The sequence below is a fragment of the Cydia strobilella genome, chromosome 15, assembly GCF_947568885.1.
Source record: "Cydia strobilella chromosome 15, ilCydStro3.1, whole genome shotgun sequence".
Lineage (NCBI taxonomy): Eukaryota > Metazoa > Arthropoda > Insecta > Lepidoptera > Tortricidae > Cydia > Cydia strobilella.
Window position 1 is genome coordinate 10,029,092 of NC_086055.1, and position 144,179 is coordinate 10,173,270.

Below are 144,179 nucleotides of genomic sequence, written 5' to 3' on the forward strand. Positions count from 1 at the left end.
TTGGTTATACTTCCTTAACGTACCTTGACTAGCACGTTTTTATTTTGCGGATTAGCAAAGTAATATTTATAGTTTAATTGTCCATACCTTGTCATTATATTCTTAAAGGAAGTTTCTAAGCGAAAATAACCCATTTAGCGCTAATAACGACACGTTGTCGTTCTGCCTCTACGAAGCATTATCGTTACATACCCGACCGGGAAGCTCATGTTATCGGCTACGACGTAGCGCTACGACCGTAGTTCAGTGGTCAATGTGTTAGTAAATTTAATCTACACTTACAAGTTATACTTCTTTATTTTTACACTGAAAACTTAATACATATATAATAATATATGTACAATGAACAAAAGATAATAAGTAATAACTTCACAGACGTAAACCAATTAATGTTCCTAGGAACAAAGCACAACGCGTCACGTCCGACAAATTATAATACTAAATATAGGACCTAGGTGTTCAGATATTGTCTTTAAAACAAGTTATTACTTACACTTTAGCTATACTAGCAAAACGGAACGCTGTGCTAACATTACCAAGGTCAAATTGGTAAAATTGGCGAATACAGGATCGGCCCGAATAACTATTTAGAATAGCCTATAGATTCCTAAAAATAATAATATATAATGTATCGGCGAAAACCACTTACTTTAAACCTATTTTTTTAAATAAAGAAGGTATACCTACAGTCTCATGGGAAACTCATAAGAAAAGACATAGCGTGACTTAAGACTGTATGCATTAAAGCTAGAACGAAATCGAATTGTTTTTTTTTTTCCACAAGTAATTTTTGAATTAAAAATAATTTTATATTATTTTGTACTCGTAATCCTTCAGCAATACGCGGCGAAAGTCTTTCGGTTTATAGTGTATTTAATTGCCTCTGCATATTTACGAGTAAGTTTATAGTAATAAAGCAAAAAAAATGTACTTACCTACATAAAGTCCTAAGTTTAAACAATACACGTTTATACCCCTTCACGAGATAAAACCGGTCTTAGACCAGCCTCCCGGTCCCCGTGATCTCTGGACCATAGTGTGTTAACCTGTCAAAGGGCGACCTTTTAAGAATACTTAATATAATGTAAGGTCGATCTGGTCAGTAGGGTCAGTTAGGGATGCTGTGACATCATTGATTGGGTAGGTTAAGGTCAAAGGAATTTTTAGATTGAATAGAGCTGGGTGAAGGGGAAACTTATACAGTGCTGTTTAGTTAGTCGAAAATAAATATTTAAATTATCTGATGGAATTTCAGTCATATCTTCTTCTTCGTTTGCCATGCCCTAACGGACGTCGGCGACCACCTTTGCTATCTCTCTCCTGTTCTTAGCCATTTCTGCCAGCATGGCTGCGTTATCGACGTTCGTCCATTTTTTATGTTGTCAAGCCAGGTGACCCTCCTTCTTCCCCTTCCCGTCTTGCCATCAATTTTTCCTTATAATATTAGTTGTAGTATATTATATTTGTCATTTCTGTATATGTGTCCAAAATATGATATTTTCCTTCTTTTTACCCCGATCAAAACTTCTAACTTTTTATCCATTCTTTTAAGTACTTCCACATTCGTAACTCTATCGGTCCAAGAGATTTTTAGCATACGCCTATATAGCCACATTTCAAATGCTTCTATTTTCTTTACCATAGCTTTATTCAGGTCAAGTCATATCTTAGGGGTCCTAAACGAATGGTGGTTAAAATGCATTTAAGCATCGTTTACTAAGCAAAACGAACTGGCCAAAACACAACGCATTATAACATCAACCTAACCTAACCTTTCCTATCTTTTTAAATATTCAATGCACCTACCAAATAAGGCCTATTTTTTCCTCTGGGTTGGAAAGTCGGATGGCATTAGCTTTCGTAAAAACTAATGCTTACGCCAACTCCTGGTATTAGTCCAAGCGGACCCCAGGCTCCCATGAGCCATAGCAAAAAGCCGTTACAAACGCGAAGAAGATGATGATTATTATGTATTGTTGGTCAAGTAAATCAGTATAAAAAGGCGGCAAATTTAAGAATAGTAGACGCGAAGGGTTATCGTCTCATAGAAAATTTGAATTTCGCGCCTTTTTCTACTGACAAGATTTGCTTAACTAACTATAGCTACCATTTTTTAACAATCAATAAAAGTTAATTTTACTACCTCACTTTTAATATAGCTCTTTGCAATATCAAACACACCAGAAACTTGCCTCAGCAACATTTAGCCACTATTAGATCTGATATACTGCAGCCAATGTACGCCTTGATGCGCATTGAACATTCGACCTAAAACATATCTAAACGCTTTTATACCTTACTCCATTGTAATAAGGCGAATAATGTATACATATCTTTGACGCCAACTGAACATTGTAAGAAACTTCCTAATTGCGTATACGGACTTCATTCGATGCTAGTTGCCAACTCTTCGCTTCTACTTGTTCGCAACTTGTATGTTTCTCTTCAAAATGCAACTTATTTGGTAATAGGTAATAAAGTTTATAAAATTTGACAGAAAATAATATATTCGTGCATTCCACAAAATATTATAGAATTATTTTTTGACCGAAGCGTAGCGGTTTGACTCGCGCATTTTGCTTTTGTATGTCCGGATGTTCTCCTCTACAGGTCGCGATTCTCAACCGATTCTCGTGAAATTTTGTGACCAAATTCTATGACTAAATAGAATTTTTTTGTCGATCCGGTTTTTGGAAATTTTTCAAAATGGCGGAGTCGTGATAGCTCGCGCCTAAACAAATAGTCGTATTGATATCATAATAGTATTTTCTTTTTAAGATATGTTTACAGATTAAATGTCGAAAAATGCAGACATTTTGTATTGCTGGCTTTGGCGGTATTTAGATATTTAGTTTTTACTCGAGAATGAGTAGCTGAATTTCGTCAACTTAGGTAAGCACTATCATGGTGTGTTTTGCAAACATTCGCTTTTTTCGTTTGCACCGGGTGGCCCCTGGTTCGATCCCCAGTAATTGTATGCTGCTACATAACTTTTTGTATTTTGTTAAGTTAAATTTCGTGTTGTTTTTTTTATTTGTTTTTTATTTTTCTATTTTGAAATTAATTGATCAAGCGCGGGCTTAGCGTATTCGTTTCATTTTTACAAGCTTTTATTTAACTAGCCCTAAAAAATATTTTCTATTTTTGTTATTTTAATTTTCTAAAGTGTTTTGAACGGCGGAGGCATACATTTAGGTAGCTTTAAGTGGTTCTCTCCTTTTTCCGAATTTCATACAATTTTATTAATTTACAGTTTTCTTTTATATTTATATTTAGATTTCTTGAGGTTTATGTAGTATGTCGTTTGTCTGAGCGGGTTTATGGAGCCAATTATTCAATAACATTATTGAAAAATTCAATAAAAAATTGAGAAAATATTACTCAACGCCTGTTTGTGTGAGTGACCTTTACACTATACATGTCAAACAAGTTGTTTAAAAATAATAACTAACAAAGATGTCACTTTAACACAGGTGACCTAACTAAGTAGTACATAGTGACATCGTCAGGTCGAAACGGGCCGATTTTTAGGGTTCCGTACCCAAAGGGTATAAACGAGACCCTATTACTAAGACTCCTCTGTCCGTCTGTCTGTCACCAGGCTGTATCTAATGAACCGAAGTTTTCACAAATGATGTATTTCTGTTGCCGATGCCGCTATAACAACAAATACTAAAACGTACGGAACCCTCGGTGGGCGAGTCCGACCCGCACTTGTGCGGTTTTTAGAGTTTCGTGCGCTTTATTTCGTGTGGCTCCCTTCGACATATCTCCTCTCCACTATTAAGCATTTCAATACTTTTAGAAATTCAAAAATCAGCCAGGTATACAGGTTGGTTTGGGTCAGTGAGGGCAGCTACCAGATCCCGTGCTGCTACGCGAAAATGGTTTTAGAAAACCTTCCCTCAATTTCAAATTAATGAATTTTAGGGTTTACAGATTTTGAAAAAAACATAGGTACCTACAGGATGCGAGAAAAAAGGTCATTTTTGACAAACTTTTTTTGACGTGAAACGTAAAGGTGACTGTCCGTTTCCAACCGCAGCTGCACTGCTGCTCCGACACTACTGCGGCGGCCCAAACGCGTCGGTGTTATTGTCAATTTCCATAGTAAAATGAATGACGATATCGACTGCACGTAATATGGTGATTTTAACGTTTTCCCGACCGCAGCTGCACTACTGCTCCGACACGTCGGTGTTATTGTCAATTTCCATAGTAAAATGAATGACGAGACCGACTGCATGTAGCATGGCCATTTTTGCGTATTTGGTGTATTATTGCAACTGCGGCTGCAGACCGCACGTCAAATCTGTCACCTGCACTGAATTGTCTTTGATCACAGATATTAGTAGTTTTAAGCAAAGAGGATATAACCACTACGTTCTAAGGAGTTATTACACCCACGGATAAACAACCCCGATGGTACCGTCGCCATATATCGCAGATATATCGGGGCGGCCAAGGAGCTCACAGATATCTGAACACGCCTTTATTGTCAAGGCGCTAGAGTGCATGTTCAGATATATTTAGCACCTCGGTCGCTCCGACATATCTGATGGCGACTGTAGTACTACTGTAAACTTTTTTGCTAATCTATATTGAGCCATACGAGTATCACAGAGCCAGTTAGGAAACTAGAATGATAGGTCCGAAAAAGAGAGTGTCAAATTCGGAAGTTAACTATAGTCTGGCAAACCCTTCGAGCAACACCGGCTTCCGACACGTCGGAAGGGAGGAGCCCAAGCGATATCTTACCGTACAAATCGTTCTGCCATTTTTGCGGGGGAAAACGTGCACACAGTCGCACTTCTCACTCACTACTTGCAAAATCCAATCTCTAATTAGGATTGTTAATTTTTTTTTAATGTTCTATTTCGAAAACCATTTTGAGATATTAGGTTTTTAAACAGTTTCCGACATTTGCTGCGATATAATAATCGAGGATTCAAGATATTTCAACAAACCTTTGACCTTCTCGCGAGGCTGAATATAATAATGTCATCGTATAGTAAAAGTTATCGAACCATAGTAAATAAATCCGTCACTCACGTAATTGTCAAAGATGTCATTGTCATCAATTGTCATAATAAAAAATTCAGTTAAACCGCTAGTTTCTTACGATTTGATTTATAATTTTTAATACCTAAACAGTAGATTTTGATTGCTTAATATATCAAAAACCTTGTTTCCACTTGTGGGAATGATTTACAAAAAGTATAGTCCGCGAAGACCTACGTGAAAGACGGTGTTGTCGTGAAGTAAATGTGGAATGGAATACTTCAAGTGTTACACACAATATTGCTGTGAGGATCACGTCGATGTAAGTATAAAATTAATATTATTTTACTACGAATATTTAAAAGTCCATTTTGGTGGTCGGGTCACTATTACCTATTTATTTTCTGTGATGATGTGGCCAGAATATCTAAAGACAAACCGTTTAACACAGCTTGTCCGCTACTAGCTCCGTTTTACTGATTTGAAGTTAAATTCAACAAACAGACATACATATATGTAACTTGCAAGCAATAAATCATATACATACAAAAATACATAGTTATATTCAAAATACAACATGAAACTGAAAAGATAATTTCTAATTTCCAGGTACCTACAAGTTGCAGTTCAAGGCTCAAGCTGCTGATATCACGATCATGGCGGACAAAACTAAAGTTAATAAAGAGTTGTGAAAAATAAAACATGTCTTATTTTTTACTTTTTTATTAATTTACGAAAAACCTGTTTCCCAAAAAAGTGTATACATTATATGTTCAACATGTTCTGCACGTAAGGTTGACATTGAGGGCTTTGTTTAGTAGCATTCAGTTGAAGTTGTTTTAGGTTCTACTCTTGTTGATCCAGAAAATAATTGTATAGTTTATTATTAAATCTATGCCCACGCCCAGGCACTATTCTTGCTATAACTTTACATTCTCCGCCTTCTCTAGAAATTTGTACATTATATACATCCAATAAAACTAAGGTATATAACTTAAGGCAGATTTGTGGAATCAGCTTTCACAAATTTAGCGTATTTTGAGATTATTGATTTAGGGATTCAAATAATACGACGATATTATTTATAGATTCATTAAATAAACTGTTCTTTTATTTTTTCGTAGTTTTGCGAGGATAGCTATAAGCTCGACAGGGCACGAGCGATAGAGAGGCAAATAGAATACCGAATATCCGGCAAAGTGGCCAAATACCGAATAGTTGCCGAATATTCCTGGCAACTGTAATTGTATTGTAATATATCATATTATATAATGTCGTTTATGGTGACAATTTCTCATTTTGTCATTGCAAAGCCATTCCTGAGCTAAATAAAAGAAGCAATCATTTATTTTTATTACAAGGGGCAAAGATGTTATTTAATACCTCATGGTAACATATTGATATCCAAACATACGAAACGATACAAAATTGAACCACGAGAGAAGCGAATGGTTTAAAATTTAGAATATTGACAGTTGCGGAGGTCTCAAGGCATGAGGGTTAAACAAACTGTGTTACAGTGCAACACGTAATTCTTCACACCAACACGAGGAAACCATTTATTATTCAAATTAATTTATTAAAAGTTCTTTCTATCGGCCAAGGCGAGGGAAATATCTTTCTTCATAAAGGATTTCTTGTCTCGCCCGTCAAGTTTTATATGGATGGTGCGGTCATATCATAGAGTGCCGTCGCCCATTCACACCTGCAACTGGACAATATGAAGTGTAAATTACAAATTATTTTATTCATCATACTTCACTGTTTGGTACCTAAGGAAAGTAAAATTGGCTTAATATTGATACTTAGAAAGATAAATCTGTAATATTTTGCTAACACCGAACGACTGCCTGCCCACCATTGGATAATTTTATTCTTACGTGTCGCATCGTCATCTCCAGAACCCACGAATCACTTTGCAGAAATCAATAAAAGGCCTGCTAAAAGAGCCTACCTGGCATGGTTTTGAGGGGACGTTTATTACAGACTTCTAAATCCAGCCGCACGTTTCTGACGGCCGAGTACCTATACGTGATGCAGGTGGATCAAGTGCGCACTCCCCCCGTATATATCACGAACTCCATGAGTCCCGTTTCCGTCGGATTGCTGTGTGCGGTGGTCACGCATTTAGGCAAGAGGATGGGGAAGAAAATTTCACATTGTGAACTTACCTTAATGTTAAGAATAATTTTTCCTCTGCATTAATTTTATTTGAGTAATTTGATTGTATTTCGTCAATTATTAAGTCTCATTCAATGTTGAATTGCTTTTCATTTAATCGGCAATATTATCTGAATAAAGGATCACCATTAAATATCAGATTTTTTATTAATATTGCGTAGCTGCCTTCGTCGGACTCTGACTATTGTAGAAAGGCAAACTGGTCTTCTTTTTCATGTAGCATGTAGCATTATCGTCACTCGCTTCTTCACGTAAAAAATACAAAAGTAAATTAGTATTTTATTTGTACGTATGACATTATATGACTTGACATTGACAAGCCATCAACGAACGCTGTCGCGACTGCACGCCGCAACAGCCGCAGTCGTGCTGCTACAGTAGTGCGGCACCGCGTAACGTCGCAACTGCAGTGCAGCGGCAGTTACAATTGGACAGTCACCTTAAGGTGCACGTCTTTAAAAACCCGTAGAGGGGCGAGCCGAGGATCGAAAGCCGATATTAACGAAAAAGTGTTATGGCGCGGTGGGCCGGTGGCAGTATATTATGAATGGTTTCGATATCAGTGTATCAACGAAAGTAGCCATTACTCGGAACTGCATGTGCTGCTGACATATATGGCGCTGATTCTGCGCCAGAAACGACGCATTCGGAGATAAAGTGACCCCTATTCGCAGTGTTTATTTAATAATGACTCATCAGTCCATTAACCGATTTCGATACAATTGAGTTCATTTGATAGATCTTTTTGAATTATTATAAAAATAAAATACGCGGTATTATAAAAAGCTGGAAAAGAGTTAAAATGTGGCATTTTTACAGGAATATCACGACTGCGTTTGTTTGAGGCCACCGTGTGCGAAAATTAAGGCATAAAAAGCTCAAATGCGCTCTTATCTACAGGCTTTACAATATAGGGTCGGGTAAATCCTGATATTCAAGCGCGCGAAGCGCGCTTTTTATACATGGCTCCTGGGGCGCCTTTTATATTGTAAAGATTACATACAGGGCGCCTGTGGCGCCCTTTACACTGTAAGGCCAGGCGAAACCCGACATTCAAGCGCGCGAAGCGCGCTTTTACACACAGGCTTTACACTGTAGGGTCGAGCGAAGCCCGACAATCAAAAGCGCGCCTTACGTAAAGGGCGCCTGGGGCGCCTTTAACACTGTAAAGATTACGTACAGGGCGCCTGCGGCGCCTTTTTCCCTTACCTACAACCTTTTCACTGTAGGTTAGGGTAAAGCCCAACATTTAAGTCTTACATACAGGGCGCCTGCTTTAAGCTATGAGGTCCCTAAGCGGCACTATGCGGTCTTCGCAATGACTGTTTAGATTAATTACCCAAAAATTTTGTTCCCCAATAGCTTTTGTTCCATTCGCGTTTTTCTCCATTCTGCTTTTTAACCAGGCGTTAATTTTTTCAGTAGTTAATTTAATCACACGCGTATGTCCCAGTCGCTTTTTTCCCCAAAGAGTAATGTTTTCACGATAGTCACACTAAGTCGATAGATAGGTAGGTTAGGTTCGTTAGGTAGCTTCAGATGCCCGAAGGGCAAACCGCCCAGAAATAGGAGCCCCGCGTAGCGGGGCTCCGTCGGCTCAGGGTAAGAAGGGCTTGTTCTCGGAAATATAACTCTTTGGGGAAAAAAGCGTCTGGGACATACGCGTGTGATAAAATTAACTACTGTAAAAATATACGCCTGGTTAAAAAACAGAATGGGGAAAAACGCGGATGGAACAAAAGCTATTGGGGAACAAAAATTTTGGGTAATTAATCTATACAGTCTTCGCAATAACTTCCACGCCACGTTTCACACCAACCACTGCGGCTGTATCCCTGATACAGCCCATCGAGGAAAACTTGTCCCATACAGTTTGTATGAAAATGAAAACTTTTCTTTTTCACATGCTATTTTTTATGACAATTATTTTTAAATATAACATTTAAAACTTTCGCGGTTTGAACACATATTAAATCACATTTACAAATAAAGGTAAATAAAGGTAACAAAATAAATTCGCGATAGACCCGTTTGTAAATGTGATTTAATTATTTTTAAAGCGAAATTTACAAACCTACAATATATTATGCTGAAGCGATCAACATCAAATTCAAAGTGATTTGTTAAGATTTAGTTAGTGGAAACCGTTTTCTGCCGAAATGGAAATTGTATGTAAAAAGTACCTATTGTCTGTAGCTATTCTACCCCCTTAAACGTAACAGGACTGATTGGCGAGATAGAAAAATGTGAATAAAATTTCACGTTTTCTCCATAGTAAATGTAAAATTTTGTTACCTACTCAAAAATGTGACTCGCACGCCAACAGCACTAAGCTATCAATAGAAGCGTTTTTGTAGTTATCGGTAGAAGAATTCGAGACACTCAATTGATAATAAGAATAACATAAGCTTAACTTGAAAAAGAACGTTAAAATTATTTAAAAAAAATTAGCACCGTCGGGGTTTGAACCATGTAGGTATCTCAGCTATTATTTGAAAAAAAAAAAAAAAATAATTTACACAAGAGATTACGGATGCTACGAGCGTGACAATTAATGTCTGAAAATATCAGTGCCTTGTCAAAGTCTCTAATTTCTAATCTTTTTTAACAATAAACATTCTATCCGCTATCTAGGTTACTTTTACGAATCTACTGATCTTTTGGTGGTTAGTCGGCAGGACAGCTCTACACATCCATCTTATCTTAACTATGCTCGCGAGGTCTACAGCTCACAGAGCCACTAGTTTCATTCCCTCGTTGTTTTAGTAAGTCATTAGGTAAGTCTTGGTCAAACTGCTTTTTCCTACGTATTAGTAAAATGTAGACCAATGTAGAAAGGTCCAATTTTGTTTATAACTATTTCATAGAATCGCTAAAGGCAGTTGTGTTTGTGATGCCTATCTATGGTAAACTTACGACAGTTGGCCAGAGCCGTAAGAAAAAGCCGCAGAAGACAAAATATTTGTAGCCAAATCGCTAAGCCCATCAAAAAAATTGGTATAACAAATATGTCAAGCATGTAGGCATATGAAAGTGCATATTATACTTATTATGTGGACTATATATATTATATAACTAACAGGCTTCTATATGTATGTATTTGGCTTAAGCTCTCTATTTTAACTTTACTTGCTAGTTCTAAACGGCCGGACTTTTATCATCTGGTCATCCAATTAAGCACGCTAAGCAGACCAAGGCACTAATTACAAAAAAGAGAAATGCAATCTACAGGTCTTGGTGCTAAAATGTCTGAGCATTTAATAGGGTCGGGCAGAGACGGACTAGCGTTGTTAAGTACTTATTACATAATGATACATCCGCTTTTTAAACGAGATTGTTCCTATGGCACGCGCTCAGACACAATGGCCGACTACTCGCAAAAAAAAAACAATGACTTTTCTTTAACAGATTAGGGTCTTAGGCGTAAAAATCATTTGAGAAAATTCATACTAAAATACCTGTATATGATATACCTACGTTTCAGGTACATCACATCACCATATAATTCATTGATTTTAATTATGGTTGCGCCGCTGCAGAGTAGCACACCTTATTTCGTCGAAGTTATATTTTTCTACGTGGCACCCGCTTAGGTACTTGCACTATTCACTAATCCGGGGTTAACCGGTTAAACCTGGAGTTAACATGGTTAGAAGTACAATTTGACACTGGTTTAACGGTTATACCGGTTAACCCCGGGTTAGTGGGATGGTGCAAGTGTCGCTTAATGTAATATATGCCACTAAAACACGGTTATTTAAAAAAAAATAATTAATTTAATTTTAGGGGTCGCTACCGCACCATGAAAATTTGGACCCTCCATACAAAATGTATTTTTTTCGATTTTTCGTGGTGGGTCGATGAGTATTAATGGTGGGTGATGAGTATGTGTATTAATGTGCAACTTAACATAAAACAAAACCGCTGATTTTTAAAAATAATTTTATTAATCTTTAGGAGATCACAGTATTGATTTAGATGTGCGTCCATACTTTTCGTACCTATAAACACAAATAAAAAAATATTAAAAAAAATTGCAATGTTATTTTATGTTAAATTGTTGTTACTTCAGATTACTAAAATATTATTTGTTCACACGGTATTGATATTGTTTATGTAAACTTGGATATTAATACACCCTGAACGAAAAATCAAAAAAAAATAATCGAAAAATACACTGTTTGTATGGAGGTTCCAAATTTTCAGTGTGGTAGCGTTAAAATGTATTTAAAAATTCTGAAAAAAAATTAGATTGTTTTTTTTTGTGGTAGACATTACATTAAGCGAGTGACCCGTAGAAAAGTATAACTTCGACGAAATAAAGACCTCCCTAATAGGTAGGTAAAACAATAGAAATGAAAGTATAATCTCAACATTATTTAATCCTAAACAACAAACAAAGCCACAACACTAACGACTAACCAAACCGAACACTTGTACAACTTTGCCAACATTTCATTTCTAAGTTAGGTCCTGCGCATTGGCCGAACCCTCCCCTTAGTCCCGAATTAATTGCAATCAAAAGAGAAGGACACGAGTGTAGTCCAACCCTAACTTTGCCATGCTGAAAATTTGCCCGACGACTGTGTTTGTGTGAGTGTGTTCGTGTGTGTCGGTGAGCGACCATTTTGTTAACGTCTGCGATTTCGTGGATATGGAAATTGCAGTGCGATTATGGCTGATTAATAAAATTTGGGTGTCATGTTTTGTAATAAGCGATATATTTTATTTTATTTAAAAAAAACTTTGTTGTAAGTTTGTAGGTAAAATAAGTTGGTTATAGGATTTCATTGTTATCATGCTAATAGGTAGATAAAGTGAACCGCACTATTGTTTTCCCAAATGATTGACATCTTCAACTATGTTTGGACAGCATTGGTGACTTTCGTACAAAAGTAAGTAGTTTGGTATTTTACCCCCTCAAATATTTGTTGTTAGGTATAGTTTTGTTTCAGCTATAGCCTAAGATAAAGGATCCTGTCGCTGTCGTATTTTAAAAAGAGGTGTACTAGATAATATATTTATATCTATATCTAATCTAATCTATATTAGATTAGATGTAGATATATTATATATTTATATCTAATCTAATCTATATTAGATTAGATAGATATATTTATTTCACAACATATGATTACAGTACCAACTACATTAACCACCAAACCATTCACCTATTATATACATATATGTATAGGTATATATTATTTTTGTATATATTTATTTTATCTTCATATTACATATATATTTGTGCCTATTAATTTTAAGCATGTACTTTTAGTGTTCTTTATATACCCCGCACCAACTTTGCTTCTTTGTTTGGCCTAAAGTTTGACTGGTAGAGAATGCCGTGTGCCATTAAGTCCGCCTTTTGTCACTATATATTTTTTACTGTGCAATAAAGTTTAAATAAATAATGAAATAAATAAATAAATAAAGTAAATGTTTTTTATTAATTGAAAAAGTAAGCGGAATTATACACGCAAGTAACAGTGTATGATACATAGATATTAAAATTGTAAATTGAAAAAGAACCTGATAGTTTCGTGTCTGCCTATATGTTCTTTCCTACGTTGCCTCTTCTTATAATGAAATACCTATACCTATTGAGTACTGGTCTCATTCTGAAATCAAAGGTATGATACGACCAAGTTTCTAGACTGGATAATCACGTATAACTAGCTAGAAATAGCCAACTGATTACTCATTCTAGACATACCCATCGACCAAAACTGTGGGCAAATATCGCAAAAGCATATACACCAGTCATATATGATTCTGTGAAACTACATTAATATTTCAGGGCCCGGGTACAAGTTGGGGTCCTTTCTAAACAGCCTTTGGTCTTCTAAAGTTATTCCAACTTGGGAGGGCCTATTCTGGAGATTTGGCGGTGTGAATCTACAACATGCGTTTATATTTGCGATTGTCGTTTTGAGAAATTAACTAGTTCAATATCATTATATAAACGTGGTCCCCATTTTCCTCTCAGAATTTTTTTTCCATATAAATATCAATATCCAGGGAGGAAAATGAGGAATACGTTTGTATGGAGAAGCGGTCAGCCACTATCCTATTCACTAAAGGTATCTTACTGAATATTGTAATGACTTATAGGCACATAAAAGATATTTAATATAAAATATGATAATTGGATACTTAAGTAAATAGATTTTTATTTCACGATACTCTACATACCTACATCTAATTTGACAAAATAACATTGAACTGTTATAGAGTTTGTTTTACCTTAATTCATTAATTGAATGTACAATTATTTTAGGTCTACATAATGAGAACAAACGTATAAAATAATACATAATAATAATCCCTTCCACTTACTACTTTAAATTTTAACAAAAAAAAACTCTGACACCACGGACTAGTTTAATACTCGTCAGATTCACACCGAAGGTGTCAAAATCACCGTAGCAACGCCGACCCCATTATAATTTAGCCACAATCAGAATATCACTTCGGAGTTTAGGGGCTCAGCGCGAGTAAAGATTACTTTGTATGGAGGGAGGTGGCCTTATCTTAAAGTTTTGTCTTAGTTCTTGCTTGTAATAAATTTAAAACTCATTAGCGTGTGAGGTCAGATGGGTTTTGGATGTGATTGAAATTTGATGATTTTTGAATAACGAGGATAATTTTTTAACACGTTGGCGTTGTATATTAGGGTATGAGATGGATACAGGTGAAAATAGCCATATGCGGCAACTGGACATTCTTTTCTTATGTATTTTAGCATTACGTTATATCTGCAAATATACCGATCATACTACGAACACCTATGTACCTGTAATGTTTATTGCAAATATGATATTCTTCTTCTTCTGTTAAAAATATTTTTGAATGAATATATAATATACTCGTAATATCTTATATACATATAAGGCTTATGCAATTATGATTGACGATTTAATTTTATGAGACAAATTTTCGCATATTAACCGTATCATTGACAGCATGCACTGGATAAATGCACATTTTTTTTGCGATTGGTATTACATTTTTCAGACTGTTTTATCAAAGATAGATATAACTCCGTAATAGATGTTTACAGTCTAAGGAAAAAACGTGCCTCGAAAATCAAGAACATTTGATTCTCGTTCAGAGGGCGCCACTAGTTTTGGTCCACTGTCGTATAGATGGCGTTGACTGTTTCGTTTGTTATTTAACAATTTTAACGCATATCAGTGAAAGAACATGGGTCAAAATCATAAAAATAATTAATGCATTTAAAAAAAATCATTTATCCATATTTAAATACATTTTATCGTATTTTTATAAATCTTAATTTTTAGTTTTAAAGTGTGTCGACAGATAGCAGTGAATTTACTGGGGTTACAAAATTTACTATGACAGTACCGCTCTAGTATAAGTTACTCTATGGTTTTATGTAACTGACTTTGGATTGGCGTTTTCATAAGACCGTCGAGACTCATTATGTATGTATAAATTGTTGTCGTCGTCCAGCGTTTTGCAGTGCATTGTGCTCAAAAATGAAAATGCGTCATGCATCTACGAATAACGAAATAAAAATGTATGTTTAGATAATATCAGTCAAGTTTTTGATGCGATAGTTACGGTATCAAAAGGTATCAGAGGGCCTACCGCGAACACCAAAGTTCGCAAATTGCGGGCATCTTTCTCTGTCACTCTAATCGCGGCCATGAGGGATTAAAAGAGAAACATGTCCGCAATTTGCGAACTTTGGTTTTTGCGGTAGGCCCTCTGATACCTTTTGATACCGTTACATTAGTGAACAGCTTCTTACATTAGTTTCGAGGACGGCACTGAAAGAGTTATTCTTCGAGACCACAGGGAAAATACCGTCCGTGAAAGTTAAACCAGTACCTGATTCTAACCAATAAACTGATTCAACACCCCATAGTTACTCCTATTGTCTAACCCCAAGTACACTCGACGATAAATAATGTACAGTGAAGCACATAACTAATCTAAGCGGAGTCGATAATGGAGCATATTGTTAGTTGTGCTCCCGAGATGGTATCTTTCTAGCCGGGCGTAGGCAAATGCTGATACCACTCTTAGCTTTGGTGGTGGGGTGGCCATGTTACCAATGCGATGTGGACAGTTCTTATAATGCAATTGCTAAGAATCTGGTTAAAAAACCGTGTTATAGTTAGGGTAGGATATATAACAACTAAAATATTTTAAAAATTAAATAGGCTGTAATTAAAATAAGTGACAAAAAATATTTTTAGAATTGGAGTCCATTCAAACTTTACACCGACATGGCGGGCGGCTCAGACAGATGCTAAAAGCATTAAATATTTTGTTTTCTATTATTCTGAGACGATACATTAGATTCCAAGTTTAAGTAGATATTTCTTATTATTAACCATACAATTAAATACCTATGTAGGTATCGAGTGATATTTTAAACTTATCTAGAAATAATTGGAGAATTGCTCAAAACACAGCGCAAGTTTTTCATAACAGTGACATTTATTGGAGTTTATCCTCAACAACCCCAACTTATGGCCATACCACAACTTAAGTATACGTGAGAAGCCAACAAGATCTGACCAATTTACAGCGTGCCAAGTGTAAAGATAAGCCAATCCCTGCAGAGGGGACTCGTATCGGAAAACTAATTTTGCATAAATACACTCGTGTGTAACGGCCTAATGTTTATTAATACGTATCTACATATTATGTGTCTGTCTGTGAGGAAGTGATGATTCATTTTAGGCAGGAAGCGAGGTGCGATGTATGGAGGTAATGTTGCCAATTGTTGTTATGAATTGTGCCGATAGACATGCTTACGTAGATGCGCTTAAAGCTATCGTTCTCATTTTGATGACTACATTGAACTTTCTTATATATTAAGTTTTGGATATGGTGTGTATCAAAATTGTATACTTAAAGACAAAATGGTTGTAAGTATAAGTATAAGGCAATAAGTACGTGCCTGTAAGACTGTGACATATTAAAATGACATGAATAATTATTTGAACCAGATTTTACTGCATTAAGTTCAGGAAAATAGTTACAATATTATACATGTAGAGTTTAACAGTATTCAAAAATAGTTCTGAAATTTACATCTGACGCCAGATTCATCATTTTAAATTTTGTTTTCTATAGTTACCCTATGTCACGTTCGGAAATTCCATCTTCAACTGAGTGGAATCTAACGACACTTCATCAGAAGATGAATCTGATGAAATTTGTCAAACAGAGTAGGTTATAGGTTCGGTATTCGGGTAAAAAATAGCATTCGTACTTTTGTTATGAAAATGCCCTGTCATTAGTGAAAATGTATGATGCATGTGAAAGTTAGTTTGTCAATGCGTAATTTTCAAGTAAGTACCTATTATATTTTAATTAAAAGATTAAATAAATACCCATAACACCAACCTACTTCAGAACTTCAATAAGACCTGATTATTCAAAAACGATCTCCAGCCTCCCATCAATGCAATCAAACACAAACTTAACATATTAATTACAATAAGTAAACAATATGGCGGAATTACTCACTGGATATTCGAAATTTCTTATCCCATCCACTTTAAACAACCGAAGGGCAATGGGCCCTTGGAGTGTCATTCATCAAGAACTCGCTCCAACTTTGTATGTACGGGACCTCTTATTATTTGCCACCCTGCACTATAAAATTGGACCAAACCCATCCTTTCTCACCCATCCAAAACCAACTCTAACCACTTAAAATAAAGCTTATATTGGCTTGTTTGTTAAGGTTGTTACACAGTCGTTTTAGAGCATTAATTACGCCTTCAGCCCCCAGTTTTAGGGCAACCCTTTAGGAAAATTTCGTCCCTTGCTGGTCACCCCTCGAGGTCCAAGCGCGTGTCTGGAGTCATTAGGGCCGAGGTATGCGGAGGTCCGCAATTTCGCAGTGATCTTTATGTAGCATAAGATGGGACCGGAATTCTGGAACAATTGAAAATATAATATAGGGATGTATATAACGCAGTCAGAACGAAAAAAAAAAATTTTTTTTTTTAATACTTACTTAACTTGTTATGAACTGCTACTTAGGTTAAGTATACTACAGTACGAGTAGAAGTTTTAGGAGGGGCAGTCCATATGATTAAAAGTGGAAAACTTGTTTTTCAGTAAACACTCAAATCATTCGATACACCTTGAAATAGGTTTATGTAGTATGTTTTTTTTTCGTATCTTATGAAGATTTATTTATTCGTGGTCCGACAAACAATTATTTAGTCGGTTTTTTTATTAAAAAAAAACTTATCTACCTAATTAAATATCTTGTCTCAAATGATACGCAATCGTATCATAATGAATATGAAAATGCAATTTTAACGGTAAAACTGAAAATATTACAATAAAGCCGCAATTAATTATTTTGGTCGCATATTATAAATCGCCATTGCTACTAAAAGCGTACAATAATCATTAAAAATAATTATTTAACCAGATTCCTCAAAGCCGGAACATGCCAAAAACGATAATTATTTTTGATGTAAGACCGCCATATGGCAAGGGATGGATTAGACTCGCTAATCATCACAGTTCGGGCCTACAGTCCCTATATCCATAATCCCATCGCACTTCTGCGAAAACCAATATAGCTGTAACTTAGAGATCTACTGTTACTATAGGTAATGAGAGGTCATACTTAGACTGGCTGGTATATATTAGCACTGGAATCATTTGGAATGAGAGTCCTGATGAGTTTTACTAACGGGTTCCCTTGATTGGTTGGAAATTTGAAACTGTTGTTAAAAGGGTTGGGATGGGTCGGAAAACAGTTTTATGGATAGTTCTACTATGTCGTAGTGTTCCTTTAATGGAACTTTACTAAGGAACATTGTAGTGTTTTACCTTGCATGCCTGGATTACTTCTCTGTAACTCCTCCCTTCTTTGGTTTCTAGCGTAAGAATCCAATTGATCGAACCTTTTAAAATTGCATTCCCTGGCTCCAATTAAATTACTATTTTCTTGATCTGCGCCTGAAAATCACAGGATAACGTTACGGAGATGCTTAAAGCTCTCGCGAACTTTCCTGTCGCGTGCGAAGTCTGAAACCTCTGCCCCGCTTGCTGTTTCATAATTCCTGAAACTTACCTTGCTGTTTTTCTAATCATTTCATGTTTTTATAATAATTTCAAAGCTAATCGACCTAAAATTCACTATAAATTTTCCTTGACATATTTGTTTCTTTGTTTCGACATAATCCGTCAAACTATTAAATTACTCTAAATTCCTTAGCATGAAGTTTAGGTCGTATAGTTTTCAATTAGTTTGTTCTAAATTTTACCTAAAAATTGTTACTGGTGAACAAATATTTTCAAATATTTTCAAAATTAATAACGAAGTAAAGAAGAATTCTAGAAAATGTTATTGCTAGCTATATAAGCGGCCCAGCGGACATCTGAATTCAGTTTGCTTCTAGTTCCCAACAAAGGAACATCAGTTGTAAGGGTCCGTGCGGGGCCAAGCCAGGCCCCGCACCATCAAGAAACCCTCGATCGCGCTCCTTAAAAGGTTACCTGTGTTCCTGGCGAAGTCTGGCGCTCTCTGCACGCACCCAAGTCCGGTGGTGCTTTGCAGTTGCTCTAGCGGAGCGCCTCGTCTCCTAGGCGCGCGCTATCGGCGCGCCTCGCCTCAACAGGCGCGTGCTGTCACCGCGCCTCGCCCGCTATCGGCGCGCCTCGCCTCAACAGGCGCGTGTTGTCACTGCGCCTCGCCTCTTTGAAGAGCGTGCTCATCAGCGCGCCTTACCGAGCGCGCCTTACCGTGCGCGCGCTATCAGCGCGCCTTACCCAGCGAGCCTTACCGTGCGCGTGCTACCAGCGCGCCTTACTGTGCGCGTGCTGCCAGCACGCCTCACCTTTGCGCGTGCTATCTGCGCGCCTTACCTTTGCGCGTGCTATCTGCGTGCCTTACTCTTGCGCGTGCTATCTGCGCGCCTTACTGTGCGCGTGCTACCAGCGCGCCTCACCTTGCGCGTGCTATCTGCGCGCCTTACCTTTGCGCGTGCTATCTGCGCGCCTTACTGTGCGCGTGCTACCAGCGCGCCTCACCTTGCGCGTGCTATCAGCGCGCCTATCCGTGTGCGTGCTCCTGCCTTGCACGTGCTATTAGCGCGACTATAAACTTTATTTTATTCTTTTTGTAATTTAAACCATCTGTAGCGTGTCATATTTAGACAATAGCCGTTAAATAAAGAACCTACCCCTGTTATATCTATCTTTTCCTTACTACCTCCTCACTCCTAGCTCCGTTACTCACTCCTCCAATATACGTGGAGGAGGGAGTAACGTGACAGTTTTGGCGCCCAACTTTTAAATTTACCGGCTTTCTTAACCCTCTAAATTCTAAATTATAGACAGAATCCGTGTCTTTAAATCTTAAATAACTTTTCGGCCTCTTTCTGTTTAATTTTTTTATTTTATTTCTTTAGTCAAATATGGCACGCACCATTAAATACGCTAATCTAAACAAAGCAGAGCTAGAATATGAGGTTCGCATTAGGTTAGAGGAACCTAGGGAAAACTTGGTTGCCTTGAAAAAGCAAGCAGAGGTTTTGGGTCAATCGCAACCCGCATCGGAGGTACTTAATTCCATTATTCCTCCACAGGAAGATTTATTACAGATTGAGACTTGCCTTACCTTCATACAAGCAAAAATTGAGCAGCTTCAAGCGAAACCTTCGCTATATGCAACTAAAAGGTTGGAATCATTTATCAATCACTTACATTATAGATTTAATCGTATTGATCTAGATCATGACTCTCCTTTTGCAGATAATCTTAACACTCTCTCTGAAAGATTCAAGGTTTTGGAGAACAGTTATGAAGGCTTACTATTTGAATCAGCGGAATCTACCCCTCAGTTTTCCCAACACGCTCCCGCGCCCGAGACCTCTGAGACATCATTAGCTACTTCTAACTCCCAACAATTAAAATCTCCTCTCGGCCAACAGACCTTCCAAATTGTTTCTCCTTCGAACGTAATCTCTGAGCTGAGGAAACTTGCTTATAATGGTGACTCTTGCCCAAAATCTTTTCTTCAAAAGGTACAAGAATTCAGCACCTCTCGCAACCTTAAAAAGGAACGTCTTGCTGAGTTAGTGTTTGAAATCTTCACTGATAAAGCCCTTCATTGGATACGCTTTCAAAAAATCCGTAAACCAGATCTTTCCTGGGACGATATTTCTAACTTATTAGTTAGAGATTTCGGAAATACGGACTACGATCACAAACTTTTGACTGCTATTCACGCTAGAACGCAAGGTGAAAGTGAAGCGATCGTTATCTACGTCTCCATTATGCACGGCATGTTCTCTCGCCTTAATAAGCAATTGCTGGAATCTGAACAACTGGCAATCCTCCTGAGAAACATACGTCCTTCTTACTCAGTTTTTGTTGCACTCAACAAAATAAATTCTATTGATGAACTCCTAGCGGCATGCCAAAATTATGAACATATTTTGGACAGAGACCGCAACTTCACAGAACCCAAACCAGCTGTAGACCAACTGGCTTCGGAGTTCAACTATATGCCTACTCCATCAACTTCCAAATTCTCTTCTAATTATAATTCTAAATCTGCATTCAATTCGGAGGTTAGACCTGGCAGATATAATTTCTCAAAGCAAGTAAATAGCATTAATAATAAATTTACTGCTAACCTTTTCTGCGTCCGATGCCGTAGCAATGGACATTCCCTTAGCACCTGTAACCAACCTCACTATCCTATTTGCTTCAAATGTGGTCTGAAAGGTCACAAGTCCCCTGATTGCCCTAAATGCAATCCTTCAAATAGTTCTTCTCCAAAAAACTAACTCAGCGCGACTTAGATAAAGCTCATTACTTTAATGCAAATGATTGGAAAGATTGGCTGTCTTATCTTCGTAACTTTTTCACTGTCTATAAAATTTCTTCAGTTCTCTATGAGGAAGAACAAGATAGTGACAGACCATTTTTAACATTCACTATAGATAACATTCCCTTCTCTGGCTTACTAGATAGCGGCAGTTCATTAACCATTCTGGGCAATAACTCCCATTTCGGCCTTTTGAAAATGGGTTATCCTTTATCTAAGTCGTGTCCAACTACAGTTTCTACAGCCAAAAAGAAGAATAAACTACATTCAATTGGCCATATAGACTTGCTCATGACTTTTAACAATAAAACACACGCAATAAGAGCTCACGTATTCCCGGAAATACACCCTTCTATAATTCTTGGAGTTGATTTCTGGAAAGCTTTTGACTTGATTCCTGATTTACTAAAACCTAATTTTCTTGATGACTTAAAGTGTAACACGATTACACTAGAACAAGAAAAAATCTTTACTTTCGAAGCCTTAAAGTCTGAACAGAAAAACATCGCTAAAGATATAATTACTCGTTTTCGGCAGATTTCTTTTGAAGAAAAGGGCGAACTTGGAAGAACTCACCTGGTTTGCCACAAGATTGACACCGGTGATTCCCCTCCAATTAAACAACGCTGCTATCGACTCTCTCCTGAGAAGCAAAAGGCGCTGATCAACGAAGTGGACAAGATGCTCGCTTGGAAGGTAATCGAACCCTGCGAGAGCCCTTGGTCATCACCGGTTATTATAACCTCTAAAAAGAATGGTGAGTGGCGTTTCTGTGTAGATAGTAGGAAATTGAACGCCATCACTCGTCGTGACGCCTACAGCCTTCCTTTCATGAACGAGATCTTGGATCACCTGCGGGAAGCTAAATACCTGTCTAGCATCGACATCGCTAAAGCATTCTGGGAAGTTCCATTACATCCTCCAGACAAGGACAAAACTTCATTCTACGTTCCCGGCAGAGGAATGTACCGATTTGTGGTCATGCCTTTTGGTCTCACCAACGCTCCTGCAACGCAGCAAAGGCTTATGGACACACTCTTTACCCCAGAATTCGAACATAAGGTATTTTGCTATTTGGACGACATCGTTATCATATCCAAAACTTTTGACGAACATATCTCCCTTTTACTAAAAGTTCTCGAAAAACTAACTTACGCTGGCCTAACAATTAACTTCGAAAAAAGTCAATTCTTTAAAAAGGAACTCAAATACTTGGGATTCATCGTCGACGAACAAGGCTTAAGAGCTGATCCTGATAAGGTTCGTGCTATATTAGACTATCCTACACCAACCACGAAGAAAGAAATCAGAAGATTCCACGGCACCTGCAGTTGGTTTAGAAGGTTCATACCTAACTTCAGCACTATAGCAGCACCACTGAACAAGCTAGCAGCTACGGGTAAGAACGCTCCTAAATTCTTTTGGACTTCTGAAGCTAACACAGCCTTCCTGAAACTCAAAGAACTCTTGGCTACAACTCCCGTCCTTGCCTGCCCTAACTTTGAAGAACCCTTCGCCGTCCATTGTGATGCCTCAAATTACGGAATCGGCGCGATTCTGACTCAAAAACATGAAGATAAAGAAGCTGTCATCGCATATATGAGCAAGACCCTGAACAAGCACGAGCAAAACTACTCAACCACTGAACGCGAGACTTTAGCTGTAATTACTGCTTTGGAGCACTGGAGATGCTACGTCGACAACGGTAGACAGTTCACGGTATACACCGATCATGCAGCCCTCAAATGGTTCTCAAATTTATCTAATCCTTCAGGAAGACTTGCCAGATGGACTCTCAGACTTTCAACTTTCAACTTCATTCTAAAGCACAAACGAGGTAAGGATAATGTCGTCCCAGACTTACTATCACGCTTCAATAACAAAGACTCGGATCTTCACTATACAGCACCTATAGTCCAAGAAAATCAGCATAGAAACAACGACGAAGAACTTTATAACAGACTTGTTACAGATTGTCAAAACAATCCCGACAGCTATCCAAACTACAACTTCAAAGACAACAAGTTATTCCGTCAGAGGTGCAATCAAGACTCCTTATCGAATGATTTCATTTGGAAAGAAGTTCCACCTCCTGCAGAAAGAAAGTCGCTGATTGAAAAATTTCATGGACTTCCGTCGGCACCTCACTTGGGAACCTTCAAGACTTACAAGAAACTTTCACAACACTATTACTGGACAGGCATGTTTAAAGATGTGGCTAGACTCATATCTACATGTGAAACATGCCTATCCTACAAACACTCCAATCATTCACCCTATGGTCCTATGGGCAAACCAAAAATTTGTTCACGACCCTTCCAATGTATATCCCTTGACCTTCTAGGCCCTTTACCTATGACTAGAAAAAGAAATCAATACATACTAGTCATAAACTGTTATTTTACTAAATACAGTATAATTTTTCCTTTAAAGCGTGCCCGAGCTCCAGACATAATCTACTACCTAGAGAATTTCGTGTTTCTAGTTTTTGGAGTCCCACAAACGTTAATCATGGACAACGGACCTCAATTCCGTTCACGTGAGTTCCACAACTTAATTAATAAATATAAAATACCCTTCGCTAACTTTAATCCCCTTTACTGTCCACAGGTTAACCCGACAGAAAGATATAATAGAACCATAATAACTGCTCTAGCATCCTTGGTTGGTGATGATCATAGATCATGGGATACTCACCTCCCAACAATTCAGTCTGCTATGAATAACTCGACTAACCTAGTAACTGGCTACACGCCTTCATTTTTGGTTTTCGGACGCGAAACTATTCCTTGTGGTTCTATTTATTCACACTGTCAAAATCTTGACGAAATAGTGTTCCTTCCTAGAGATATTTATGCCAATAACCTGGCGCTCTTATCCCCAATTTTCGATAAAGTTCAAGTCGCCCTATTTAAGGCACACTCTAAAAATAGCACTAGATACGACCTTAGAAAATCCTTTAAGGAATTTGAGGTTGGCGATATAATTTGGAGGAAAAATTACGTCCTCAGCAATGCCGGCAACTATTTTAGTGCCAAACTGGCCCCTAAATATATCAAATGCAGAGTTATCCAAAAACTCTCACCTCTTGTCTATATACTTGAAGATCCTAATGGGTCCAGAAATAAATGGCACATTAAGGACTTCAAAACTTAATTTTTATTAATACCTATTTAAATTAATATTCATCACTTCATCTTAGGTTTATTTTTTTATTTTTTTTTATCTTATATTTCCAGGCATCTAATATGCTTCAGCTTGCGACTAGACTTCAATGTCTCGCATGGCATCTTCTTCCGGAGCGGTTCTCCAATCTAAAATATAAAAAAAAATATATATATATTAAGCTACTTGTTCATTCTATTTATGCCCAATACTCGTGGTAGGTCTACCCCTACCACAACTTAAGTAGATACTAACTCTATTTTTCTTACTCTCGTCGGCTCTAAACCGACTAGATTGTATATATTTTTCATCATTTTTTCCAGTGGAGCGGCCGACTACTCCCAAAAAAAAAACAAGCCATAGGTCATTGAGAGTTTTTCCTTAGGAGTGTGAGTCATCGAACGTGAACCACAACCCCTTACTCATGTCTGAGATGGATAATCGCGTGATTTTTGAAAGAGAGGTATGAACGGACAGGAAATTCCCTACTTCATTTTGTTTAACTTTATTCTAGCACTTCATCTCATACCCTGCACTAATTCTTCTTTAATAATTAATTCTATGTTTTCTTTAGCACTTCACCTCACTTTGCACTACTTTTACGTATATTAGACAATAATAATAAAAATTTAAAAAAAAAACTTTCCCGTTGAAGTTAACGTAAAAGTTTTTTTTTCCGTGGTTTTTGGGGTAATGTAGTGTTTTACCTTGCATGCCTGGATTACTTCTCTGTAACTCCTCCCTTCTTTGGTTTCTAGCGTAAGAATCCAATTGATCGAACCTTTTAAAATTGCATTCCCTGGCTCCAATTAAATTACTATTTTCTTGATCTGCGCCTGAAAATCACAGGATAACGTTACGGAGATGCTTAAAGCTCTCGCGAACTTTCCTGTCGCGTGCGAAGTCTGAAACCTCTGCCCCGCTTGCTGTTTCATAATTCCTGAAACTTACCTTGCTGTTTTTCTAATCATTTCATGTTTTTATAATAATTTCAAAGCTAATCGACCTAAAATTCACTATAAATTTTCCTTGACATATTTGTTTCTTTGTTTCGACATAATCCGTCAAACTATTAAATTACTCTAAATTCCTTAGCATGAAGTTTAGGTCGTATAGTTTTCAATTAGTTTGTTCTAAATTTTACCTAAAAATTGTTACTGGTGAACAAATATTTTCAAATATTTTCAAAATTAATAACGAAGTAAAGAAGAATTCTAGAAAATGTTATTGCTAGCTATATAAGCGGCCCAGCGGACATCTGAATTCAGTTTGCTTCTAGTTCCCAACAAAGGAACATCAGTTGTAAGGGTCCGTGCGGGGCCAAGCCAGGCCCCGCACCATCAAGAAACCCTCGATCGCGCTCCTTAAAAGGTTACCTGTGTTCCTGGCGAAGTCTGGCGCTCTCTGCACGCACCCAAGTCCGGTGGTGCTTTGCAGTTGCTCTAGCGGAGCGCCTCGTCTCCTAGGCGCGCGCTATCGGCGCGCCTCGCCTCAACAGGCGCGTGCTGTCACCGCGCCTCGCCCGCTATCGGCGCGCCTCGCCTCAACAGGCGCGTGTTGTCACTGCGCCTCGCCTCTTTGAAGAGCGTGCTCATCAGCGCGCCTTACCGAGCGCGCCTTACCGTGCGCGCGCTATCAGCGCGCCTTACCCAGCGAGCCTTACCGTGCGCGTGCTACCAGCGCGCCTTACTGTGCGCGTGCTGCCAGCACGCCTCACCTTTGCGCGTGCTATCTGCGCGCCTTACCTTTGCGCGTGCTATCTGCGTGCCTTACTCTTGCGCGTGCTATCTGCGCGCCTTACTGTGCGCGTGCTACCAGCGCGCCTCACCTTGCGCGTGCTATCTGCGCGCCTTACCTTTGCGCGTGCTATCTGCGCGCCTTACTGTGCGCGTGCTACCAGCGCGCCTCACCTTGCGCGTGCTATCAGCGCGCCTATCCGTGTGCGTGCTCCTGCCTTGCACGTGCTATTAGCGCGACTATAAACTTTATTTTATTCTTTTTGTAATTTAAACCATCTGTAGCGTGTCATATTTAGACAATAGCCGTTAAATAAAGAACCTACCCCTGTTATATCTATCTTTTCCTTACTACCTCCTCACTCCTAGCTCCGTTACTCACTCCTCCAATATACGTGGAGGAGGGAGTAACGTGACAGCATATAAGCTTTTTGACTTGATATAAATGAACATACTTTGACTACATGACTACATGACTTGGTAAATAAGTATATTTTCTACTGCACCGCCTTACATGCGCATATTTTGTCCGGTTGATTAGTAGAAATTGCCTCAACCTCCTCAGATAATGTGATTATAATTGTTTTTTTTTATAAAAATCTGAATAAACTTCACACCTTCTGTCATTGAATGATTCTAGTATTGGGTATTTCCTTAACTACACAATTTTTAGAAATAGACCTAGGATATTTAAGAGCACAAAAAGGGGTTAAGAAAAAACCGGACAAGTGCGAGTCGCTCTCGTCCACCGAGAGTTCCGTACTTTTTAGTATTTGTTGTTGTAGCGGCAACAGAAATACATCATCTAAGAAAATTTCAACTATCTAGCTATCACGGTTCATGAGATACAGCCTGATGACAGACAGACGTATAGACGGGCAAACGGACAGCGGAGTCTTAGTAATAGGATCCCGTTTTTACCCTTTAGGTACGGAACCCTAATAAGTATGAAACGACTAGGTGCTTGACACTTTATAAAATTTTTACGAGTAGTGGTTAATATCTGACATTTCATTAAGTCACATTACGGTTACCTACTCAATATAAAATAATATAACTTATCTACTAAAAATCAGTAACGCTAGTTTAAACAAATACAATTAAGAAATTGAGTAAATTTCTTTGGACATCCGAGCTACTTGAAATCCGGCAAACCTGAATAGCACGATAAAAGCATGATTATAATATTTTAGTATAATATGTATACATATGGTGGTAATGTGTTGCGCTAACGAGGCGTCGGCTTTGATAGCGATACGGCTGTCCTTAATTATTCAACGTCGTATTATGAATGATGGAGCACATCTTTATTATCTAGCCGTAATGGCACACTTTCCATAGAGGAATTATTATTTTTATGTAATGACGGAATGACTCTAATTCCGTCGAAGATGGGACGGGTGCTGGTGTGGGACGTCACCTGTGTAGACCTTTACACCTTAGCCCCGTCTCATCTCCACGGCACTGTTAAGGTCGGCGCGGTGGCAGAAGCGGCCGAAAAATTAAAAATGTCTAAATATGGGTGTCACGGCGCCGAACACAATTTCGTACCTTTTGACGTTGAGACCGTTGGCCCAAGCGCCCTTAAGCTTATTAAGGAACTATCCAAAACGTTAGCAGAGGTCACCGCCTCACCGGTGACCGCAGAGCTGGCAGCTTCCGCGCTCAAAAAATTAGTCTAGTGGTACAGCGAGGAAATGCTGCCAGCATCTACGGCACCATGCCGCAGGGGGATATTTTTAAGTATTTTATTTTAAGAATAAGAATAAATTCATTTAAGGTTAGTAATTTAATAATAATAATAATAATTAATTTTAAGATTTAACTTTTAAGTTTTATAGTCATGACAAAGATAGGTTCATAAATGTAAGAAAAAGGTGACCATAAAATGCCCCCTAGGTAAGTACAGACATATTTTTTTAGTGTCCGCATGATAGGAAAAGCTTTTGGTGACATTCGGGCACCTTCAACAATTCTAATAGTGTAGGTAGGTACTTATGGTTGCTCCACACGCAATTAATGTACTTACTGATAAATCCCAAAGATATGCAATTTGTGCAAGCATTTTTATTTGATATTTTTATACAAAAATATAGTAGTTTTATCTCTCAAACGGGGAAAATATCAATATTAGCTACTCGCACTTTATAATTCGTGTTAGTTAAATATAGAGTTTTGAATAATTTTGAGTTTTCAATATAAGTCTAGTTAAATGTATAAAATTAATTATTATTATCTCTTTATTTATCTTTGTTCTTTATTTATCTTACCTCTCGCTTCCTTCGCTGATAATAATAAAAATAATAAGCCTGCAGGGCAGCTTGTGGCGAGCTGTTGGGGAGTGACTATTAATAAGTTACTCGCGGCTTTATGCCGTTTAACACTTCCACCCCTGGAGCATATAGCTCTTACGACTCCCCTCTGGACAGCCAACCAAGCCAGAGCTGAGAGTCCTGCGGGTCCCCTTGGGGTCCACTCCGACCGACGAACCCACGCCGGAGACGGAGACCCTGACCGACTCTCTGGAGCACTCGGGTCCGTGGGGTCGTCACTCCCCAACAGCTCGCCACAAGCTGCCCTGCGGGCTTATTATTATTATTATTATCAGAGAAGGAAACGAAAGAGGTCTGCCAGGATCGTAGCAAGTGGAAATCCGTGATCTCTGCCTACCCCTCCGGGAAATAGGCGTGATTATATGTATGTATGTATAATTATAGGTACCAATAAATGTTTGAAGAAATTGTCCACCTGGAATCACATGCCCATATTTGATTCAAGTGCATTTTCATTTTCTGTGCCTATTAGACGCTAGTATTAGAGAGCCAGTTACAGTTGTCCTATTTCTGCAGAAATAAAAACAACTAAAACACAAAAAAAAACCAGCACACAACAAACAAACTAAAAACAAATAAAAAGGACGTAACAGTATACACATAAAACAATATATTGTTCTTATATATGTACCATTATATCCGTATCCGTATAGCCTACAATGGTGACCGAAACAATCCATCTCAGAATGACTTCCCTCCCACAGCTCAATTTATCAAGATGATGTTATTCCGCCATTAAACGCAAACCTTGCCATCAGCAGCACCATACAAACTCAGCCTTTATACAACTATGAAAACCTAATGACCATACGTCAAGCAAAATACCTACCAAAACAATGGAAGTACGCGACAGAAATTAATACATCATTATGTCAGACCCATGTACTGCCAACCCTCACACTTCACACCGATCCCACTCTAACATATAACTGGGTACATCTTTTGTCCTGCTCGCCAGGGGTGGCAAACTTTGGTATGAGAATGCAAATCTCCCGTGATTAGGATTTTGTTAATCTTAGCATGAAACTTAAAATTGTGTATGTGGAATTCCTCTGGGTAGTGTTCGTTAATTTGTGTTAGTTACAGTTGTTCTGCCACTTTGGCTGGAATTTCGACTCTCATAAATTATGGGGAAATTATGATATTACGTGAAAATACCTATTACAAATTTAGAGAATAAACTCTAAATTTTTTTTTCATATTCCTACTGACGCTTACTTCGAGCAGTATTTGTCAATTACTAATTCGTAATATTGAGTGTGAAAAAATCTGCTAAATATCATTATATGGAAACATTACGTATATCATTTAAGGTGTTCAATTGTTCAAAGTCTGTGCAAATAAATATCAAACTTATACTCACATATATTTTAGGTATCGCAATGTAATCACGATAAATTGCTTATTTCACATTAAATAATAATAAAAAAACATATTTATACGAAAAGCACATTTTATGAGTTTATTTATTTTTCTCCATCGACGAATTTTAGGTTATGTGGCAGTTTAATGGAACATTATGAACCACAATTATTAATAAACCATGTGAGTCATTCACATTCACATATGTTGAAATAAAATAAATAAATAACAAATTGTAAATAACATGAATATGACTGGTCAGTGTAGCTTCCTTTGTTTCGGAATTGATTTAAAGTAAATAAAAAAATTAACCAAAGAAATATATTTCACATTACTTAAAAAAAAAACTATAGTCATATGCCATGAGCGTTACACGCACGAACGCCAATTGGCTTTTTCCCTTAAAAACCGTAATCGGCAAATGCACGAAAAAGCAGGTACAAAAACTTGGCACAATACCGCACGTCTCGTGTCTTTGGAGCTCACATCACAGGCTAATTTGCGCGAAGCCGCACAAAGAAAAATGTGCTAATTAAAAAGCGAGGTACAAAGTGTCGTCTAACGGAACGGGAGCGGCTGTTTGTTGTATCTGTGGTTAGGGTTGCTTTCCCGCGCTTTTTACTTTTGAGGTTATGTTGGAGTTTAACTTTCGAGTTTTTAAGCTGTTTGGAAAATAAAATGCACTTTAAAGATTAGTAAATTATATGACCGGGATTTGTGAGAAATTAATTATGGTTCGACCTTCTAACTGAATCAACTCGGGTGATTACGGGCTAGCGAAGAGAAACAACACACAAATTAAAATAATTTCATAGAAAATAATTTAGTTTGTTCTTAGAGTATTTAATGGCAGCGCCATCTCCCTTCGCTAGCCCGTAATCACCCGAGTTGATTCAGTTAGAAGGTCGAAAAATACTGTTTTATCTTAGAGATGGCCAGGGGGCGCCACAAGCCTTCGGAAAATTGTCATGTACTTGGAAATTTCGACCCATGCCACCGCGCGTGACCGGATAGCCGAGCGGTTCAGGCACCTGTCCGGTAAACGGGGGACGCTGGTTCGATTCCAGCTCTGGAATCTATTTGTTTAAATAATATAGTATATTCTGTCAAATATTGAATTTAGTCTGTCTGCTGTTCCATCATCTCGATCGTGCATGAAGTTATTAGATATAATTAGATAAATGTTGCTTTATATTATATTGTAATGAATAGAATATATTTTATCTCTAGCACTTGAGTATTTATATCTTCTATTTATTCAGTTTGAAACAGCAATTAGGGTTACATATTGTAATTAAAAACATATTTTGCTAAAAAACCCAATGCAAACTTTACCTATGTACCTATTTGCATGGTACAGTAGGTAGGTACGTGTTTTATATACATTGTGTCCTCAATGTTCCTTTATTCTCACAAAAATATAACCAGCTACAAGAATACTCTCAACCATTCCCTTTTAGTTTATTCAACAACATAACGAGGCATTTCTCAACAAAACGCTAGATCAAGGATTGAAATATGGTCCAAAGGAAGCCCCTAGCGTAATGAGCTGATTCCTGAGTGAATGCATGTCACTGTTGCAAGCCAACAAAAGCCTTTACGTACTTGGTTTTCAAAGAGAAAATATACTCGCATCTCTAATGTGATAAGCGTCTCATTGGATTTGAAAAGACTGGCCTATTATCAAGAATAAGGGTTGCTTTTTAAAATATGATTATTGTATGTTGTCTGCATTTCTTTGGCACTATTTGCCAAAAAGATACTGCTAAGATATTAAATTTGGAGTCAAACTGACAGGATGTAACAAAAATAGTGAGGATCCGAGGGCATATTCGGTGTCGTCTTCTGATTAGGAAAAAGTAGAAGACAATTTTTTACAAACAATTCTCGACCTTTTTAGGGTTTAGTACCCAAAGGGTAAAAACGGGACCCTATTACTAAGACTCCGCTGTCCGTCTGTCCGTCTGTCACCAGGCTGTATATCGTGATCTGTGATAGCAGCTGAAATTTTCACAGATGATGTATTTCGGTTGCCGCTATAACAACAAATACTAAAAACAGAATAAAATAGAGATTTAAGTGGGGCTCCCATACAACAAACGTGATTTTTGGCCGAAGTTAAGCAACGTCGGGCGGGGTCAGTACTTGGATGGGTGACCGTTTTTATAGTTAATGGTACGGAACCCTTCGTGTGCGAGTCCGACTCGCACTTGGCCGGTTTTTATGGAGGCTTTACACACTTGGAGGACCTCATAGAATATGTTTTTTTTTATTTGCCCTTTAACGGTGTTTTGTAACATTCTGTATTAAATTGCACGTTAAGCGGGGTTCATTTTATACACGGTGTATACGGTTTTTTCCTAAATATTCGGTTTTGTTGATGTTAAATATTTTAAACAACTTTGTGGGCATGGCATTTAAATAGTTTTTATACTAATTCTAATATAACATTTTCTGCGTTTAAACTGCGAGGAAAACCATTCACCTGTTTTAAGCATACGAAAAAAAAGATGAGACTCATCCGAAATTAAATAATTAAGATTATTGTTATTTTATTTACATGTGTCACAGCATTAAGATACCTCTGTAAAATTACTACACGAAATAATTCAGTAGACTCTTTAGTCATATATTATGCCATATGATAACTATCTGATGACACAAATCAATAAAATAATTCAACTAGTGTGTGTGTCTAAGATGTAAATAGTCATTGTAATATTTTGTATTTGTTCCAGATTACAGATGGGTTGTGGGGCTGCATCAAAAATTAAAAGCCTTTTAATGACGACCGCCTGCCTCCGGCGGTGACTGCTGTCTGCAATACGGATTCATCAATACTATTTTATTTTATTTTAATAAACATAAATAAAGTTACGAATGAATGCAAACTTTTGAAAAAGTCGAAACGAAAAGATAAAAATGTACATTCATTCTCCGAAATTGTATTTTTTTTGTCTAATAAAAATGAACTTTTTTATCTTGAAAGGGTACTTACAGCGAAATGGTTTCCATTTTTTATATTAAGTTTGATATTACCTACATTTATAAATTATACCTAGATGTTGTATGGTTTATCATAAAAGTGTTATATTAAAACTATTTAAAACTTGTGACACTTTAATATACAGAACCAACTGTATTTTGGAAATAACATTCATTTATTAAAACAAAATAGTAAAATGTATAGTTTCGCGTAGGTAACTTACTATGAAATCGGTTAGAGTTAGACCAATATTACTCTGCAATACGTCATAATTTCATAGAAGTTTGTCGTTTAAAAAAACACCACAGTGGGCTATCAAAATCGCTCCAGACTAAACTTATCTTGGTCTTACTCTACCTACATAATAAGAATGTTAGTAAACCTTTTTTCGTCAACTCTCGCATAACACCGTCCCAGTAAGTGCTTCGCTTCTTAAAACCATAGGTGGTTTTATCGACAACCGCCGGAACAATACTTCGATCAATGTTCCCGATGATTGCTCTCATGTTATATTCAGACGCTTTCTGCAAATCAAATGCCAAGCAAACCTCCGTTCTTTTAAGAGTACCTAGTGGACTTTTTAGCATACTTATTGCTTTTATAATGCTTTCTGGAAATATGACAAGGTGATGTTTTTGTCAGATTAATTTGTTTACAATACCTAAGGTACTAGTTGTAATTTGTAATTGTTAATATTTCGTGGCCAATTATTCGACACATGTTTTGTAGAGTACATAGGTTGGAGACTAAATTAAATTATATATTAAATTTATCTAAAATATTTATTGCAATAACAATAATTCACTGTACGGGTTTTTTTCCTTAGTCACTAATAAGTATCATTTTTTTATTGTTACTAAGTTTTAAGTACTATCACAATATCGATATATAGGTCTATAGGAACCCTCCAAGGTCTTCTAGGATTGGGACCATGAGCTTGAGGGCTTATTTTTTTTTATGGCAATCGTTTGAAAATATGTTTTATAACATGTAATAATTGTACAAATTATTAAAATGGCATGTAGGTATTGGCCTGCAATTAAACGGTTACATATTTATATAACATAAAATAATATAAAATATATTAGCTAATATACAAGTATACAAAACCCGATGAATACTAGAAACGCCCACTCAAAACATTTCGATTACGCTACAGGGCCAAGTGCTGCGTCGCGTCACATCGTCATTTGCGTCGCAGCGTCATTCGCGTCACTTTTTCAAAAGGCTACAATAGCGATCGTAATTGGCATCGGCAACACGTGACGCGAAGTGGCAATCTAGGGCTGCTCTTGGCGCTAATTAAGCCCTTACGACTAGTGGATCTATCTAATGATAGTTGTTTGGGGTTCCGCTAAAACTATTATGTGGCGTGGAAATTAAATTTTAAAATTTAAGCTGCAAGTTTAACATCAAAATATCTGAGGTGGAATTGGTCACTGTAAAATGTTGTCGTTAGATTTTTAAGGATTTCTAAAAATATAATTATCGTTAAGCACAAAATTACCTAGGTACCTTTAACAATAAGTAAATAAGTCGTAGAATGCATAATTAATTAATTAACTCACGTTTTTCAGTCACTTACACGATATGTTTTGAAGAGCCTAGATCTACATTTTCAAGCACTAACAGTGCCCAGCAGCGGTCATGTTGGCTGCGCTCACACCGGACCGCTTACATCAAACCGGAAACGATTAAGCGAGGCTGGTATTAAGAGAAGCAATACACAGTTTTCTCAAAGCAAACCTATTAGCAAAATTGAAATAGTTATTTGTGCAACAAGAGAGGAAAGTTGGTTTTTCTTGCGAGTGTTTATTTTGTGTCCCGAGAAAGCGAAAGATTCTAAGTTAGAATCTTGAGCGTAGCGAGGGACTCAAAAACACGAGATGTAAAATAACTTTTCTCTCGTGTTGCACATATAATTTTTCACCTCAGTAGTGAGAACATATTAAAGGTTAAAATGTATTTCGAATTACACAGAATAATACAGAGGAACAAAAAAAATACGAATTTGTAATAGAAGTGGCAATTCATGGCCTTCACTGAATTAAAAGGCTACTTTGTTTCACTCCAGGGAGTGACGAAAATAGGCTTGTTCGAGCTGCTGAGGTGAAAACCTATAAGTACTTGTCATTTTAGCACAATATTTTATAACCCTTCGACCGTCAAAGATCGACTGACGCGCGCGACTACAGCCCAATATCAACCTTCCTGCATTTCAATAAGGTTCACGATGACGCGCCGCGCACTATCGGCGTGGCGTTCAAAGGGTTAAAGTTGTCGTCAATAGAACTTGCAAATAATGTAAACAAACCATTTTACCTTCATTACTTCGTTATCTCGCTCTTAGGACAATCACGACCTTATAAACAGTCTATATACTTAAATATTTTATTTATATAAATTTTTAGTTAAATTAAATCAATATTAATATTATTATTACCGGTATTATTAATGGTCTCACCTCAGCAACATGCTGAGGTGAGACCATTTCGTGGCACTTTTTCTTTTATTTATGTTTCTTCTGTTCTGTATAACTTTCTATTTGTGTGTGCTAACGAATAAATTATTTCTATTCTATTATTGATATTTCAGGGAAAATAACCTGTCAAACGCTAACAAAATCTGTCATATTTGTTTACATTATTTGCAAGTTCTATAATATTGACGACGACTTTAGGTGCACAACAGCTATTATATCGGTATGCATGAGAGCGCATTTCTAATCAACGTCATCTTTCATCACGTAAGATGAAAGGCACGCGGGATAAAAATTCAAAGGGAGGCTTCAATGCAGCTGCCGAGCCTGGAGCTTGTAGGTAAATGTTCTCAATTACAACTACATTGTATATGTGTAACAATTGTTTGTAAAGCGAGGTTTAGGCTAGCAAGAACTTGCATGCAATTTTCAATTCATTGCGGTATCTGATAAACATTTTGAATGCAGTTTACCTTAGTAGTCAGCAATGTAACGTAAATTGCATGCAAGTTCTTGCTAGTCTAAACCTCGCTTTACTAAAGTACCTACATAGTTGAATGTGATAGAAAATACTTCAAGCAAGGGTGAAAGTGTGAGCATCCAAGGGCCTGACACTCTTTAATAGAGAAAGATAGTCTTATTGCGATTCCTATAAGAGGAAATAGAAAATAGTGCCATGCTTTTTCCTTATCACCGACCGGGTGGCATCATAGGTAGGAGGCGATGGCGAAATACCGAAATTTGTAAGAGTGAAAGAGAAAAAAACCCTATGCTGCCCAAATATATGAATATTCTTTCTCTTACCTCCAGTCGCTCGGTGGCGCGTCTATAACTACTTGTTTATGCTATGTCTATGGTCAGCATCAAATGTGTCAACGTCAAAATGCCTATGAAAATAAGACGTTTAATATGACACTCCACACTTTATACGGTCTAAGTCGATTCGGAGTTATATAACTTCTTATTAAAATCTAAGATTAATATTAATATATTTTCGTCATACGTCGTACCCGTATTTAAAAGTACGTTTTTTAAGCTGATTATTGTGTACAGTATGTTGTGCTTCATAACTGTAGGTATAACATATTTACTACAAATACAAGGATGGAATAAAATAATATTTTAATACCAGCGTTAAGTGTTTATCAATCAGAATATTTGTGAAAGTGTCATATTCTAGCACCCTATTTAATCAAAGAAAACCATAAAAAATAATAATGACAGAGTGCAGTGACGGACTTTTTTAATTAAAATAATATTTCAATTAAATAAGACTATTAAAAAAATCATTATAAATATAAATATACCGTACCTAATTGGATTAGTGGGATTTCATTATGTACATAATATAACGGTGTGTTTTTAAAAGTGAGTACCCGTATCCCGTATGACGTAATTTTCTAGTCATTGTATAGTTGCTTTGAGCCGAGCTTGGAGCTTGCCGCACCTGAGCCCAATCTCCATACTAATATGACCATTACACGAATGCTTTGGCCACAGATGTCTTTGGGGATGGGTCATCGCTTCAGTAAAGATGGGTAATTTTATTATTTACAATCTTATTTCTTTTAAAATGGTAAGTTTATGTTTGATATAATTGTTGGTCGATTTAGCATGCTTTAACGTCCGCAATTTACGATAATTAAATATAAATAAAAAGACGAATTACAAAACTATTTAACATATATTGAGTTGGTAGTTTTATTTTTGTTTGTGCTGAGATTTTTTTTTAAATTACTAACTGCAGAATAAATGAGGTAAAACTTGCTCATTTGTTGTCATTAAATTAATTTACAAATGTAAACAGAAAAATTAAGACATAAAAACACACAATAATTTTTTTTTATAAAATTTGATTCAAAACCGTATTAAAGATACAAAAAATCTAATATTTTTATTTGTTTTTTTTTTCTTTAATACGGTTTTGGATCAAATTTTATAAAAAAATTGGCTGACCGTATTGGTCAAACTCAATAAAATAGAAATAATTTAATATCAAAACATCACATCAAACATATGACAAAAATTAACTGATGCCATAAACAAAATAATGATCGATGATTCCAAAACCCAAACATCAACACTGGTCAGTAATAATTTGTCAAATTTAACCCTCCACTGCTCGCGACCCATCGCGCCTCGTGTTGACAAAACTTTATTACCGAAAATTAGACAATATTGGTCCAAATCGGGTAATTTTTTTTTTGTTGGCCCACCGCGCAGTTGGTCGCTCGATTCAATGGAATGATCTAGTTCTGTGACCCCAGGCCGCTTTGAAAGGTGACAATGAGAACTAGAATTTCTGGTTTGTATTTAGGGTTTTATAATAAAATAATGTAATAGAACGAAATTAAATGGTGATCGGTAATTCATTGTAGCGAATGCAGTTTTTTTAGAAAGTTTTAGATTAAATATATAAAAAAGTAAGTCTTCATCACATCATTTCTTTACAAAAACAATAAAATTATCTTTTAATCTTTATTAAAATTAACAGTAAGTAGCTACATCATCGCCGACCGATATATTATATTGGGAGTGGCCAAGATGCAAGAAGGATATCTGGACAAAGCATGCTCTAACGCCTCATCAATAGAGTCATGTTCAAATATTTGTGAGCATTTTTGCCGCTTTCAATTTATAAAGGTAACTTCACGCAAAATAGGCACATTGGATGTCGATTTGCGGAAAATGCCCAGCATAACTAAAGGTAACTTTGTAAAAAAAATGTCATCATCATTTCCATACGATGCTTCTACGGCTATTTTCCAATTTCCAGCTGACAAAATAAAAATAATATGGAAAATCATCAAAGGAAAATGGAGCACAACCTGCACTTACCATTAAACGCTTTGTCATAAAATAATTAACAGATTAATACGAATACGAATGCAAGATACTGCGAAATTTAATAAAAATTGCAAGCATTAGAAAGGTAAAACAATGAATACATTCGTTCAATCCGGGCACAATGGCGACTCATTGTTACAGCGTCCATTTTAAATGAACAAAATGGCGGCCGCTCCGAATTCAGACGTTGGGAAACTCGGAGATTTGAAACAATGCTCGCCTAATCCTCATAAAAGGGTTAAATGCATGCGATTGGTCAACGCGACCCCTACTTTTGTGAGTGTGTGAGTGAGCTTGTGTGCGTGAACGTTGATGAAGTGCTTTTGTAAGGTGATTCTGTGGAATATTATGTTTTTTAATTTCCTTATTCTGTTAATTGCCATGATGTAGTTTGAAATCCCTTTTAATATTGTCGGTATACTTGTATTGGTTACGAAAAACATAATATTTAAGCTATACTGATACGTTTTAATATTTATGTTGCATTTTTTTATAGCTAGTTTAAACCTCGCGCGAAAACACCTCGCGTCCATTTGTAATGTCACGGTTTAAGGGACCCACTGACTATCAGTCCGCCGGACGATATCGGCCTGTCAGTTGTTCGGAACTGTAAAATTTTTGTTCTAACTGACAGGCCTATATCGTCCGGCGGACTGATAGTCAGTGGGCCCCTTTAGTTGGTGGTAGGGTGGTAGACATTGTTCACATGAGTACTTTACACACGAATATTCTTTGTTGCTGTCATCATGCCAATTGTTGCTAACTTTGACCGATTCGCTATTTACGAGTAAGATACTGAAATAGGTACTTTTTGCGTTTTTAATTGCAAATAAGTGACCTAAATATGAAGTTTTATATGAGTTCAATAACATGTTGCTCTGTTATAAATAAAACATACTTTTTTTTTAAATAGAAAACCAAAAGTACGCTTTTTTCTCATACATTTTCTCTCATTTTTCTCATATCAAAAGGAAAGTAGGTTGGAAAGTGTTCTAAGAATTCCATCCTATCGCTTAAGGTCATAAAAAAGTAGGATTTTGAAAACACCGTGTATCACACGATAGGTACCATTAGCAAAACATTTTGTGCGCCCATCAGTACCTCGACACTAAGTGGGTACGTTTGTACAGTCGGGTACATTATTAAAAGTGTCCAGAACTCGCGAAGGTACCAATTCATCGGGCACGTCAACCGTGACAGTCGGCGCAATCAAAACTTCCTTTGCGTACCCGACATTTGTGGAAGGGTTGAGCGTAAGAAATACTTGTTGGGCGGTCTTCCGGTACGAAATACTGGTTATAAGGACAAGTATATTTTGGTATAATAAAACACTCGGGATTTTTTTTGACTAATAAAAAATTCTATCACTCATTTGTATTTGTATCGCCTATTAAATTTGTACTTGGAATTTAATTTTTAAATCGTTTAACTTGTAAGTAAGTAAGTATCAAGATTATCAATAATTTATGTAGTTCATTTGTCCGGTAGCCGTCGTAGCTACTACTTGCTACGAACTACGAACTACGGCTCGCTACGAACGGAATAGCGTAGGTACTAAAAGTTATTGATAATTTTAAGTTGCAAATTTAAGTACTTACAACCTTACACATACTTACCTAACTAACAACTTCTCAAAATACCAGTTCCCACCGCTACGCCCTCTCGTCCCACTTTTCTCCAAAGACTATTATTTGAATGTCTTTCAGCCCGTGAGTAGGGTCCACCCCCACGCGAGCGCGTGTGCCGCGCTGATAATGTAATTAAAACAACACCTTTATTCTGAGAACTTCGCTGTCACTGTGCCGCGATTGAGATGTTCTGTTTTAGCGATTTTTGCTTTTTGTTAGGGAAACATGTTTTTAGGGTTCCGTACCCAAAGGTTAAAAACGGGACCCTATTACTAAGACTCCGCTGTCCGTCTGTCCGTCTGTCTGTCCGTCTGTCACCAGGCTGTATCTCATGAACGGTGACAGCTAGATAGTTGAAATTTTCACAGATGATGCATTTCTGTTGCCGCTATAACAACAAATACTAAAAAGTACGGAACCCTCGGTGCGCGAGTCCGACTCGCACTTGGTCGGTTTTTTTTAAATATAAATTAGTTATGTCATCTGTATAAGTAACGTGAATGTTATTAACACTAATCATTTTGTTATACCGTGTCAGAATTACACAAATTAATAAAAATAAAAATAATTTAATTTTTGCATGTGTTTTTTATAAGTATGTATATGTATTTGTCCACAATGAGAAAGAAGGAGGGTTTACTATTAACGGTAACTTATATTAAGGCAAATTTTGGGTTCGTGTCTTGTAGCTATAAAGCAATAAATTTTGAATTTTTAACAATATAAAAGACAGCCTTTTCATCTAACTCTTAGTTAAATTTGAAATTATATATTTCAGGAAGCATTTACAAGGTAAGTATTGTATATTTATTAGTCAGTAGATAACACAAGCCAAGCATCTTAATCGCCCCGAAAAATACGACTCAAACAAAATCGAAACAATGCACAACGTGCCACATAAAGAAAACAAAAGACAACATTAAACCGGGATTTTAAAGGCCCGGTTGGGCGAAATTTTCGGGTAACATTATACCCGTACATTAGGGCTAAGTGATACCGTCACATTTGGTGGATTAATTCATCATCTGAATTGCCGTGGCCAAACTGATGGCCCGGAACCCCCTCCTACTGGGGGGAGGGGGGTATATGTATGAAGGCTGATTGTAATTTATTTCGAACCTTACTTTGAGAGAGTCGTGGACCTTCGGAGGTTAAAAACAGAGGGGTGTTGGGTTAACTTTGGTTCGTCTACTAAAATGATTATATAAAGAAGGTACCGTAAAACGGGGTGGCTTTAGGAAAATTTGGGGTAACTTTGTTAGTTTTAAAACGGCCATAAAATTACCTTTATTCATTATTTACTAAAACTGTTCCTATAACACGTTAAATTACTACTTATATATTACTGTAAAAAATCTCTCGCATAAAAATATATTATGGTTTAAAAACTAACATTTCAAAGTCGCCCCTGCATTTGAAAGCCACCCCGTAGCCTGCAGTTATAATCTTGAATGTCCGTGGTCAATTGCAAAAAAAACTAGTCTTTATTACTTTGAAGTTAGTTTTTCTGTTTGAAATTCTGTTTTTTATTATTATCTAGCTTCTAGTTGGGTAAGGTTTTTTTATATTATTAAAGTGATTATTGTGTATTTGATTACCCACCTATTTATGTTTATAATTATTTAACCAATCGAAAGTACAAAGATTTTGGTACGATACCTTATTATGATATTACTACGAAAACAAACTCTTCTTTTAATTATAACACTTCTGTAATCAAAGTTCAAAACAAATGTGTAAATTGTACAAAAATCTTACAAAGGGGCAATAAGAGCTACATCGCTTAGCTTGCGTTGCCCTTGCCCCCCGAATTAGTCAGCCCCCCTCCCCCCACGACGAGTGTAAGGATAAATGGGTGGGCTGGCTCTTCGGTTAAGTGTAGATTTTCCGAATGCGGTGTTGATGATGGTGTCTCGAGTTGGAAGTTTATCGATAGTTTTGGTGTCGATAAAACTTGTTCGCTGTTCAATATTCGGGTAGTGGTAGGTGGCTCTTAAATAATGTTGCGTAGCAAATTATAATTAATAGATAAGATTATAATTGTAGATACGTCAAATAATACTAATAGACAATTCAAGTATTGAGAAACAAAAATCTACATCCCTATGGCAGGCAGCTTCAACTAGAGTGGTTACCAAGACAAAGAAAAGTCTGCAGAGATTTTGACAGCACACGCAGTGCAAGTGTTATTTATACGTCGTAATTTCATAGAAGTTTGACGTTTAAAATAACATCTGATCTCCGTGTGCTGTCAAAATTTCAGCAGACTTTACCTCGATAATCTCTCTACCGTGAGACAGTAGTAGAATTTTTTATGATATAAAAATATGTATTATAGACAAAAAACATGATAAACAAAAATTGAAAGTTTCCTATGACATAAGTAAATATTATTTAAAACAATGAAATGTAAAATAGAAAACCCAGGTATACACGCCTAGCTAGTATGTAAGTTTTGACAATACGCTCAGGTTCATTAAATTTGAAACAAAGTCAAATGCGATGGATTCGATAAAATAAGGGCAGCCCTAACTCAGCAATTTTCCGAGACCGTTGGACAGTGGGGTTCTAAATACTCGTGTAAAATTGTCCACATTCCCTCCCGGAACCTTTTGTGCTATATATTTCTTTGTTACTTACCCCGGGGGTGTCTACCTTTGTATGGGTGGATGAAATACTAATGTGTAGGACCGAAGTAGGTAGCGGTTTAGAAAGTTAAGATTAACTGTATGTTAATGGAAAGTAAGAATTTATGTTTCAGATTTTTTAGTGCGTCACGCATTTACGAATGTTGTTCACTACATATTTGCTTGTTGATTCGCAATACAGATAGTAGGTATAGTCAGCGGCAATAGTTAATCGAAAAAAAATTCAAAAGAGTAGAATAGAAGGGTAGAAAGGGTATTTGCACCTTTATTTCAGTTCTTATAAGTGTCGGCATTAATTAATAATAAACTAATTAAGTTATCAAATGTGCTTAACAACAAGTAACTTGAAAATAATTGTCAGTTAATACAGTTCTTAAACTTAAATAATAAACAGAACACTAATTACTAAAGAGCTTTATAATAATATTCTGTCGCAAACTAAAAACCTAGGAAAACAGGATCGATACCATAAAACCTAGCTTACAGGCTGAAATATAAAGTGCTTCACAAAACTGGACTCAATGTTATTCAGGAGATTCACCACAAAGACTCCAAAGTGTTCCTTACCACGCCTCAAACATTCAAAATCTTCATTAAAAACCATTCTGTAGAATGTAATCAAAGCAATAGGCAAGATAGGTGCGCATAGTTATAGATAAACCCGCGTATGTTGATCTCTCTAGTCCCGGCAAAACTTTGACAAGCATATTGGAAACAAGGTGACCAATAAGACGTGAGAGCTCATTCTCAACTGGTCAAGATCAATGCTACAATCCGAATCAAAATTCAAAACCGCGCTCTCTCTTAATCCGTGTTGAGGATCACAATAAAAGGTAATACATTTTAAGTCCACCAAATCCGCCCCAGGAGTTTGGACCTTGGCTCTATGGCTAATGAGATGACGATCCTTTGAATAGCGCGGAAATAAGATTACCCAAGCGAAAGCAGAAGGTGAAAGGGAGACATTTTGTTATAAAGTGCGGCGCACAGTAAACGTGGTAAGGATACCTACTCATTAAGATTGAGCTAAACTCAGTAGCAACATTTTTTATTTATGGAGGACGGCTATCAGGTAGAATTATAGTTTCTATAGAATGGTATATGTTTTGCTGTTTAAGATGATCAATGCTGAAGCGTAAAAGGCGGCTTGTTTCTGTATCCCGCTTCTGTTTGTTCTACCTACCTATCCCGCCTTTAAGAGTCTTCTTCTTCTTTTCCTAGCCTTAATCCCATCATTTGGGGTCGGCTCTCCTAGTAATTCTTCGCCACGACTGTCTGTCCCGGGTCGTCTGGGCTGGTATTTTTGCCTTCTTTAAGTCCCTATCCCGCCTCTAAGAGTGCGACGTAAAAATTTGCTTTTGGTTTTTTATTTACTCTGTGACTGTGATGTCTACAGGAAAGATGAGAACGAATTAAGCAATAAACATAAAATAAAATATACAATACAATACAATACAATACAAATACTCTTTATTGCACATCTCATTACAGAAAACAATACAAAGCATACAGAAAATAAGAGGTTAAACAACAGGCGGTCTTATCGCGAAAAAGCGATTTCTTCCAAACAACCTTTAGGTAGCGGAAATTTATAAATTTATGTCATGTCAGTAGGTGTTTGAGCTGCAATTAAAGAAACAACACAAAACAATATACCATACATAAAATATGTATGACCTTCGGACGCCTTTTCCTCCTTCGTGCCGTCTTGGACGTAAATTGTCAAATTCACAAAAAGGTTATTGTCTTAACAGCATTTTTTTCAGCGTTATGCGATATATGCGATCGTAACACACAGACAGGCCAACAGTTTCGCCACGTTTTGCAACGTAGGTAAAGGTCGCTTTCCAGTGTAAGGTGCGGGCGGTCCACGCGCGGTGGCTGCGTGACGCGTCTCATTTGCACTGGCAATTACTGCGGCGTGGAGCGAATGTCTGAACTAACGCTCAGACTGAGCTCAAATATGTGCTGTTTTTGACCCTAGTACGTATACAAGGTAAGAAAATGCAAGCAAAATTCACAAAGGTGATATTGCTTTCAGGCGAGTATGACCTGTAACTCAACGAATGCAATACAACAATAAGCGCTTGCGATAATTGTTGCTTCTTCGTTCTAACCAGTGGCAGTCATCATTGACGTCTCGTACGTAATGTCAACAGTTGTACAAATGAAACGCCAATTATATACACTTAGTTCTTATTTACATTGAGCACTTTTGTAGCTAAGTACCTACCTACTTATTGGACAACGAAAACAGTTTGGAATCTGAGTAGTTCGAAAATTTGTAAATACGCCTATAAAAAATCAATCATAATATTTATTAATAATATAAATTACATGACACATAGTAGTAGATTCATTAACATACTACAAAAATGTATAAGGTCAGATAAAGTAAGAAGAACACCGGGGCAAGAGTAACATAATATTTGTATGGAGTTTGCATACTTTTACTGATTAGGCAAATTAAACCATTTTCTTTACAGGAGAAAACGGTAGTGTAAAATTTAAACATTGTACATATTACATATTATATTATATGTAGTTAATGGAATGGAATGGTTTAGTTAGTCAATGGAAGAACAAGATTCGAGCCCTACACCCCAGTAGGGGGTAACAGGAAATAAAGGAGAAGAAGAAGATTATATTTAGTTTGGGAAAAAATAGCTCATGTATTAAAAGGGTTAACAAGAGAATTAAATTTTCATCTCAAATTACTGTAAAAGAGAGTAGGAAAAAACTTTGTGGCAGTACTACAAAAAGGTAAACAAATAGAAAAAAACTTACCTACCTACCTACAATAAATGTATCAAAAATGCTTATACATTACGTGTATTTTATTTTAATTTTTTGCAGCGTAATACTACTCTTACCGATACCTACCTTCGCATCATGTTACGATTCTATAAAAAAGCAACATTAAATAAGTACCAAAGTAGATACCCGCTCAACCCACGCGCTGCCACATGGCCAGTTGGGGCTCAACCCTTTCCCTGCGCCCCTGCTGACCCCAGCGACCCATTCCCGTTTTCTGTAAACGCGTGCCCAAAACGCTATTTTCTCATAATAATACTGTACTCGTATTTGTGAAACATGTGTCTCGCGTTATTTTTATGGTTAGTGTTGATGTGTCGATAAATTATTTGTTTGGAATGATGTGCCATGAATGTTGAGTATTTTGTAAGTACGAGTAGGTAGAGTTACTGATTTGTTGGGAAAATGCATAAATATAATTATTATTCCTTAAATGTATTTGATACTTTACGTCGTTTGAAGAATAATTAAGAATTTTACCCTAACAGTAAGTAATTACCCTAATTGAAATTATTTTAAGATCATATTCAGCCTACATGCTCGCGTAGTTTGATAGCATAAGAAAATACTTAAATTCCTTACTACCACTACTTATTTCTTTATTTATAACGTATTTGCTTAAATGGTAACGGCAAAATTTAATATTTATGCTTAGTATTTTTACAGTCCGCACTTCTATTCAATATATGAATTCATAAATATATATATATATTATATTAAATATTATTATAGGACATTCTTACACAGATTGACTAAGTCCCACGGTAAGCCCAAGGAGGCTTGTGTTATGGGCACTCAGACAACGATATATATAATATATAAATACTTAAATACATAGAAAACACCCATGACTCAGGAGCAAATATCTGTGCCCATCACACAAATAAATGCCCTTACCGGGATTCGAACCCAGGACCATCGGCTTCACAGGCAGGGTCACTACCCACTAGGCCAGGTCGGTCGGTAAATAACCGATTAGATTTGTATAAATACCTACAGAAAATATTTAATCAGTTGGTAAAGTTAGAGTCAGTAGGTACGTAATAGACCAATCTATTATATTTGAATACTTGGATTTATTAAAAAACCGGTGCCTATGTAAAAGTTATGAATGCAAATATAAAACCGGTGCCTATGTAAAAGTTATGAATGCAAATATAAAACCGGTGCCTATGTAAAAGTTATGAATGCAAATATAAAACCGGTGCCTATGTAAAAGTTATGAATGCAAATATAAAACAGGTTTTTCTTTAGTAACAACCCTTGTAATGTTGCAAAAACCATTCGCGAAAGCTGCATTGTTAAAATAGCAGATGGTCAAAATTTATTATAATGCACCGATGCAATAGATCTTACCATAAAATATTAATAATAAATTTGCAAAGTTTTAAAGACATTTTTAGAATAATTATGTTAGAATGAAAATAATATATTAGTTAAGAAAATTTAGGGTAGCAATCTGTAGATTCTTGAATAAATGTTTCTAGCAAGTTGTTATTTTTGTATCCCAAATTCGATCAAGAGAATATTACAGTTACATAATACATACATATTGTTAATGTATTATTGATAACTCATCCCTAAAATACTATATACATAATACTTACGGCTCATAGTAATAAAGCATAAAAAAGTCTTAAAATAACTTTTGAAAATTATATTTGAATTGATAACAATATTATTATAATAAATTTATGAACACACCTTTGTTTTATTAAACATAATTTGATGTTGGAAACACACCTTACCCTTTTCTCCTCTTCTCTGCCTGTCCCTCTTCCAAGTTTATCTGGGGTCGGCTCTCCTTGTATGTCTTCGCCAGAGTGCTCTGTTCTGGCTTGTCTACGTACTCAGGTTCTCTTTTGCGGATCACTTGCTGCATCTCTGACCAGCAGGTGTCGGGTGCTCTTCCCCTTCCTCGGGATTGGTTGGGTATATTTAGGGCCTTTTTAACAGAATGATTATCATCACGTCTAAGGATATGGCCATACCAGCGTAATCGACTTTATTTTACTTTTTTAACTATAGGTGCTACCTTAAACGATTCCCTCATAAATTTATTTCTGACCTTGTCCAATTGAGTCACGTCTTTATCGTCTTTTGCATCAGCAGTAATCACCGACCGATATTTGAAACTGTTTACTTTGGGTAGTGCTTGATTGTCTATACAAATGTTACACCCAGTTTTTTCTGTGCCTCCAAAGTTACATTCCAAATATTCGGTTTTACTCCGGCTTATACGTAGCCCGTGGCTTTCTATGCGTGTTACCCACTGACAGAGTGTTTTCTGGATTTTTCGATAGCAAGGCGATATCATCCGCGTAAAGCATACATTCTGGTGTTGACTTTTGTTTGTCTCTGGTGATGTAGTCCATGCACACGTTAAACAGTAAAGGACTCAAAGCTGATCCTTGATGGACCCCTACATCCCCTTACCTATTAAAAACCTTTCTGAATCAACCAAAAAAATCAATAGAACTTTCACCGATACACCAAATATAATATTAAAAACTAATTCAACCCCAAATGGCCCCCACTGCCCGTTGTCCAGCGGGGCGTGGCTCTCACTGTCCAATGCCCCATGCCCATTGGTCACTCGCACACGGCTTATCGGGTCTTATCGGACGATTGGGTGTTTATGTCCAACTGGAATTTCCCTCGGGCTTTCGAGGGGTTAATATTCTTGTTGGATTTTTGTCGTATGAGGAGTTAAAGGGCGGCGGGGTGTTTATAATGAGATTATGTTTACTTTGATGTTAGGAAATTTATTGTTATCTGTCGTATTAACTCGTTCCGTGACTAAAAATTTTAGATTTTAATTTCTACGTTGTAATTTAAAAATCACTGAGCGGTTAAAAAGTTAAAACAATTTTCAAATTACGATTTATGGCAGTCAATATTCATGATAATCATGATTCAGTTTCTATTTGAAGTTGAAATACCTTACTTACCCCCCCCCCCCCATTACTTGCCTTAAAATGTAATACTGCACCTCTCTAGTTATTTGGCAGTTGCCTTCTGTTTGTTAATTTTTAATTCAATAAAATGAAATAAATCACGTTGAATAAAAAGCCTTATCATGCCAATAATGCTTCGCTTATGAGCAAATACAGGGGGTAATTTTAGATCTGATCTGCTTTTTTTTAGTTCTTTACAGAAAAAGGTCACTTCTGTGGACAATACAATAAAAGTTAACTACCCGGGTACATATACTTATATGAAAAAAATTCTTATTTGAGTCTAAAGTACCGAAAAAATGTAGGTATTCCGCCTGTAAAGGAGCAGCGTAAAAATAGCTTAAATATGATTGTCTTAAGAGAAAAGGGATCGGCTGTTTCTCCATAAAAATGTAGCCCCTAGTGTTCTCTCTGGATATTGACATTATGGAAAATATTTTTACACAATTTGATGTTTTTTACACAATTTGATGTTTATTAACCATAGCTAACTATGCCCAATATTTGGCTTTTTTCGATTTTTTGTTTATGTTAAAAATTGAGAGCGAAAAACAGATTTTATACAAATTTTAAAATGCTCCTAACTTTTTTAATAATTAAAAATTTGAAAAACAAATCAAACGTCCCCTACGTTTGATTTGTTCAAATTAAACGTAGGGGTATATTTAGCTGTGGTTGATATACAACAAATTGTGTCAAAATATGTTTAATAATGTTAATATCCGGAGAGGAAAATGAGGACTACGTTTGTATTAAAAGGCGATTTCTCGCGGGTCCTCCACTTTCGTCTTAACTTTGCGATGCCTACAGGAAAGACGCGAACGAGTTAAGCATATAACAAAATGTGTAGGTATGACTCACTCCGATGTAGGAGAGACATCTAAGTAAAGACAAAAAAAGGTACTTGTTTTCAGTACAATCATAGAGTAACTTATACTAGTAGAGCGGTACTGTCATAGTACATTTTGTAACCCCCAGTAAATTCACTGCCATCTGTCGACACACTTTAAAACTAAAAATGAAGATTTATAAAAATACGATAAAATGTATTTAAATATGGATAAATGATTTTTTTTATTTGCATTAATTATTTTTATGATTTTGACCCATGTTCTTTCACTGATATGCGTTAAAATTGTTAAATAACAAACGAAACCGTCAACGCCATCTATACGACAGTAAGCCAAAGCTAGTAGCGCCCTCTGAACGAGAATAAAATTTCTGTTTTTAGTATTTGTTGTTATAGCGGCAACAGAAATACATCATCTGTGAAAATTTCAACTGTCTAGCTATCGCGGTTCATGAGATACAGCCTGGTGACAGACAGACGGACAGACGGACAGCGGAGTCTTAGTAATAGGGTCCCATTTTTACCCTTTGAGGTTTACATTTAAATATTTATTTTATTCTGTTTTTAGTATTTGTTGTTATAGCGACAACAGAAATACATAACCTGTGATAATTTCAACTGTCTAGATCACGGTTCACGAGATACTGCCTGGTGACAGACGGATAGAAGTCCCGAAGTAATAGGGTCCCGTTTTTAGCCTTTGGATACGGAACCCTAAAAATGAACTTTAATATATTACAACATATTACAACCTAGATATTCAAGCGTGTCTACTCAAAATAATCAAAGTTACATAAAGGGGCCCACTGATTACCAGTCCGCCGGACGATATCGGCCTGTCAGTTGTTCGGAACTGTCAGATTTTTGTTCTAACTGACAGGCTGATATCGTCCGGCAGACTGATAATCAGTGGGCCCCTTAAGTAGGCTAATTAAAAAAGCGAGTGTTTCTCCTGAGTTTTTCTTTTACTGAATTTAAAGACTTAAAAATATTTCCTCAGTGAATAGATTGCTACGTAACTCCGCATCATATTTCTCTATTTTTCCATATAATATATATATCATATGTGTATTAGATAGCAAATAATATATATAGCTACTTACATAATTATAAAACCCAATATACGTATATTAAATACGTACATAAAAATAGAAAAAATACCAGTAATGCATGTTTATTTAATTAAGCTTTTTTAATTGACTAAGTAAATTTTATATTAAAATAAAAAAAATGTTTATCCAAAATCCGATCGCTCTCTAAAATTGTGTCACATATATTGTAACTAGCCCTAGCACAGGCCCCGGTCTTTTTGGGCTGTTACTGCACACTATGTCTTTAAACGCTGGCTTAAATTAAAATGTATAATTGGAAATAGTGAAAAGTTTGTTGTATATATATAATGAATAAAAATATGAAATATGATGGTACTTTGTGTTATTAAATATATTACTAACGGGTCACTCACGTATTTTAAGTCGATAAACGCTCGACATGTTTAATATGTCTGTATCTCACGGAAGTTTTGGTACTTTGTGCTTTTCGAAATTAGTCGATATTTTCCAGTAGGTACCCTAATCCCAATACATCCTAATTGTTCATAGAAATACTTCGTGTCTACTTCTAGACTTTTACAGAGTTACTTTAAGTTATTCAAACTGCAATGCGCCGCGATAATGAAACTGAAACCAAAAGGCATGCTTATTTAATTCCTCAGTACCGCTTTATAACAAAAAAATTGTAAATTCACTAACAAAACAGGACTAAATACCTACGTCATTATGAAAGTAGAAAAAGTCCGTCGGTGGTGCTACTGGTGCTTGTCTGTTACCTCTTAAACCGCTGAGCCGATTTAGATGAACTTTGGTATGGAGATAGTTTGAGGCCCGGGGAAAAACATAGCATTCCAGGCAGACGAAGTCACGGGCAAAAGCTAGATTCTTATAATTATGGATGATTCGAGATCACTCTTATACTGGCAAGCCTGAGGTGGAGGGGATTGAGTAAGGGAATATAACTTTTACCCAGTTGTATTGTGGCGACACAATTTGGAATTAAATTCGCACTAAAAATAAATAGAGAAAAACTAATATTTGACCTTTAAAAATAATATTTACTACTATTTCAAGCATACAGCCCGTCTGATGGTAAGCGGTTATCGTAGTCTATGAACATCTGCAAATCCTGGGGTGTTTACCTCCTCCTTTAACATAATAGGTAGGTAAGTATATGTATTAAGAATATGTACAGTCAGCAATACTATTCGCTTTAGCACCTTTGCATACAAAATTCTATGCAGGGGGCCCACCTTTTCTCTGCAGCTGACTGTACAAACAAACACTTGCCAAAATCATATTAATAACCTTCCTTTTGGTTTTGCTGGAAAAAATGCAGATAATCATTTTTATTATTAATTTTATCTATTATGTTTATCAGTTACCTTGAGAATATACGTATTGCTATTTCATTGCAATCTTGTTTTTCTGAGACTAACTTCAACTTCCATACCAGCGACATCTAGTATGCAATAGACAATTTATTAATCCCGCCATCTACTGGAATCCGATAGTACTAATTGGTCACCAATCGATGTGCTTTAAAGTTTGAACCTTAAAATCTTATAAGACTTAATTCTAATGAAACAAATTAATTAGAAGTTTGAAAAAATATTTACCACTAAAACTATCGACATAAACTTTGATATTTGTTTTATTATGAATACCATTTTAATTATTTAAAAGAAAAGGGTAAACCTTTCATTGTTTTTTTACCTGGACGAAGAAGGGGGAAAAAATAAAATACAAGTAATAATTATAATGTAACATACAAAATAATTGAATGTATATAGGTATCACGTTGGCAATTTTACCATGAATTAAATTATTAAATTAATTCTATTAAATGTGCATGTAACTACATAAATATTATTATAATTATTTTTTTAATGAAAATATAGAAATACATATAACGACATGTTAATAAATTATGTATTAAGAATTAAACCTCTAAATATTAATAATAATTATATTCATTTATTTATATAAACTTTGTTAAACTAGACTAGACTTAATGCCAAACGGGATTCTCTATCAGTCAACAGGGCCCAACAGAGATACATACAATTGATGTAAAGAGATAATAATGAATTTAATAAAGCAAACTATTTATACCAAATTAAATGAATAAATTATTATATCATTATTAGGCAAGTCGCTTTTTACTTTGGACCACGCGCCAAACTTTTCCAACAAGTTTCAACCCTCCTCTAGTTTCGCTACTCGACGGTAGATGGCCCTAGTAACCCCAAGCCAAGTTGCAAGCGCCGTTGTATGTCTTAGACTTTTCAAACTGCTGGATGAGGCTGTTCATGTATTTTGTTGGTAGTTTCACAGAAAAATATAGTATTTTTTTTATAATCGACTAAAGTAAAAAATGTTTAATGTATATTTATTCTGTGTACCTATTATTTAAGTTTTTTATTATTTTATTATTTTGGTTATTAACACGTACGAGTATTTATCCATTATTCAAGTTGACCTAAATAACTTTTCCGAAAAACTATAGTTTTATAACATTATTAAAAGAACAACCTCCTGAAAGAATTATCCTAATTAGTACAAAAAGCCGTAAGTGGCACTGCTACAGTGCTACTATTATGCTTACGGCCTGATTCGAACTTTAAGATAGGTACTACGTCAAAAATTTACTAAAGATTCGACATGAATCGGATATGTCAGTGTCAAAAGTGAACAAAAACGTCACTTTCGATACTGACATATCCGATCTATATCGTATCTTTAGAATTTTTTTTACCTAAGAATCGGGCCGTTAGTCTATGCTGGTACGCATACTCATGAGGCCAATTCAATCTACATTTACTAACATTTACGAGAAAGAAGTGCTAGACGCCTACACAAATTAGCACTCCCTCAATCAAAATTAAACATCTATAAAGAAGGTCCATATTACAGATCAATTAAAATTTATAATCAGGCATCGTAAACTGCGAGCGAAATCCATTGAAATGACGTATGACAACAAGTAACATTACAACCCTAGTACTTTAATGGATTTCGCTCGCTGTTTACGATGCCTGTTTATAATAACTTACCGGAAAACATAAAGGAGGAAAACAAGTGTTCTTTGTTCTGTAAGAAGCTTAAGACGTTCCTAGTCCAAAAAGCCTACTATTTTATGAAAGAATTTATGAATGATGTTGCATGACATAATATAGTTTAGATATACGTTTGACATGTTTTAATAACACTAAGAACAAATTAAATTACTCTCTGCGAAAATATTTTAATTTGTGTTTTGTCAAGTAGACACACTAATATTTAAACTATAAACCGAAATAAATGTCATATACGAAGGAAAAAATTAGAAAAGCCTCCAGTGTCTAGAGCTGGAATCGAACCAGCGTCCCCCGTTCACCGGACAGGATGGTTTATGTTTTAATAAATAAAATAGTAATTCTTTTGTTTTTAATTTAACGAATGCATCGTTAGGTGCATGTTAACAGTTAGTAAGTATATAACTTTTATTTGTAATTTTTATGACAATTTTTAAATACTGTAGGTACTAAGTAATTGATTTTTATATGAATGTTTTGATTAAGTAATTATTATTTGTACTTTAATATGTAAATTTAATGTTAGTGTGTATAAGATATTTGCTATGCCCTACCAGGGTATTAGTGCCTCTTACTTTGCAAATACCATCTATGTAATGTACATGATTATGCAAATAAATAAATACAAAACATTTTGACATCAAAATGATGTCTAAATATGTATACTTGCCGTATAAGTGGGTACTTATGTTATGCTGCGAGCGAGATGCCCGGGCGACTGTCAGATACTAACCCCCAAGTCGATTTCTAGTTACCGCAATATAATGAATTTATATGTATAATACGTGTACCTTTGCTGTAATATACAAGTATTTATATTTCATATTTACTATTGACAAATGTTTATTTATTTATTATTACCTGACACACAAGTCGCGCAGTATGCCGTTCCGCACACCTCCACCTCCTCCTGGCTCCACAGAAAACCAGCGCCGTTGACAACGCTTAGTCGTGCCAACTGCATTGCTGAGTGGAGACCATTTCAGCCTCACATCCTTATCTGTTAGTTTTGTATTTTTCACCTTTGTTTTTTTTCTTTCTTGTTGTTGTTAATGTATCTTTGTAATGTAATAATGATATGTTGCCTGAATAAATATTATTCTATTCTATTCTATACCTATCATTTTGATATCAGAATATAAGTTTGAATTGAACTCATTTCCAAAATTGTATTTTTTTCATACTACATCGGTGGAAAACAAGCAGTCACAGTCGTACTGATGGTAATATGTCACCGTAACCAATGGACGCTTGCAACTTTAAGGGTGTTACATGCGCGTTGCCATTGCCAGCCCTGTTCAATAGTTGTATGAAAACTGAAAAGCTAGGTCTCATTTTACGAAAGCTTGTAAGTAACTTGATTTTATTAACAATCGATAATTTATACATATATGATTGGATTTTTGTTTATTTTACAATTGCAAGCTTCTGGGGTTTCTTTTTAGCAAAAGTAGGTAACCTAGGAGGCAGAGCCTAATTTCGGAAAATGTTTTTAATACAGGGTGAATTAGAAGACGTGAGCAGAATCGACCCTGCAGATTCTGTAAATGATAAGCTCTAGGTACTGTTTTGTAACAATTGTGTTAAAAACAAAAAGGTTTAAATTATTGAAGACATGTATAATCACCCTACAATTAGAATACTTCCGTCAAATACCGGTAGACTTTACTTTATCCGTGACCAGTGTCAAATTGAATGTCATCAGAGTCTGGTTACTTTAGAAAACTCGTATCTCATACAAGTGTGACAATTTTCTTTCTTCGTGATCAAAGTGCTGTTATAAGCGTCTCAAACGGTCCACATTAAAACAAAACATTCGAACAAAAAAATTTTTTTACGGAACAAGAGTTGTAGCTCGATTTTTATTTATTGCCAGAAAATTTTTCGTATGCTGTTCAAATGATTTAATGTCAATTTTTTTTTGCAAATCAGTTTTTAACACGGCTTATGATTTAATTACTTCCCTTTAAGTAGACACTTACCTCCAAAAACATAATATGTAGGTTACGGGATGATAAATATGATCATCTTGTTGCCCTTTGACTTATTACTGCCGGCTGCCCATGTCTAATGATCGTTAGTAAAAACAAAGAATTAATAAAAAAGATGTTCGCAATTCTGTATAACAACAATTACATGATATGATATTGTTTACTTATTCTTATATTGTAATGCCTTGTACTTTAATTTGACGACCATTACGAGATACTTAAGTATAAGTAGCCACAATTCTGCCACATTGACATCTTGCGTAACCATGCTATTATTTGACATTGTATATTTATTTTCCAATATTTATTCGACTTTGTGATGAATTTATTTTGGCATTGATATTTGATGATGATTTTTATCTGTAAGTATTGACATTTGTATATAATAGTTGACGATCATAATATAAATTTGTATAGATTAGCTTAAAATAATTTTAATATATTTTTCCTTTTTTATTGTGGGACGTACCACATTATTACAATCTATAAATTATATATACAGTTTTGTATATACAATTTATAGATTAATATAATTTATAATGTTATTTAATATTATTAAATAAATAAATCTAATCTAAATAATATAGACGTAACTGGTGACCGAAGAGCTGGCGGCTTCCTTGCACAACGTATCAGGATTGCGATACAGCGAGGAAATGCCGCCAGCATCCTTGGTACTTACCATGCCTCAAGGGCCTATTTTAGATTTAAGCTAGTTATTAATTTTGTTTAAGTAGTACCACTGTATATATCTTGTATGTAAATAAAGAGTTTTCAATCTAAATCTATATGGTATATATGTTTTATTTTTATTTCATAAAAGTTTTTTCCCAGCGACTTTGTCTACGTGGAAAGATGATGATCACAGATCTTTCCCCGGGCCTCATACTATCCCCACACCAAAATACTAACTTAAATAAATAAATACATTTAATTAATTCTAGTTACACACTTTGAATTAATAGCGGACAATAATTTTATAACTTGTAACTGAACTTATAATTACAGCTACAAGTATGTATATATTTTTTACTAGAAAATTGCATAAAGACAATATTTGGTGGACGACCGGTTCTCCATACAAACGTAGTCCCCATTTTCCTCTCTGTATATTGAAATATTTCTATACAATTTGATGTATATTCAACCATAACCATAGCTAATTTAATTAATTCGTTTGATTTTGTTTTCATTATTCGATTATTATAAGATTTATGAGCCAAAAATAAATTTCATACGAATATTAAAAAGCTCCTATTTAACTCTTATAGATACCTACGTTTCGTTGTTGTTTTATACCTATCTGCCCCTTCCCCTGCTGAACCTTCGTTATTCAACATCACAATCAGCTTGATGTCATCATAATACTTATTGCATTATCACCAGTCTTTTCTGAGTATACTTGAGCCCGATCGACTGCTAGAAATATGCTTTACTTAATTTAAATATAGGTGTTCCAAGTTTTGACCCTAACATTTACTGACAGCAATATTTAATTAACAGCTTGTAAATATTGTCGCCTTCTTTTGATTATCTAAGCTTAAAAATCGTACTACACCGCACGCCTTGCGGCTGGGAAACCTAATACGCTTTTGTTAGTTCCAGTGACAGCTTTTTTTATCGAAGTGAACAGGTTACTGTTCGTATATATTTATTCTTATTCTGATTTTTATAGAAATCTAAAAGGAAAATGAATGATCCTGACTTACATTTTCGCACAGTGTCTGGAAAAGTTCTACTTTCTAGTCTTTACTCACATTTTATAGTAATATAATATTTTCATATTTGCCCTCACCCCAAACTAAGCAAAGCTTGTACTATGGTAGTACCCATAGTATTATATAGTTACTAATATAGATAAAAACATACTCAGATACATACATAACATCCGTAAGCCAGTAACACATTTTCGTAATGCGCACAAGTAAATGCCCTTATCAGGATTCGAACCCGATGAAATAAAAACCACTTTCAGGCTATAAAGAAACGAGGTAGGTATATAGAAAGTCATATTTATTTGAGAGATCTTGCCTAACAGGCCAATTCGAACGCGCACTACTCCCAGTGAGTATTATATTATTTGGTGCACTGACACCAAACCGATATTAAAATGATATTGGAATCATATCAGTAAGCTGTCATTTGCGCGGGCGTCTCGCTCGTACTAATACTTGCGCAGACAATTCTGAGCGAAATGAACGCGCGAATTACAGATAACTGTGATTCTAATATCATTTTAATATCGGTTTGATGTCAGAATGTCAGATGACGTATTTGAAAAGATACAAAATTTGATAGATCTCGGTTTCGAGATAGAATGAAGCTCATTTTGAGTGGTCTCGTTACGAGCTAAAGGGGTTAAATGAAAACAGAGAAGTTGATTAACAAATCGTGGATATTTATTGAAATAAAAATAATAAAAATGAAATATAATAAAAACAGTTCATATTTCACGTCGTTACACAATAAAATTTGTCTTAGTGTTTTTTGTTTTACTATTTTGTCTCCGTGACACGGGGTCCGTGTGTCATTAATATCAAGGAAATTCAATACAGTGGTATTTTTTATATTAGGTATGCATACATGCAATGATTTTGAATTGTAGTTTTTTGAAACCGTAAATTTTCAGTTTTATCGTTTGGGTTTGATGTGTGTTGTTAATTTGATGTTTGAAAATTTGTCGGTTTCAAAAACGAAATAATAGAAGGTCCAAATACCTATGTGATAACTAAAATAACAAGCTGTGTATGAAATTATTACATCAGTAAATAAAGCTTTATTCGAAAACATATTGATTTCGCTCCATAAAAACTTTATTGACTGATTTAATAAAACATTTTGTATGAAGATTAGCATCAGGAAATGCAAAGAGTTATTCTAACAGTATACCTAAGTGAAAGAAATGACAATTCGACTGAATGTAAGAGAAAACAGAATTACATGCCTAAGACCTGTCCAGACAAGGTTTGTTTAAGATCTTAATAAATAAGATCAAAAATATCAAACCAAGTAGACTGAAGAGGCCTTAAGCAATTTGAATACCATAGACATCACGACTGGAGACAAAACTCTTCTATAATTTCCTTACATATTTATCTAATATAAATTCTATCATAATTTACATTAAGTACGTATACTGAAAGATTTCACACTTGGACTAATTTAGGTACAAGTGAAAGGTTCCATAAATCACGAAAACGTCTTTAAAAACAAAACTGGAATTATTTTTTCAGTCTTAACAAAGAAACTAGCTCTCGTCGGCTTGACTCGAACACGAAACTAAGGTCTAATGCTTCTCCCATAGATTCATTATTTTGATTATTTTAAACACTAATTAAATTTAGAAATCACTATAACACGTACACTTAAAATCGATTCCAATTTTGCTTTCTACAATACTTAAAATATCGATTACAGGAAACTCACCGTATTTTCCAAATTTCGTTTATTTATTTTCTATAATTTCCGAAACATCTTGTCTTCTATAAATATGAACATCAATAGGTACTCGATTTACATATCATACTTATATCTAATATTTACAAGATCTTAACTAAGATAGGAAACATTTGCTTATTATTGTACAGTAAACCCGAAAAATACCAAACAACTTACTCCCAAACACGTACATGCTACACCGAACTATGAAGATCCTAAGAAAATACTGGAAAAATCTATTCATAATTGACACTATACAGCTTACAACTAAACCATACATTAAATCAACATAGCTTAACTTTGGCATTGGTTTCCACATTTTCTATAAATTAAAACATGTCAAACAAAGATCAATCGAATGTAACATTTAAAGATCATTGAAAATGAACAGTACAGCCTCAAAATAAAAACATAATTCGCAAACTAACATTAACAATGCAACGGGAACTGCTCAACACTGGTTCAGCTCAGGCCTTTACGATATGTCGCTTAAGATATAAATAAAATTAATGCCCTTCGGTGCGGAAGCTCTTGGGCTAATATTGCAATCATTCGCCAACCAATTCAATTCTTAAGACTAGAACGTTAGTGTGATTCAAGCGGTAAGAAAGGCAACGATTTTAGGCCTAAAAGATCTGGCTGGGCGGCGCAAGCGGCGGTAGGCGGAGACCGCCCCACGGGTAGAGTCACGAGGCCTCTTCTCGACACGCGTTCGAGTCGTCGGACAAAGCTAACGGTGCACCGTTACTCTGATTCACGACGCACTTACGCATGTGCTTCTCGAGTGTTGACGGTACTGAGAAGGGCATTTCACAAAACCGGCAGCGGTACACGTCCTTTCCCAAACGACCGTGCGTTTTCATGTGCCTGGTCAACTTGGAGCTCTGAGCGCACGCATACGAACATAACTCACACTTATAGGGTTTTTCGCCGGTATGAGATCGCCTGTGAACTGTCAGATTTGAGCAGTTCTTAAATACCTTCCCACAGTATTCGCAAGTGTCATTTCTACGTCCTTCTTTCGACTTCAAGAGAGGGTTTTGTAAGAGACCGTTGCTGGTGTTTTTGAGACCATCGAAAATATTTTCAGGTGGTCGTTGTGCGTGTAACGTTGGCAGCCACCAGCCCTCACCTCGGTCCATATCTAACTTCATCCTCTTGGAAGCTTCAAACGGATTCTCAAAAGGATTAAATAAAGGGTGTGGTTGCGGCGGCATTTTTGCGAATTCTTCTTTTAACCGTAACGCAGCAGTGGGAGGCATGCCATTTGGCTTATCGCTGGAAGGACCATTGTTATTGTCACGGTCCTTCGCCAGCTGCCATTTAAGCGAGTTTCCAGATTCCTGTAATGCCTGTTTGAAAGCTTCGCTGTATTGAGCAATGTTTGATAAACCGAATTTATCCATTAGTTCACCAACAACGGAAGCGGAAGGGGGATGAGCGGGTAGAGGAAGAGATTGTTTTCGGGGTGGCGCAGAAGGAGCACTGCTATTGGATACAGTTAAGTCCTCAGCTTCCTCAGCGTCCTCGCCATCCTCATTCTCCTCTTCATCCTCACCATCTAACTCCTCGTCTTCTAGATCTTCATCTGAGTCATCCTCACCGGTGTCACCACCAGACTCTCCATCTTCCGTATTGGCATCAGTACCCCTATGCATTTTCATGTGCCTTTTTAATTTGGAAACTTTCTCAAACGCTTCGTCGCATTCACTACATTTGTATGGTTTTTCGCCTGTATGTGTGCGGCGATGCACCATTAAATTATTCTCGAAGCGGAACTTCTTTCCGCAGAACTCACAGGAATGTACAGCCTCGTCATTATTGCGTTTTGCAGGCGGAGTCAAAGACGGGCGATCGGGAGGCGCGTCCGCGATCGGCGGCTCCGCGCGGCGCTCCGGCGACGTCGAGCTATGGGGCCTCGAAGCGTCGCGGGGCGCGTCCACCGTTCCGGGTCCGGCGCCCACCGGTGGAGTCTGGCCGACTCGGGAGGGCGACGGGGAAGCGAACGGCGGCGAATGCTTCCTGGGGCTAGGAGAGCTCGAATTGCCTGTGGCCGCCCCTGGACTGGTCGTACCGGCCAGTTGCCGCAAGCGCTGCGAGTAAAAATCCAGCTGGGGTTCAAGTGATAGTGGTTGTGATACTGGAGGTACTCTGTCCCGAGAGGAGACCGACGTCGGTATGACGGGTGGCCGGTCTGCCGGTGACGGGAATGGTTGGTGAGGTGGGAGGGAGTTGGCCGCTACTGCTGCCGCGGCCGCAGCCAAATTGATCCCATGGTGGCGAAATTGCTCTGATACCAGTTGCTCCATCCTGAACCTATGGTCGTGATGGTTTGGTCGCGCGAAAAGTGGCGCGGGAGGAACTGAGGGATGAGCCAGCGGTGGTAAGCTTCCCGGGAGTGGCATTCTTAAGAGACCACCGACTCCGAATGGCGAATGCATATCCGGAGGAGGTAGTAGCGGGTGGTGGCGAAGCGACGGTGGCGGGAGCGGCGCGCCAGTTGACGAGCACCCTGAGCTCGAAGAAGACGTGCTCGACGAGGAATGGTTCTGCTTATTAAGCTGTTGCAGTGGAGCGTTATCCACGTATATCTTGACTCCATGGACATGCTGCACGTGCTGCAGCAGCCTCCACGCCGAATGCACGCGCGCCTTGCAAGTGGAGCACACGTAGTTGCTCGGCTCTGTGGGCAAAGAAAACTTACTTTAAAAATGTGCAAACTAATCTCTTAGGGGAAAGGTTTCCAATAGAAGATTTACAGCAATATTAACACGGGCAAAGTGTCTAGTAATAGCTCTCACATATCGTAGTATTGGGCCTAGGGAGTGTGCGTGGCGCGCATGCTAATCAGAAGGTCCGAGGGCCGGGAACGTCGGCGGCCGTGAATGATCGCTCCTCCGTGTCCCGCAAGATTCATGCACCTCTAAAATCTTATGAAATATACGGGGCCGGGATCACGTACCGGCCCAGTGTTGATATTGAAATCTATGTAACATTATCCCGGATGAGAAAAATGAAACGCCTAAGTGTAGCCAACCCATTATAAGTTTAAAAGAAAACTAACCACTTTTTATTTTAAATATTTTATTTAGGTAAACGAGGGAAACATGAGTAGAGTTAGACCAAGATAAGTCTGCAACGATTTTAGTAGCACACTCAGTGCAAGTGTTATTGTAAACGTCAAACTTGCACTGCGTGTGCTATCAAAATTATCTTGGTCTAACTCTAGTTACATCATCAATCAGAAATCTATACAAGTAGGTAGATGTAGAACTGTCAGAATTCAAATACTGTTTATCATTTCTTACTAGACTTCTTCGTACTTGTAGGTACTGATCTGCTAACAGATATAACATTTTATATGAATATGATATGATTAATTTAGTAACGGTTTAAAAATAATATATGATTGATTAATTTCATTCTGCTGGTATTCAGTAGTCAAAACAATAACAAAACATAATGCTCATAAAGCTCAGAAGTTACGTTGGACGCTTGGTCAAGCACCGGCCGTGCAAGGCGGAGTTTTGACAGTAATTTGATTGCTCATTGTGAGCGCGGGCTACATTTTATTGTGGAGACAATAACGTTCTCAACTAGTGTTGGGACAAAATGTAATCTATTTTTATAACACATTTTCTGTGGTAGTTAAAATTAGGTTTTAAAAGGTAAAATTTTTGGTAAGTATCAAAAACCAATCTAGATTAGATAGGTAATAAATACCAAATAAAGATAATGTGTATTAAAAATCAGTTGTTACCTAATTTTTTTATTGTTACTGTCTTGTTTTCTTATTGTGGATTTACCAATACCCCAAATTCAAATAACCGTAATAATGAAAATTACGAGTATATAGTCCCTTTGCAGAATAACTACACATTACAGTTCTGTCGATGCAAAACTGAGTTATACTATTCGTTGCGTTACTACTACTAGTATTTTCAAGATACCGATTATATACCGGAATAAATATAATCCTACAATAACGTTTTTATACACACAAGTCTTCCTGCTTGTTAATTTTTACGGCACTTATTTATTTATTAAAAAAAAATTGCACAATAAAATAAGTACAATTTATTGTACTTATTTTTACTTACCTGACTTCTAAGTCAGGTACTTGTACTTATTTTATTGTGCCAACGGACTAAAAACTAATAGCTCCTCACTGACAAAACAATGTTTATCATAGAAGCCGGTGTCAGCACTAAGATGACTAATACGTGATACCTTATGAAATGCGTAATTTTGTACCGATGTGCCAGTTCCCATCGATAACAGCACTAGTGGGCGCGGCGATAACATCGGATTGTTAAGATGCTTATTGAATTGTAACGGTCAAATTGGTGCCGACCAGATTTTCTTGTACCATTGAATTAATGCTCCGCTTTTTTTTTATAGGACGATTTTACTCAGATCGACCTAGTCCCACAGTAAGCTCAATAAGGCTTGTGTTGTAGGCACTAGACGACGATATATATTACATAGGTATATATAAATACTTATATAGAAAACATTCATAACTCAGGAACAAATATTTGTGATAAACACACAAAAAAATGCCCTTACCAGGATTCGAGCACGCGACCTGCTGCTTCGTAGGCAGGTTCACTACCGACTAGCTAGGAGGCCATTATATATGTAAATAATTTGTTCTCTATTCGTTTCGTTTTAGAGCACTTTAGAAAAATATTGTGTAAGGTAGCCTTCATGCCGAATATTATACCTAATCTTTCTTCATTTTTTAATAATCTTTATCTAACACTGATGAAAAAAACCAGCCGAGTCGGACTCGCGCATGAAGGGTTCTGAACCATTACGCAAAAAACGGCGAAAAAATCACGTTTGTTGTATGGGAGCCCCACTTAAATATTTTTTATTCTGTTTTTAGTACTTGTTGTTATAGCGGCAACAGAAATACATCATCTGTGAAAATTTCAACTGTCTAGATATCACGGTTCGTGAGATACAGCCTGGTGACAGACGGACAGACTGACAGACAGACAGACGGACAGCGGAGTCTTATAGGGTCCCCTTTTTACCCTTTGGGTACGAAACCCTAACAAGTGAACATCGGTATCACTAATTGTTGAGTTTGGTATATATGTAACTAGCGACCCGCCCCGGCTTCGCACGGGTAGTTTAACTAATTTACACAAAACCTTTACAAATTATACATATAAACCTTCCTCTTGAATCTATCTATTAAAAAAACCGCATCAAAATCCGTTGCGTAGTTTTAAAGATCTAAGCATACATAGGGACAGACATACAGACAGCGGAAAGCGACTTTGTTTTATACTATGTAGCGACCTAGTTACTATTGCCGCCACTTACACTATTTATTGATTCAGTTTTTATTTCCAGTAATTTTATTACTATCAACGAAGTAGCATATTCCTAGTGCTGAAAATACACGTAGAAAAATCTATAGGTATTTATTAAAATGTTACCGTTCATAGAACTTATAAATATTATGACCTTTAATAGCATTGTTCATTGTGTCTGGTCATCAAGGTAGCGACTGCAGAAAAAGTAAAGTAAATTCTCATTTCCGTGACTTTCCATTTCCCGTCAATTCGATTGCATTTTTCTTTTGAATAATGTATAAATCAATTTTCTCATTTCTACCTACAGCGTTAGCATACCGTACCTCAGTTTAGTTTTACAACACATAACATTGTTTTTATATAAAGTATTTAATACTTTCCATATTGTATGTACACTTACAACTTTGTGCTAAATATGAAGGAGTTATCAATAGTACATTACTACAGAGGCCGGGAAGTAAGGGGTTGCCGGCCGAATGCATATATACGGCCGAACGTAGTGAGGCCGGATAGTTATGAGGCCGACAACCCCTTTTCACGCCGATGTATGTATAGTGCTTTTCTCAAACATGCAATGAAATAAATAAAGAAATCTCCACGAAATCAAAGTTTTAATTCTAAAGAAACTAAAAGTAAACTAGGCACAAAATATAACTACTACCTGTACCTATCACACGTGTCGTATATTTTACACATGTAGTTAATCAATTTATTACACAAATGTTCAAAGGTATATTTATGTATCTTTGATTTTTCGCCTTGCATCCTTCTGACTGTAGTGTTAGTAGCCACATAACTAAGATTACATCGTTTTTTATGTTGATATTATGCTTCACATACATCGTTGCCTTAAACATGGAGTATAATTAACTCTTTTCGTTCTGGTGGTTATCTGCAATAACCACCTTTTATCGACCGATTATTTAGTAACAGAGCCATCTATGGTCAAAGTATCGTATTACGTGGTCAACAAGAAGGCCTAAGTTAGATAACAATGTCATTCGCAGTTCGCTCGACGGCTGTTTGTAGAACTAAATTTTTATTCGAAAACTGCCGTTTACGGAAATGTGAAAGTATGATTTTGCTGGTAAGTAAAAAATTATAAATAATAGTCTTTTTGCTGTGTTTTGTGATGCGTATTATGAAATATACTTATTCATTTATTTTAAGTGAAAAATATTTACATTTAGATTTATAACTTTTTGTAGAAGTGGACTTAGTCAAAGTGGTTAACAGCGATAACCACCGTGGCACAATTGTTTTTTGTTACTCGATTTTTTTTTGTAAAAAATAATTTCACATACAATAAAAAGTGTTAAATATTCAGGTTTTAAAAGGTACCTTTAGGTAAAAGCTGACTTATTCAAGGTGGTTAACAGCGATGACCACCGTGACACAAATATTTAGGTAATAAAAAAGGTTTAGGTAATAATATATTTCAAAACGGTCATAAATATAATAATTATTTCTGTTTTAGATAATGTATAGAAAAAGATTGACCGATCGAGATATCGAAAACGCTTTAATATATGAAGATATACCTTCAGACAATGATAGTTTTGCCGGTGGAGATGAGTTAATGCCAGCAGCGGGAGAGCAAACAGCAGTTCTAGGAAAAACAACACTAACTCGCCGACTTATGCATCTATAATAAAACACAAACCTTTTGTACCAACTTCTATAAGGCATGCAGTAGTCAATCATCTACCAATAAGAGGTATCTACATCGCGACGATGCAGCGTATGCACCACAAAAGCCATACCTGTCCGCACTGTGTGGAGCTGCAAAATATGCAAAGTACCACTTTGCTACTGTAAAAGTGCTTTAATTCACATCGTGATGTGAATTAGAGCACGCATAAGACCGTGGTCTTATATATTAATTGATTTTGTTTTGTATATAATACAATATTTTTGCAAATAGGACTGTATACTTGTTTCACGGTGGTTACACCTACTAACCACCCTATAAAACACCCCCTTCAAACAGAAAATGAAAAAAAGTCATGAATTTTCATATTATTAGCCCAAATCAATAAATAAATGCAAAAAATAAGTTTTTATTATAATAAACAAAAATCTGTGACACAAAGAGTTAACAGGTATTCATTTAATATTTTCGTCGGAACTCATATTATACAATAAACAACGCACAATAAATCCAATAAAATAGAATTACAGATACACAATGAAAAATGTTCAACTTTACCTCCAAAACGATTAAAAAAACACCAACGCGTGTTTGAGTAGACATTTTTACCGCTAATATTTAAATGAAATATAGTTTATCAAAGGACTGTCTCATTTCAAACATAGACAGAGATTATCATACTATCTTTGTCTTACACTGGTACTAGCACCCAAAAGAAAAGGATGAGTATAGTTTTTTTGTTCTTTTTTACTGACAAACTGGTTTGACCAACTATATTTTAAATCTGTATTTGTAGGTAAATTTGCAATTCAATATTATTGGAATTTGTTAATAATGTTTTATTTATATATTTTTGTAAAACTGCAAAATATATTAATTATCGTTTATTGTTTTTTTTAAAGGGGTATTGGCAGAATGTCATTCCGAACCATAAGCAAATATTGGTTATAGTTTTTTTTTTGGCTGAATGCACGTTAGCAATAAAAAAAATTGGAAGTCTTATTTTAATGTATAAAATAATAGAATATAAGTTTTTATTCGTAAACACACAAACAATAGACATAGGTACATAAAAAGAACATACTGAAAATGAAGTGTCACGAAATGGAAATGTGTGTATAATATTTATGTACACATAGTTAGATCAAGAAAAGTCTGCAGAGATTTTGAGAGCACACGCAGTGCCAGTGTTACTTATACGTCATAATTTCATAGAAGTTTGACGTTTAAAATAACACTTGCACTGCGTGTGCTGTCAAAATCTCTGCAGATTTTCTTGGTAATTTTCTTTGACTATACACTTTATGTTCAAGACAAGTTAGTAAAAATAAAGATTTTTATTGTTACACACCCATATGTGTCTTCTACCAGTACTTGTCACTTTAGACGTGTGTCGTAAGTACGGTCAACAACGAACAGTAGTAGCGGTCCCGGCTTACAGCGATCGATGCCGGATTACACCGATTACAGCCCGAGCCGTAATTTAAATCGATTGTTCGATAATATCTTTTCGCCTGACCGTACTTTTATAGGACGGTTTAGTTTTTTAAAGTTGGCTTGTAATTTGCTTCTGATTTGTTTTGAATAGGATTATTGCATATTATTGTATATTTTAACAACTTAGCATTAATAATACACTTTCAATAAATGAGAGTCTGTCTAAGCTTACTTTGCACCGATTTAAACAGAACAAAGTGGAGGGGGGTCATTTTAAACGGCATTATTTTCATAGAAATTTGACATTAATGATAAAATTGACACACTTTTCATTGCAAATGCCATGCAGAGTTATCGTGGTCCGACTAGAAATATTGTTGTGATACTTGTGATTATTTATTAGTCACGTACCTACTACGGAATAAAATAAACAGATTAAATATATTAAACCTCACTTTTATAAAGTTCTGTGAAAATTTTCCTCGTTATGGAGAGAAACATGTCGAGCAATCATCGACTTTATAAACGTGAGTGACCCGGTTTAATATATTTAATACGTCAGTGTCTCACGGAAGTTTTATTATTAAAAAATCGGCCAAGTGCGAGTCGGACTCGCGTTTCAAGGGTTCCGTACATTACACAATTTAAACAACGTATTTTTTATGTGAGACGTTAGTGAAATGTATTTAAAAAACCCATAGGGGTCGGATCAAAAACTAAGTAAATAAGTCCGACTCACGCTTGACTGCACATTTTTAATAGGTTTTCCTGTATTCTATAGGTAAAGATCTATTTTGTGTATTTTTTTACAAAATTTTAGACCTAGTAGTTTCGGAGATAAAGGGCGGGGATGGTCATTTTTTGCCTATTCTCTTGAATAACTTCTAAATTGTTTATCCTAAAATTATAAAAAATATATATTTGAGATTCTCACAATGAGCTCTTTCATTTGATATGTAACACGATACTTACCTAAACCTTTGAAAAACTTTATTTTTTACTTTTCTCATTTACCCCCCAAAAGTGCCCCCCATGTTTAAAATTCATTTGTTTACGTTACATCTTCGTCTTTGGGTCACAAACTTACAATATATACCAAATTTCAACCTTATTGGTCCCGTAGTTTCGAAGAAAATACAGACAGACAGACAGACGCACGAGTGATCCTATAAGGGTTCCGTGTTTTCCTTTTGAAGTACGGAACCCTAAAAATAAACAGATGCTGAGAATATATCACAATATCTAAATAAAATTTGAGCACAGCCTGTATAAAACGATTTAATAGTGATAGGTATAGATAATTGATACGATTGAATCTTGATAATATTATGGACTAGTGTGGGTGGTCAATCACGGGCATTAGCTGTCATATTATTTAATTTAGATTGAATATGAATAGATTTTACGGATTACGTTTTAAAGCGTTTTGGTAGTTAGGTACCTATATGTATCGATAATCTATGATAGATATATGTAAGTCATGTACTGATAAAGAATTACATTGGCTACAGCTTTAGTATAAATATTTAGGCTAACTGCCCAACAGTAAGTATAAAGGAGTTAAGAGTCCGCTAAGTTAAGTTTGCATCGACTTGGAGAGGATGACACTACCTCACTTTGATTATAAACAATCAAATTTTCGTAAAAAAAATACATTAATGATGACATTGCCACTTTTTGCCATTGCAAAGTGCCATGCAGGGTTTTTTTCGACTCTACCACCTAATTTATTTTAAATTTAGGCCAACACCTCGAAAGTTACGAATGAATATTTGCTAAAATTGTCGACCCTTTTATGCAATTCTGTGAGAACTAACTACTTCTTTCATTTATGCATTTCATAACGACACTATCTCTGCTATCTATCATGATCCACGTAATTTTAAAGTGATAAAAATTATAGTATCGATGTACACAAAATGAACAACTCTAAAAATAACACATTAAAAATCTAAATCTAAAGTTCTAACAAAGTATGTGCGACATTCGAAATTCAAATTTCAAATTTTCCCAACCAGCCAGCGACTGTTATGGGTCACAATTTGCACCATTCGGGTTATAACCGGGTGGGTGGAGGGGGACGGTCATTCAGCGCAGCGGCGCGACGGACATCCGCCGCATAACAAGTCGATGGTCGCGTTCTTATTTCGAAAGATACGAAATGTGAATTTGCGGGTTTTAATGCTGCCTGATTGGTTGTTCCTGTTTTAAATTGTTATGATGATGGGAAGCGTAACAATTAATTCATTTTATTGCCTAAAGTTACCTATACTAAAATTAAAATTATTTTAGGCTACACGTAAGTTTTTTCCGGGGTTTTAGACTGACCCATAGGTAGGTACATATATCAATTCAATAGAATATATGTCTGGTTTTAAACATTATTATTATTAATTTCAATTTATTTTACTGAATATTATAGGTACGAGTAGGTTCCTATTAAAATATTATATTCAAATACAATTGTCATATTGTAGATATACGTAATTAATCTAAGTTTTTCCGAGCAAAACTCAATACAAAGTGACACATTAGCTTGCACATCACTATCTCAAGAGTTTAGTAGTTTGTAGTTCCTCGCGGTGTCCGCGCAAGGCGCTGGGGTGTCATTACAATCGCTAGCTTAGTCGATCGTTTAGACGATCCATTATAAGTGCAATCTCTGACGTTACACGGTTGTTACGAGTTCAGAGTTCACGTTATAGTAGTTGGTTTTACAGCTCGAGTCTCCTCGTTCTTGTAACTAAAGGGAATGGAAAGACTGGGGTGCGAACAACTGTCGGCGGCGCCGGATGCTGCGCGCCGGCTTCCGGCCGAGGGTAGTTCTCCGGTATAGCGTTTTAGGCTCGACTTTTTAAATTTTACATATTTCAAATTGAAACTGTTTAAGAAGTGTCATTGGGATTTTTTTTAACTTTAGTTATAAATTTGTATTCACTCATTCACCGGCCAAGTGAGAGTCCGACTCGCGCATGAAGGATTCCGTACCATTACGTAAAAAACGGCAAAAAAATCATATTTGTAGTATGGTAGCCCCACTTAAATATTTATTTTATTCTGTTTTTAGTATTTGTTGTTATAGCCGCAACAGAAATACATCATCTGTAAAAAAAATACTGTCTGGCTATCACGGTTCATGAGATACAGCCTGGTGACAGACGGACAGACAGTCATACGGACAGAGGAGTCTTAGTAATAGGGTCCTGTTTTTACCCTTTGGGTACGGAACCCTAAAAAACCCTATGAATGTATTTTCAATTCCATGGTAGAGAATGATGCTGGTAGAGAATGCGGTAACTAATTAAGTCCGCCATTTATTTTTAACTAGTTAAAATTTACAAAACTTTTACGGAACAGCGCTACGGAATCAACTAAGTAATGATAAAAAATTTTCACAATCTATACAAACAAAATTAATTTCGAACTACAACAGTTAAAATTATATGTTACACCTTTTTTTTTTGCACGCACTAAAAATCGATTTAAATCAATTAGCAATCTCGGTCCGCAACATATTTGAGACCGAAAATAGTTTATTTTATAAAATAATTCACTAAGAACATGCACCACAGTGCTGTGATTATCACTCGCAAGCGTACTTCGCAACTAAGCGTCTCTCAAGTTATACAGCCGAATCTATACTCTACCTAGACCGCGTCTATAAAACCTACTGTCCACGGAGCAAATAGAGGATACGGTGGACCCCCCCTAGGGGGCAGGGGGTCTAGACGGGTGGTGTTTAAAAATTTCACCCCCACTGCCTTCAGCCTTACAATGCTGTAATCAGCGATTGCCTTTTGAAATCGAAGCTTGTGCTTAATTTTTGTTTTAGTTTTGTATGTATCCAATAGGGCGTACTTATCTACGGTACTTTTGTAAATAAAAACTTGTTCATTTATGAAAAATGGTTGCAAATAGCTCTTGCTAGCCCTTTTATCAATATTGAGAAATGTTCCCAAAATTCAAGCAACACAGCAGCAAGCAATATGACTTACTTCGGTACTACTACACAGTTATGTAGGATGGATCACGTTTGTATGGGAAAAATTCAAACTTTAGCTAGAAGAAGCAGCACACCCTTATTTTATTACACTTATTATGTTGATAAAATACGCCAAGTTATGTAACCTTGTCTCAACTACAAGGGGGTGTTAAACCACTGACATTTTTCAACGTTGCATGAAACCCAAAAAAAATTATTTAAGTATCTGTTTCACATTATTTGAAGTTGTTATTCAAAAGTTATTACATTTTTGGTTGAAATTTAAAAATCCAACTTTTGAAAAACTAAAAAAATTAAATCAAAATGTTTTTCTACTTCAAAACTTATAAATTACATGTTCAGATAGTCTGAAAATACATACATAAACATAAATAAGTCTAAAAAATAAATACTATTTTTTTTTTGATTTCATACAACATAAAAAAATTCTGTGGTTAAGCGCATTTTGTAACAACATTATGGGGTGCCTCGTCAGAAAATAAAAAAAAGGTTTTTTGAACCACCCTAATGTATGTATGTTTCAAAGGCATAGAAATAAATGCGCGGCAATACCTATAATCACAAGTCATATTCAGTAGCCAAAAAATATACGTTTGTATGATGTACACGTAATACAGATTGTCAGTGAGTGTTTATAAAGACAAATTTATATAACTGTGACTGACTAAGCGATTCTTTGTTTAGTTAGTGATCTGTTATATATCTGATGTTAGAGGACAATTGCCAGAAATTTACAATTATTTGAACAGTATTCCTCACGCGACTTCGTCCGTGTGACTTTTACGTAGAGTCTGTATCTTTAGATATTTATAAGAATGTAAACAAACCACAATTAGTTATTTTATTGGACAAGAAAATTCTTCAAGTCAATTAATTTAACTCGATGTGTCAAAACTTCCAGAAGTTTTACTACGATTTATTTATTTACTGAACGTAAACTAAGCTGCTATTATTGTGCTACTTTGTTAATAGGAATATATCGGAATGATTTGATTAATTAATAGTAATTTAGTTTCTATTTTTTTCTATTTCTTCGCCCTAGTAAAGAACCTAAAACGGGATCGAATCTATAGTCATTTGAGGGTAGATGAAAACATTACGCGATTAAATGAAATAGGTTAAAGCCAGAACGATGAATAACAGATCCAGGCAGTTTTCTACTTGATTGGTTAACTGATAAATGTTTCAATTACCCTAAAATTTAAAAACACATTGTTTACATTTATTTAACTACCTAAAGATACCGACTATAGAAATGTGGAAACTACAAAATATTGGAAAGGTTAACCAATTATTTTGAAAATAAGGTTTTTTTTTTCAATTCTAAAATAATGGGTTACCCGTTCGCATAACATGTATTGCAGAAAACTTTTAGTCGAATGATACTTTTGCATAAATATATACTTGCCATAATATTCATTTGGCAGAATTTTCTAAGTGGGTTAGGTTAGGGTTTTCTGCCAAATAATAGCAAAAAAAATCTGCAAAGTAATATTATGCAGAAAGCAGTATGGCAAAGGTAATTCTGCCAAACGACATTTCTGCCAAGTAACATTATGCAATACAAAAATATGTCAAAAAACTTTCTGCAACACAATAGGGAACCTAAAATAATAGATGTAAGAATTCTATAGCTATTTTGTAAGAGTAAGTAAAAAATGTTCGTTGGCACATCAGTACTTCTACGCTCGTATTGTAACTGTCTGATACTCTCTGTTAGTAGGTACCTATTACTAATGTTTAACTCATTCTCAATCTAATGATTACCGGAATTAAGTGAGCATTATTTCACCAAATTTTTCTTTGATCACATATCAGATTATGTTCGCCAACTTTAATTTTCTTTTTCCATAGTATAAAAACAAACATTCACACAAATTATCCCAAAAAATGCATTTCGTAAAATTTATAGGATACCTGAAATATTATTTTACTGACTCATAAAACTCGCCAATATTTAACAAGCGTCTGGGTTGTAAGTACGCAACTGTAATTGAATTTACGAGGAATGACCGATTTGACCGTCGCCAGTAGGTATTATCAGTACAAGTGTTTTGCAATGTGGATAGAACAAGTGACCCGAACACTTTGAACACAGTTCGTTGTTTTAAGTGTATAAAAAGTGTTGGTAAAGAAACAAGGGTCAAAATGATTATCTACATGTTCGTTTCAATACCTACCTAACATTCATATAATTTTATTATTTTAATACATACAACACTATCATATAAACTCGTGGAATTTCGAAAATAAAGAGAGATTTATTTTCTATTAAAACAATAAAGTGAGCTAAAAACATAATGACCTAAACTAAAAAACTTACAAATAAAAAATCTGACCTAGGTCTCGGTCGTGTGGTAGGGTGCCCAAAAGGCTGGCAGCATTTCCGCGCTGTATAGCTATGCTGATGCGCTGCGCGAAATAGTGACCAGCCCTCTGGTCACCGGAAGCCTCAATAAGACGCGCCGATATCTCCTTGTGGAGTCGGCGCGCACTTGGCCCCCACGGCCCCAGGGTTTCAACCCCAAACGCCGCAAACAAGTAGCTACTGCCAAGGGCAGCATACTTGCGACGTTTGAGGTTTTCGGCTGAAGATGCAGCCGCACCAGCATCAACTTTGGTGCCCGGAATGTGGGACGGCGCCAGGGTGTCTACACAAGTAGCATCCCAGACAAGGGGCCGACCCATACTCCAAGGCACCAAAGTCATTCCGTCGGGCCTCTTGCCGTCGTCCCTGGTCAGACCATTGGGCTCGAGGACTGCCGGCACCTTGGCACTAACAAGGGCCCTTCGGATGACATCGTTGATGCTGGCATGCCGTAAAATAAAGATGCACAAACATACTGTTGAAATCGTAGAAATCGTTCTTAGGATTAAATATGTGAGGGACTTACTTATAAAATTTACTCTACTTATCGTTGATAAAAACCCAAAGAATGCATGTAGGTACGAGTATATTATACGAGTAGCCCTTGTAGCCTTCCTTTGCAACCATTATAATTTAAACTATTTAAACCAAGACAAAATGTTGGGGAAAATTAATAAAACTGACACCAATATCACGACTCTGCACACAGGCGTAACCAATCGTGGAGGGTGCGTACAATTTGTGAAATATGATAGTTTACAGAAATCAAGGCAAAATGGGCGAAGCGGGCGGCGGCATCTTGTTTAATAATTTATTTTCCTGCGTTTAAGACAATCAAATAACTGCCTATGTAAGGCAATGATAGCTAATGTAACTTTGTTCATTAGAAAACGTAAGATTTGAAAACAATATGTCAGGTGCCAGTTGTCAAACAGAAGTCTAGACGGCAATATAAAAAAGTCATTGGTGGTGTAATGTAAGTGTGGTTAGATGTGTGTCGTTTAACTTGAAACTCGGGTAAATCCATTCGACCCTCTTAGAAAATATCTACCCTATTACCTTTTCTTAATACCAAAATCGCAAAATCTGACAGTTGGATTTACCCGAGTTTGAAGTTAAGCGACTCGATCATGTGTCGGTAACAACCTTGTATGTTTTTATATTCTGCTGTAGGTACTTACGTTAGATAAACGTAAAACCGTATAAGTACTTTTAAACTGGAGGTAAATATTACATTAAAACCTTAAACAAACGAATTTCTAGAACATGAAATTAATGTTTGTTGAGTCAAATTAGCTGTTTTTGTCCCAAATTTGTGAACTAACTTAGAAACTTAACTATGAACTTAGAAACCTTATTGATCCTGTAGACATCACAGTATAAAATGTTATCGCCCAAAATTGGCCCTAACATAACACATGTGGCGGCTATTTTAAACTCGTAATAACGCCACACGTGTGACACACCCATTACCACATATTACAAAAAATGCGAGGGAAACAATAAAATCGGGGGATAAGTGGACGTTGTAAAATTGATTTTAAGAAGAAAAGAGGACGTCGAGAAGATTTGAAATCAGTACTTATGTAGTAAGACTTAATCTTCAATTTGCAGTGGAACCGCCATTTACATAATAACTGTGACTACTTACTTACTATAGGTAGGTAATATGTAGTTGAATCCTACGATTCGATAATATAACAGCTACGTACCGACATGTTTTCCATCTAAACCAAGCCATGAAACATAAATTTTACAACAGATCATACCTATAAGTTAAAAAAACATCAATCGCTTTGCCAATCAAATTCGCTTTTAATTAACAAATTCCCCACCGGTCACTCTGCAGTACACAAAGCAACCATGGGAGCTATTTGCCGCGACCCGTCCAATGCAACCGACACAACAATCCTTTAGATTCCTGACCTAGGGGACCGCAGATAAATTAAGCCATACTATTCTATAAAAAGCCTGTCAGAAAATATAGATAGCCCATCTCTACCCGTTGCGTACCCGGGGCAATCTATCACAGAAAATCTATGATATATTTACACACACTGAATGCATTATCGCCATTCCTAAATCAGCTATCAACCGACTCTTTTCACTAAAAGGGTGAGCTCAACTATAGAAAAGGTTGACCCCTCATAAAGACTTATAACCTCATATACTATAATAAGGCTATACTAATCCGAACCATCTCAAGCCAAATGACGTTTAGAGAAGCAGATCTTAAAGATCAAATTTCAATGTACTCAGGTCCGTAGATCGGATCTCGCCAAAGTTAGCGGTAGTTTTTTCACAACAATCTCCTCTCGGACTTAACTTACGTTATCTCGCCCACGAACGCCACGAGGAATGAAGCCCGCACGTACATAATAAGGACGATATTTCTAAAGAAATTTAAATTCACCCGCAAAGGTCCCGAGTCCCAAGATAGGATTAAAGATTGGGCGCAAAGATGGCCCTTTTGTGGCCGACCCTTAAGAAAACATGTCTTGATATGGAAATATCTTGAACGGGACGTAATCGAGGAATCATTTACGGGGGCGATCGCTTGTCGGAAGAAATTATCAGAATCTATGAATGCGTAGATAATTGGTCAAACTTTTAACCCCCGGGTTTGGGATGACGACGTTTATTTTGCATGAGTGGAGAAGTAAAAAGCGTATCATTGTTAAGTCATATCGGACCGAGCATTGCGATGCGGTAGAGCGTGCACGCTCACGTTTAAAAGGATAATTTCATCTGCGGCAGGGGCGCCGCGGAACCGACGCGGCTACAACTGTCCGACCGCATAATTGTCATTGCACTGCAATAAGAATGACCCCGCAGGCGATGGACTCGACATGCAACCAGTTGGAAAAAACAACACCAATGCGTAAAAACATGACATCCGAACTAACAATTTTAACCCTGCATCAAATTGAAACGACGAAACAAGTAATTTGAATACGAAACACCTATATAGCTCGACAATCCTTCATTAATTTGTAAGCCAAACAAAGGATACCAAATACTGGACCCGCCGTACACTTGAGCCAATATTTGTTTTGATACAAATAAGTGACGGCCATCGGTTGTCGGTTTTGTGATGGTAATGACTGTGGCAGAACCTTGTGGACACAGTATCCATATGTCGTTTTCTTTGTTAAAAATTCAAATGATATATAAATATGGAAATCTTTTAACATTAAATTCTTAAAGAAATAGTTATTGACACGAAATCGAATATCGGTTTGTTCTAAATTTAACTAGGAGCTTATTCAAAGGACACGCGATAGGCACGAGACAATCTTCCCCTCACCTTTACGTGGCGACGTCACTTCTAAAATTAAAACCCACTTATTTTAAACCCGCCACTTAGCCACCTTCCCGTCTGTACAAAAACTAAAAATATCCCCGACCATTGTGTCACGCTCAAAGAAGTTCCATAGGTCACGGCAGCGCATGAGCATGTACCGCGTGTCAGGAACACGCCAAACATTTTTTATCTTTGAAAAAATTATGAAAGGCCGCCTAACAATAGACCTCAGTAGCATCTTTGACAATTATAATATCAGTCGGCCGTTTATGAAATATCATTAAGACCGTCTTGTTGTCAATCGATATTAAACTCTATACTAATGACAACAGGAGTTTAAAATGCCAGAACTGGTTTTGAGTATTCAGCTCGTCGTCATGGTTAACATAAGGGTCATCACAAAAGGCACAAGATAACAATGAACGCACGTCAATCGTGTGCTCATGCAAATATTTTTTTCTTCTGAAACCTTCCCCTTATCTGTTCATACAGCGATGGGGTTAATTAATATGTACAATATAATACAATTAAATTTATATTCACTTTTTTAAGTTGGCGCGAGGTCACGACTTACTGTCACCATTAGAATTATGTCCTTGTTTTGACAATACGATTCCATTTGAATGCGGTTTTAATGTTCTGTAGATTTATGGATTGAAGTCTTTTGTTTCTGGTTATCAATTTAATGCGATATTTTATTATAACGGAGCCCTCATGCTTTATTGAGCACGGCTGGTGTGACAGCTCACTCGAAGGGGTTATATTAAGGTTTAGGATAAACGCAATAAGCCGAAACAACTGGTGTCGAGTCAAACCTGCAATTGACATTTCGATGATAGCGCAATCGTATTACGTTGCAGCACTATTTTTCCCGTTTTTATAACGGAATTTTAATAACTCTTTCATAACGTTTGCTTGTCTCAAAATGTGAATTGTCTGGTTTTAGTTAGGGTTAAACTTCTAAATCTACAAAGCGAGGTAATGCGGGTAGAGAATATTGTACTACGTTGCACAAATTCGGGTTTAAGAAAGCTTTTGTTGTGCAACGGTTTAATACAAAAGTGTCAAATGACGGCACATCTGCTCCCACAAAGGGTTATGCTCGGCTTTTAGATTATTTTCCGAACCACCCCCGCAAGATTGCTCGCTTATACAGATGTTCGTGATTTTAGACGTTTATTTCTATTAACTATGGCTTAAAGGATCGTTGATTGTTTAGACAAATTTTGAAGTTAATAGGTAGGAAACTTTTAAACCAGTTTCATTTCATCGACTAAAAAGTGAAGTGCAATTTCATTCTAGAAGAAGGTTTGGCAGAGCTATATAAAATGATTGGACGTATGTTGTTTTTATTTAATGAATATATGTTTACTTTCGACGTAACTATTGGACAAAATTATATCTAAAAGAAGTTTTTTTTTTATAAATCTTTGTCATGCCGTATTAGTAACTATGAAAAAATAAATTCAGGTACACGTTCGGTCAAAATGAAAGCACCCCTTGCATCAATGAGTAGCTACAGTGGCGAGATATGTTACGAAAAGAAATATATGGACAGACGATGACATAAGCATTCCACCGACCAACATTGTTATTGTGCAACATCTAGCAGACGACAAAGGATACGATAAAATTGTCTTCATCGGCCGAATCCTTTGACACAAAGCGATTACCTAAGAATCATTTATAAACTAAACATGACCAAACGGCGATGACGTGAAGCTTCTAAATAATAGGGAATTTGTCAGTCGCACGTGTCTATTTGGAGATATATTTGGCTAGAAGATATGCGTCATCTCCGTATAGGGTATTATTTCATATGAAAGAATCTGGAGAAAAGATTGGGAACAAAGAAATCGTAATACCTACCTTTTAAAAGAAAGAACAATTATTTCCTAGATGACACAGTAATTTTGTTATGCAGGTATCCTTGATTTTTGACGCTAGTTGAAAGACAATTATTCGTACTTACCACTGTGCATGGTATTAGATTCAGCGTCAGCTACTTCAGTTCTAGATTTCTTTTGATCATCTGGCGAGGCTGAAGTATCCATGTGCTCTTGTTTGATCTTGGGTTTGATGTCTTCATCGGGGGAACTTGATGGCATTGGTGATGTTGATGCCCTCCGCTTTGGTGTTGATACACCAGCGTCAGCTTCTGTTGATAACAATATTGATTAGGGGGAAGTTTCGTAACCACGGACGGCATATACTCGTAGTACCGGACACACGTACTATCCCGGCAACTAACAATGCGAGCAATTCAAGGATAAGTAAAAGTGGCACGCGGGGAAGTACTTACAATCGGGGACATTCCCGGTGAACCACCTTAAAGGCAAAAATCGTTTACACTACACATCTTGCACGGTCAGGCGATATCATAAAAGTGATGACCAATAGCACGGCACTTAAAAATGTGGGTGTTGAGAAAAAAAGGTTAGCACAGGTAAAGTTTATTGCCGTCCATTGTCTTTGTGACGGTCGGCATTTCCAAACTAAGATAAGGAACCCAAAATGCATCCTAATTGGTTATCTTTATGGGGAGGAGAAGCTTAGCCCAAACAAAAACAACTAATATACTGTCCTTACTACCTATTGTTTGTCTCATTACCTGTTTTTACCCTTTTCATTATTAACATAAAGAATCCTAAATGCATCGTAATTGGTTATCTCTATGGGAGGCGGAGTTTAGCTCGCTCGTAAGGATCGAAAAATTCTGATGTGGTTCACCGGGAATGTCCCCGATTGTACTACCATGGACGTGCACGGGACGCGCATTGCTTGTGACGCGCGCAGCTACAGTAGGAAGACGCTGCGTCGTATAAGTTTCGGGTGAGCGGTTCGGTCTATTTTTTGTGTTCAGCTGGATGTGTTTATTTGTAATAAATTCATTAATCACTTAAATTTCATAAGTATAAAAAAGATTTTTTACATTATTGAAATTGAGCTCAGAACGCCATCTTTCGTGTGATTGCCAACTCACTCATTGTTCACTCGAAACGATGAAGTGCACGACTATCTGAACATGACCACCGTAAAGGAAGAGATCAAAAAATTCACTAAGAATTATATTGAGCGCCTGGCAAGGCATCCAAATCCACTGGCTTCAAAATTACTGGACAAGACTGAAACAGTACAAAGACTCAAAAGGAAGCACATCGTGCAAAATTAAAGCAGTGGTTAAGTAGGACGATGGTCTCCAAAACCCAAAAAATATATTTAATACAGCAAAACTGATTATAGTCGTTACCGCCTGATGGCAGTTCAAACCAGAACAAAAAAAGCCCTATGGTCAGAAACAACCCGTATAAAGGAAAGCAAGCTAACAATTTAAAAATTAAAGAAAAAAGTAAAGATGAGGGGAAACTGAATAAACGTGTGAAGAGCGAAGTTAAAAAACCGGCCAAGTGCGAGTCGGACTCGCCCACCGAGGGTTCCGTACTTTTTAGTATTTGTTGTTATAGCGGCAACAGAAATACATCATATGTGAAAATTTCAACTGTCTAGCTATCACGGTTCATGAGATACAGCCTCGTGACAGACAGACGGAAAGATAGACGGACAGACTGACAGCGGAGTCTTAGTAATAGGAATAGGATCCCGTTTTTACCCTTTGAGTACGGAACCCTAAAAAGGAGGAAAACGGCAGGCATTGGTTGATGCAACCCGTAGTATGTTTATAGACCATGACGAAGACAGGATACAGCTCTCCAGTTGCCATAGGTAGGCGTCCGTCCGGTGCTAGGGGTTCGAAATGTAGTCCGTCTGGTACTAGGTGCCTCTTGCAAATAATGAGTTTTATTCACTAAAGTTTACTTTTCGTTTTTATAGTTTATGTAGAAGTTGCATTTGTGTTATTTTATTTTGATAAAGTTTGTTTACTAAAGTAAAATTTATAAATAAAGAAATATTTTATCAAACAGGTACTTTTTTTTCTTCAAAAAGGCTTAGGTGTCCGCCAGCCAAAGACAATCCAGAAGATACTCGTACATGGTCAAAAACAAATCAAGATGGAATAGTGATTGAGATTTGCCAATAGAATTTGGAATCAAGGATATTGATTTATGTGAGACCTAGTAAGAGGCTTCCGTAAACCCCAAAGATTAGGAGACGACTTACCGTCTAATAATCGCTTTGGCGTGCTAGAAGCACCCCCATCTTCAATGAGATCAGGTGGGGCGATGGAAGGGCTAGCTAGCGGCGGTGTATGGACTCTGCTGCTAGGCGGTCTTCTGGCTGTTAGCAACGATGGCCGCCGTCCGCTCGCGTTCGCACTTGACACCTGGCCGGGTCGGGACCCGTCTTCTGGGTCAGAGTTAGGACCTACGATGAAGACAGATATATGAAAAATAAATTGAAGAGATCACTATTAAGATAAATTTAGTTTGGTTGCAAATAATATACAAACCTCACAATCTAAGTGTAAAAAGATACATCACCAGTCATCAGATAATATTATCAAATTCTTAGAGATATTTAATTAATCTCGCTGATGTTACCAGCTGTAAATTTAAACTGCTTTCAAAATGATTAGTTACAAAATACGAAAGGTTAAATGCGACGACGTCAATATCACTGCAACCACAGTGTGAACTTACCTGTACTGTAACAGTGGTAGGACGTGAGATCCTTGTCGCACGACGAGATCTTGTGCTGGATGAACCGCACGATGTCGGCGAGCGCGAAGGCGCGCCGACACGCGCCGCAGGTCAGCGTGTCGGACATGCCCGGCGTCGGCGAGCCGCCGCCTTCGGCCGCGCTGTCCGCATCCGCTGAAAGAAAAGGAAATCTTTATCATTGTTACAAACAGTCGTTAACCTAACCTAACCTACCAATAAACCTACTAACGGCATACAAAGCTGACAGGCGTAATTAGGAGTAACTATGTGGATACAGCTTGAAGGAGTCTATTGATTGAAAACGTGCAAAATGTATTAGCATTATAAAATAAAAATAAATAAAATTCTTTATTTCAGGCCAGATTGCCCATAGATTGTTAGTTATATACAGACTTATAATATTAGAGTTAGTACATCTTAACCTAGGTATTACAGTTTTATTTTTTTACATAGTGATACTGAAATATGTATTTAACATCTTGTAACTTACCTATGTTGAACAAATAAATAAAATCTTTGAATCTTTGAATCTTTTTACTTATTTGGGGTCCCGGTAAACAGGACGATGAGCCGACGCCCAGTGGCTAAAAAACGGACAATCCCACCTCTCGGCTATATCTACCAGCAACGAAGAAAATATTTAAAAACCTTAGGAGTACATTTCACAATATTTCACAGTCTAAGAAATTTTTGCACATGAGATTCTTGAAATTTATTTTGGCTTGCGCTTGAACGAATTCTTACTAATTTTTCCAAAGATAAAGCGGTGTTTTCATATGTAGGTAAAATATTTTAAATTATTCTGAATTGGCCAATGCCATCGTGTCACTGTGTATTGATATGTATCATGTGGTCCGATCATTACTCACTGGTCCAATATTTAAACAGTTGCTTGGTGTACACCGTAACATCATCTACCCTTGTAAAATTGCAGGTATTAACTAATTACAGGCTTAAGACTAAATCGTAGTATTTAAAAAATACGAAATGCCAATCAAAGATTTAGATTTAGCAAATACTGAAATGTCAATGATGAGATTGATGAGACGATAAATGAGATTAAACAGGATTGTGAGATTAGTATTTACTTGCGATAGATCCCTATTAAGGTCAGGCTTATTAATACAGTTTGGTCATATTTTTAAAGATGCTATTTGTTTGGTCAAAAATGTCGAAATATAACCTGAATATATGTACGCACAAAGCGTCAATTGCGTAATTGCCAGTATTGTTTACACATTGCGGTCCCAAGAACATGTAGTCAGAACACAAAAAAGTGGTCCGCGACATATGGACAATGAAACTTTCATCCCTTTGAGTGTGAAATTACATTTAATTATGAGTTGTAAGTCACGGTGTTTCTTTAAGGTGTCAGGTGGTTTGACCACTTATCTCTGAGCAAAGGATAATGACAGCGGCTTGCGGTCATGGAAGGGTCTTTTGACTCTTTTGTATCAATCGCTTTCACGTCTTTTGAATGTTTAATAAGATATTGCTCAACGGGGTCAACTTGATGTCTTTTATGTTAATAAATGGGGTACCTAATTAGGGGGATGTATATTAAAAAAGAGTTATGTTGGTAACTAATCACGAAAGGAAAGACGACAAAATGTTAACTGTCAAATTTAGTTATCTACATTTAAAAGTCCTATGCATTTAAAATGAAATAGGTACCTAATTATGCGTCATACGATTACGATCGTAATTGACTATGAAGTACATAAAAAGTTATTAATATCTTCTTACCATACCCACAAAATAGTCAAACAATACCGCAAAAATATATACATATGTGTCTGATTTTATTGCACTGTAGTTTGACAATTAGGTACAAAGGTGCACACGATTGGTCCGTGTTGTTCGGATCAAAGGCACTCTTTGGCTAATTTCACACAAGTACCGTCTATAAAATTCCCTTATTATTATTTCCTTCGCCATAAAAGAAATGTAGGCAGTTCCTTAATGTACAGGGGTGTAACCTGAGTACTAAATTAATATAGGGAAAAAACGTGATTCGACTGTTTTGTTTACCGTTGTACCTGGGTTTGTACAGGGGGTTTATTATGTAAATGTGTCATTATTAATGGGATTTTTTCACGTTTGCTCAACGGTATGGCTCGTGGCAAATGGGTTTTGTTTTTAAATCTACCTTTTGGATTTATTTACATATAGGTAGGCACGCTTCATTTAGTGTTAATTGAGAATAGGAAGTAAATCTACATTTCAAGACAAAAAACTATTTTAATTAAACCGATATGAACATATAGAACCATACAAATAAGTACCTACTTTACTTTTGTTAATTTTGTAGTTCTCAAATACTATTAAAATATAATCTAATACATACTCCAATCATAAGCTACTAAAGTCCCATAACATACCTACACCTACATAGTATCGACTCAATATGAACCCAATATCTACATCTACGGCATTAGATTACCTATCAAACCGTTTACGTTCACGTAAATCCGTGATCGAATGCCCACTGGGCAGCCAAGCCACACCCACCGCACGCGACTGGACAGTGGTCAAACACATGCGCCCTGGACAAAACTTTACACCCGAACTAACTCCACATTTCCGACCGGTGATTTATCGAAACTATTGAAATAAGGGTGTTAAATGCTTTAAGCTTTAATTGTGTGGGCGGATAGTTACACTTACTTTACGACCACTTTGTGTACTTACCTAATAAATAGTCTATATAACCTTTTATGACAATACATTTAAGTGGAAACTTTTCGCTTTATGTTAGCGTACCGTTTGTTAGTATTTTATAACAAAGGACTACAGTTGTAATTGAATGTATTTAGGTACTTGTAAGTTTGTATTGGATATTGTGTGGCTCTGGTTTATTGAAAGGCGCTGTCTAGCCGCAAGGATATTCTAACGCCTCAGGTGACGGTGTAGGGAGAGCCACCCTCCAAAAGGGCTGGAGACCGAAAAGTTTAAATTAGCTCGTTACCACACACGGCGTAACACGCCAGTTTTATCTGAGTTTTGTTTTTTCGCTACAGAAAAGGTCACCGTCGAGTAACTTGTGTGTTAAAACTAACTTTCGACTTAGACGTCGCATTAATAATTAATTAAGTTTTGTCCCGACGTGCTGCGATTCGTACCCCCGTGTTAATTTGCTTGTCGGAATTGTACGTGTTACAATTTGTGTTGTAAGCATGTTTTAAAAAATGTATTTAAAATTCGTCAGTTATTTTTGAATATCTTTTGACTGCCTTTTGCGTCATAGATGAAACTTTGGAATCTATAATTTCTATTATATTAAATGATTGATAGCCGTTCTATCCATAATATGTCTAACAAAAAATGCATCCAACTCTGACATTTCGGTGACCACCGTGTCCAATATTAATTGGCAAGGGATAGTCTATTGTGCATGGAGCTTGAGCCACAATAGGTCGAATAAAAATAATAAGAATAGCTATCGAATGTTGCGGGGGTGTATTGTGTTGTATTCCGATTGTGGGTTGATTTTTGGTAATAATAGTTATATTTGGAATAATTATATATGTAGCATGAGCAGCAATTGAAACTGGAGCGAAAGTTTCATTCCGAAAATAGTCATTATTACTAATTGGATTTTGGACTGAAAAAATATTAAATTGAAATAAGTCTTGATACTTATATTGATTTTTATCGATAACGATAGTTTACATTTATAATATGTGAGTATGTGTTTACATGAATATTTTGCAAAGATTTTTTTTTTCAATCAGATAAATTATTCAATATTTTTTGTTACTTTAATTGGCTTATCGAATGCTCTTGATTTTATTTTTTTCGATTTTGTACTACAACTACATATACCTAATTATGCCTAACTATATTATCCTAAATTAAAATTCTGCAGACATCATGCGACTCCGAAGTCCTTCGTTCTGTTTACGTTTTGTCTTTTGTGCATCTTGAATGGCGGTTTCGGCGTCTTTGATGACTTTATTCAGTGCTTGAGTTGGCCTCAGGTCGGAAATGGACAAGAACAAAGACTGTCGTTTCGGTATTGCGCTTTAATAAGCAGGGTTTTAATAGAATTTGTCTTAAGTTCTTGATAAATTTCAATTTGTCTGATAAGTTTATTTCCGTTAAAAAGTACATACCTACTTATAAAATGATATTGGAACCAATGCAAAATAACAATAGATCTTTGAAGACTAACTTTACTAAAACATTTTAATTGATGATATGCGTATTTAATTGCTGGTATACGGGCAATTCAGTCGTGAAAAAGACTGACATTTCAATAAAAGGTCTAATGAATAAATAAAGCGGGCACTCAGTATCCCAGATTAGAATTCATAGATTTTTAACACTATTAAATGTAATTTTTCCAGCCTGGAACCGTAAATAGCCAGCATACCACGCCCATCTAGGACTCCACTTAGCCATTCATAGGAGGCGGACTATGTCAACACCAACTAATGACGTCACACGACTCAATATGGCCACTTTCTACCCTTTGCTTTTTATAATTACTTAGCTATTAAACAGTTATGTGCCAAGTATATAGAGGGTACGCTTTAAGATTTGGCTCAAGTACAGGCCAAAATGTGCACCTTTCATTGGCTACGGGAAGCCATATTTTATATTACGCAGTCCGGCTTTTGTTTTTGGAATTGTTTCTTTCATGTTAAATAAATATCTAAGCTTTTCTAACTTACGTAATGTAATGGCCTTCTACGGTATCATGGAGACAAAAGTAATTTAATTATTCAGCATCGCCTTAAAGAAACACTTCAGTGAAGAAAGCGTCGCAGAAATCTAGCCCAGGCGTTGCTTTTACTTTTCATCGTTGGACTATTTGGGTGTGGAAAGTTTAATAACCTTTTTATTAAAAAAAAATTACCTGTTACGTTATGTTAGTCAGAATATTTTGTATCTTGCTTAATAAATTCATAAATCATGAATGTATAATTGTATATGATAGGCAATTATTAATTATTTAAACAATCACGGGGCTATAACTAAACACTTGTACCTATATAAACAGCATTATTGTAATACACCAAACAAAAAAAATTAACTAACTGCGATATCATTCTTACCAGACCAAGATCACATCTAACACACCACTAAATAAAATATACCTATAAATAAAATGGGATTATTTAAGGGGCCGATTCTCGCCCACCGTGGCTAATCAAATTACTCCACGTAATGCGAAGAGACAAAAACGGTTGATTATATCCATATTTTTTACCCCAGAGAGCAAAGGAGATCACTGCCAGATGCCAAATTGTTTCAAGGTTTTTAACTTATTAAATTTGCCCTTTGACAGGGTAATTTCTCGTCGTTAGGAGTTTGAGCTAATGAGTGTTAAAACGGTAAACTTTTAATTTTTTTATTGATATGATGCCGTTATTAAAGGCGATAGACACCCAAAGAAAAGTTAAAAGTTTTAGCAGAAATACATGTTAGATTACATAGCACTCGCTATCACTCCAATCTTATTTATTTAATTGAATTTATCTAAAAATATGTGAGTGAAACCGCTAAGTAAGTTAACTTATTTATTTAATTCTTATAGAACTTATTTTTTATCTAAACGTAAAAATTAAATTATTAATCTTATATATTTTGAAAGAAATAAGTTTCTGTGGTAGTATTGAAAAGTATGTATGTTATCAAACCCATATATAACATAGCACGCAAATTCGTAATACCTACCACAAAGGTTGTCAAGCTCCTGAGGGAAACACGAAAAAACAGCGGCCACTGATTACATTAGAGCGGGTCAGTAATCCTGTTACCGATATCTAATATCGGCTCGAATGTTCCAGATAACTGAAGGAAAACAGGGCCCTCCAGTGTATTGTCCTTCGTTAGAGGGATTTCATTTTTTTTTCACGGTTTTTTCGTTTTAAGCGTGTAACGTGATGCGGCGGGGGGTGGCCCCTTAATAGAAAAACGTCAAGTGAAAATTTGATGAAAATTTATTAATTTTGGACGGTGTCCGGTTTTATAGAGAAACTATTCCCTTGATAATTAGCTTATATCGAGATATATACGAAATAACTATATCATAATACGTATTTAGATTAAAAAATATACATTGGTCATTTAATGCCATTGCATCCCTGTAGGTCAAATATAAAATATTTTTAATCTGACGCCTCCAATACCAAAACGTTTTAGTAAAAATAGAGCTTGTTTGAATTGGAATTTGTTAAATTTACTGTACCTTACCTAGTGTTGTTAAAAGACTAGTCTTTAAGACTTTTGAACCGTAACGACTCGCGAACCTTTAAGGCTCAAGCTTTGAAAGCTAGAGTTTGCTCACAAAGCGGTTTATTAGAACCTTAATGACTCAAACTTTTTATGACTTGTCAAAATGAAGTCTTTAAGACTCGGGCCCCATAGGGAACTCTAGCTTTTTAACTAAAGCTCAAGCCCCCCAACCTTAAAAGCTTGTGTCAAGCTTAGAGCTCATACGTGGATAACGTGGAGCTCATTTTGCAGAAATTATTTTTTTAATACAGTTGCTCAAAAAGTGCTACTTTACGTAGCTGTTTAGCGTGCGGAAAGTTGGTTTTCGCGAACTAGTGCTTTTTACTTTTCCAATTTTTTTAAATTTATTCTTGTTCCAATTCATGACTACTTACTTATTGATGAGTGTTAATATTAGTTTCCTTTAAACGTCGTAATCAACATGAAAACCTACTGTTAAAGTAAGAATACGAAAAATATACATATTTCATATTTTATTACTTACCTCTTCATAGTTATAACACGTCTATTTTTTTTATATTGAATATTGAAAAACCGTTCTTAATAAGTTGTCTGAATAGAACGGAACGCCTGTCAAAGAAGAGGCCTTTTTTTTTCTGCTTTAAGTTTCCAAAGGCAACATTCGATATTGTTTTTATAAATGTACGATACACAAATAATCGTAATTAACGATATTTGGGTAATAATAGTACAATGTTTTATATTTACAATTGTTTCTGTCTTATAGAACATGCATTTAAAAAAAAATCTTTCATTGAAGTGGGTTCAATAATAATAACACCCAGCTAAAAAAACACCTCTTCATAATGTCAATGTCAATGATGTCACAGAATTAATAATATAAGTTTCGAATTCCTTACTTGTTGTTTTTCTTATTTTTTCGCAACTGTATTAAAAAACGTCGTTCGATACACGTGCGGAAATGTCATTCTTCACTCGTCCCGAGTCTTGCCACTCGCCTACGGCTCGTGGCAAGATATCTCGGTGCACGTGATATAATGACATACTTTCCGCACTAGCATCGAAATGTACTATTGTGTAGAGAATTTACGAATATTATAATATACCTATCTATATCGGAAGAGTAACTTAACATCAGTTAACGCATTTACTGCCTGCAACGTATACAGGGTGGACCATTTAGAACCGTGATTCCGTTTCGTATGTACATCCAGATACATTTTCTATGAAACTATATTTGAAAATTTTCCCGTTCCGTTCCGTCCTATATGAGTGAGGAGTGAGTCATAAGAAATAAAAATAAAAGTATTTAAAAAAAATTTATAACTCGGACTGACAGACAGACGAACGGACAGACATGGCGAAACCTAGTTGACTATACGGAACTCTAAAAACGCGGTAAGTCATAATTATCTTTTTCTGTTTTTCCCTATTTCACAAAAACGTATTTAATTTCACCATACCCTATAGCATAGATTGATCTTATCTTTTGCTCCAAACCTTTACTGCTAAAAACCTTACAGACTTAAACCTTCAAAGCTTAGGAGGCTTTAAAGCTTGAGGCCAAAAGACTCGAGGTTTCTTTTCTCAACACGAACTCTTAGTTCGAGTCGTTAAGGTTCCAAAGCTTTAAGGTTCGAGGCTTCAAGGCTCTGCAGTCGCGACTCAAGTCTTGTAGTTTACGCCTCAAAGCTTAAATCCACAACACTAACCTTACCCTTTCATGCACACAACCCAAAATCCAGCTGAGAAGGCCTTAATCATCTCAGCAAATGAAGTCCTAAAATATGTGGTAGTAAAATCTACAAGTCGAATGCAAGCAGCCACAAAATGTGCTTATAAATAGCAACCCTTGTGCGAGAGTATTCTTTCTGGCGATATTTGTCACCGTACAAGTGTCAATAAAAATGCCACACCGGACTGTCTTGAGCTCTACGAGGCGTACTAGTAAGGGGAAACGGGTAATTTAACGATTTATAGATAAAAAATGTAAGACTCGGTTCACTATATATAAAATATAGTTATTGATATTTGTATCTACTACACAAATGAAGGGAACTAATATTCTAAACTTAGTTTAGCTTTAGTCGTTAATCATTTTGTAACTAGGTATTAGTTATCTATTTAATACGTGTCATACAACAGTAAATATCGATGGATCGATGGCCATCTGAATATCATGGTTTATATAAGAAAAAATATGGATAACTATGATGAATCTTTATAGCTCATTAAATGTGATGATTTAACTGTTCTTTAGTTAGAGTTTTTTGAATGATTCACGGTTAGTTTCACTAGACTTATATTGACCGGGATATAGACCGTGATTACCTTTTGTATTATTTGTTGAAAGTGAACGCAGCCGACGCGCAAGAATGAGGGTAGACAGAGCGCTGTCTACACAACTTTGACACCCACCCGCTATCTTCAGTCACCCGTGAACATGATGCATGTAACTGCGTCGAAATATCGGGAGCTCACAAATAATACAAAAGGTAATCACGGTCTATATCCCGGTCAATATAAGTCTGTTCTTTAGTTGACTATGAATATATTAGAGATAAACCATAAAAAAGCAGTTACCACTTCAAATTACAAGTTTGATATATAATACATATCTAGGAACATTTTTATGACCATCTAAACAAATTCCAAAATAGGATAGGTAACCTGGGAAACTTTTATACAAATTTTAAACATACTAAGGTCATGATAAAATCCGTCTATAGCTTATCGACATTTCGGCCTTCCCTAGCGCAATACCGTTAAAGCGGACACTTAACCCCTAATCCAGCAGTTCCCGGGCATTTACGGCAAAAATCTTAATTCCGCCTCTGTCCTTAACTGCCCGATAGTAATTATTGCCAGACACCTATTACGAGTGTATGTATACGATACCTATGTGTATGCTCTAATATTTTTATGTTTTGTGAGAAAAATTGATACCTACTACGTAGTTGAGTTTCTAATCTGATGTAAGTACGATTGTTAGGTAGGTATGTCATTATTTTTATTGTAAAATGTCTAATATTGATGCGATTACTCTAACATGTAAATATTTAACTAATCATTATTAAGTAACAATTTAAAGATAAAGATTATTTATTTGGCAGTTGCAGATTAAGGCAGTTAAGTTCTATGGACTGATAGATAAGACAGACGGTACTGAATAAATTAACTGACTGAGGCCTCTTTCAGTAGTTTTTATATTGTGTGTCTAATTTTAAATTTAGGTTGTGAAAAGACGAGAGGCAGTGGAAAGCCTAGAATTACATATCTGAGCCAAGTAAAAGAGAATGCATCGTACGAGCAAATCAAAAAGACTGGCTCAGGAAAGAAAGGATTGGCAATTGATGCTGCTCGCTCCTGACCGATTTCGGCCACAGCGACTACACGCTCTGGAGTAGGCAATATTTAATTCGCGTTATTAGCGTGTAGCAGATCCGCTCTCTGGTGCCCGACAAGAGCAAAGCTCTTAAGTTATGATGATGATGATGAATTTTAGATTTATGTAGGGTTCTTAGATTTAATTTAGTTTTATTCATAGATATATTTAGTTCATAAGTTATTTGTCTTTTTATGATTTTGTTATTCCTTATCTAAATAAATGTTAATTTAATTATTAATTTCGTTTACGTAGTACCACTGTATATATCTTGTATGTAAATAAATGTTAATAAATGTCCAAATGAACTGATTTATATTGAATACATTTATTTACATACAAGATATATACAGTGGTACTACGTAAACGAAATTAATAACTAGCTTAAATCTAAAATAGGCCCTTGAGGCATTGTACCAAGGATGCTGGCGGCATTTCCCCGCTGTATCGCAATGCTGATACGTTGTGCGAGAAAGCCGCCAGCTCTTCGGTCACCAGTTACGTCAACCAGACGCTTCGCGATTTCTGCAAAAAACTTATGCGCGCTGGGACCCCATGGACTAACTTATAACTCACTGATTTATTGATTTTACATTAGGTAAGTACATGTAAAACCAATAAGCTCAAAAAAATGCAAATGTCAAATTTTTTTTTGCAGTAGAAGATGTGCGTTGCGAGATGTGCATTTTTTACATGTATTTTGTTTTATGGGATTGCGGGTCGACCTGATACAGTTAAACCTCAGTGGACGGGAGATCCACTGAGAGAGAGACCGAAAAGTTTTATTATTATTATATATGTTGAAAGCAAAAAAGAATAAATTAGTTAATGGACATATTTTGTTGAAGGTTTTACCTATACATAAATAATAATAAAAACTTTGTATCGAAACCTACCTAATACATTTTCAATTAAATTTTGGTCTAGAACAATATATACATACAAATGTAGAAACTAGATTTTAAAGAAAACAAAAATTTGAAAATGTCACCATCTCAAATACTTTGAGGCTATTCCCTGTGGCCATATAATTTTTATTACAAATTTCCTTTTGTATTTTAAAAACTCGCGTAACGTAACAGTACATGGTACCGTTCGCGCGAAATATCGGCACTTTTCCGGTGTAATAAAAGAGGCACCGCGTCCGGCATGGAGGCCTGCCAGCACCTACCCTTTACTGCAGTCTTAGATTTTAGCTTTTATAGGATACAGCAATTTATAATCAAAAGAACAGATACAAATACGAATGACGAAAATGTATATATTATTTGATTTTTGTTAAAATTCTTTATCAGTTACCTATACAAAGGTAAATGATGTTAATATTGTCTTCGGTTACCGCGATAGTTACTCATGAAATAAAACTATGAAAACGGATTATATCGCGTATATTGAATTTATAATACATCCCGACGTTTCGAACTCTTTACAGCGTTCGTGGTCAACGGGTGACCACGAACGCTGTAAAGAGTTCGAAACGTCGGGATGTATTATAAATTCAATATACGCGATATAATCCTTTTTCATAGTTTTATTTCATGGTAAATGATGTTTTTAAGTAACATCAATATTTGTTATTTTACTATCACGGATGTTTTACAAGTCTTATAAGATTAATGTACTATGATATTAAAGGAACGATTTATTTACTAAAACCAAATGAACTTGAATATTGTAAGGTTCAGTAAACTTGAACGAATATTAAAAACACAAGCACAATAATTCACGAAACGAAAACGGAGCACTGCGGAAATAAAATAGGATGTCCTATATTTCTTCCAAAAGCTCATATTCTACTTCAACTACCATATTCCATTGGAAATTCAACTCTAATTCGTGAGTTTACAGTTTGAATTCCTATACCGCTATATTGACTCGATAGTATTTTGAATTTATTATCCAGTATGCGTTTCTAGTCTGGCCTTTCCTATTAGTTCGCGGTCATTATTTTGACAAACAGCCTCCGTGGCAAGAAATTTGTGGTCACTGCAGAGTTTGCACGCAATTTTATCTGCAGTTGTATTTGTATTTGTACAGCGCCTTGATATAGTGGCGAGGTTTCTTGGCATACGGTCCGTATGACTTTCTATGCATGCCCATTGCCTTAAGCAAAGCTCCATTTATGAGTGTCGGTACGGAAAGAGTAGGTATAACGTTTATGGCAAACCGATACAACTCATAAAATATCCAATCTCGACCAAGTAAATAAATGAACTTAATCTGTGGTTCGGACCGATCTATAAGAATACATATAAATATAATATAACGTCCACTTACGTTGCTATTTATATGTTAATGTGAATAGCATCCGATTTCTTTAGATTCGTACAGAGATATCTTTCGGGGGTAGATATCATTTTCACTGCCTTATTATTTTCCAATTTGTCTCCAGCATTGGTTATTGCCTCGTTTATTACGGACCCACCCCCGATCTATTAACTTCGATACTTTAGTATTACAGGAAAATATTCAAAATTAAAAGTAAGTGAGCTCCAAAAATCAGTCCGAAGTACCAGTCATAAATGAAAAAATGGGTCGAAAGCTGATTTTGAAACCCACTAAATTACCTTTTCGCCTTAAGTCGATTCCAGAGTCGAAAAATCTTGACTTACTCCTCGTTGAAAGATCCATTCTTCATAAATATCCACAATATTACCACTATAACTTATCGAGAGCTGGTAAGTATATAATTTTCTTATTATACTAATGAAATAATAAAGTAAACTTAAAACTAAACTCAAGAATTGGCAAGTCCGAACGACCACTGGGCACTGTGGGTAGACTCCTTGAAGTCATAAAGCATGTGATCATCTTCGCAGATGAACACAGACTGACTGGCTACCTCGATAAACTTCGAGTCCCGAAATTTCAATGAAAAAAGAACACCAAGAGTCCCAGGTAAAAAAATCCCGTATCAAAACCGCCGTTTCCTAGTGACCCCGATCGCACTCCCATCCCTTTGTTATGCTCCTTTTATTTATAATAGTACATTTTTTTCATACACGGCACCCCTAATAATGTGTGAGCAAAAATATGCGTAATCGTCTCCAGTGCCTATGAAATAGGGGACCCGCGAAAGTTCCATACAGAAAAACACAACTGTCCCTCCATTTGAATGGCAAAAAGTGCATGTCACTACGAAATGGCATTAGCGGATGAATATGATTTTGCACAGATCTGAATGGATGGATGACTTATAATTGTGCCGCGTTATATTTAGCATGAATTATTGGTTTGACGTAGTTTTTGTGATCGGATAGCTTAGCCAGGACATCCATAATGTGATGTAATTTCGTAAATTCTGCTTTATAAAAACGTCAGATCCAATCATCACAAAATCCTTTCCATATGACATAAAACTTGTGCAACAGGAACAAAAAAAATATATTGAAATCGACTAGTAATAGTTTCAAAATGTTCGTTAATTGCATAATATTGTTTATTAAAACACCAGTCGAGAACTTTTGATTAATACGAATCCGTACAATTATCATCATGAAACATAAACATAATAAATGAAACGACACAAGTAAGCTGCCAATAAGTCCAAATCAACCTTTCAAATCTAAAGCCAAACACTTCTGTTTATGACTGAACAAAAGACTTCTTTGAAAAGTGGAAACAAAGTTACGACATCGGCTCCAAAAGTTATGAAACTCTTCTGTAATGAAATTACGACAATCATATTGGCGAGCAAAATGAGTGACCCTACATTGTTTGCTGTTTCTAGGTAAACAAACATGAAAGATTGACATCCAGTGTACATCTGGTATACTGACGCAAATAATGGGGGATGCGATAAACAATATAATTTGATTTTCCTACGGACGGTTGGGACAAATTGCGTGTGGTATTTAGCAGGAAATGAGAAAATGTTTGTGATTTTTGGGGCTAACGCGTAAGCTTGTAAAGGGCATTGGAAACTATTCATCGGACCACGAAATGTAAATAATCGTACGACCGTAATGTTGATGCTTGAATGCTTTTTCATTTTAACTTGTATTTATTTTTCAAAACGCTGCTACTTAGCTTTAAGTTACATCTAACTTTTTCATGTAACGTTTTATAACAGCACGTAATTATGGTCATATGAGGCATTTGATATTCAACTCTCAGTTTTGTGACAAATACATAATTATAGGTAGGTAGGTATATCACTATATTTTCAGGTCAGTTTTACGGGGTAATTATTTATTATGAAATATAGCACTAGTATGTAGCTTGTAAAACTTTTTGTAAAAAAAATATAGGGTACAAAGACTATTCAGTTTTGAAAGTGGATAAAAATGCTGAAATGGGTTGGTAAAACTTGAACTGCCTTTTAAAGGACCAGACTAAGAAATGTGACTATCCTATCCGGCAAGTTCTACAAAAAATGTTGACAGACTTGAGGGTAGAACAAAGTTTTTGCCACTCGTCCCGCTATTCGGCCGGTCAGATTGGGCTACCTGCACCGTGTGAAAACGGAACAGGTGGCTTCCGACCCGGCAATTACGCCGGACAATGCGACGCGTGATGCGCGGGAGTCGATCCAGTCGCGGTTTTTCTTGTGTGAAACCAATTGCAAACCGAAAAGAACCAAGATCCAAAAGAAACTACTGCTATTTTGTATTCTGTGGTATTGTTATAGGATTCCAAATGGAATGTTGTGGTTTTTGTAAATAATGCGTTTTTCGAAATTTAATTTCGAAAAAGTAGTACATATTTTGTACTTTACTTGATTGTGGTTCAACAATATCATTAATGAAATTCTTTAATATTAATATGGAGACGGCTTAATATTTTTAAATTGTTGGTGTTTATGATAATACCGTACCGTCATTATTATACATCGATATGATTTTTGTTGTTGAATGAATTGTTCCCTTTTTTTAAATATATATGAAATCAAATAAGGAAAATAATAAATAGCCAAATTAATTTAATTAGCTTCATCAGCAACAGACTCATTCTAATGGTTTTCCGTCTCACGCATTTAAAAGCGGAAGGACCGTGGAATCAATTTATCATGTTTGCAAAAAAAAAAAAAAACTTTCCCAAATGCTCTGATTCTGGTCAAGGAATCTTTTGTTGGTATTGTGTAGGATTCTAAAAGGGTTGCGGTATCTTCGCAAGACAGCGTGGGACGTTTGCTGACATTGCGGTGTTATTTTACATCTGCATTTTTTTGACATGTCTTATTAGACCAATAGAAGTACTTTGCAAATACTAAGAATTAAAGTTTTCATTTGTTACCTATATTTTTATAATTGCACACAATAAACACTCGGCAACGTTTCGAAAACATAATTGACTCCAAATTATTTTCTTAAATATTACAGTTTTCTTCTTAAATAAAATAATACTCACCTAAATTACAATCTATGATGTTTTATGCAGCCGTAAGTATTTTACTTATTTGCTTAAGTAGGTATAAGAAAATGCTATTCCCCATCCATACAAACTTTTCCAGAAAAGTCTTCCGTGACCGCAGATTTTCTATACAGTCATAAAAACCTGAGGTCGCATCGTTCTCATCGATCATTTCCTACTCGTACATCTCGATTAATCTTTCACGCCCAGTATAAGGAGGCCCCTAAATCGATATTAAACTAAGCGCTGTCGGTACTACTATTAAAGGTTAGGGAGGGGTCAGATTACGCTGGTTGGAATGGGTGAGGTACGTTGATGAAACCAATTACCGTGGCGTGAATTAAGTCGCTTAATGCTTTGCAGTTCGCATCACGGAGTTAGGAATAGATGGATAAGGCAATTTAATACAGATGTGATTCGACCTAAAAATGATGTTAAAGATGAAATAAAACTATGAAAACGGATTATATCGCGTATATTGAATTTATAATACATCCCATTGAATACATTGAATTTATAAATTCAATATACGCGATATAATCCGTTTTCATAGTTTTATTTCATGAGTAACTATCGCGGTAACCGAAGACAATATAATGATGTTAAAGGTTCATTTGATATTCCTCTTGGACGAAAACATCGTTCTGTGTGGAACTATTATTGTGTAGTGTAGTTAATAAAATAATTACTTAATGCAAATTTATACTGTAAAATTTTCAATTGAAATATACTCGTAGGTACAAATTCATATAAAAATTATGTTTTTTTTATATATTACTATATTATTTGGATATTTTTTAAAAATAAAGCTTCTTTAGCTAACACCCCGGTAATAACAATGACCCCCAACGGATATACCGCATTAAAAAATGCTTCCATTTAATTCAAGTTTCAATCCGTTCCCAACAAACAATGGCGGGTCAGTCGGCGGTTATCAGGCGATCGCGCATCGCGTCAAATTTATCGCCGCCCGCGCCGTTTTAGTTGCGCGAGTGTAGAACCGAGCTATTGCGTTCACCAGTGTAACGTGATCTTGAGATCCGTGACAAACATGCGTAATTAGAGAGCACTCTTATACTGGTTCATATAAATGACGAACTAGCCCGCTAGGTGAGAGATAGGAATGACACGCCTGCGTGCTAATCTTCAGTATACTACTTTCGTATTCGTAAGTTAAAGAGATAGGGATGTCCAGACATAGGAATTGTGCAACACTTCATGACAGACAGAAAGTTCCTATATCGATAAATTTAATTATCGATGCTTCTCTCCTGTACTAGTGACCGCCCCAGCTTTATAAGCACTAAGTTTATATTTTTTATTGTTCAGTTTTGATGATAAAGATCGCTATTAGGTTAGAAAAAAATAATGACAATAGAATTTCAAAAGTCCTTTTTATAATAAAAAAGGGAATTAATAAATGGATAAACAGTTCACTGGCATATGAGAAAAGTATCATTAAATTTTGCCTTGATCTAATAACTATAACTAGAATTGGCATGATAAGCATCAGTAAATATAGGAATTGCACATAAAAACGTTTCCTACTGCAAATTACTCGTACTTACGACCGTAGTAGTATAAATTAATTTACATACAAGGAAATCGATATTATTGATATAAATGGGATTTTATGTCGGTGGACGCTTTGATTATAGGCTCAAAGAGTAGATTTTGCAGCGGAAATTAAATTATTTTTCTTTATTTATAAGATGTTTAACGCTTGAGTTGCCTACTCTGTTATTTGTAGCTTCATGTCAATTAGGTATCGGATTGTAAGATGTTAGAGCAAAGTAGTAATAGTAGGTACATTAAAATTAATAAATGAAAAAGTACGTACTTCCACTACAGTTAACATTTGAACTCGAAATATGTTTTTTTTTAATTATATTATAAGTAGGTTAAGTTCTTACGTTTGTAACTTTTGATTTTAGGGTTTTAAGAAATATATAACTGTTTCATCTTACAGTTTAACTTGCGTTTGTTTTTAAATACATTTAGGTACTTCAATATAATCTTTATTTAAGTACTAGGTTATAATAACGGTTTTTTTTATTGTTTATAACTTTTTTCTTTAAACTCGTAAACCATAAGAAAGTTACGGGTCATAAAGTCGCGTAAGCTTTGTTTTAGTGTGACCCCAATTAAACGGACACCGTGCACGAAGATGCTGCAAGATGTAAGCGCAAAATCTTAGTTCATCGGAATATCGGAAACAATGAGCGGTCACATCCACAATTCCACAATATAAATGCCTGCCGATTGACCTAAAAGAGTAAAAAAGAAACCCAAAATATAAATATTGTGACAAAAGATATATACGGTGCGATTCTGAACTGCACCAAAAATAATTTAGAATCTGATTAACCTTCAGGTTGACTGGCAAATAATGCGTTATGGTATTAAGTTACCCTTTTATAATTGTACAATTTTAGTGTAGGTACGAGAAAAATAAATTTGAAAATAAGTACGTAATATCATCCAAAATTTATAAATTTAACCTCTAGACATCACGGCAATCCTAAATAACATAAACAGAACTGATAGTATCATCGCAAAGTAAATAATACCTACTCTTCATAACATTTCATATCTTTACGCCATTTTTACTAAACCGGTCATGAAGCAGGAAAGTTAATCTCCACTCGCCATAAACGCGCGAAACCTTTGTTTCGTACTCACATGGCCTCAATTAAACAGTCATCGCACAGACGGATGTAAGTGCATAATCTCGGCGCAGGTCATCGGTAACAAGGCGAGCGGTCATGAGTGCCCGGTATGGGAAAGCTCCCAGCATACAAATGCAGTTACGACCGTATGCCGCTGGGGCTTGAGCGTGTGATGGAGCATAGATTCTGGGTGATTTTACCGTAGGTTAGTGCTAATTAACCCATTAAAAGGGCATATCAGAAGCGCATCAAGAGTCTATAATAGCTTTTAAACACAGATACGTTCAAAAAAAGAAAGTATTTTACACTGATACGTTCAACAATTTCAACATCTCTCTTAAAACCAAACCTTAATTCACCCAAATGTCTTTAATGAATGATAAAATCGCCTCCAACGGTAACCTTCTAACTAAGCTATGCCCATGCTTAGAGGAAAGTGGACGGCCGCTTCTACATACATAGTCCCCTTTTCTTCTTCGGATACTACTGACATCATGGAAAATATTTTTTTTTACCCAATTTGAGACATATTAACCATAGCTATGCTGTGCTTATTTTTAGTTATTATAAGTGAAGTGTTAGAAACAAAAAATAAATTGACAAAAAGAATTTGGAAGCTCCTAACTTTTATACTAGTGATTTACTTAAACGAAGTTCAATCGGTTCAACGGTGTTGCAGGCGTCCATAGGCTACGGTAACTGCTTACCATCAGGCGGGCCGTATTCTTGATTGCCACCGACTTGGTATAAAAAAAAATTCAAACTAAGGAGCATAGCCGTGTATAATATAACTATGTAAATCAAAAATAAAACTATGAAAACGGATTATATCGCGTATATTGAATTTATAATACATCCCGACGTTTCGAACTCTTTACAGCGTTCGTGGTCAACGGGTGACACGGGTGACATGTCACCCGTTGACCACGAACGCTGTAAAGAGTTCGAAACGTCGGGATGTATTATAAATTCAATATACGCGATATAATCCGTTTTCATAGTTTTATTTCATGAGTAACTATCGCGGTAACCGGAGACAATATTATGTAAATCAAATTTTATGTAAAAATATTTTATATAATGTTAATAGAAAGTGAGGAATATAGGACTACGTTTGTATCGAAAAGCATTCCTCCACTTATCCTCTTAACTACTAGAGGAAAGTGGACGTCTGCATCTACAATGTTGCGAGTGTTGCGACTACAGTGTAGTCGGAAATGCAACACCTACGATTGGGATTCAATATCCTTTGAACCGTTATTGTTGCGATTATTGGTATTGTGTAAGTAGTTTGAATTGAACTTTTGGAGTCAAATTTACATTTATTTCGGTTAGATTTTTGTTTTTGTATGCCTTGTAAACCTTCTGTTCTACATTATTGTTACAATTTTGATTTGTAAAGTGTCATTCCATATTAGACTGCAGGCAATGCCTGCACGTTCCATCAGATCATACTAATACCATAGAAATAAAAGTAAAAGGCTCAGTTTTAAATAACAGGAGAAAAGACCAGACCGTACGACGACACTTCCGATGTAAACTTCAATTTGAACTGTGTACGTCGTTATTATGGTTCAAATTAAATTTCAACGGAACATGCAGTTGCTGCTTGCTGTCAGAAATGGAATATTACTTTAAAATGTTGAGTAAATCTAAGATGAAGAGGGTTTAGTTTCTAACCTCGTTTCTTCAATTATTTTTGCAATTGCTTTTGTGATTATTTAGGTTCCAAAAATAGAGATCTGATTTATGAAACAATGGTAATATATCCTTCATCACGCCTTCTAGATTCAATTCTATCACATTATCGCAAGTTATTGTTCCGTTTAAGATAAAGTGGGTGTTAAAAATCATCAACACAGGGCCCAGTGAAAGACGATAGTCGATGTTCGCTTATGATTTATGTTGTGTTGTTTCGTGTGTTGGTATTGTTCTAGTGTCGTGGGCGGTTGTTAGATTTATAATACTTTGCCCTATGCTTTGACTAAATACGATTAATGTTTTAGCGACGATATTCGAATGAATGATGTGGATTTAATTGCTTTGTCGTGCTATCAATTTGATCTATTTGTCTACACTTAATTGGTGGCGGTTTCATGTTTGGTACTTTCTTCAAATTTAACACATTTTATTGAGAACTTGCTTTAAAAAAAAAAAAAAGGTATTTTTATAAACTGGTAATATGCATTAAGGACTTTTACGTATTAAACTTAGTGAACTCTAAAGGAATGCGGCACAAGACAAAAAATGGTTAGCGTTCGTTTGTTTACGCGCACAATCTGAAAAAACATCCTTTTGCGAATTGAAAATGGATGTAATTCAATAGCGCGCTCTATTAAATACGTCCGTGACGTGTGGTGAATATCGCACAGAACACGATCCGACGTGGTATCAAAAGGCTTTGGACAAGGGTCAGGAATCCGAAGATCACGGGCGATGTAAAGATCAGGTAGAATAAAGAAAAAAATCTGATTTCGTTGAATAATACTTGGATAAAACCGTAGAAGCGAAAAATAATAGTGATAACAAAGAAAAAGGCAGTGTAAGCAAGATACGTAGATACATGTAATTTTACAAAATAACTACAAATATAAAGTACCAGGTAATAATTCACCTTAAAGAAGACTACATAATATTAAATTTATTTAATCCATATTTTTATCGATATGCTTAGATAAAGTATAGATTTCAATCAGAACGATCACCGAACAGAATAAACCTGAACCGCACAATACAGCAGCCGTCGATTAAAACACAATAGCAAAAAAATGTAGAAAGTGACACTTGTAAACCCTTTTCTAGTAAAATTGATGAAAGGAACGCATAATGACACACAATAGTTATTTTGCCTATGCTTCGGAAACCAACCCTATTCGGCATTGTAGAAACGTTATCGGGCAGTATGTGGGTGTGTGAGCCTGTTTTGCCCAAAAAAAATCTTTTGACCAATTGTTTGTCAAAGGACCACTGTGTATTTTTTGTCGAGGTGTTTATAGGAGTTTGACCATGGGAAAATATTGGAGCTTCAGGTGCCTCTATCCGAGTCGGGCTTGGGCCTATTGTCAACCTGTATGATTTTGATAAATCTTTACAACCTTTCTTTGGCTATTTGATGCGTTTTAAAATGTGTCCACTGACTGTTTTCTAACAGCCGAAATATAAGCATCGTTTCGAATGACCTTTTTATTTATCAGCCTTTCAAGTATGTTGCAAGGTAGTGCTCCAAAAGCTGACACCTTCAATCTGTCGACACGTCTCAGCCTAATAACACCTACCAAACTTTAAATCGGCTCTAACATTGAAAGGCCGACAATAACAAATTGGTATTAAAGCCTGACAAAGATGGACTTGAGAGACTGTCCACCCACTCCCGACTATTGATCGCGGACTAACAATAAATTAATTCTTGTTATGAACATTTTTTATCCCATTGTATTTTGGCCGAGTATTTATTTTCGTAGACCCGTAATTGAGCCTAATGGGCGGACATTGGTCAAAGATTTGCCCCGGGATGAAATACAATAGCTTCTTTTAAAGCAACACATTACGATAGTTTGTTAAATGAGTCTGTTAGAATTTAAGGGTAACGATAAATATAACGTTATACCTACTGGTTTCTAATAAAGCCAAAGAATGTTTATTTATTTATCGAAACAAATCAGTTTAAACTTTCTAATTTGATGATCAAAATCAATACTTCGAATAACGTTAACAAAAAAGTGGTCACAATGAGCACCGATTTCTTGTACGCGATAAGTTACTGAAGGTGTATTATCATCCGTTGCATCTACATCCCAAGATTAAGTCTAAACCGTTCACAAAGATGTTTAGCTACTGTTTTTATTGTTTGCAACACGATTTGTATTGTTAACAGGGGTAATCCTTTTCTCTGTCAATGGATTGTTTGTTAATCCCAAATGTACAACGTAACCTTTTTGGTCATCCGATTTCCTTTATTTCCCGTGATGAACAATATAAATGTCGTTCGATCGAAATACTACATCTTTTTAATAATGCCTCCAACGTCGTTTTGTACTGCTTAATAGGACCGGACTAATAAATCCAATTTAAATGTTACCAGGACCTCCATTGACATAACATATGTAAATCCATACGTCTTTATCTTAAGAATCACAAATGCAAAATGCCGATCGCTGCGGACATTAAAAAAAATATATACGTAGCCGGTCCACTTCGATCGAAATTCAAAACGGGTGGCCGCCGTCCGCTGAATCATTATTCTAAATTCGAAAATTAACTTGATTCCCATAATTTAAATATCAACTGCCAGCTCCCGGGTTGTCTCCTTTCTCCTGCCCCTGTTCCGCTCTAATGTAAAGATGTCGATTGCTAAATTTATATGTTCTCTTGACGAATTCAATTTATTGGTGCTCTTCTTCGACTTTCATTTGTAAGAGATGGGACTTTTGATTCTTTCCCACGATTGCGTATGTAGCTGCATAACTACATGCAATTTATAATAAGTGATCAGTTTCAGCCAGCGAATCTTTAAAGTTTATTTGCTGTATTGTAAAATATATATGCCGTTTCTGGATATATTAAATATTTTAAAAGATATACATAGTTTCATAAATTATGTTCATATTTTTTTAAATTACTATCCGTCTTAATTAACAGCACACAAAACAAAGAATTTTCCATCGACCTAGTCTTATTGATTTTTCTTTAGCCTACATTTTCAATTACAATTGTTAATGCAAATGTTTTTCCAGTATTCAGTGTAATTATTTATTATCATAATTACTATAATTACGGTAAGGTCAGTGATAGAGCTATAAGTAACATGGCATCGTGATCGATAAATCCGGTTGTAATGCGATTCTGCGATATCCTTAATGAAGACATATTGAATCGCCAAGCGGGAATGGACAAGATATAAGCAATGTTTAAATTGACGTGCGGCTCTTTTATGTAGCATTCATTCAATTTTGTACCGGATCCAATGGCATCAAAACAAAATACAACCGTAATATATTTAGTTGTTTTAAAGAGGTATTTTTCTATAAAAAAATATTATATTGAGTATACTTTTGCAATCAAAGCTTGTTTTGGTGGATTTATCATACTTTCTGACTCCGTTGAGCGAAGGAATATTCTAACAGAAAAACATAACTTAAAAAACTGTTTTAAGACAGATGTGGAGAATATGGTCATAGCATGTAGCAAACGATACCAATTAAAAGCCAGATATCCAAACAAAAAACCACATCAATTAGCGACAAAGGGCCGTTGCAAAAAGGTTGTACCCACGTTTAATATTTTATTTAGCCGGGTCGCGCTCGCCGTTCAAAAGTAAACTTTGATTTTTAAAAGTTCGTTGAAAAGTTACCGCGGTGTCTCCCGTCTAGCCTCGTACCTGATAAAGTGATTTTACGATTACTGAATTCACACTTTTGAGGAGGGTTTAAAAAAGCCGAAAGGTTTCGGTCTCTACCCTTAGGCGTAATTGGGATTACGTTAAAACCTGTCCCTGGATCGTTTAAATTTTTAATGCCCCGTGACACGGTGTCATTTAGTGCAACATCCCTAATTACAGTTAATGATAATGTATCCTTGAATTTAAAAAAAATGTACCCTGCAATTACAACGTTTTTGTGGGCTATAACTATGTATGTATATAGGTTGGTTTAACAAAAGGTTGGTTCAAGTATACGAATGGGGTTCGAGATTCCATTGTTGGGAACGGCAAAAACTGAGTACCTCGAACTTCTTACGTTCGAAATAAGAACAAACGTGTCATCGACGAAATGACGCGTGTCGACCAATCGGGCGCGACGGCCGCAGATGTCGGTGACGTCATGGTGGCAGCGACCAATGAGAGTGGTCCGTCGCCTCCGGTCAACTTGGACTAATTGCCCATGTGTGCGATAACAGCTTTGAGATGCCGTGCGCGTGCACACCGCTCCGCTCGCAATGAGTATTGCACGCAGAAATCATGGAATATTTAATTTTATGATGTAAACCTTCTAGATTAATTACTTGTGATACAAAATTATTTTTGCATTTATTTATTATTTCCTTGATTCGTTTGCTAATTATAGAATATCATATATGTTACTCATATGGAACGTATTTGAGTGAATAAGATATTAGATAATCACCGTAAGTTGACCAAAGCTTAGTCTATCGCAAAATTTGCTTAGGGCCATTTTTTTTTATCCCATAAAAGTAAAATTTTGCACATCCACAAATCAAAATGTTTAGATGTGTACACAATTTTATATAAAATTTGCTGCCTTTATTAATCGGATATAACAAACTTTCTTTTCTCATGTCACAATACAAAATTAAGCATCAAACCAACGATGACACAAAGTAGCTTAAACACGGGTTTGCACTACAAACAAACAAAAACAGTTACAATTTCCGTCAGAGAACGAGATATATCGTCCGTTTAATTTAAGCTAAAGTAAAGCATGAGAAATCTGTAGTGCAACAATGTGCAATTAAAATATATAACTGTTGGCCAGTGGGAACGCGCGACAATGGTAAATACAAGTTAACGAAGTAAAACAGTTTCTCGTGTTTGTAGTGGTCAATGTTTAGAATACAGGATTGTTATTTTACCTACTAATATATTTTTTAGTTTATTGCATTTTTTGAAGTAAGCATTATTCGTATTGTATAATTTACTTATCTCTTGTTAATTTACCTGATGTTTGGCATAGGTGCTTATTAGGGTGATTCACGGCTGATTTAAAAAATCAAAGATTTTGTTTTTTTAACTCTCACCCCATTATTTTATCTTACCTACTAAAATAATAATTAGTAATTCATTTGAGAATTTTTGATTAACATTTAGGTTTTTTTTAATATGTGCGTACTTATTGCGATGTGGGATATGGTTTGCTTTTAATATGTTCCATGACAAATTTACCTATTATAATAGTTTATTTGACTGCTACATAATAAAAGGCGCAATTAACGATAATATCGCCTTCGTTTAATTTTACAAATTTTTAAATGTTGGTAGCTACCCCTGAATATCATTTTAAGAATATATAAAAAAATCTAGATTGTTTTCTAATGCAATAAATCAGTTATAGAGGTTGACAGTAAAAAAAGTTAAAATAATATCGCCCTTCTTTTATTTCACTAATTTTCAAATGTTGTTTTCTAATGCAAATGATCATTTGTAGATGCTGAGAATTAAAAAAATAAGCATAATTTTTTTTCCAGTACTAGATTGAATCACCCTAGTACTTGTAATTTTTTTAGCCATTGTTTCTATTATTTTTTCAAAAGTTTAAATTTATTTATTTCATTTTGGCATGTAGTTAAAGTGCATTAAATATTGTTTCTTTTTCTTATCATTTCTCAAAATGTCTCGGCTCTCAAATTTATCTACAGGTAGGTATTTAAAACAATATTTATATATTTTTTGTCTTAATACATTTGTACTAAATACTTAAATAGCTACTAGCTAATTTCTCATTAGTTATTTCTTCAGTTATATTAAAGCAATTTTATTATCTTTGTTATTTATATTATTGCATAAAGTAAAAATGTATTTTTACTGTCTTTAACTTTAAATTTTGAACAGGTATTTTCCAATTTTAATTTAGATTGCTTTTTGCTTTTATTTTTAGCTTTAAAAATCACACAATTTTCACCAAAAAAGTTCCCACAAACTTTCCACACATGTTTGACCGCGCACCCTTATCTCTTATAGCGAGCCAGTCAGCTGATGAAAGCCCTTTCAGCTCGGACAACGATGACCACAATCGTCTTGCGTCAATATTGACACGGGGCCCGGGTATTAAGTAGCTCGTTGCGCTGAATGGAGTCTCCGAGGTACAGTGTTTGTGTCGGCTGTGTGCGGTGTTTCGCTAAATTTCGTGCCTTTGACGGCGATTGTCTTATTAGAGATTTAATAGGAATCATACTACAAATATTGGTAAGCGCAAATTAAATCCAGTTTTAGTTTTTTTTTTGTTTAATGTTTAAACGTTAAATCTTACCAGCAGTATGAAATAGAATGATTATCAATGGCTATCATTGATTATAGTGTTGATTGATTATCTATTTGTGTAATGTTTTGTGACTTACCTTGCGCGATGCGTACAGCTGGCATCTTGATTCTCATCTTGATTTGGTCACCTATTTTTAGATCTTCAACAACTTCTTTATCAACGAGAGTTTTATCTTAATATCTTCGGTATCTGGCGACAGTTCGTCACTTCACATTCACAGCCCCGACGGCTTATCGTTCGGTTTTTTAAAAAGTTTTTGATAACGGGGTCGAGATGTCACTGGATACTCGAAAGTCCGACGGCAGAAAACTTGCGTAAAATTTCTAGTCATCTTCGTAACTTTTTCATGTTTAGCAAATTATTTTGCACTTATTAAGTTGCTTACTTTTTTTCTTTTCATGTTGCTGTGCCCCGGTTGGCCCTTCGAATGTGTATTCGGCAAAATTCGGTCATACGTTCTTATCAACACTTGAATGAGCTTCTCAGGGTAATCTAATCAATCCACACCTAGTGGCGATTTCGTTATTTGGCGAACGTGTTTGTTGGTCACACTTCAGATTTTATAGCATGATAAAACTTCATCACTTTTCAGTTCGAAAATATTTGTTTGCACTGTCTTTCGCAAATTTCACTAAAATGTTCAAACAAGACGGATTAATACTGTTTATTTAAGAAGATTAAAATCAACGATAAGATAGTAAAAGGTAATAATTTTCAGGAGTTGTATTTTTAGTTTACGATATAGTCGTCGCGCTCGAGTACCGCGTGTGCGGAGCGGTGTAGCAGGTGCGCGGCCGGCCGCCCGCTCTCGCCCGATGTCCGAGAGCGTCTGTCCTGTGTCCCTTCGCGCGAGGGCTCCGCGGCCTCCGCATGTCCACGACTCGCGCCATCTCGCTCGGCCGGCCGACGAGGGCGCGTGCGAGTCCGTACGGATAGCCAGGGGTTACTCGCGGTCGCAGCCGCCTCGGCTGAACGAGCGAGACCGAGCGTTCCTCCCGCGCGGCGAACGCCCGCGCGCGACAGAGACGGCCAGCGATCATAAGTGCCGTGCGTTGGTGTGCGTGCGCGGGTGGGGCGAAGATGCAACGCGTACAAAAGAAAAGGGATAATATTTGCTTGCATATTTCATGACTCGATTAGGAGATGGAATTTTTAATTGAACGGACCTGTGAAGTGCGGTCAGTCTCCGCTTAGATATTAAAAACTTCGTTAATGAGATGGTAACAAATGATTTATTACTCATCCGTTCTCCAATATGCAATGTATTGTATATTTAAAATACGTACAAAAAAAATTAAGGTTTAAAAATTTGCAGTTTTGTACCATTTACCCTAAAAATATGTTTAACTCAATGGAAACGAAAATTTTACAATGCTATTCTATTACGAGTCAAATCGTTCCCCGTAGCGCTACGAATGCTACGCTCGTAGCACCACGTGTTCGTAGACGCCGCATGAATTGCATGTAAAAATATTACTTTGACTAGACTAGTGAAAGAAAATGTTTACTGAAAAATATAGGCTACTGTTGTAGTGATGTGTCTGAAATGTTAAAGGGTTAAAAATGTTGTCGATAAAATGTACTAAATAATGCACCTCTCAAACACGCACGAACCTACGCTGCCCCACTACATTTTTCACTCTCACTCCGCCAAGTTTTAGAGCACATTTTTCCCGGCGTTATTTTACTTAAGACGCCACGAGGAACTTATCTCGGTCGGTCCTTGACTTTAATAAGTTTTATGAGTGTCAGTCGCGACTTAACTGCCGCGAGAACGCCGGCGAAAAAGAACTTTTTCATAATTGTTTCTGAACGAACTCTGGGAACTTTACGTTCGATTTATAAATTCGTGAATTGTTTTAGCAATTTTGATTGACTGACGAAAATATTGTTAACTGTTTCAGTGATACGAAAAGACGTTATTTAAATTAAGGAAAATATAAAAGCTTGAATTCCTTTTTAGCTGTAGCTAAAAAGGTACCAATGTATTGTTTGAATACGAACGTATACATATTTTATACGAATCCTTTGAATTTTACCGTCGCTTGACCAAACACGCTATGATAGGCTGAAAACCCGCGGTCATCCAATGTCCAGATTGTGATGCAGCCTTGAAAATATCCCTATTCCTCTCTAATCTTCACATACATTAGGAAAAGATAGAGACAAATAGGCTGGTCCGTTTTCCGAAGTGAAAAGCGTGGGACATAATGACCGATGTATGTCTATCTCGGTCGGGAGTAGGGTTGCGAGGGGGTGGTGAAAGGGATGGTGATGTGTAGCACGCATGTGTGCCCGGTGCCGCTACTCGCCGATAGGGGGCGCGTGGAAAACTATGTCGCGTTTCGCTTAGAAATGAACCTTAGTAGAGGTTCGGATCAAAGTGTAAAGAGAAGAAAGGTTGTGTTTTGAGGCTAAAAAGATATTTTGTGATGATTTCTTAACTGCCTAAATTTTATATTAGGATTATTATTTTCAAAGAATTTATGTAAGTCGCTGATTAGGTGTGGGTTGTCCAATACACCCTCGTATTTGTTTTTTTATTCAAAATATTGTCTTCGGTTACCGCGATAGTTACTCATGAAATAAAACTATGAAAACGGATTATATCTGTAAAGGGTTCGAAACGTCGGGATGTATTATAAATTCAATATACGCGATATAATCCGTTTTCATAGTTTTATTTTTTATTCTAATTTAAATTCAGTATTTTTTAGGGTTCCGTACCTCAAAAGAAAAAAACGGAACCCTTATAGGATCACTCGTGCGTCTGTCTGTCTGTCTGTCCGTCTGTCACAGCTTATTTTCTCCGAAACTACTGGACCAATTAAGTTGAAATTTGGTATACTTATGTATGTTTGTGACCCAAAGACGGACATGTAACGTAAACAAATAAATTTTGAACATGGGGGCCACTTTTGGGGGGTAAATGAGGAAATTAAAAAATAAAGTTTTTCAAACTATATCGTGTTACATATCAAATAAAAGAGCTCATTATGAGAATCTCAAATATTTTTTTTTTATAATTTTAGGATAAACAGTTTAGAAGTTATTCAAGAAAATAGGCAAGAAATGACCATTCCCCCCCCTTTATCTCCGAAACTACTGGGTCAAAAATTTTGAAAAAAATACTCAAAATATATCTTAGATCACAGAAAAACCTATTAGAAATGTGCAGTCAAGCGTGAGTCGGACTTAATTACTTAGTTTTTGATCCGACCCCTACGGGTTTTTTAAAGACATTTCACTGACGTTTCACATAAAAAATACATTGTTTAAACTGTGTAATGTACGGAACCCTTGAAACGCGAGTCCGACTCGCACGTTTTTTAATCAAAATAGTAAATTAATAGGTATTTTTAAGTGTCAGTATATATGTAGGTATGTAAGTAATCCTAAGATTAAACGGCAAATGGTGTTTATCTAATACCTCTTCATTTTACTATTTTACTTTAGCTACTCCAATAGTATCTAAAAAAAATCCTTATATGTATTAACGTATGCGGGATAAAAATTTGGACAAAGTTCATTTATATATTTTTTATTCTCTTACAACTAAGCGACATAACTTTTTCTGTCAACCGGTAGTTGCATAATTGTATATTTCATATTTTTTATCTTCCTCTCGTGACATGTGTGTGACAGGATACGCGGATTGCTTAATTTGAGACTTGTAACGCTATAGCCCCGAAAGTATCGGATTCGAAGACTCATTCACTGAGTTTTTTGTTCGCGCGACATTTTCAATGTGTCGACATGATGTTTGTTGAGATACTTATTCTGTTTCAACTTTGTCTACTCGGTGATATTTTACTGAAAGTATTTTAAAAACTGCATGTTAAAGTAAAACAATTTAACAGATAAAACTATGTTTGTATATAGCTAGTTAAAACGCTAAAATCAAATGAAGGTATAATATAGCTCAATCGTAGAGTAGAGCAACGTTAAGATTTGTCGTGTATTAGGAAAACGATAGTGGACGACTTTTTCTACATACAAACCCTTTTTCCTTCCTCGATATTGAAATTATGTAAAATGTCTTTACACAATTTATTGTATAATATTAAGCATAGCTACTCGTTTGATTTTTTATTATTTTAAATATTATATAAGGAGCAAAAAAAAACATATTTTTTTTATTCCTAACCCTAAATAGGCAATTAAATATCGGAAATAATCTCTATGCCCCATGCATAGTTGTGTATAATATAATATATTTTCTATAATATCAATATCCAATCCAATGGGGTCACGTGATTTCATCCCTTTTCCTATAATTTGTTTTATTTAAACTATTGCACAATAGTTCAAAGTTCAAATATACTTTTTCATGTAGGCCTAGTAACAAGCACTTGTGAATGGTGAATAATATGTACATATATATTATCTTAAGCTAATTATCAGAGCAATTTATTGATGTTATTATTATTCCATAATAATATTAAATTATTATACAGATTAAATTTAATACTAAGAATTTCACAAAAAGATTGTCAAACATAAAAAATTGTATAAAAAATACAAAATTGTATAAAAAATATTTAATTACTTAGTGCCTTAAGGCATTGGCTACCAGTCAACCATTGTGCCAAACAAAAACCTATAATTAGTGCAGGATTATAAACGGCGAGATAAAGTAGGAATACATTGTTCTACTTAATTATTTATACAATTCCAGATAACAAAAATAATATATACACACATAAATTTATACGAAGATGATATATTAAGTATTTACTTTTACAGTCTTAGTAGCTAACATCTTCTTCATCATCTTGCTTAACGACATCATGCGGAAAGTAACACCGAAAACACCTAGACACTCACATGGAACGAAATCTCACACCTGGAGGACCTCGACTACGCAGACGACATAGTGATGATTTCGTCTTCACTGCCTGACCTCCAAATGAAGCTGGACTCGTTACGAGAGAAAGCTCAAGAGAAGGGCCTACGAATCAACGCTAAGAAGACCGTCGAAATGCGAGTCCAGACGTGCGACAAGCGACCCATCAGACTCAATGGCACACCGTTAGCATCTGTTGCAAAGTTCACGTATCACGGCAGCACCGTGACCAACAGTGGTGGCTCTGATGACGACGTCGACGCGAGGATCAAGAAAGCCAAAGGCGCTTTTGCCCAGCTAAAACCGGTCTGGGATTCAAACGCGCTCACACGGCGGATCAAGATTTCCCTCTTCGACTCCATTGTGAAGTCTGTTTTGCTCTTCGGCTGCGAGACTTGGAAGGAGACAAAGGGTCTGATGCGCAAGCTGCAAGTGTTTGTCAATAAATGCCTAAGATCCATTCTGCGCATATTCTGGCCGAATACTATCAGCAACAAGGATCTATGGAGTCGATGCCACCAAGTCCCGGTCAAACAAGAGATTGCACAACGGAAGTGGAAGTGGATAGGGCACACCCTCCGAAGACCAGAGGACAACACGGCCAGGATTGCTTACAAGTGGAAGCCGCACGGGAGCAGGCGACATGGCCGGCCGGCGTACACGTGGCAGCGTACTGTCGACGCTGAGCTTCGGGCAGCAGGACTGAGTTGGAATAAGAATTTAAAGTTCTCATACATAGTTTAAAATATGGGTCTATGCCCGCGGTCCATCCCTACTCGGAAAAACAACTTCGTTATAAGTAATTCAAAATATTCTTATAGCCATCACACCTTCTTGAAAACAAGCAGGGCAGCAAAGAATATAACTCCCGCAGAAAAAATACATCTCCACAGTTATTTCAGCCGATGTTTGGTCATAAATTATATGTTTAATTGCCATGGACACCCTTTCCCCTCGTCTGAAAATAAATCAACACTTACTTGCTTACCTAAGACTCCGTTCAAGGGCGTTTCGGTCACACGTGTGTAACACTGAAATATGCTTTCACAATGTCAACATTGTCTATAGTTACATATGTATGATGGTGTCGAGTATTTTTGAGATTGCTTCTTTTAAGGGTTCCGTACCCAAAGGGTAATTACTATGACTCCGCTGTCTGGCTGTCTGTCTGTCCATCTGTCACCAGGCTGTATCTCAACCGTGATAGCTAGACAGTTGAAATTTTCACAGTTGATGTGAACAGAATAAAATAAATATTTAAGTGGGGCTCTCATACAACAAACGTGATTTTTTTGCCGTTATTTGCGTAATGGTACGGAACCCCTAGTGCGCGAGTCCGACTAGCACTTGGCCGGTTTTTTATTGGCCGGGAGATTGAAAGCAACTAACTGTATGGTAAATATTAGAATGTATACACCTGAATAAAATTTAAGTACGCGATGTTGATTGATAAAATATATCCTATGTCCATCCTCGGGCCTCAAGCTATCTCCATATCAAATTTAATTTAACTCGGTTCAGCGGCTTAAGCATGAAGAGGTAACAGACAGACATACAGACAGTTACTTTCGCATTAATAATTATGCTGTAAATAAATAAAAACTGACTTTTGTATACGACAGCCAGTTAGGTCTTACTGACTCCAGGATTTTTTAATTAAAACATTCCATTTCCCGTCTACATGAACAACCAATCAGCAAATCAGAAATACACGCTCCTTCGATACTACAGCGTATCGGTTCACAAATGACTGCTCTAATGTAAAGTCGAAGCTCAATTGTTAATCGTCTATTAGTTTACCTATACAGTGTAATAGACAGATTAAAGGTGAGTGAGTTGGTAGTATATTTGTTATTCTTATAACTTTTATTTATAGAGTGCATGGATAATTTTATTAGTACCTTTACTACCCCTCCCATATCCCTCTCATAAAATAGGAGCAAAGCAAATCTTCGATCTTAAAATTATTTTTTTATATATATATCAGCTATTTCGTTTTGGCAGGACTTACATCTAGGGGTCGATCCTAATTTAATAAATTTGTTATGGGTGTAAACTCGTTTTGATACGACCTATATAGAATCAAGCACGTCTTCCACTTATTTCGCATGCGCCAATCAGCGCGATCTTAGTAACCAAAGTATTAAGTAAACCAAATGGCTTTGTGATTTGGATTGTTGAGTAGTTTTAAATTATTCGCACATAAGAAAGAAGAATGTATTCTTCCGGTTTTGTATTTCCTTGTGACTAATTAAAATTTTGACTCACGTTGTAGGCTATGTTCGCATCACAAATAACTACAATTAAAACTTCAGACTCAAATTATCACATAACATGTTCCATTTTAATAGGATTTAAAACCTGAGTGATAAAACTACGGACTTAAAAACTTTATTGTCCTTGAAAACATTAGTCAAAAAGAGCGCCAGAAGGCTGAAGAAGACTGTTGTCTATTCAAATACGACGTTTCATGTGTATTTACGTATATTAATGATACGCAGACGTTGGGTACACAATATATATTTAAATTAAATCATCATAACAATTAATAACACAATATAGATCTTCATTTTGTAACGCTGTGACATTTGACATAGAACTCTAGTCAAGTTCATAATAACTAACCTGCCAGTATAAATCTATCCCACCAAAAACATTTCATGTAAAGTGTTGCCAAGACTAGGCGCATAAAGCTTTTACACTCAAAAGCTATCAGATCCCGTAGTAGGTACCAAGACTTTTACTCTGTAAGTCCTAACTTTATTAGCTCTAACTGTATAAAGTCAACATCTTGGTCAAACGTACAGTACGGCTTGGCCGTTTCGTTGCTGTCAAATGGACAAATTGGACAATCCCTTAATGACACTCAGAATTTGAAAGACTTGTGTAACTACTTTGTACAACAAGTCCACCGAGTGAGTGTTTATGTGACTGCAACGAAACGGCCAAGCCGTACTGTACGTTTGACCAAGATGTTGGCTTTATACAGTTAGAGCTAATAAAGTTAGGACTTACAGAGTAAAAGTCTTGGTACCTACTACGGGATCTGATAGCTTTTGAGTGTAAAAGCTTTATGCGCCTAGTCTTGGCAACACTTTACATGAAATGTTTTTGGTGGGATTTCATTCATTTTTGTAAGAGTTGATATACCAGCTAGAAATGACTTATTCGTTTATAGAAACCACGATAATACGGGATCATATATAAGTAGGCATAATTCTAAAATATTTTAACATTAGATTTTATAAAAGTTACGTGTTGCTAGCGCCATCTATGTAGAGTCTATATAAATTATAAGTCAGGAATTTTATGTATTATAAATTGTAAGTTTCTAGAAATTTTAAAGCATTATTATCATAATCGGAATTGTTTTTAATGACCTAAGCGTTAGTTATGGTCTCCGATTCAGCTCACTCAACCGATTTTTGTGAATTTTGTGTTCACATGTTTTTCGACTAAGTACATATATTTGGAGAATATACAACATCACGGAGTCATTGTAGATCAGCGCCTAAAAAGTAGCGGTTTCGATATCATTAGGCATTTATTTTTATTTTTGAGACATGTACTTAATGCAGAAATTTCATCTATTTAGATATTTAATTCTTAATGGAGAATAGTTGCTGTTGGAAAACCGCGGCTTTGTAGTGCGAAGATTCGAGTTTGATCCCCAGACATGTATTTTTAAAGTAAAATTTGAATTTAGCGAGTGCGAAGCGCGAGCTAAGCGTAGGTATTCGTTACAGTTGGGCAAAAATATTTTCTAGTCTCCGGCTGTTCTTCTGTATAAGTCGTACGTATACTCAACTTATTTTCGAGAAATTTTGTAAGCAGAATTTATTAAAAAAATATTAAAATAGCTCACTTATCACACCCGAGTCAAGAGGTAAAGGAACCGGTATATAAATGAGCTCTCCGAATATGCATACATTGTTACGGATCTTACGGTCGCGTTACTCTGGTGTTTCGAGATCTCTACACGCATGCGAGTTTCTAAATCGTTGGGAACTGTTTGATGATGGTACTGTGACATCCGAAAACAAAAAATCGTATGTGCCTGCAAACTTCCTATTATGATATGACTACATATATTCACCTTTCGCTGAATACTGCACAAATAAATTGTGCAGCACAATACGGCAAATTTAATTTAATTTTCAATATTTTGTTACGTGAGAATACGACTCACATGAACGTCGTCAGTCGAGTATGTAATGTAGTTTATAAAACAACTGATCATAGTCTGCTCACAAAATACACCTATGTTCCAAAATGGCTGTCACATATGGACAGACAGACGGAAGACCGGACGGACAGACGGACTAAACAAAACTGTAAGGATTCCGTTTTTGCCATTTTGGCTACTGAAGGCCGAATGCCCGGAGCGTATGACAGGTACACGCTACCCGCAACGTCTCCAAGTATCTTCATGGCGGACGGTTTGGCCGAAGGTCGAGTTCCAGTGACCAAGAGAGGCGCGCTTCTGTAGTGTTCAAACACAAAACTTTAGTACCTACAAGTGTATGCATGCATGGTTCTTGCAACTTCCACAAACACCTACTTGCGAAGTGCTCGCCATCGGCCTTCGCGTTCAGACAATTTAACTGCTAATCAAGTTCGGTAAAATATTTTTTGTATCAATACAGTTTTGTCTTTTTTTTTCTAATATTCTACACTTATTTATGCTTTGTTCGCGAGGTTCTACAGCTCACAGAACCTCCCTTATGCTTAAAGTTCATCATCTTCCTCGCGTTATCCCGGCATTTTTAGCCACGCCACGGCTCATGGGAGCCTGGGGTCCGCTTGGCAACTAATAATATCAACAAATTTTTACGAAAGCGACTGCCATTATTAGGATTAGTCCCGTTACCTCGCGATGTTTTCTTTTCCGGAAAAGCGACTGTTAAGACCTATCTTAACAAGGTACAATAAGTAGGTATTCGTCGATACAAATACCAAAGAGGATATAATAGGATAGAGCGGTACTGTCATAGTAAATTTTGTAACCACAGTAAATTCACTTTAAAACTAAAAATGTAGATTTATAAAAGTACGATAAAATGTATTTAAATATAGATAAATGGTTTTTTATTTGCATTAATTTTTTTTGTATGATTTGGAACCATTTCTTTAACTGATATGCGTTAAAATTGTTAAATAACAAACGAAACTGTCAGCGCCCTCTATACGAGAGTAGGCCAAAGGTAGTGGCGCCATCTGATTGAGAATCAAATTTTCGTGATTTTTGAGGCAATGTTTTTTCCTTGGACTGTATCCATCTATTACGGAGTTATATCTATCTTTGCAAATACCTACTTACCTAATCTAGATAGATTAAGTCTCTCAATTCTATGATATAATAATAAAACTAATTAAGGTGACATCTACCGAAACTCTTGTGAACTTGCAGAAGTACTCTATAAGCTTAGTTTAGCTATGTCATTATATGTAATAGTTCATAACCAATCCGTAGTGTCATAGTGTGGCACTGCACTTAGCTATATAAGCTTCTACATGTAGATACGATCACTTTTTCCAACCAGCATTCTGTTAACATTAAGCCGGGCCGGGGTTTGAACCCGCGACCTCCGGATTGAAAGTCGCACGCTCTTACCGCTAGGCCACCAGCGCTTGTGTTTGAAGTATGGTTTTGAAAAGTTTACGACAAGAAACAGTGCCAATATAGAGGGCGCTATTTGGCTGGTTTACGTGAACCTGGTTCAAATCTGTACTTCGAAAACTTTTTGTTCTTTTTTATTGTTGTTTTTGTATTAGCATTCCGATCACTGCTACCACACAAAATTTCACGATTCTAGGACTTCAGGAACCAATGTTTTCAGGTTTAGAGGTATTTTTAGGTACCCCCATTTTAAGGGGTTGCAGGGCGAAAGTTGCAGATTTCTGGTCACCATATGTGTCTGCATACAGACCCATCCCTACATGCCAAATTTCAGCCTTCTAAGACTTCAGGAAGTAGTCTGTATTTTCTATGACGCGAATTTCATGTGTTTCGGACAGTGAAAATTAAGGAACTATAAAATTTTAAGTATAATAGGTAGCTTAATAAAACTTGGTATTTTTGATAAGTCTACTGAGTACATGGTATACAAAAAATTACAGCTCTCTAGCATTGTCCAAGACGAAGCTACGAGAGTTCGAAAATACGGCGAAACGTGCCGAGAAAAGATATGCACTGCCTTTTGCCCTTTGTCTCGTCTTGGCGGGGGCACGGCCGTGCCCCCAGATACATACTCAACACGCCTCCTTAGATTTATACATGGCAACACATTAACACAAGTAACACTAATCTCCAACATTAAATTAATTGAGTTCTCATTCTTAGAACAATTACAATTTTAAAACTTTATCATGAACACAATGTATAACACGGTGTATATTATGTTACGTTTAACATTAGTCTAAATTTAAAGAATTTAACATGACCTAGCGATTTAGTCAGAATATCCGCTACATTATCTTCAGTATTCACTCTAATGATATCTATAACACCATTTTTAAAATTCTCATGTACATAGTGATAATGCACTTGAATGTGTTTTGAGTTTTTCGTAAAATTACCGTACTTGGCAATAATCATTGCACCTGAATTATCTTCATATATATTCACTGGATCATTAAATGTTAAAAAGACATCGTTAAACAAACTTCGTAAAATAATGATCTCAGTTACGGCTTCGGATAACACTTTACCGTTTAAAAATGCAGTTTCTACATCCATTTGATGTACATGTAGGTTAAATTGACAACAGAATGATAAAAGTAGTTTCAAAGTTTGCATTCTAGCTACAGGTGAATAAGTATCTTCGACATTATCTGTCTGTTGAAAGCCTCGTACCACTAACCTTGCTTTATAGAGATCGTTGGTTTTCTTCGTATACACCCATTTAACGTCAAGTACCTTTTTGTTCTCTGGAGCATTTACCAGCGTCCAAGTATTATTCTTCACAAGACTGTTCATCTCTCTATCCATTGCCTCTTTCCATTGATCTGCCTCGTCACATTTGGTTGCCTCCTGAAAAGTATCTGGAATCATCGCATCACAATAATTAACAGTTATACAGTAGTAGCCGAATTCTTCGTCGAAACGGACTGGTGCTTTAATTTGTCTCTTGGACTTTCTCGTCTCATCGTTTACTTTGTCGTCATTATCATTATCATTCTCTTGTACTGTTTCTTCCGGTTCAATTTCATCTATGGTATCTTCCCACTTTTCTTCTTCTTTTTTATTTTCCTCTTTACCTTCTTCCTCATCGTCAAAAGCAATTAATTTCACATCTTTTTCAATTATATCTACGTGCCTTGCTATGATAATTCTGTCATTAATCAGTACTCTATAACCAACATCTGTATATCCGAGTAGAATTCCCATTTCTGATTTATGATCCCATTTTGACCTTCGCCTTTCTTCTGGCGTTCTAACATAAACTTTACTGCCATACATTTTTAAATATTTTGCAGATGGCTTCTTCTGGAAAAATAGTTCGTAAGGAGTCTTTCTTTCTGAAGTATTTGTCAATATTCGGTTCTTTAAGTAAGCTGCTGTTTTTACGGCTTCTGGCCAAAATCGTCTGTCAACTTTTTCTTCTGCTAAAAGGCATCGTGCCATATCCATAATCGATCTATTGTATCTTTCTGCTGTACCGTTCAACTCATGCACATATGCTGGGCAGGGCTTAATCATTATGCCCTTTTCTCTCGCAAAATTTCATCAGCCGAATTTTCCAGTTCGCGTATTCAGTTCCGTCAAACACGGGTATAATTATTTTATCGTTATTACTCATTTTGCCACTTACTTGTAGATATCTTGCCGCTTACTTTCATTAACCACGCTCTGCTACCATATTAATGATACGCAGACGTTGGGTACACAATATATATTTAAATTAAATCATCATAACAATTAATAACACAATATAGATCTTCATTTTGTAACGCTGTGACATTTGACATAGAACTCTAGTCAAGTTCATAATAACTAACCTGCCAGTATAAATCTATACATACTCAACAACGTACATATCCCAGTGCAAAAGGATTTAAGTATAAAGAAGCCACAACACTTTTACGACATTTCATGTCAGAGACAGTAAACCTCGGTAGGAAGCTCGATCTTTAGTGTCCGCCAACGTGTAGATAAATCCGAGGAACATTAATTTCTGCAACTGCCTAATAATTAAGGAAAAACATGGCGATGCCGCACTATGACTCAGGACCTAATTTAGGTACTAGGAGATAAGCATAGGCGACTTTGATGTGGCAAGATTAGAAAATTACTGAGCGAGAGATTTTATCTTTATTTATGAACGTATACTATTGTAACCTTATAGATTAAACTGTAACTTAGTATTTTAAGTATCCACGTATGTAATGCACAATTTTCTTTATTTAGTCCACCCACGGGCAATACATCAAGACTGCAACTCCGGGTCCGTGCCGAGGCGTCCGACACATAATTTTTTATAGAAAGCATCACGTGATCTCCGATCACGCATCATAGAAAACGCATAAGCGTTCGACACTTCGGACTCGGGCCGTTCCTTAAGGCTGCGTTTCGTTCGACCAGAGATGTGCGAGAATGCGTTGCAAAGGATGTGTTTGTTAAGAGGCCGGTGTCGACTTTAGTCGCAAAAATGTAAAATTGATAGATTTAGTCGATGAAATTGTACACCTTTTGTTACCTAATTGAAATAACAAGTACTGGTTTCTATTGGAACGTCTTCTTATCTTGCCTTTTATCAGATCAATTTTTTGAAAACAGACTCACTAAATTATTAATGATTTTTTTCTGATGGACGTTTAGGTAAACGCGCGTAAAGCACTGACTTTGTCGCTCTTATTTGTAAATTTCGTAAAGTTTGGACTGCTAAAAATGGTAAATTTGTATTACACATATTCTGTACTTGACCTTTATCAGATTACATTTTTGTTATATGACTTAGAGTTCGAGGAAATGAAACTTCAACTTAATTTCAACGTAATTTTGATACTTAAACAATCTAAAACATTCGCTGAAACTATTCTTATACATGAATTTGTATAATTTACCACCATAATTTTTTGATATTTTTTTTAAAAACTGCCCCTTCTCTTCATATATTACCGGTGACGCACGCTCACGACCTCATTACTAAACAGCAGGATGAGAAAACGTGCTAATAGAAACCAATAATTGTTATTTAGATATTACGTAACAAAACGTGTATAATTTCAACTACTAAATCTATCAATTTCACATTTTTGCTCCAAAATCGACTACGGCCTCTTAAGAATCACTTCGTTTGTTTTCTTTGCTCAGCGTGCAGTGATTCTATTGGTTGTTAAAAAACACATCCCTCGCAGCGCATTCTCGCACATCTCTGATCGAAACGCAGCCTAACGATCCTTAACTTGGTCTGTTTTTGGGCATCATAATTAGAACCATAACAACATAAAACATTTTGAGAAAGTTAATATAGGCACTTACTTCCGAGAAAAGGAACTCCAAATAAGAGTGTAACTAGTGATTACTAATAACATGCAAATATGATGAACAAATACTTTCCCATCACATACTAAACTTATTGCTTTCGATACTTCCAAACTTAAGCCCTAAATTAGTCAAAACAACGTAGTTCTGAACTTTGCTACATAATTTACATAAATATTCAAGACAGTGGCATTATACTGTGTTAAATAGAATGTGACAGATCAATCACCACACAATCTTGAAGCTAACATTTAACTGCATTTTGTAGTCAATTATTTATTTGCACATGAGTAAAGATAAGGACGCACCTGGAGGGGTATTTTTAACTAGATGTATTTTGTTTGTATTAATTAAATCAAAGGAGTAAAAGCACAGTAAAACGTAAAAAAGGTGTAACCACCCACTGATTTGTGTAAAAATAATTAACAACGCTATATAAGTAGGTTAAAAATTATTAGTGTCAAAATAATCCCTGCACCAACGACAATATTGCCTAAAAGAGCTCGGTATTTTATATATGTAACTGTGTAATTCTACGTGGCATATTTTATGTTAAAGGTGACCACGTATTTAAACGGGATGTAGGTTTTAGAAGAGGAAAAACAATAGTCGCATATTTTTATTAAAAAAAAAAAAAACATTTATTCTGGCGAAATAAACCCTATTTTACATTTAATTATTCTGCCAAACTGCAAGACAGTTTGTTGGCAGAGGGGACTCCCTTAAAACAGATGGGTAGTCTTAGCTAATTACATACTAAGTACATAGCCTACTTAGGTACATCTTAGTGTTTACGATAGTAACTTCAATTTAACTTTGTCTAACAGAAACATTTTTATTTTAAAATCATACGAGTAACAAAAATACACGTTATACACAATCACTGCATTAAGGTGACATTCGAATGACAACTGTATTACCTGCAACTGTTGCGGCAATATTGCTGCGGCCTTGCTGCAGGGACACTATTTTATGGAAAAAATGGGTGACGATTGTAGTCACATTACTGCCGCGATTAGAACTTCAACTGTCACTTATTTCATCAAGGAAATTGACAGTAATAGCGCCCGCAATCATCATTAATTCCGCAGCGGTTGCCATCCGCATATCACCTTTATAATGATATTCCGTGACCCATCGTAATGTTGGTCTCTTTTCTCTTACTTCTATCTCCATCTATGGCCGGTCGATTAGAGAATGGACAGATATCGCCCAGGGCCTAGTATGCCCCAGCGTTAGACTCGGGCGCAACTCTGCGCAATGCATCCTACGCCCACGCGACCGATATTCCCAGGCTGACTCATCATTGCCACACCGATCGCTTGTATAAATTAACGAGCGCACACTTTACGCGCTAGTCTGTCTTTTCGTACACGGTAGGCGTTTAGTTTGTACAATAAGTAATTATTTATTTAAGTAACTACTTTATGTGCTAGCTATGTATAGTAAATTTTAACCGAGCGAGCGAGTAGCACGGAGCGCGAGCGAAATTTCTCCGTTTCGCTGGGGAAAAAATGATTTCGTATAGATCGGCTTTTCAAATTTTGTGAGCAGGGGGCCAATTTTTGAATTTCGAACACTCGATTTCTTGTGGCTCCCTTCAAATATATCTCCACTACTAGGCAATTAAATTCTATTAATAGAATTAAAAACGAGTGGTCAATATTACTACTAAACTCCCAATTTCTATTGCCCGATTTCAAAAATATTAATTCGCCGTTTTCCCCAGTTTTTGAGTGGCCTCCAGGTTTTATACTATTTTTATAGTGAATTGTTATTGATTCCATTTTTAGTTTAGGTACAGTCTAGTGTAAAAATATGGGTGTAGACAACTTACTCAAAAATGTGCATAGTTCTTAATTCGCTGACATAAGAACAATGGGACATATTTTTGAGTATGATTTGTGCACCCATATTTTTACACTTGACTGTACATTACATAATATATTATACATAATATGTACTCCATTTTACTTAAGCTGAGCAATTGCACTCAGAAACTGAAGCTGAATCTAGGTATCTAATGTTAAGTTTAGACTTTAGCAAGTTAAGAATCACAAACGAATCCGTAGGCACAAGGTAACTAGCTCCTCGCAGATTTATACGCGCTTTGCACAATCAACATTGTGTGCGGAGTTATGGGCGCAACGCGCATAATGAACAATACCGTGTTGCGCGCATAGCTTCTTCTGGTTATTAAAGTTTTAGGTTATAATAACAAAATGTTATGAAAGGTCCAGGAGAAAAATTATGGTTTTAATTTCAACTCGATTCCCCCACCGGTACTTCAGATAAAGAGGCTTGGCAAACAGACGGACGAACGGACGGACGGACAACGAAGTGATCCTATAAGGGTTCCGTTTTTTTCGTTTTGAGGTACGGAACCCTAATAAACTTTTACGCATACAAATAAACTAAGCCCCTTCTGGTCTTATTGATGTGACCTAATATTTTGTAATTTTAGACAAAAGTGGACGGTAGCCACGTTTATGATTAATAGTGGCCACATCATAACCTAACACTGAGATTATAGAGATGTTAAAAAATGATTTTCATGGGTAGAGTATGTTAATTAAAGCATAACAAAATACTTAAACTGAAATTGCGGTTTATTCCCTCGATAAATTTAAATTCAATTATTGTCAAGTGCCTAGGCTTTTTTTATTTAACCATGGGCTACTTTTGAACAAAAGCAGAATTAGACAAAGAGGCTGGGTCCGATTTTTCCCAAGTTTGGCGCGTGCTGGTACATTATGCGAATTGAGATAACATCTACGCTTACCCCTTACAAATTATAAAAGTACCTACTTAAGTATGCGTTATTGGTCACCGATTTTAATTTGTTTAAAAATGTTTTATGCATATAATTTTGGACAAAATAGCCACTGAATTGTGTCAACAAAAAACACATTAAAGAATTTCTAGAAATTTATTCCCAATCATCATTATCTCAATCACTTGAGGGACGTATTTTATAGCTTGTTTGCGAGATGTTTGGAAAATTACTATCGATTTTTCCTGGTCATAAGTCAATCAACCTAGAAACATATTGTTCCATACAAATATAGTTTACCTAGTCATAATATGTCAAAGATTTATCTCCATTTTATTTTATGGTCGCCCAGAAAAAGGTAATGCTTCGACTTTGACTCAAATTATGCAAATGTAAGAGGTAGGTGCGTCAATATGTAATTAGGTAGGTACATTAACTGTATTAAATGGATAGCTTCAAAGCAAAAAATTAATAACCACTGTTAACCGAAACACGTGCAAAATTCCCACATCAAAATCTTTTCGAAACGTCCCGTTTATTTTTAATCTAATCTGGTAATCAGGCGGTGCCCCCACACGCGTGGTACTGGCAGGCACGAGCTATTGACCCGTCCGACAATGCCAGGTCACTCAGGTGTTCCACAAGCCTTTTGAATTTGGGGCTTTTTCAAATTAGAATGGCTCTTTGGTCAGGTATTCGGGCAAAACTAGCGTGCTTTTGTTTTTAAATGCTTTGGCGGTTTCTTTTAAATAGCTAGTTGGTTTATTTTTGTTTTTATTTATATGTATACTCGTATATGCAATGCAGAAAACGGTCCAAACTCTTCTTACATAAGAACTTATCAGTCCTAAGAAATAAGTTTGACTATGATAACTTTCTGTGCAGGTCATCAGGTATAGGTTTTGGTGAGGTTTTTAGGAAGATAGGTTAGATAAGAATGAAAGAAAGAATGAAAAGAATGAAAAACCTTATTTCAGGCAACTAGTGGCCCAGCGTGGCGAAGATAAATACGCTGGGATAAGACTGTGACAAAAAGTATTATTTATTGAAAATAATAATGCAATAATAGTACTACATTAATAGTAAACCTAATAATAAATATTACCTAATAAGATACTTAAGAAACATAAGTATATACCTACTTAAACCTACATATATATATAAATAAATATGACAAAATAATATTAACGAAACTTAAGCATAAATTCAATCGACTTCGGCCAATATGCGGTGCCTGGCCGTGCCATACACCTGACACGTTATTTTTTGGGGTAGCTTAGCCGACGGCCATGAACGGAGTTATGCTTCTTTGCTTAACTAAAGCAGCTTAACTTAATTTAAAATGTTAGTTTCACATGAGATCGCTAATAAAAACAAATTAATTAATGTACAATATTCATATCATAAATATTTACTTTTACTTATAAATTTAGGTAAGTATTGAAATAAATGCCATTGTTCTAATACAAATTATAAACTAAAATAAACCTAACAATTAGTAAAACTAAATAACTTAACAAATACAATATTACCCCCCACTCTGATTATCTGAGTGGGAGTAAAAGTATACTCACAAACGTGGCATCCCAAAGCAAGCTGCGGCCCTCCGCCCAAGGAATAAGTGTAAGACCATCCGGTCTCTTACCGTCCAAACGACTTAGGCCCTGGGGCTCCATGATACATGGGACGTTCACCGACACCAAAGCTCGCCTTATTAATTCATTGATGGCACAGTGCCTAGGTATCCTACCCACACACCGCAAGCAGCTTTCCCCGTGGTGTCCATCCGCCTCCACCATTACTCCAAACTTACACTGATGTGGCTCGCACATCTTGCTCCCAATTTCTCAGTGCTAGTTGCATACGCCCTTTTAAATTTATAAAATTCGGCTCAGATAGGTACCGGTTAAATAAAAAAACCGGCCAAGTGCGAGTCGGACTCGCTCACGAAGGGTTCCGTACCATTACGCAAAAAACGAGAAACAAATCACGTCTGTTGTATGGGAGCCCCCCTTAAATATTTATTTTATTCTGTTTTTAGTATTTGTTGTTATAGCGGCAAGAGAAATACATCATCTGTGAAAATTTTAACTGCCTAGCTATCACAGCCTGGTGACAGACGGACAGACAGACAGACAGCGAAGTCTTAGTAATAGGGTCCCGTTTTTACCCTTTGGGTACGGAACCCTAAAACACTTAACTCCATAATATAAATCAATTAAAGAAAACAGAGCCCATTCTAGTACCCTACTTAAATTGTATGCATTATATCGTATAGAAAGTATTAGGTATTAATGTATGTATTTAGTACAGCTTTGATGTCTACCGTTCTCCAATTCTCCCTCAATTGCTCAAAGGTTAACTGGAAGAGATCCCTGAAAGGGATAAGTTCGCCCTTGCACAAATGATGTCTGTGTTTTCCTGTTTTATGTTTATTTTTGTACAATAAAGTGTTTTGCTACTACTACTACTAAATTAAATGCGGCTCATCTTTAGCACTTCTCTATAACTTAAACTTGAATCATCTTACCAAAGTACTTTACTTTTTTACCAAAAACACAAAAACATTATAATTAATTATAGATATTATCGAGAAAATCTACAGTGCAATGGTTTCACCAGAGATTGATGATTTTGTAAAATCAAAACAGTGCAAACAGTGTGGCTTATAAAGAGCATCGTTTTGAGAAAAAATATCGTTACCGTCGCTAGTTTGTCAATCATTTCTGACCTCACTGACCTCTGGCCCCTTGGTCAAGTTCGCTCCTAATTATTCCTGATGACGTGGAGGCCAGGGTCAAAACAACAGCCTTGAATTTACATACAAAAAGACACGAAAAATCTCCATGTCCAACGCACAGTGGGGTCACTGTTTTTGTCACTTTGGTCGCCGTCACTCGTTTAAACAATGGAAATATCCTTAGAAAAGTTACGTTTTAAGTTTGTAAACTTTATTTTGGACTGTGGTTGAACTTTGGATTCTGAGCGTTATTTAATTTTTGTTCATGCAAAATCTGTTGAATATTTTATTTATTTTTTTGCAGTCAAGATCAAGGATTTGTCTATTAATTTTTATGCAGATATTTTTGAACGTATAATGATTATAAAATAGTTTTGTGTCGTGTACCTAATAAGAATATTGTATCTTATGTAGGTAATGGTACATTACCAATTAAACCCATAACAAGGAAATAGATAGGAGTTTCTTTGAAACCTATTTGATTATTTTGTCTTTATTAATACAAATATAATACATATACGTATAACGTTTCTCTTCTATGTAGTCTTATGACTATGAGTAATATTATATAGGTAATACTTTGAAACGTTGCTAATACATAATTATTCATGTCTAAATGCAATATAGATCTACACGTGTCAAATAGTGACACGTTAAATAAGACGTAATTGGCATACTGTTAAAGTATAAAATTAAATAGTATTATTTTTCTTTGAACATACTTTAAATGGTACAAAATATTGCAAATTTTGCAATCTCTCTTCACCTTACGAGGCCTATGTTGCTAATTTAAATATTTCATTGGCTTAGAACATAAGCAAGTAAGAACTGAATGTGAATATGTAGTTACCATCATTTACATAAATTATAACTGTTCGCATTATTAAATATTTCTTAAGTTTTTTCGTTAACCTTATGTTTATTTGCACGTAACTATTTGTGTCTTGTCTTATTTCGAACTACTGAATAATTAAATTTATTCCCTTTGCCTCTTAGGTGTTTGTGTGACATGATTGTATACGAATGCGTTAATAGGAACTAAACTAGCTACCTTTCTGGCTTCATCATCCCTACTACATAAGGAAGACCAGTCGCTAGTCAGGCATAAACTTCAGTACCTCAGTCATAACATGCGAGGCTCTAAGTATGAAATCCTGCTAATAATTAAAGAAAATATGCGGGAAAAGGAGTTCTGGCCTGGCGTGATTGGTTTAGTTTTAGCACTCGTAGACAACAGTAATATAACGGAACACCGTAGTGCAATTAGCAAGATAAAAATCGCCATGATGTTGTCCAACCTTCGGTAGAAGAGGAACTGGTAGAAGGAGAAGGGATCCGTACCCGCCAGATTGCTTGTGACCTACACAAGTATTTATGATGACTATTTTCGTCTAGTGCTAGTTAGAATACATTGTGTTATGATATCAGTGTGCAGGTTTCGCTCGTAACAAATGGACACCGAGATACAAACGTCTGTCTCTAACTATTTCTGAAATTGAAGTTACACTTAAGACCATTATACGGCTGTAAAATGTGACGTTAACAGAATTCTGAAGTGATTGGGAATAATGTCGCATTTGTCGCAATTCGATCTTGTTATCTCAAGATCTATCTCCAGATAGAGCCGTAGCTCGAATGACACGTATTGTCAAATAGAACACTGGAAATTAAAATCACAATCCCATGCCTTCGGCAGAATGGGCCGAGCATTATTACCCTTAAGAGGTCTATTGTGCGAATTCGACGGCTAAGTAAATATTTTGACAAAAGTCCGTTGCGCCATATTAAGTTACTAAGAGGACAATTGGCATATGAATGGTACAAAAAAAAACTGAATTAAAATGAGACGGAATGTCGAAGTTTTTTAGCGGACAGTTTCTCCGCTGAAAATATATAAATAGGTAAAAAATGGCCCAGACAGTTTCTTATCGTCTACACGTGTACGTTATGACGGCTACATTAATACTAATTATGCACAATAACTGACATGTATGCCAAAAAATACAGGCAATGAATATTTAACACGTTATTCGCGAGACAAAGAGAAACCCCAGAGTCATTTTAGGGTTCTGTACCCAAAGGGTAAAAACAGGACCCTAAAACTCCACTGTCCGTCTGTCTGTCTGTCACCAGGCTGTATCTCATTGAACCGTGATAGCTAGACAGTTGAAATTTTCAGAGATGATGTATTTCTCTTGCCGCTATATCAACAAATACTAAAAACAGAATAAAATAAATATTTAAGTGGGGCTCCCATACAAAAAACGTGACTTTTTTGCCATTTTTTGCGTAATGGTATGGAACCCTTCGTGCGCGAGTCCGACTCGCACTTGGCCGGTTTTTTTAATGATAAAGGAAATAAACGAGCAGACGAATCGCCTGATGGTAAGCGATTACCATGGAAACGGCAACACCAGAGGGGTTGTAGGTTGTAGGTGCGTTGCCGGCATTTGAAATGGGCGTACGGCTTTCCTCAATCCATTCTGGAAAATCATGTAGGTAACTCGTGTAATTTATTTGTGACCAGTGATCGGAATAGGCAGAGAATAAATACCTAAACTTGGTAGAACAAAGTCATAAAGTGGAGACTGCCTTGCGATAATATTTTTTCCCGGAACTTAAGTCCCGGAAACGTACGAAGTACCTTAATAATATTGTTATAAATACGGTAAAAAAAAACAATGCATTCCTCGGTTTTGTCCATTACTTCAATCAATAGGCGTAATATTTCCAACCAATTTTTTTCGTAACTGTATATATTGCTTAAATCTAAATACACATAATCTCGCTACTCAATGTAAATACAAAAAATATGTATATATTAATGAATGTTTGTTTTTTAATAAACCAAAATGTCATGCAGTTTCGGTTTCGGCCGAAACTAAGTCAAAACCGAACCTTCGGTTTCGATTTCTGTGAAAAAACCGGTTTCGGTCAAACACTACTTCAAACTTAGGCATATTTACCGCTTATTTTTCCGTAGATACTTACATTTAACCAGGGACCGGACAACCCTTTCCGCGATAAAACCCTTTCAATGGGCAACACTTAAACACGGCTAACACATTGAAAGACTTTCCCTTTTGAACTGCAAGCCCATTCATACCCTTACCTTTGACTAACCCTTACCGAAAAGCTAACCAAAAATAAGGCTAGCCCTTAATAAGGGTTACCCTTATCTTTAAGCGCTTTTTATAAAGGTTTCCCTTTGCGTGAATGAGACAGGATTAGTATATATCTACGGTAGTGTATGAAAAGGAAAGAAAATACGTGCCTAGTCAAAGAACGCCGCCGTCGCCGCCGACGATCGCTCGGATTCGAAGTAATGTGTGCTTTATGAACAAGGTAGACGACTTAAATTAGCACGCTTATATGCTAAAAGTGAAGCCCTTTATAAGGCTAACCCTTATAAGCAATATGCAAGGTGTTGGTGAGCGGGTGATAAGGGTTTTGTAAGGGTATTTGGGCTACCGATTACTCAAATGTGGTAGCTTTATATAAGGGTTTTTAAAACCAAAACAAAGGGTTTCGTCTGGCAAAGGGTATGGTGAGTTAAGCCTTATGCAATACCCTTATAAAACCCCGATAAGGGATAGCGGGCCGGTCCCTGCATTTAACCTTCACTGTGCATACTTAATAGTGAGTTACAATGATGTCACAGTAAAGTTTTTACATTGCATGTAGAATCAGTAAATCCTAATTAACAAAATGCAAAGCCTTTATAATAAAGGAAAAGAGTGAAAGTTTTGTCCCAAATTGCCTTAAAATAAACTTGATCGCTTGCCAAAACATCAATATTGTCACACCACACCACATATTTTGCAAACAGAGGGGAAAGTACACACTCATTTTCACTGACCACAATGACTAACAACAATTTGACTAAACCTTGCTTAATATAAGTAATGTTTTATAAACTAGTAGGTATATAACACTGTTTTATAGTAGTAGTGTTAACGCTTTTGATCTTCTACCGCTATGAATAGTACCTATTATTAATATACTACTTAAAAAATAACTAATGTTGAAGGTAATATAGACTTTAGTATTAGAGGTAAATGCTTAGAAATTACAAATATCCGTGTCAAGAAGTATGAAATATGAATGAATCAATTTAACGAAGATCGAATCAGATTTATTGTGAATTGAACAACCAAAAAAAATTAAGTTAGCTCAGACAAACAAATACAAGGTAACTAGGGAACAAATCCAAGGTATGCGGCCTCCGCCACCGGCAGACTTGGTCACTTTTTCTAGTGTATGACATCTATTTCAGTATATAAATATACAAGGTTTGGAAAGTACTTAACCAATCAGACGTTCTAGCCTTGAACATCAGACTGTCGAAATGTTAGATTCGAATTTGGAATAAAAGTGAGCCACCGGCCACGCGGCCTGAATGGCAAGTGACGGCCGTGGGCCGCCATGTGGGCTGAAGGACATTCTAAATTCAAAATAGGTAAGTACCCATTGATTTTACTTTTAATTGAATTTGTATTTTGTCAGTCAAGTAGTATTCTGACACGTACCTAATTGCACGAAAATAAGTAAGTTCTGACAAAGCCAATGTCATGGGTCAGTAGTGTCAGTACATATCGCCCGCGATTATATAATTTTGTAAACGTGGCATAGTCGGCATAGATAGTAAAATCATATCAATATTAAATCAACACCAACGAATTAAAAAAACTTAATGTGTGCAACATTATCTACAATTTGCATGTACTTGGTATGGTTTCTTTTAGGTACTAGTTTTATTGTTTCTAATATACCTACTTTAATTAGATTAAATTAAAGAGTGAAACTACTTACATTATTCATATTTTTGTTGAATAGCAACACTTTCGTCAGATCTTTGCAACAGTTTATGTTGATGGATTAGTACGTCTTGCTACCTTTTCATTCATTTGTTTTAATTCGTAACGGTCTACAAATTTATTAAGCAATGTCCTTTAAATTTTAAGACCAACTACTAAGGTTTAGTTTTGATTGCGATAACAGTGTAGGGAATTTTGTAAGCATATCGCACGAAGAGCTTAATGTGGGCGATGGATTATTGTAGGTACAGTCAGGAAAAAATATTTTTAATGATCACGTTGAAACAAATTTGAATAATGAAAAGAGTTAAAAATATGTATTCCGATATTATTTTATTAACTTACAAATTTCCTAAACAAAATACTTTGTCTTTCTAGTCGAATAACGATCACTGCTGAACAAAATCCTCCACAATGGATCTCTACAACGACATTAAGCTTGAACAGATCGTCAGTTTAAAGGTCTTCCCATGCAAGATTATCTAACTATTCAAACTATGTATGTATATTAGAAACCTATGTTTTTCAATCATATTCAATATTTTATAGTCTTGTTTTCTAGCGGATAACAATTAAATACGCCCAGCATTGAACAATAAAAAACGGTTTTTTAAACGCTTTTTTGTTTCGTGATTCTCGAATGGACTGTAGCTGGACAACAATAGGACCGCCAGTGGGCAGTCCGTTTAGCAACGCGTAATCTCTCTTCATCTGAACAGTGAAAACAATACAGTAGGCTAGCGAAATTGTTTAAGAATAAAAATAGGTACACGTACATTTTGTGATAGTTTATATTTGAATTCTAAATTATTTTATTTTATTATTTTTAGGTACGAATTCATATATAACTTTATGTGGAAATAATTATGTTTTAGGGTCCTAGGGAACTTTGTTGTCCGTCCGTCCGTCAGTCTGTCAGTTAAGACCTTTTATCTCGGAAACGCGTGGAGATATCGAGTTGAAATTAAAACCATATACCTACTTAGGTCGACAGCCCCTTGAAGCTGTGAAAAAATCAAACTTCTAAGCTAACGTAAAAAAAGATACGGCCATTTATGCCGTAAAAAACGTAGATATATTTCGACATTCATAAGGGAATCAAAACTTTTAGGGTTCCCCGTTGACCGAGAATTATGAAATTTGGCAAGTAATAGCGTCTTATACTACAAGTACAGGGAAAAACCTAAAAACTATAAATTTGTAAAAAATAAAAAAGAAGTTAAATTTGTACGAAACCCTTGGTGGGCGAGTCCGATTCGCACTTGGCCGGTTTTATGGGAATTAATTACTTTTACTTCATTTCATCCATTTGTTTGCAATCACACAATATTTATGTAAATTTATTATATATTATGAGTATGTTGTTTTGTCGAGTTTGGATTACTTATTTATCCTTAAATCAACTTAAAAATTATGGATCAAAAAATCTAATGACAAATATTTACAAATATTGAAACTAAACACTGTACTAAGAAAAAAAATTACATAAAAAATACAGAAAAAATAGGTACGCACCATTTTTGTCAACTTTTAGTTACTTTTTTACATACCAACGTTTATAAAATACCTAATATACCAATATGATACTTAGATTATGATATATGATAGATCATAAAAATCGTTGATTACCTAGTTTTATTTCATTCAAGTTGATACCATCTACCTAGATAAATTACAGGTTCACAAAAATATTATTTTTTATTATTATTTAGCTTTATCCCACATTAGTGGTCCCCAAGGGTATAAGCCTACTCCACCACACAAAAATATAACCTACTGTAACTTTTCCCTTACCAAAATCATAGGCTCACATTAATTACGCTCACTTACCGCTCATTATAAATAGACAAAACCAATTATACCATTTCACAACTCCGTCGAACATAACCATGATTTATGTCACTTTTTTGTTCTGATGACGCGCACTTAGAGCCGTTTAGCAATGATGCAATGATGAATAATTATAATATAACGTTGCTTTATTATAAGTTGGAAAGTAGTTTGTAAACTTTACCTAAATGAAGGGTCAAAAGTAAAGTATTATCTTGATTCTGTTTTTTTTAATCGGAAAGTACCTATTAGCAGATCTACCTGAAGACCTGAATTAAATCTACCTTTATTTTTACAAGGTTAGCTAAATATACCTATCCCTCAAAGGGCAATACATATAAGTTCGCCTCTGTAATTATTTAATGGTATCTTTGCACCTATCTACTTCTTTTGTGCATATACGTGTTCTCAAAAATAGTTATTGTTAGCATCTAAGTTTATTTTCAATAAATTTGTGACACTTGTGGTTGAGACGTTTGGGCCTTGGTCGTCGGATACTAAAACACAAAGAAATATTGCAGCACAAGTTGGTGTGTCTGGTCTGGCGACCTCCGGGCAGGGGCATATATTGCCCAGAGGCAAATCCTAGCTATTTAACAAGGCAATAAAGCCATTGTCTAGTGGACAATGCCTCGGGTTACTTTAGGTTTTGTCAAAGTTTGAATGGTTGTTATGATAATTTAATATACACATACTTAGTTCGACAACGAGAAGTCAATCTCATAAAGTGTGTTATAAACTGCAAACTATTTCGCTTCTATTTGTAAAAATGCGATAAATAAATAAATAAAACCTTTACACACGAGGAGGTCCGCTCATTCAAAAATCCAATACCCCACATTAACATTACAAAGTAGCAACTCTTTAATCATCAAAACATACCTACAAAAGAAATTCTCAGAACATGTAATCAAAACGAACGTCACAGCTTGTCCAAAACAACTGTTGTCCATTCGAACAAACAACATAATAATTCATAAATGCTTTATACCTCTAAACATCAGTTTTGATCACGCGTCACCGCAAAGCGCAAGCGACTATCCTCACCACAACACAACGTAAAAAGGACAAACTAGCTAGCTAATGGAAACCACATACATCATTTTTATTAAAAGGGCAGACGCGTCACATATGGCTGATGGAGCGCAAACTAAACTCAAGACGTTGGTGGTCATGTATAATGACTTATTCGACTTTTGGAGAAATGTAAAGCGGTCGTTGTATTTTTTTAAACCGTCAATATTCCAACTTAGACGGTATTCGATAACATTATTATCCTGGGTATACAGTGTGTAAATCCAATACGGAAAATAAATTAAACCAAGATATAGAATGTATCCGTCTAATCATTAATTAAGAAGATTTTTGAAGTTACAATTAATTATAACCCCGTAATTTTTTTTTAATTTACCGATCAGCAATGTACTGCAAACATTAAGAAGATGACATGACATTACGAGATACGAGCTTTTTAATAGTAACTGCCAACAAGCGTTGACAGTTACTTTAAAAAGCTCGCATCCCGTAACTTGTGTGTTGTATTACATTGCGGCCCGAATTATTTTGTATGGTTAAAATTTTCATTGTATTTCTAAGCAAAATCTATGACTCAATATATTTCTTAGGTCCTATGCTAACCACTGTTTAAATATTCGCCCGTATTGGATTTTCACACTGTATATACTAAGGGGTGGTCTTAAGTTGATTTTAGATCAGTTTCTTTTATTCAGTGGTGTTAAATTTTATCAAACCCAGAAACTTCCTTCCTCGCACAGCTAAACTGTGGAATGAACTGTCACCCGCTGTATTTTCGGACAGACAATACGACCGTTAAACCTTCATGAAAAGAGCGTACTCCCATCTTAAAGCCGGCAACGCAGTTGTAATTGTAACCCATGTTTTCCAGTAATTGGTTTACCAACAGGAGATTCCTCTGTTCGTTTGCCTCCTGTATCATTAAAAAAAATGCCCCCAGAAGCTGTCAGAACCGCGTATAGACACAAGCTGGCAGACGTTGGCCGGCTGCCAATACAAGGACATGCGTAATCACTGCATCTACAATACAAAACGTAAACATGTCCGACACGGCCATAATTTGCATATAAGACGAGAAATTCTATGGAGTAGTTTTATAAAATATTGTGGGTATGAAGTTAGGGTCAATCAAATTATAACAAGAGTACTTATTAATTAGGTAAGTACTAAAATATCTTTATTAATTAATATTGGCAGTGTTGTCAATTAAATCTTAAACTAATTACATTGATGTATATTTTGCTTATTTTTTATTTGTAACTTGTAATTATTTTAATTTGTAATAATTTGTTTAATTTATTGTGATGTATAATACTGTATATATTTTTCAGGTTGCCGTACATCAACCCTAGTTCAAGCTTTACGCACTATAAAGCAGGTTTACAATGTGGAGTTACCAGAATTGTATTGTAAAACATATGTCCATAAGAAAACCTGCAATCTTCTCCACCAGGCTTAGTCACAGACCTGGCAACATTTGGTGGAACCGCGAAAGTGGTCGGCATTGTTTGACATACAAACCACCACACGTAATCATGTCATTATTGATTTTTATTTTGTTGTTGAAATAATTTATCGTGACCACTTTCCATTGTACACCAAAATAGAGACATTCAATTGAATTTGTACTTTTATATAAAGTTATCAGGTACGTATTCATTTTCTTATAGGATAATTTGTGGGTTCTAGAATACCCCTACTGTATACAGCTGTCAGTACTACTATAATACTAGCTGCTGTAGTGTTACTATAATACTAAAGGGGCCCACCCATTACCAGTCCGCCGGAAGATATCGGCGTGTCAGTTGTTCGGAACTGTCAAATTTTTGTTCAAACTGACAGGCTGATATCGTCCGACGGACTGGTAATGGATGGGCCCCTTAAAATATATGTCTTCTATTATTGTATAAAAATTACAACCATTATCGCGCTTTTAAGATATGGAGTTGAATCTAGATGTTGCCAAGAGCCTGGACATTCATCTGCAGTAGCATATTTTTTGTCAAGTAAATAAAGACTATCATTATTAACCATATTTTGCGAATTGTAGTTTTTCGATGTTTTTTTCATGGAAAAGGGCATAACCTATAAACATCTAAAAAATACCAATAAGATTTTAAACGACAAGCGATCGAGAGGTTGCCGTCTATAAACTCGTAGGTGTCACCAAATTTAATAGAGGAGTACATGCACCTGACAAACCGCTTGAGATTTGTATCGCGCATTAGAACACAATAATTTGTATCGGGTGAGGAGAATTTAAAATTAGCTGTCAAATGGTACAGCAAGTCCTAACACGTAAGTAATCAATTCGCCATACTAACTGCATTGAAAAGTGGATACTAATGTTAGGGAATTGACTGTAGGTATTTATTTACTATTCGTCTCCCAATTTCCAAACTTAATAGTTAACCGAAAAACAAAAAACAAACAGACGCATCACTCGAAAATGTTTAACCGGTCAATTCAAACAACAGTTTAAAACTTAACAGCTATACAGAAAAACAAAAGCAAAACACTCTTACGCCACCGAAAATATTCAAGATTCGTACGCCGTGTAAAACACATTTTTTTAATCAATTAAGAATCTCTTTTTATAGGTACGGTACCTACTGATATAATATATTTGATGTACAGTGTCAAATGGTACTCTGTTTATTGTTTATGACTTTGACTGTCAATTTACGAGTAAAACTAAAGACTAAAAAACAAATAAGCCAACACTCACGCATCACCGAACATGTTCGAGATTCATACGGCGCGTGGAACACAATAATTTGTATCGGGGGAGGGGCGACAGATTGTGCGTCCGGTAATGACAGGCCGCGGGCCGCTTGTCCACTCGCGACCATTCAATGCAAATACGGCTGAGTGTACAGAGGGCGCAGACACGGCATTGAGAACAAATATGATGTAAGTTATTTTGTTATACCGTTGACTTTTAGTCTAATACTGCGGTATCATAAGGCACTTTAACCAATTAAATATATCCTTAAAATAAAACTGATTGTTTTCATAATTTGATAAAAGGCCCAGCCTCTATAAATTCATCTGAAAATATAAACCTTATTTATAAATTAACACGATTTATTAGTCCGATAATCTGACCTAGTGAGATTAACTCGATAGTTACAGCAAGCTGCACATTTGCATGACCACATTGTGAAAGTGGCCATGGAATTTTGCGACTGGGAGTAATTTTTCTGAAAACATTTCTTCGTAAAGTTTTCATTTCATTTTACTGTTCCTTAGAAAACTTTGTTCGCGAAGCTCTCATGGAATCACTTCGGTCTTGCAAATCGGTTAAATGCGTTTTTAAGAGGATAATTATATTAGTGGTAATTTTCCATACAAACATTCTTGAAAAATTTCTTTCTGGATTTTGACCCTAGAGTAGTTTTTATATGAGTTCAATCAATATTACCAGTATCTGTGTCTGTACGTTTTGCTTTTTTTGATATTCTTGTTTTTATAAGAACTAGGTTACATAGCACTAAAAACGGCCAAATAAATGTGCTGTAAACAGACGCCTAGCATACAAAATCGGCAACAATAAACGCAAAAATCAAAACGTTCAGACAGATAATTTCTTTCTCATTCTATTCCCAAAATTTCGTTACGATTGGTTAAGTTTTGGAGGAGGAAAATGTCGAGAACGAAACCTCGATCCCTCGAAAATGTCTCAGATTTTTTACGCAGGATTTTTGCCTAAGCTGCAGTTGTCCTTATAGCACTAATTTTAGGAGCCGCCCCCGTCAGCGCGAAGGAGATATTTACCTATGTAAAGTTCTCTAATCTGAGAAGGGGCTCTGCTAATATATCCTCTTTCCTTTTCCTCTTACTAGTATCAGGCAATAAAAACATTTTAAAAATACAAACTCGATACAATCAATAAGAATCCGTTGAATGCGAGATGTTTCCGATTAAACAAAAAAATAAGGTGTCAGATAAGGTCAAAATGCTTAAACAATAAACAAATTGTTATTTAACACAGAAGTTAAATCCTGACCCCAAGCCGGCTACATTTAACCTCCGCCTCTGTCAGTGCGCAGCTCTGCGCGGTCACTGATGACAGGCCGGCCCACGCACGCGCTCAGATCACACCTATCGCGCCATTCATACTGGCTTTAGGGTTCCGTCGCAATTTTCAAGGAACCATATTTAGGTACAATGGAACAATTAATGCCGTCATGAAACCATATTTTAGATCATTTAACTCATAATGCATTAAAATCACAAAAACAAAGCCGCATTTAGTTATTTACATAAAAAAACTGAGATATGGGTAGATTGGCAAGCCATTTACGTGAGTAGGAAAAGACGGCAAATAAAAAAAATAGGCGTGACGGGTTGTACTCTCATAGAAAATTTGAACTTCGCGCTTTTTTCTACTGACAAAATGGGTTTGCCAGAGTATAGGTATGTACTTAGAAGGAAAGATATAATGGAGATAACTGTGAAGGTTAATCTCTTCTTATTGATGAATGTTAAATTAAAGTACATACTCTAAAATTATCAATTTCAACTCAATGCAATTGTTTTATTACTGTTACCTATAGCATAACACGTTTTTTTTTCAAACAACCGTTATTCTATGACTGATAGTTAGCTATAGGTAAGCTTAATCGTAACTTCTGGTGAGGTGGGTAAGTAAAGTAAGACTGGACGATCACTGTTTTATTCCTCTCACGCTTGACCAGTGCCCGTTATCGTTCGTGACTTTCGTGAGTGGGTAGGTTTGTTTCATCGTGCCGGTTGCGATGTTCGCTTTCATATCAGACTAGCTATTTTAATGAACGATAATTATAGACAAACTTTTTTTGTCTATAAGCTTTTTGAATAGTAAGTAGGTACTTACCTACCTAAGTAGCGCCGCCTAAATAATATTTAGTATTAAGTTTATAAAATTTATATATATGTTAGTCAATAAGTCATTTGTAATATGTGCCTTGTTGCCTACTTAATTTAAATTTTAAATAAATAAATAAATAAGCGCGTGCGAGATGTATCCATGGAGAGTAATATCATATGAATATGTATATAAAAAATTGACAGAGTTTAAACATAATATATGTAGAAACAGTTGATGCAATCATATACAAACCTCAGCGTAATTTATCCTTATACAAAATAAGTAATGTACACAATTTTGTAATTTTTTTACTTAGGTAGGTACGCTGTAGCTATCAAGATATACAGAAGAGGCCTCTGTCCAACCACAAATTCCATCAAACCCAAAAACCCGTTGCAAATTTCTCAATCATCACAACGTGTATCGCATCATCATTTTAAAACAAAACACATGCAGTGAAAGGTTGCATACAAAACAGCATTAGCATAAGGTCCGTCCTGGCCAGTATGCTAATAGGGACATGAAATGTCATAACATTGCGTTGATGACTGTACAGTTCTGGGGCCACACCCTGCCCCCAAATATTCAATGGGTCATTCACGGACCTTATTCATGTTTAAGTCATAGACAAGATTTGATTTTGATTTAGTTTTGTTGTACATCCGGAGACCAAGCGGTCCTTGTGTTTTATTTGGATTTTAGTTAAAATGATATTTGTGATTTCAAGGAAAAAACGGTACCTATCTACTTACTAGATGAGCATCGTGTATTAGGTTTAGGTCTCTTTCTTATTTCTTAGCTGTTCATATTCTACCGTATTATGCCTATTTAGACCTACATTAAGAGTCCATACAAACGTAGGACTACCTGGATGTTATACGGTAAATAAACATATTCGATGTGGTTTAGCACTTCTGATACCACAAAGGAAATCCTCATTTTTTTATTAAAATCGAAGTTCATGCAGCACACTTTTTAATTACGATTTGTTGATTTCATATGGAATCGCCGTCTTAGTTTTCCTCTCTGGATTTTGACATTACGAATAATATTTTTAACCGACTTCATGATTTCAAAGGAGGAGGTTCTCAATTCGGTTGTATGTTTTTTTTTTTTAATGTTTGTTACTCCATAACTGGACTGGACTCATTTCTGGACCGATTTTGAAAATTCTTTTTTTGATTGTATGTATATAGATTGGTCCCGTTTTCGTCAAAAAGCAGTTCTGATGGGATCCATGAGGAATCGAGGGAACTCCTCAAATGTTAAAGGCATACATATAGTGATTTTAGTATTTTCATCAACAAATCAAGCACTTACATTTAAAAAAGTGACATTTGATGAAGTGGAACTGCTGATGATGATCAGAACGGAACTCTTCAATGATGCATAGTTCACGTTTGGCGATTTGTCTTCTTCGTTATGTTTGTTAAGCAAGTTAGGTTTTCAAGAAACATTTTTGTCAAGCTCGAGTTCTGATGATGGGATCCATGAGGAATCGAGGGAACTCCTCAAATGTGAAAGGCATACATATAGTGATTTTTTTATTTTTATAAACAAATCCAGCACTTCCATTTTAAAAAGTGACATTTGATGAAGTGGAACTGCTGATGATGATCAGAACGGAACTCTTCAATGACGCATAGTTCACGTTTGGCGATTTGTCCTCTTCGTTATGTTTGTTAAGCAAGTTAGGTTTTCAAGAAACATTTTTGTCAAGCTCGAGTTCTGATGATGGGATCCATGAGGAATCGAGGGAACTCCTCAAATGCGAAAGGCATACATATAGTGATTTTTGTATTTTTATAAACAAATCCAGCACTTCCATCTTAAAAAGTGACATTTGATGAAGTGGAACTGCTGATGATGATCAGAACGGAACTCTTCAATGACGCATAGTTCACGTTTGGCGATTTGTCCTCTTCGTTATGTTTGTTAAGCAGGTTAGGTTTTTAAGAAACATTTTTGTCAAGCTCGAGTTCTGATGATGGGATCCATGAGGAATCGAGGGAACTCCTCAAATGTGAAAGGCATACATATAGAGATTTTTGTATTTTCATCAACAAATCCAGCATTTCCATTTATAAAGTGACATTTGATGAAGTGGAACTGCTGATGATGATCAGAATGGAACTCTTTAATGACGCATAGTTTACGTTTGGCGATTTGTCCTCTTCTTTATGTTTGTTTAGCAACTTAAGTTTTTAAGACATATTTTTGTCAAGCTCGAGTTCTGATGATGAGACCCACGAGGAACAGAGGGAACTCCTTAAATGTGAAAGACATACATATAGTGATTTTTGTTTTTTTATCAACAAATCCAGCATTTACATTTGAAAAAGTGACATTTGATGAAATGGAAACTGCTGATAATGATCAGAATGGAACTCTTCAATGACACATCGTTCACGTTTGGCGATTTGTTCTCTTCCTTATGGACCCAGACCTAAACTTGGACCCGGACTCGGACCCGGACCCGGACCGAACTCTGACCCAAACTTGGACCCGGACAGCCGGACACGGACCCGGACTCTGATCCGGACCCGGAAATGCTACTAGAAAAGTGGGTTAGGTGGGTGGTTGGGTTTTGAACTGCGATTCTCACAGAACAGAACTGCTATCAGAAAAGTAGGTTAGGTTAGAGCTGTGACCTTTACAGAAACGAAATGCTATCAGAAAAGTAGGTTAGGTTAGGTTAGAACTGCGACCCCTACAGAAACGAAATGCTACTAGAAAAGTGGGTGGTTTTACCTCCTTTTCTACATTATTAGGCAAAGGATGCTGTCTTTTTCATTTCATTGTCTGGAATCTAAGAGTGCACCATCAACAATAAGTGAACTTTCAGCGGCATCCCCCATTGAAGTCGGTTTTTTTTTCTTAAAAATTATTACATAATTTGTTGTAAGTATATATATTTTCTATAATGTTAATATCCAGATATTTGAAAGAGAGAGAAAGAGAGAGAGAAGAGGGGACTATGTTGTGTTATGCGTAACAACAAAACAACATTAAGAATAAATAAACCTTCCTGCTTTCAGGGTAAGCTCAACTAGTTAATTATATGTCTCTTCGTTTTTGTAATAAGTAAATAGAAGTACGAAAATATAAAAGTGATGGAGTTTAAATCTCACAAGACGCGGGATTGCACAGGTAGCGGCCATGTGTGTAGGTCCGTCCATAAAAACTCGTTAAAAAACCTCATTGTGCGGCCTTTGTCCAAACTTTTTTCACCTTTTATGCTTTTTTGCAAGGAAAAAACGGTTTTATATAAGATCTCAAAGGAAACGATGCGAATGATTCCGCGTTTCATGTTTCTTGGAGTTTTTTTACGGTCTATTCCTACGCCTCCGGCATTGTTGGCCTCTATCGATCTAATCTCCTTTTGATAGACCTCCTTAGCTCGATGGACCCCTATTGTCCACTAGTTTTTGAGGTACGTTAGGAACATTCAATTTAAGGCTGGGAAAGAGTTGATGGATGGATTTTGGATGCGATTGGTATTTTATGGTTATCTTTTATGCAATTTTGATTAACGTCTTGATTTTGTCTAGATATTGATCGTTAATAACAAGATTTAATCAATTTTAGTAATTAAAGAAAACAACAAACTAAAAAGATAAAAATGCAAGTAGCATCTGAATGATTCGCATAACACACCAACTCATATCATTAAAATACTATTTTCAAGATAGATGCATGTCAGTCTCATCTTGTAATATTTCTGTCATCAAAAAACTTGCAGTTAAAATCTTACTAGAGATACCTGCAAAACGATTTCTTCGGAATCGCATCCAAAAAAATAACGCAACTCTACCCTTACGACCCGATAAGTGTCACGCATACGAAACTGAAAACTTTCAACCAATTTAAACTTGCGGTTTTAAACACCGTCCCTCACACTTAAATACTGTAGATGTTCTGAGTTTCAGATTTATCCGAATACATATCTTAAGTTTGTCTCAAAACCACAGTTTTAAGAAAAAACCTTTACCGTTAGGACACCAACGCCTTTTGCATAAATCATCTCCATGCTGCAGACTTATTGGTCCCTTTTCGGAAACGGTTTTTGTAAGATAAGGTTTAAGTTTTATATCACGTATGTGGTTAATTTTAAGCCAAACGGTAGTGAATACTTTCTTTTTTTTAAGTATGGTACATTTTAAACTTATATTAAGTTCGCCAAACTTACGTTTAACGGCGAAATGAGGCACTCATTTTCGAATTTAGTATACCTATATACCTTAATCTAAATTACATGATTAACTTATATTACTAAGGTTAATATATAATTATATAATATTAACACAGTATAAGTTGTATATATAATATTTACCTATCCTATTTATTCAGTCATGCGTTGTAAGTACCTATTAGCAATTTTAGTGTTCCGTACTTTGTTCACGGAACACTTATGGGATCACTTCGGTCTTTTGCAAATCTGTTATTGATTTAAAGATGTTTTTACTAAGTACCACATTCGTCTGCTATTGATAAATTGTTAAATATTGGCGGTGTGATATAGCTGCGCGTCCTTTTACCATAGTAGTTGCTAACTTACTAGCGGTTAGTTCCACGTCTTTACGACGCTTTAACCCCCTTGGCGCTCGGGTGTATTTTCTCGCTCGCGGAGTTTTAAATTCGGGATTATTCAATTGCTCAGTTGCTATTATAAGTACTTAACTTTATAATTGAATTTTTCAAATAAGACCGTGTAATCGTTACTACAGTTTGCTTTAGCTTTTATATCTATTGTATTTTTATAACCGTACTTGTAAGTTTTACATTTACAGTCTCGCTTCTCGATATATAAACAATCGTTTGTATGACCAATAATTTTAATAAGCTCCTGACTTAGTTTTATATATGGTGATTTTATGAGATGGAACTTGGAGGCGTAGGAAGAATAGGGAGCTAGAGAAGCTGGTTGCGGTGCCAAGCCATACGACTCCGCTGGCTTGGTCACCTAGAGAGGTTGGGAGAGGATCGTGCAGTGCTGTGAGAAGAGCGTATGTGGGGCACCCGGGCGGAAAACGTCTACGTTCTATGGGTATTTTGTACGACAGACGAGTGTAAAACCTAATGTTTCATGGAG

General features: G+C 36.0%; 1 protein-coding gene across 1 annotated transcript; it reads right to left on the bottom strand.

Moving 5' to 3' along the window:
- Positions 1-57,330: 57,330 nt before the first annotated feature.
- On the bottom strand, positions 57,331-107,515 carry LOC134748023 (B-cell lymphoma/leukemia 11A). Its single transcript, XM_063682733.1, has 5 exons — positions 106,784-107,515; positions 81,083-81,256; positions 80,604-80,807; positions 78,457-78,642; positions 57,331-61,074 (listed from the first exon to the last, which is right to left on the bottom strand). The coding sequence occupies exons 1-5, from the start codon at positions 106,818-106,820 to the stop codon at positions 59,078-59,080; spliced, it is 2,598 nt and encodes an 865-aa protein (XP_063538803.1). The 5' UTR covers positions 106,821-107,515; the 3' UTR covers positions 57,331-59,077.
- Positions 107,516-144,179: the final 36,664 nt, after the last annotated feature.

What these genes read in the sequence shown, in the direction of transcription:
- LOC134748023 (XM_063682733.1), bottom strand. Translation starts at nt 106,820, where the DNA reads ATGAGAATCAAGATGCCAGCTGTACGCATCGCGCAAG. An exon ending in AGCTGTACGCATCGCGCAAG is followed by an intron (nt 81,257 to 106,783) that starts GTAAGTCACAAA and finishes CTTTTCTTTCAG; the next exon opens with CGGATGCGGACAGCGCGGCC. An exon ending in ATCTAATACCATGCACAGTG is followed by an intron (nt 61,075 to 78,456) that starts GTAAGTACGAAT and finishes CTTTGCCCACAG; the next exon opens with AGCCGAGCAACTACGTGTGC.